This window comes from Nannobrachium achirus (genome assembly GCF_963921795.1).
Source record: "Nannobrachium achirus genome assembly, chromosome: 10".
NCBI classification, from domain to species: domain Eukaryota; kingdom Metazoa; phylum Chordata; class Actinopteri; order Myctophiformes; family Myctophidae; genus Nannobrachium; species Nannobrachium achirus.
In genome coordinates, this window is record NC_137819.1 from 55494179 (window position 1) to 55631826 (window position 137648).

Genomic DNA, 137648 nt, shown 5'->3' on the forward strand with positions numbered 1-137648 from the left:
GGGTGCATATTAATGCTCATATGGTTTCATTTTTGACTCAGACGGCCCCGGGCCTTGTGGCACGGCGTACACCCCGAGCAGCTTGGGGGTTCTCCGTGACTCTGCTTTCGCTCGGAGCCTTCGCTGCCTGCCTGCCCCTCTCTCTCTCCCTCTCTCTCTCTCCCTCTCTCTCTCTCTCTCTCTCTATGCCTCTATAGCCTGAATTTGTTTTCGTCGCACGAAAATAGCCGATCTACAAGCTCACAACTCGCTGGGAACGGACACGTTTTGAGCTTTGCAGATCGTCTATTTTCGGCACACGACACCGTGTAAATCAGGCATTAGCCTCTCTAACACGCCACCTCTAATTTGACTGCTCCCATGGGACGAGGGGGATTTTCTCACCACAAAACTGTGTGTGCGTGCCGTGTACGTGTGTGTGTGTGTGTGTGTGTGTGTGTGTGTGTGTGTGTGTGTGTGTGTGTGTGTGTGTGTGTGTGTGCGCGTGTGTGCGTGTGCGCGTGTGCGCGTGCGTGCGTGCGTGCGTGCGTGCGTGCGTGCGTGCGTGCGTGCGTGCGTGCGTGTGTGCGTGCGTGCTTGTGTATGTACTGTACTGGACACACATGTTCTCAATTTTTGTCCCATATCTATATGATAGGGAGGTTTATTTTTTGTTTGCTCGTGTGAGGAGATTTGAACGTTAACGGCTGTACAGTACTGTACCAGCAACCTGTCTTTGTCAATCACTCAGCATTAACTTACAGTGTGTGTTACTGTACTGTTAGGTGGATGCATATATCCTAGCCTATGGGATACGGCGTGTAAATGAATAGCCTGACCCCCGCCCAGTGACCTTTTGGAATTAATGGGAGTAAAAGTAATTCTGGAGAGATTTTTATTTTATTTAATGCTCCCATAAAGTTCTTATGAAAATGTAATAAAAATATATGAATGTCAATTAAAAAAGTATATATCAATGTGATTTATTTTATGGATGTTAACGTTGCATTTTTCTTCTCTTTGTGGTGTTGCCGTCGTGTTTGTGGCGTTTCATTGAAATAAGACTTTCGACACCGTCTGTGTAGTTTATGACAGGGCTCTGGTTTGTGTTTATACATGTTTTGCTTCTCTCTTATGAGGCTGTATATTACTGTAATGAACTTTGAAACTTCGACTTTCCAAGTGAACAATGGTGATGAAAAACTAACTCTGGGTTAGCCGGGATGCTTTGTTGTGGCGTTTTTATTATTTGAGCCTCAAAAAACTGTTTCAGCACATAATATCTCGATGAATTGGAAATCGTTGCTGTCGGGTGGGAACCTTTTATGTCCAACACCGTTGCGTTTGAGTAAATGTAAAAAAAGGTGCTTGTTTCAATGGATCCAATGTAGTGATGGGACGATAATCGTTATTATCGTGTTAAAAAACACTCACAATAATCATAACGTGGAGAATTTATTGTGAAATTAAGCTCCGCTATGCACTGGGATCAATTCTCCTTTTATTTACCGAGCTGCATATTATCTGGTACCACTTAAACCAACTATAATTCGTAAAACGGACCTGGAACTAATGTACTTGATACAGTCTTTTTTTCAATCTCTACCATATCTCTTTGTCAAAAATAGAGCGTTGTGACGCATTGTGAGTTTGTAGATCTGCTATCTTTGGCAAATGTTCGCCCCAGGATAATGGATGTTGGGGATATTCCGATCATCGTGATAATATCGTAAATCGCAATGTTTTGGTCGCAATAATCGTGACATGAAATTTTCATATCATCCCATCCTTAAAGGAGTAGTTCACCCCCAAAACGACTTTTTTCCATTGATTACTCGTGCCAAGCAGACTTGAGTTCATATTTGTTTGTATTTGTTGCTTTCCTACGACAAAAATGTTATCATAGTAAACGTACCCCCATTGATTCCGGACCCAAATGCATTTAGGTCCCCATCTGGAATCAATGGGGGTACATTTATTGTAATCAATTTGTTGTCTTAGGAATGAGACAAAAAACAAAACATGTTATTGAACTCAGGTCTCCATGGCATGGGTAATCAATAGAAGAAAGGAAAAAAAAACATTTTGGGGGTGAACTACTCCTTTAATGTGGTTATTATTTAGTCAAAAGCTCTGGTTGGTTGTTACTTTTCATTGGATAATTATTTAAAAAAACAAAACAGAAAGACTTTCAAAAATACACTTTTGAAACAATTTGATTGATTGATTGAAGGCTTTATTAGAAGTTTGCATAGGAAAATGTACAGATTCATGACGGTACAGTTCACTGGTACAAGGTCTACTAAAAGGAGATCCATGAAAAGACTAAGCTTATTTCAACAGGAAACCATTAAAGTATCTCATATAACATTGAATGACAGACAAATAGAACACAGTACTATGCAGTAGATATGTAAAGAAAAAAAAGAAAACAGTAGGTCTATACAATCAGTAAGTACAGTATATACAATATATACAGGGAAGGGGCAGGTAACAGTAAGTCTAAACAATCAGTATGTACAGTATATACAAGGAAGGGGCAGGGAGGGTAGGGTTGGGCTAGGTTTTTACCAGTTGTGAACGGCTGCTGCCTGTAAGTGGTTTTTTAGGGCAATTTTAAAGGATGCTAGTGATCCACACTCCTTTATGGCCTTCGGTAAGGCATTCCACATTTTTGTGGTGTAGCAGAAGAACGAGTTCGACCCTTTCTTTGAGTTGACTCTGGGTTGAACGTGATCTGTGGCACTGCCTCTGGTGTTGTAATTATGGACATCCTTAACGTTTTTAAAGTATTTTGACAGGTACTTGGGTATCATAGTGGTGTAGTGTATCTTGTACACCAGGCCCATTGCAAGTTGCTGTACTCTGTCATCTACTCTGAGCCACCCCACTCTTAACTGGTGAGTAGCGGTGAGGTGAGTCTGATTGGGAAGGTTAAGCAGGACCCTAATTAGTTTATTTTGGGCTGTTTGGAGTTTAGTTTTTAGGGCTTGTGGGGCGTCACGATACCATACGTGGACTCCATAGTCAAAGAGGGGCTGGATTATTGCACCAGCTATGGTCTTCAGTGTGTTGAAGTTGACCATTGGGGCGATCCTCTGTAGGAAACGAGTTCGTTGGTTGATTTTTTGTATTACTTTTGAAGTCATCTTTTCGCTGGAAAGATTAGCTTCAAGGATACATCCTAAGTAGGAGATTTCGTTTTTTCGTGTTATGACCTTGTCACCCACTTTGATTGTGAAGTTCTCTACCTTTTTGAGGTTATGATTTGATCCAAAGAGGATGGACTCGGTTTTGCCCAGGTGAATTGATAATTTGTTGTCGTTAAGCCATGTGCAGATCTTACTCAGTTCAGAGTTAAGTGTCTTTTCAACCTGCAAGTGGTCCTTGCCCGAGACTAGGAGAGCCGAGTCATCCGCGAACAGGAACAGGTTGCAGTCGCAAGCAGATGCCATGTCGTTCACGTATATTAGGAACAACAGAGGTCCCAGTATGCTACCTTGGGGAACTCCACAGCTTACTGGGAGGGGGGGGGACAGGGTACCGTTAATCTCCACCACCTGTTCCCTCCCCACCAGGTAAGATTGCATCCAGCTCACTGCTGCGCTGTCAAGACCGATGGCTTTTAGTTTCTCAATCAGAATAGCATGATCCACGGTGTCAAATGCCTTCTGGAGGTCCATCATGACCATGCCACTATACTTGCCCTGATCCGCTTCGCGTTTGATTTGGTCAGTCAAATAGAGAAGGCATGTGTCAGTGGAATGGGATTTTCTGAATCCAGATTGGAACTCGTAAATCAGATTATTCTCATCGAGATATCTTGCAATCTGTTCGTAGACTATTTTCTCCATGACTTTGGATATGGAGCTAAGAATGGAAACGGGGCGGTAGTTTCCAGGGTCTAGTTTGCTACCTTTTTTATGCAGGGGGGTTACTTTTGCTAGTTTGAAGTCCTGGGGGACATGACCCTGTTCGATGGAAAGGTTAATTATGTGGGTAATGATTGGAGCAATGGTGGCGGCTGAATCTCTGAGAAATCTAGCTGGGATTTTATCAAGGCCAGTGGCCTTGTGTTGAGGTAGGGCGCTCAATTTTTTAAACACTTCATCAGTTGTCACTGTGGAAAGTTTAAAGCTGTCTTTACTGACGCCCAGTTTTTTGTAGAATGTATTAACACATTCTTCACCATACCGCCCAGATGGGGCGACCAGTCTTTTGACCAGTGAACGGGCTGTGGTGGTAAAGGTTTTGTTAAAATGGGTAGCCACTTCACCTTTGTCAGAAATGAGAGCGGCGTCCGTTTTGATGTTTATGTTGTGGCATATGGTTTTTGATTTTAAGCCTAATTGGTTGTTAAGCAACTTCCATAGGTCTCGTGGGTTGTTTTTGTATTCATCGATTTTGTCGTCGATGTAGTTTTTTTTGGCGGATCTAACTAGGGCGGTTGTCTGGTTTCTAAGTCTCTTGCATTGAGCAGTAAGATGCTCAATGTGTTTTTTGAGGTCATGGTTGAATTTTTTCTTGAGCTTTTTGCAGCACTTTCGTTTTTCATCGTATTTTTTGTCTCTGAGTCTAGCTGATTCTGCAATATCTGAGTTATACCATGGCTCTTGGCGGGCTTTAACCCTGGTGGTGTTCAAGGGGGCCACGTCGTCTAGAGCATCGGTCAATTTGGTTTTAAAACCGCACCATGCTTCCTCGACATCTGTACACTGCAGCTCTGGGGAAAAGTCTACACCCGCTAGTTTGAGATTAAAAGCCTCACTGGAGTAGTTCTTCAGGCTTCTAGCAACGACAGTTCTGTGGCCACTAGCTTTGGGTTTGTGTATTTTTCGGGTAGAGTAGATCATATAATGATCACTAAGACCGCATACAATAGCCCCGCTAGCGGTGACTTTGGACTTGTCAGTGGTTACGACGAGATCTATGAGGGTTTGAGAGTGCTCTGTCACCCTGGTGGGTACTGTGACAAGCTGAGTGAGGCTGTATTGCTTGCATAACCCATCAAAGGACTTGAACATGGGTGCGTCTTTACGCAAAATGTCCACATTCCAGTCGCCCAAAATGTGACACTCGGTACCGTCCACCTTTGCTAAGCTCTCATCAAACAGCTCAAAGAAATCATTCTGATCAGGTGGTCTATAGACAGCGCATATTAGTATGTTTTTGGCATGTTCAAAGATTACCTCAATCCATACAGTTTCAAGTGAACTGTGGTGTAAGTCTGGACGGGGGACAAAATTACCTGTTGTGTGATAAAAGGAACGGAGAAGGTGGTTGGCCATGGGGAGATATTGCACTGAGCTTCAGTCAGTACAAGCTGTTAACCTGGTACCACCATGGGTCTACATTTCTCAATGGAGGAGTAGGGAGACCACCATAGACAGGGGCGTCACAAGGGGGAGGAAAGTGGGACTGAGTTACTAGGGCCCAAGGTGGAGGGGCCCTTGTAACTTTAGCTATTGAAAAATAGCAGATATACAAGCTCACAGCGCGGCACCGAGTGCCGCGCTGCGAGCTTGTAGATCTGCTATTTTTGAAAAGTCGTGAAAATGTGTGCAAATCGAATATATATGTATTTTTTAAGCGAACATTTGTAACTCAAGTTTTGCTTCTGGGGGGTCCCTGGAACTAGATATTTTGAGATGGGGGTCCGTGGCCAAATACATATTATTTTGGGGGTCCTTCACGTGAAAAAAGTTTGAGCACCACTGACATGGAAACATAGGTTTCTTGCACACATTTTCACAATTTTTCAAAAAATAGCAGATCTACAAGCTCACACGCTGTGAGCTTGTATATCTGCTATTTTTCAATAGTTAACATTTATGGGGGGCCCGCAGTGAATCCTTGTACCCAGGGCCCAGAACTTGGTGTGACGCCCCTGACCATAGATGTGCCTGGACCGCTGCTGCCCAGGCCTCGGGTAACTTACGTTGTTTGGAGAGGTAGGCTGGGTCACTGAGTTGATAAACATTTGAGTAAAACAGTAAAACTATATTTCAATTCATGATGGGGTGAACGTTGGTAATATAGCCCTAATCAAATGTTTCAAACCATCCTGGATTGTGCCTTTTAAAGAAAGTGTAGTGAAACTGGACTGTTAAAGACCATTGTCCTTTTAGGAGGAAGCATTTTGCACTTAAAGGAGTAGTTCACCCCCAAAATGACTTTTTTTCTATTGATTACTCATGCCATGGAGAGTAGAGTTCAATAATATTTTTTGGTTTTTGTCACATTCCTAAGACAAAAATTTGATTCGAGTAAATTTACCCCCATTGATTCCGGATGGGGGTAAATTTATTGTTATCACATTTTTGTCTTAGGAATGCGACAAAAAACTAAAAATACTATTGAACTCTAGTCTCCATGGCGTGACTAATCAATAGAAAAAAAGTCATTTTGGGGGTGAACTACTCCTTTAATCCCTACAGCATATACTTTGCTAATTGTTGGAAATTAAGACCAAAAAATAAGGTTTTTCCTATCGATTATTTAGGAGTGAGTAATCGACAGGGGAAAAAAAGTAATTTGGGGTGAACTATATCCCTTAAAAAATTTTAAATGTAACCTACCGGTATAATGACATGCCCAAAATAGGAATGCCAGGTTGAAAGTTCTTGAAAAGCAAATAATTATTTTATACTTGGCTTACTTTACTAAAATCCGTTGTCTGTGTTTGACTCACTAAGTAAGAGAGTATTGCTGTTATGAGGCAGACAGACACAGTGTTAATGTGATTTTCACCCAGAGGTCGATAAGTTGTGAAAGTCATGAAATAATGTAATCTCATTCACGACAAAGTTACTTACTCATGTTACCCACACAGCCGAGTGATTACGCGGCGGATTTGAATCGCCATGAGTATGAATAGTTGACGCCGGTCCATTTAGTTGGCATAAATAGGTGATATTAATACGTTTTCAAAATGCAGTAGACATAGAGAGGCTTTGAATGCAGGGAGTGAAAGCGTAGTCTGCCTAGGAGCTTTGAGGTTAGTGTTACTCCAGAGTGCAATGGAGAATCCTTTCTTCCTCTACGAGGGATGAAGTGTTCCAGGCCGTGCCGCTCCATGTCAGTCCCTTTTAAAACTGAATTCCATCCCGACCAAAAGCCCAGAGCAGGAGAACAATCCACTGGCACAGTTCAGCAATCAGGATCCTAAACGAAAGGGGAGGAAAAAAAATCCCTTGTCTCTCCAGGAGCTCAGTTTACCTTCACCATATGCCACATTGTTCTTCTAATATTAAACAATATTTCACAAAAGTGAAGTTGACATCTTAAAGATTTTAATGGCTTCCTTCTCCTCTGAAGGTCTTCTGGCTCTCTGGCTGAGTTTCTCTACTGTACTGTGTGTACATGGTATTTTTTAGTCCTTCCAAAAGTACTTCACTCCACACAGCCATCCATGGTTTAATGGTTTCTCCTTTGTGATTGGCAGCCGTAGCAGCCATTACTCGATGCAGGGTAGAACGTACAGGACAGTATCTAGGCTTAGGGTTGCACCGATATCGGCAGTGGCGTCAGTTCAGCAAAAGCTAGGGTATGGCAAAAGATGGGAGTCCTCATGGAAAAGAGGCATTACATTTTGTATAACACGGTTCTATTGTGAAAATAGCAGATCTACATGCTCAAAAACTAGTATTTTCAGTTTTTTACACAGGTTTCTACGGTTTCTTCGGCTGGATATGTTAGCCTGGAACGGTTGTTCAAGTGCAGCTAAACTTAGCATGTTAGTAAACGTGCCACAATTAACAATAATGCATTGCACCTGTGCAATATACCATTTTGTCAAGATGGGGAGAATACAAGTCTGGAGAATATAAATATAATATCTTGTTAAAGTGACCAATTTGTAAAATGTTGTAGTTATTTTACTTTAATTTAAGTACAACATAATAACCAGAACAGATAGACAAAGAGACATTCATAGATTTATATTTAAAAGTAACTTTTATTTTCCCCCCTGGACCCAGGGTATGGCAGCTGCATACCCCTGCCATACCCAATTGACGCTCCTGGATATCGGTATCAGTATCAGGTGCCGATATGACTTAATTAAGTCATATTGGGATATCGGATATCAGACACTGTACAACGTCACCAATCCAAGTCACAAATAAATAATAATAATAAAAACGTCTCTGGCTTATAAATATGCATTATAATCACGCAATTTTAAGCCCATAACCAAACATTTTAGCATATACTTATTAAATAAACGATGTCCCACAATCTTATCCAGCAAACAGTTTTCGTCGCTCCTCCCCTCTTGAGACGAGACACACGAGTTGCCATTGCATTTTGCACTCAGTTGCACTGACTGCACTCTGTTATTTGAACTGAAGCCTATCCTACAATTAATAAATGGCTTTAATTGGCTTTGAAAGGTGATGCATTTAAAAAAAAAAACTTGCTATGTAGCCAACTGTATCGGGTATCGGGTAAGTATCGGGAAATATCCAAATTAATATACCGGATCAGATCGAAAATGAAAAAGCCTGTATCGCCGTGCATCCCTATTCAATAACTACTGGAACAAAAGTTGTACTGACTCTGACCTCTAACGTACTTTTCCCTGAGAGGGTTGCTGTGGCGTCTTGCTGTGGCTCCCATTATTGCAAAAAAAATATATATATATATATATATATATATTCTTGACTTATTTGCACTGACTTTGGTTACTTATTTTCTGGCCCTGCACTATTGGGTTGTGTTGGTTGTACTGTGTATTGCGGTGTTGATATGTCGGTGTGATACTGTGATACGGTGTTGCATGACTGCATTGACTAGCAGTGACTGTTATGTGCACTTTTTTTTGTTTGGCACTGTTTGTTAAGTTATGCTTTGAGTATAGCTTTTTTGTGTGTGTGACGTGTCACTTATGAGCGTTGAATGTTTCGTGGTCACTTTATGTATATATTCTTCTTCTTTTTTTTGCAATATCTTTCGACACTTTGTTTTATTTATCTTTTTTGGTGCTTGCTCTTTGGACTGTACACTACAGTGCTCTTTTTCTTTTTCTTAATTCTCTGTAACCTTAACTGCTGTGCTGCCTCTGGGCAACTGAATTCCCCCTGTGGGATAATAAAGGTATCTATCTATCTATCTATCTATCTATCTATCTATCTATCTATCTATCTATCTATCTATCTATCTATCTATCTATCTATCTATCTATCTATCTATCTATCTATCTATCTATCTATCTATCAATAAACTAGAAAGATTTTGGGAAATTGCAAGTGTGTTTGCCCTGACGCGAGTCACGAGGAGTCTGCTCGGAATTGTATGCCATTTGTCCCTTTCATGCATAATTTGGATGTCTCCGTATCTGTCGCTCCCTGTCCCTATTTGAGCGGTGCTATAACCATTCCATCCTTGCCCCATTTATGCCCATATATGGAGATCCCTCATGTCATCAATATTAAGCCCATATCTTGGAATGCCCATATATGGACATACTGTGTCAATCTCATGTGGTCTATGACGTCAGACATCTATGATGTCAGTCATCTCCATATTTGGGAACATTGATTTGTCATATGGTCCAAGTGTGTGCCACCAAAACTGTAATGAATGAAAAATAATGAATGAAAGAAACTAAAACGATGCAATTCTGGGAAATTGCAAAGAAATAAAGTCAAACAAGTACAGTGTACTTAAAGTGGCAACAACACTAATTAGCAAAGAAATCTCTGTCTGTCTGTCTTCTATCTATCTATAACAGGGACATGCTGGGCCCCTGATTCAGCCCGGGAAAAAGAGTTGGAGAGGCCTTCATTGCGCGCTACAGAGAGATCTCTCTCTATAGCTCTGCTGCTACTCAAAGATTTGCAATTTCAGATCATGACAAGTGACAAGCCAGTGGGCCAATTACATGAGTTATATTTCGTTGTTGTCGGGTGGAAACCTTGTATGTCCAAAACTGTTTGTTTTGTATTTATCATTTAAAAAATGATTTAAACTAGTGAAAACAGCCGATCTACAAGCACACAACGCCTCGCACCGAGAGGCGTTGTGTGCTTGTAGATCGGCCCCCAAAATGGCCCCCAAAATGGAACGAAGGCCGACATTTTATTTATTTATTTTTCCTAATGGCCGGCCTGGACCGGCCGGGAATGAACCGGCCGTTCGGGAGTTGTCCCGCTTTTCCTAATGGCCAGCACGTCCCTGATCTATAAATTAGAAAAGCAGTTCCTGCAGAAACTGCATGGGCTTGACTGAAAACACACACAAAGTATATTATGTTTATATGTCATTTGGCAGGAGATTTTGACGTCAGATTTCAAGATATATATAATAATAGTAATATATAGCATCGTACCATTTATATTACCATAATATACATTTAAGATGGCATTCATCCAAAGAGTGGGAACTCAGAGGGGTACAACTCATCCCTAATGGTGGTCTGAGTCCACAAATCAAAATTCAAGAAAACGGCACGCTCTAGATTAGAACTGTAAGCTATTTTTTATACACAATCCTGTATACTTTGTAATAACCTCTAACGTGCCTTAACTCATTCCCCGCCTCCCCCGATAGTCCCGAGAAAATCCCAATGTCGTTCCCCGCCAGGCCCGATAGTCCCGAGAATTTGCTTTTATATAATGTAATGTTTAATTACACTCTCCCCCAGCTCGTGACAAATTTTTATCCTTTTATCTTACAGAGAACCTAAAATATCACACATCAAAGTAAGTGTGTTTGAAAAAAAGACTGTAATAATGTATAAATTGCAATACAAATGCATATAAATCTCCCCATAACCCACAGTGAACTGGCACAGTGACGCATTTTGCGCACACAAGGCTGGCGGAAAAAAAAGAGAAGAAAAAAAAAGTGTGAGAACAGCTGTGTGTGTGTGTGTGTGTGTGTGTGTGTGTGTGTGTGTGTGTGTGTGTGTGTGTGTGTGTGTGTGAACATCTCTTAGCTGGCTGGTGGTCCACGGACCACTGTCTGTTTCAGTGGTCCCCCTGTCCTGATCAGCACAGTGCTATCAGAGTCTCTGATTCAGAGATCTGTCTCTCTCTCTCTCTCTCTCTCTCTCTCTAGATACAAAATAATTATCGCCAATTCGCCATATAAATGCTTCTAAAACATACCTGAGAATGATGATGGTTGATTAGAATCCACAGGTTATAATCCATATATCCAGGCTATAATATATTGTTTTGTAATGGTCCACAAGCAGCCAAGCAGGCCATTGGCGCCAGGCGGTCCTTTGCAAAGGGGGGTCCCTGGTCGGCTTTCTAACAGGGGGTCCGCGGGCCCAACGCTTCGCTCCGCAGAGCAGTGGGAACACGATAATCAACTCTTACAAAATCAATCAATAAAACTGCCCGATTACATAAAGTTCACGACGCGATCCAGTTGAGTCAGAGACAAGTGAAGTGGTCCCTGGAAGGGGGTCCGTCCTCTCATTACCCTGCCTGGTCTCCAGCCAACACTTCTCACGGACCACCACCAAAACTCCCACGCTCCCCCACCACGCTCCTCCCAAAAAGCAAGAGATCAACTAGTGTCGTTACTAACGAGCAAAGACGCAGAGGAGCTGTTTAGCAGGGCAGTGCAGAGGATTTTTTTAGGGGCAGGGGGATACATTTTTCCAACATGTCCTAGAATGTGAAAATAGCAGATCTACAAGCTCGACTTTGATTGATTGATTGAAGACTTTATTAGAAGTTTGCATAGGAAAAGGTACAGTTTCATGACGGTACAGTTCACTGGTACAAGGTCTACTAAAAGGAGATCCATGAAAAGACTAAGCTTATTTCCACTGGAAACCATTGAAGTATCTCATATAAAATTGAATGACAAGCTCTCAATGTGTCACAGTCTCAGAGCGATGTGTTGAGCTTGTAGAGCTTGTAGATCTGCTATTTTCACATTCTAGGACATGTTAGAAAAAAGACTCATGCCCCCTTTTATGTCTATTTGTGTGTGTGCACCTGTACAGAGCAAAAGACAACCAGCAGACACACAGAGACAGAGAGAAAGCGCCCCCAAGTGGGGGCTCACAGAAATACTCACAGAAATACTGCAATATAGTATGTGAGTTTTTTGGTCAGATATAGCCAATAAAAATATTTTTCTCTGCATTTTTCTAAACAGAAAATTCTAAAAATAAATCCTATTACATAATTACATTAGTACACTTATCTGATAATGCCTGAAGCCATAAAGACACATCTCAAGTGAGTTATCCACTTGAAAACAGATCATTCACAAAAAGGTCAATAACTCCAATTATTTTGAATTTCCACCTGGATTTTGAAAAAACAAGGGGTTTGAAATGGCCAAAACTCTAGATTGCTACATCGTACATACAAAAAAATATTTTTTGGAGAGACTAGAGGATGTCCTCTTATAATCCATGCACTGTATGACATTTTCGTGCAAACAGGGAATTTAGGAAAAATGTCTAAATATGAAGAAAATGCTTAAACAAAATGGCAGGGGAGCCTACAGTGAATGTTAAAATGGCGGTCAATGTGTTAATAAGTATATCAATACAGAGTAACACATTATCAAATGATATCAACTTATATCGTGAGCACCGCTCACTTTACACTAAGTTTATTTTTGGAGCATTGAAGCTATTTGTGCGCCAGCAGAGCGTGCAAGTACGCTGTTCGGTGCCATCCGTATGTATTGTGGGTTGGCAAGTTGGCACTCTGCAGAGGTGCCAACTTGCGCCTTGTTATTTATATCAGGTCACACATGATGGTGATGTCACCAAGTTGCTGACATCACCATGTGTTTTTTCAAGGGTTTTCCCATTGGATTTTTTTCACAGAAACAATGGTTTTATGATCACGATTCACCAGGATCCTGGATGGCTTGATTCTAGGCTTAAAATAATTTATATAAATATTTCTGTAAATTTCCATGAATGGCTGATTTCTTTGTATGCCTATCAATAAACCACACCCACTGCTACAGTATGTACTGTATGCCCTATGCAGTGGTTCCCCAAAAACTTGTTTGGGGGAAAAAAACAGCAGATTGGCTATTTTCACTACTTATTCAATTTCTTTCATTATTCATGAAAATCTTAGCTTTTTGGGGAATGTTTTGAAATAATAACTAAAAACAAAATGTAGAAAACAAACAATTAAGGGACCCATAAAAATGTGTCCGCGACCGACAAATGGGCCCCGACCCACTGTTTGGGAAACAGTATAGCACAGGGAGATCCATTCCACAAGTGTCTTGACTTGAGTCTGAGTCTGTTATTAGAGTTTAATAACAGAGTCTTGCCAGGCTAATTGAGCACTGAATGGGCACACTGCCCTCTGCTGCTGTGGTTGAATACAACAGGAGTGATGGGACATTCACCACTGTACAGTTTACAACAATACTCCATCATTAGGGCTGTCACGATTATGACATTTTATATGACGATTAATTGTCACTCAAATAATTGCAATTAACGATTTAATTGTGTTTTTGTCGTTGATAATTAAATTTCTGTTTGGCTTTTATGCTTTGAAGTTGCACATGGCAGATATGACACATAACCTAAATATACAAAGAAATTACTGACATATTTGACAACTTTATACTTTAAAAAGAACATTGATAGTGGAAATAGCCGATCTACAAGCTCACAACGCGTCGCATGTGAGCTTGTAGATCTGCTATTTCCACTATTATTTACTTTTAAAAAATATATGAAGATTTTTCAACATGGAAACGATTATGACGATTATGAAAAATAATCACGATTATGTCAAATAATCACTATTAGACGATTATGTAATAACTGTGACAGCCCTATCCATCATGATACAAGTTCATGCAGTGCAGCATCAGTCAAGACATCTGCAGTTTGACATATTGACCTGTGGTTTGGTGCGCCGCATATTGGATCCACTGCTGGCTGTGTTCAAACTGTACCAGTGCAACTCGAGAACACGCGAAGCCTCAAATGTTCTCGTCCATTGTCCGCAAAGCTTGGAGGCCTCGTGTTTACATATTGGTAGGCAGGGGCGTCACACCAAATTCTGGGCCCTGGGTACAAGGATTCACTGCGGGCCCCCCATGAATGTTAACTATTGAAAAATAGCAGATATACAAGCTCACAGCGCGGCACCGAGTGCCGCGCTGCGAGCTTGTAGATCTGCTATTTTTGTGAAAATGTGTGCCAAGAAACCTATGTTTCCATGTCAGTGATGCTCAAACTTTTTCATGTGAAGGACCCCCCATCTCAAAATATTTAGTTCCAGGGACCCCCCCAGAAGTAAAATTTTAGTTTCAAATGTTCACTTAAAAAATACATATATTCAATGATTTGCGCTAATTTTCACGGCTTTTCAAAAATAGCAGATCTACAAGCTCGCAGCGCGGCACTCGGTGCCGCGCTGTGAGCTTGTATATCTGCTATTTTTCAATAGCTAAAGTTACTAGGGCCCCTCCACCTTGGGCCCTGGTAACTCAGTCCCACTTTCCTACCCCTTGTGACGCCCCTGTTGGTAGGGCTTCCCAAGTCGGATTCCTCCAAACATTGAAACCCGGCCGAGGAAGATGCAAGGTTTAATCCGAGGCCTGGAAATCACTGCGCACGCATCCCTCCTCGCCACATGTTGGGTCATTGTTGTTCTGTAATCAAGACACAGCTTCCTATTTTTACCCTTAGAATACTAATCCTGGCCGAGGATGAACCGTAAACACTGTGAGCAGACGGCATCTCCCTTGCCAGGCCTGTGGCGGCCGGGGCCTGCGTACACATGCACCCAAAGATCTCACCATCAAACAGCCCCGAATGCACCATTTTCTTAGCAAATGAGCCGTGGAGTACCGCCGTGCCATGTTTACATGCAACAAGGCTGACCTCCTCAAAAAGGCTGATTAAAACCCATTCAGGCCTAGAGCTATTGAATGCTTTAACCAGTGGAAAAATAGCAGATATACAAGCTCACAGCGCGGCACCGAGTGCCGCGCTGCGAGCTTGTAGATCTGCTATTTTTGAAAAAGTCTTGAAAATGTGTGCAAATCTTTGAATATATGTATTTTCAAAGCGAACGTTTGTAACTCGGGTGGTCCCTGGAACTACATATTTTGAGATGGGGGTCCGTGGCCAAATAAATATCAGTTTGGGGGTCCTTCACATGAAAAGGTTAGAGAACCACTGACATGGTAGTCTCTCAAGAACAGACTAACTGAGCTCCAGTTGAAGTGAAAAGGACCTTTTCTTTGACGATGGCTGGCCAGATTGCTGACATATAGAAACATAGGTTTTTCAAAAAACCTTAGAAGGATTCAAAAGACACTTATAGAATCGGGTCAAAATTCAAATTTTCACGATTTTTCAAAAATAGCAGATGGCACTCGGTGCCGCGCTGTGAGCTTGTATATCTTCTATTTTTTTATATTTAAAGCATAAAATATTGCGTCATATTGTGTTCAGGCCTAAATGGGTTAATCAAAAAAACCCGACTAATTAGGGAAAATCTTAAATGTAACACACTCGCTAAGCCTGCCTCATTTACAAGTGCACATGCCCGCAGTACAACAAATACACATTCACGTACCGTAGTATACAAACTGAACCCGGCAACGATGTGTTTATCTGATAAAATCACAGTTAACCCTGCAAGGCCCAGCGTTGCTTTTTGGCAACATTTTTTAAATCATTTTTAAAAAAATGTTATAATTAGTTTTCCTGTTCTTTTTTCACATTAACATCACCTATCCTATTGTTTAGTATTACAATGTCATTGGCCAGGATATTTGCATATAAATACCCCCCACAGGGGCTGACATTCACACCTCCCAGAGAAGTTGAAATTCCAGCGTCTGGACGAACAACATGTCACTTTTTAACTGAAGCTATTCCTCACTAAAACATAAGTAAAATACCTGTAATATTTTTTTTCGTGATCATTAGAATGTCTAGAACACGTGCATATGTTAATATTGTGAGAAATATCCCCAAAATGCAAATTAGAGCATGATTTATGATTTATGATATATGTCTATAAAACCTTACAAAAACATTATTAATTTTTTAACATAATATTTTTCTGTGATTAGGACTGCTACAACACCATTAGAATTTTTTTTGGCCAGTAGAAATTAATTCGGGTCTTGCAGAGTTAATCTGTGATCGTCGTCTTTATCAGAGCAGGCTTCCAGACACCAGCGATGATGGAGTGTAAATAGGTCATAAATCTCTACTCTGTTCAGACAATCACGCTCGCGTAAACAGATCGGCCCCAAATGAACGTGCGTCGTGGCTCCTTGGGCGCAGCAGCAGAGAGTGGAGCTGGCGTTTTTTGTTTTTTTTTGTCTCTTGGATCGGCGTGGGAGCGAACGCAATCCTTGGATGCTTTCCGTTGTTGATGTCAGCGCTCTTTATTTCAATTAGCGCTGCCATTTTCATTCACGTTGTCAAGCCAGTCTTGAAATAACAGAAGGGAGGGAGAGGAGAGGAGTGGGGTGGGGGATAAAGAGATACGGAGAGGGAGAGATGGAGAGAGAGGACTGCCATGATTTTCCATGCACTGTACCTAGTTTGTGCCGTGAAACCCAAAAGGGTCTATCTTGAAAAGATTTAGAGTAAGAAATGAGAAATAGCGTCGTTGTTGGGTGGAAACCTCTCCATCTCCAAGTTTCAAATTTGTACATTTTATCGCAAAGTAAAGCCCTGCTTCATCATACAAGGCCGTTGCACAAAAGTAGTGAAAACAGCAGATTTACAAGCACACAACGCCTCGCAGTGCGAGGCGTAGTGTGCTTGTAGATTGGCTGTTTTCACTAGTTTAAAATCATTTTTAAAATGATAAATGCAAAACGAACGATTTTGGACATACAAGGTTTTCACCCGACAACGACGATAAGATCTCATGGTCTGTTCTATGCAGAAAAAACAAACTATGATTCAACCTGTCTCAACATTGCTCTGACACAGTCTTCTTGAGTGTTTTTGTGTCTACCTGCCTGTCGAAACCACTGGTTCTAAACAGGGTCCTGGGACCCCCAGGGGGTCCTTAAGGGAGTTCAAAGTATGTGGCCCAAAGCATATTAAATATCACTGGTCTAAAACCTCTCTCTGTCTCTTTCTGTCTGTCTCCCTCTCCTTGCCTCTCTCCCTCTCTCAGCATGCACAGACATGCACAGTGTGCCTCTCTCTCAGTTTGCGGCAGGCCGTCATGGAGACAGTCTCGTGCCGTCCATAGATGTGAGCTCCACGTCCCCTTTCCAGCCCGGGGCCTCTTTCATACATCTTTAATTAGAACGATTCAGGCCAACTGCTCTCCAGGGCCCCACACCACCACCAGCGCCCCCACCCTACACCAGCCCCCCTCCCCCCCGATCCCACTCCAACATCCCACCGCAATATCATGGCCCTAAAATCAGGAAATGACATCACCGTGTGTGGTTAAGATGGCATTCGGGTTCACCCTCTCCCAGACAGTGTGCTGACAAAACACTTGGCCATGACGTCGACGCGAACGAATGCCGGAGGCCAGCGATTTATGTCGCGGCTCGACGCCGCAGCAGCAGCCTGTGGTGGCACTTATACCGAGTCTCTGGAGCGACGCCGGGCGGCCAATCACAGACCCCGAGGAGCACTGGGCGTCAGCCAATCGCAGACAGGAATTATCAGTCAGTGTCATGCCTATCAAAGGGGCTATAATAGGAAATTGGTAGTTGGTTACTAATCTGCCGCTCTGGTGCATGGGATCTCCCTGAGTGTGACAGGCTTTGGTTTCTCGCACGGCCTCTCTTGTCTGTAAATAACATGGTTTTCTGAGGCAGCAGGGACGCCGCGCGCTTTCAACTTTCCGACCGTCGGCCAGAGGGATCATTTATTCAGTAGCGAAATGACAGACCAACACGACACATTAGCCCTTTCTCCAATTAGCGAGGCATGGTTTTATTAGAATCAGACCGTATTGGTTAACCCCGTTCGGTTTCCCGTGGAACCATCTTCCTCTCTAATCTGTGAAGCTACCAAAATGTGAAAGTTGGACCTGACTCATCGCTCTAGTTTTATTACGTGTGAGCAGAGCAGAGAGTAGACTAGAGAGGGAGACTGTTGTTTTCAGTGGCCCGGGTGGTTCTGCAAGGCAACAGTGAATGGATGCTGTTGTGCATGAAAGGCCTGCTGAATAATTTCAAACGTGTCCCAAGGATAGCAGGATATTCTGTTAGTTTAACCACATGAACCCCATAGAGTCTCTTTTCAGGGAAGAGATTTGGTGTAGAGTGAAGGAGAGGGGGGAGCATGGACCCTGGGGTAGTCCAGTCAACAACAACGTACCGTATATACAGTATATACAGTATATCGTTGTTGTCTGGTGGAAACCTTGTATCTCCAAGTTTCAAATTTGTACATTTTTTCGCAAAGTAAAGCCCTGCTTCATCATACAAGGCCGTTGCACAAAAGTAGTGAAAACAGCAGATCAACAAGCACACAACGCCTCGCACCGCGAGGCGTTGTGTGCTTGTAGATTGGCTGTTTTCACTAGTTTAAAATCATTTTTAAAATGATAAATGCAAAACGGTTTTGGACATACAAGGTTTTCACCCGACAACGACGATATATATATGTGTATATATATATACCGGTGTGTGTATATATATATATATATATATATATATGGTTTAAGTGATTTAACCCATAAAAACAGGGAAAGTATCCGTGTCATTTTAGATGTTAGCTTTGGCTATTCAAAAATAGCTGCTCTGCAAGCTTACAGCGCGTGACTTTCATGTCATGCTGCAATTAAGCTTGCAATTACATCTGCTATTTTGTATTTATTTCTTTAATCTTGAAAGTGTTTTAAAAATGTTTGACATTTTTAACACAAATCTTCTCCTCTGGGGGTCCCTGGCACAAAACCTTTTCAGATGGGTGTCCGTGGCCAAATACTTACATATATCATTGTCACTCTCTCCCTCCAGTCATAAACGATACAGTGGTTCTGCACACTGATCGATTTATTTCAGCACTCTTACGGCTCAAATAATCCAACAGTCGAACTATAAAAACAGAAACAAAACATTGTACAAACAAACAAATGTGAAACAAAGCAAATAACAAACAAACATAATATACCTTAGAACGTCCGTCTCCCAGACTATGAGGGTAGCTTTTGCAAATTGTGGGAGACAACAGTCTGGCCACGCGAGACTAGGCTTGAAAAGCGATAAAGCGGATGTGAAGCCTCCTCCCCACTTCCGTTTAGTTTTTACAGTTGTGCTCATTTATCCTAATATAAATAAAAATCATCTAAGCATATCGTTGTTGTCGGGTGAAAACCTTGTATGTCCAAAACCGTTCGTTTTGCATTTATCATTTTAAAAATGATTTTAAACTAGTGAAAACAACCGATCTACAAGCACACAACGCCTCGCGGTGCGAGACGTTGTGTGCTTATAGATCGGCTGTTTTCACTACCTTTGTGCGGACGGCCTTGTATGATGAAGCAGGGCTTTACTTTGTGAAAAAACATACAAATTTGAAACTTGGAGATACGAGGTTTCTGCCCGACAGTGACGATATATTGCTGCTTTATCAGAAATTACATTTTAAAATATATGTTCGTGAACGGAAATGCCAGCTTCCATTACTCGGATTTCAGGAGGTATAGTTCCAGACTCTATATAGTATTCGGAGATTGTGGAATAGTTGTCTGGCCACGCGAGACCAGAGCCATGCATTCAGAGAGAGTCGCGTCACTCTCGTTCACTTCATGGGGCCAGGTCTTCTACGCACACATCTATTGCGTATAGTGACAAACCGCAGACCGGAAGTTTACAGAATGCATTGAAGTCTATGAGGGCTAAAGTGACAATGAACCACGTGACCAGCGCTGTTTCTGTCCCCGCAATGGCAGAACTCTCTGATTAGACTCAGCCATACTACTGTATATAAGTAGTTCCGGGCATAACTGTTTCCGTTACAAAATAAACAAGTAAGACGCTTAATGACTAGTAAGGCGAGAAGCGACCGCAGCTCGCGGGGAAACAACAGACTTATAAAAAATTGTCAGTGTAAATCTGGCAATGTACACACACACACACACACACACACACACACACACACACACACACACACACACACACACACACACACACACACACACACACACACACACACACACACACACACACACACTACATCTAATAACTTAGACCTCTGGGCATAAACATGGGCATATAAACACAAAGAACCAAAAATAAGAAATAAAACAGACACAATAATTTTGGGTGTCATTGGCACGAAAAAGTTAAAGAACTAATGGTTTAGAAGGCATTTATACACACACGTGCACGCACGCACACACACACGCACACACACACACACACACACACACACACGTAATTGATGGATATGGATATGACATGACCTCATAATATATAGAAATATTGATATTGTACTGTATGTACTGTGGAGTATACTTCAAAACGGGCATGCAACCATGACACAGGAGTCTGGAGACTGTAGCAATCAGTACCGTGGCACGGCGCGCGCTGGCCTACATACAAACTCTGAAAATCCATTTCACAGATATCGCGGTGACAGCGATTCGACGACGTATAGGCCTAGGTCTGGCAAACGTAACGCTTTGAATTTTCCATTTCAAAGAGGAGACTATTTCTGTCATGGCAGGGAAGCAGTGAACATTTTATATATATATTTTTTTCTTCTTTGCTTGCCCTCAATGTATTTATCTTGACAAACGCTGCAACCCAGATTCAGTGGTGGAAAAAGTAGGCCTACACTCAAATGTTTTACTTAAGTAAAAGTATCATTATCACCACAATATAAAAATACTCTGTAACAAGTAAAAGGTCTGTTTTCAAAATGTTACTTGGGTAAAAGTACAAAAGTATTGGCATCAAAATATACTTAAAGTGGCAAAAGTAAAAGTACTAAAATGTTTGAAAAATTTGAATATTTTCAAATAGCCTATGTATAAAATAAGTGGTTAATGTATGTTTTATATTATAATAATAATGTATATATGCAAAGTACTAACGTTTTCAAATACACTGTTTTACTAACAGATGTAGTGGAGTAGAAGTAAAAGTATTGTAAATTGGAAATACTCCAGTAAAGTAAAAGTACTTCAGAATTGTAGACTAGAGAGACTGTTGTTTTCAGTGGCGGGGTGGTACAGTATTGAGTAAATGTACTTACTTACTTTAAACCACAGCCCAGATCACCGCAGCACACAGTCTATTCAACCCAATGACTGGCGTATGGGTTTTTGTACTGCAGTCCAAAGCCTGTTCATAGACAGAAATCACCTCAACACATCATCACATAGGCCTGTGTGGTTTCCATCCAGGATAATATATCACCTCTGTCGGGCGGGAACCTCGAATGTCCAAAACCGTTACTTTTCAGGAAATGAAAAAAAAAAAACCTTTGTTCCAATGGATCCAATATATTTATTTAGTCACAATTGTTAATACTTTTCTTTGGTTAAATATAAAAAACAATAAATCGGCGGAAAATAGCAACACTATCAGATGATGAAGTATAAAGTAGGACATTCATTTTTTTAAATGAAATAAAAATATTGTCGTTGTCAGGTGGACACCTTGTATGTCCAAAACCGTTTGTTTTGTATTTACCTTTTTTTAAATGATTTAAACTAGTGAAAACAGACAATCTACATAAGCACACAACGCAAGGCGTTGTGTGCGTGTAGATCAGCTGTTTTCACGACTTTAGTGCCATGGCCTTGTATGATGAAGCAATGCTTTACTTTGTGAAAAAATTTACAAATTTGAAACTTGTGCCCGACAGTGACGATATGAAATACCGGTATGGAGATACAAGGTTTCTGCCTGACTGTTAGGATATAATTCAGTCAACATGGACTTGCTGCGAGTGGAAATGGTTATAGAGTCTGATGCAGAGGGGAATAGTTGAGCAATAGTTGTTTTCTCTTCTTATCAATGGATGTTTTTGGAGCGGTGAAAGCGCTCCCAATGAACAGGTATGTCCGTGGGTATGTCTGTGGGTGGGTGGCTGGGTGGCTGGGTGGCTGGCCGTGTCCGTAGCCTGGCAATACTTTGAGTGGCCACACACAAAACACTAGTTAAAGGAGGGGCGCTGTTTTGTGCAGGCCAGGCACACTCACCACTCACTCACAGGCACAGTTTACACTCACTCACTCACTCACATAGGGTACAGCTGCTCAAATTCACCGCTCCACTTCGAACCGAGGTTTGATTTTTCAATTTGTTTCATTCACACGACACTCATCCATATAGTACATAGTACTGTACACACAAGAGACAAATCAACATGAACGATCAAAGGATATTGTCAACAGATTGTAATCAAAGGATAAACCAGGTCATTGTTTTATTTACTGTATGTGTCCAGGCTTGGTCCAGCATTCCTGTACAATATGAAGGAAGCTTCAGGTTAAGAGACAATCTGTCAATCGCTCTACACTACAGCAAAATGTGTTCAAAAGTATAGTAAGTGCAGTATAGGGCAGTGGTTCTCAAAGTGGGGTCCGGGGATCCCCAGGGGTTCTTGAGGGGGGGTTTCCAGGGAGTTAATATATATACGTAAATCTAATCACACTAAAATCTGTTTAGCCACTGTCACAACCGTGTAATCTGCTATTTAAAAATGTTTTCACTTTTGAATATGTTTTAAACATGTTAACAACACAAGGATTTTATGGTGGTCCCGGGCACAGAGATGGGGGTCTGCAGCCAAATTTGGGGGTCCTTGACATAAAGAAGTGTGAGGACCACTGCAATAAAAAAACTGTTGGAAAAAAATGGACTTACTGTATTATGGATACCAGGAGTTTGTATACATTTTTTGCATTTATAACATTTGTTCTTGTTGTCTTTTCCATGCTGTATCAAACTAAAGTTAGACGACGCAGGGGGTAAATACACTGTGCTTATACTGGCACAGGAAATGTATCCAGTAACGACTGATTTATTGAATCCTGCACACTAAAATCCTTAGCGTTTATCTAACTCTCTCTCTCTCGAGCTGGGGTTCTCAACCTTTTCTGAGCTCTGGACCTCAAGCATATTTCAAACAATCCTCAAGGACCACCCCCACCTCCCCCACAACACTTCTATTATTATTAGTAAAAAATAGGCGATGTATGTACAAACTCTGAGCTTGCTAGACCAGGGTTCTTCAACAGGGGGACCCCTAGGGGGTACTCAGAGTTACTACAGGGGGTCCTCCAAATATTTGTGTGATAGAAACCTTTTTTCTCCTTTTTTATATTAACCACTTGAACCCTATTCATATTGTCCATATTGTGGGAACTTTAGCCAAAATTAGCAGATCTACAAGCTCTCAACACCTCGCAGCATGAGGCGTTGTGAGCTTGTAGATCGGCAAAGAGGTTTGGTGTAGAGGGGAAAAAGAGCAGACAGAGTGAAATGTCAAGTTTATTAAGTATTGACGGTTCAAGTGGTTAAATATCTGAGAACACAAATTGACATGAATCCAAAATACACTGACGATTGTGCTGCCAAACAATTAAACCATATGGAATCTATGTATGATAAGGTTGTGGGGGTCCCTGCTTCATCTCTCTCTCAACTAAGGGGTCTTTGGCCTGAAAACGTTGAAGACCCCTGGGCTGACGTTTGCTGTAGCGTGGGGGGAAACGTTCCAAGTAAAGAGACCACTCGGGTCCGTTTCACTAAGTCTAGAGGTTTCGGTTCATTTAAGTGGTTCAACGAACACTGAGGATTTTACTGTCTGCATGTTTTCAATTTGTGTTTTGCGAGGCAAATGAAGCGGTGCATTGGGAAGCTTCTTTCAACACTCCTCCCCCTTCCTTCCCTTCATGTCTGTGTTTGTGTTTCTAACCAGATATAGAGTATAGTGCAGTGGTTTCCACAGCGGGGGCCGCTGTCATTTATCGTCACTGTCGGGCAGAAACCTCGTACCTCCAAGTTTCAAATGTGTACGTTTCTTCGCGGTGTAAAGCCCTGCTTCATCAGACAAGGCCGTCGCACAAATGTAGTGAAAACAGCCGATGTACAAGCACACAACGCCTCGCGGTGCGAGGCGTTGTGTGCTTGTAGATCGGCTGTTTTCAGTTCACTAGTTTAGTTTAGTTCATTTTCTTTAATGATAAAAACGAACTGTTTTGGACATACAAGGTTTCCACTCGACAACGATATGCTCATTTGCCCCAATATCTCCTGGTGCAGGGGCCATGTTAGCTTCCAGCTTCCTCACCGTTTGGAGTTGGACCTTTGCCACCCCTGTATCCTCCCCCATCAACCTGTTCCGTCTGTTTGTATCCTCGAAGCTGCCAGCAGACAAAGAAAGCAACCGAAGGACCGAGCCTTCCCAGAAACTCTCTCTCTCTCTCTCTCTGGCCCATGCTGTAGACTAGAGCAGTGGTTCTCAACCTTTTCAGGCCGTGACCCCCAAAATAATCATATTTTAACTTTTGCTGAAATTGTGCACGCACATTTCCACTATAGGCAGAGGAAGACATGCTACTTAAATGTTTTAAAATCAGCCTCATGTTGGCGCTATAAGAGGCCGTTGTTTTTACCTTACTCCACCGATCAGTGTAAAACCTTGTATGAACACAACATAGAGGCCAAGGAAAAACGTTTGCCCTGCATTTTTCACATCTGCCATTTATTGCGCCATCAGGAGGCCGACTTATAAAACATGTGATATTACTCCTTCAGATGTTATCCAAAATTCACGCGAATCAGTACACAGTATCTCTATAGACATGTGATCAAGACTGGTCTATCCTATATTTCATATTCCATCCTAATTGGCTAATATTGGATTCCAAAGTTTGAAGGATTGGTCCATTTTGAACAAAATGCCTCAAATCATGAACTCAGCTTTCTGTGAAATTTTGCAAGCGCATATCCAGGAACAAATGCCACCCTTTACACATTGGCCTGTTATAGAGCCACCAGTAGGTTGACTTTAGCAAAACACAGTTTAAGTGCCTCAAATCATGCATTCAGCGTCCAATTGCTGTGAAAGGCCGAAGAAGACATGGCACCCTTTTCTCATTGTCCTATTACAGCGACACCAGGAGCGGAGACCTGTGCTCTGAAGAGCACTGCTTCTAGTTGAGCGGTGGTCACGCCGCTCCTATACGTGGCCGTGTGTGTAGACGTACGTGTATGTGGGTGCGTCCGTATGTAGCCTCAAGCCTGTGGTGTAGTACCTTTTCTGACCACACATGTTAAGGGAGGGGCGCTGTTTTCAGGCCAGGCCAAGCACACACACACACACACACACACACACACACACACACACACACACACACACACAGGGGGGAAGGGGGGGGGCGTGGTTGGTGGGTAAGAGGGTGCTGTTGAGACTAGCCTGGGGGGCGGGGGGAAACCACCGCTGGTGTGATTTTTTTTACATCATTCTAGTCTCAAATAGACTTCTGTTCAGTGCAGTCTGTGATTACACCACTAGGTGTCAGTGTGTCCTCATAAGTAGGAAACATGCCTAGCTCAATCAATCATAAACACATCATAGAAACACAAAAACATTAGTCACTGTAAATGAATCCAACTTGTTTATTTTCCTTTCAACTTTGAACTTTGAGATCTAATAGCATAATCACAAACACACACATTCTCTACTGTGTGCTGACTTGATATTTGGCCCATGCTGAGAACTGGACACCCTCTATTAGTGCAGAAAACCCTCCATCAGAGATCATCTTCATTTTTGGAATCCATGTGACAAGCAGGGACGTGCTGGCCATTGGGAAAAGCGGGACAACTCCCGAAAGGCCGGTTCATTCCCGGGCCGGTCCAAGCGGCCATTAGGAAAAAAATGCAAATAAAATGTCGTCCTTTGTTCCATTTTGGGGGCTGGGCGGCCAACAAAGTAAATTGTCACTGCCGGGCAGAAACCTTGTATCTCCAAGTTTCAGATTTGTAAATTTTTTCGCAAAGCAAAGCCCTGCTTCATCATACAAGGCCGTCGAACAAAAGTAGTGAAAACAGCAGATCTACAAGCACACAAGTGTGCTTGTAGATCGGCTGTTTTCAATAGTTTAAATCATTTTTAAAATGATAAATACAAAACAAACGGTTTTGGACATACAAGGTTTCCACCCGACAACGACAAAATATAACTCATGTAATTGGCCCACTGGCTTGTCACTTGTCATGATCTGAAATGGCAAATCTTTGAGTAGCAGCAGCGCTATAGAGAGAGATCTCTCTCTATAGCACGCAATGAGGGCCTCTCCAACTCTTTTTCCCGGGCTGAATCAGGGGCCCAGCATGTCCCTGGTGACAAGGATATCCCCTCAATAACATCCAGATGTATCCATTGTTATAATTAACATTGGTGGCTGTGTAAGAATGATAACATGCTGTCCTGCAGTAATCTGCCTCATAAACCCTGTAATCGTCTGAACCACTTCAAGGAATGTTGAAACCAGAGGCTGATTGTGTAGTTTGTTTTCCCAGTTCAGGTTCAAAACTACAGCAGGGTAAAAACATGGCATGACAGGCTGTATAATTATTTTGGAGGGTCCCCAGATGATTAACTTAATGTGCAACATTGTTTTCTCACTCAACATTGAGCAAACCAACATAAAGTTTGAGTGCATCGAGGGTATCTACAAATTTCTAAAAGTGACAATTTAAGGACGTTTTAATACCTCTAAAATGACCCTTTGTTTGAGCCAAATATGAGTTGGAAAGGGAGACCATATAGTCCTGCAGCTGAAAATTAGTTTCAGCTGATGTCTGCTCAGATGGTTATGTGGTGTCTTGAGGGCCAACACACGCTGATTAGATTTGATTGTTTTGATCAGATGAATCCTTTTCTTTTCTTTTTTCGATTTGTTTTTGGGCTTTTATGCCTTTATTGATGGGACAGTAGACTGACATGCAGGAAATGAGGAGCACTGATTTTTAGGTTGTGTTGGTAGTTTCTGAGTATTCTGCTTTGTTTAACAATGGCAGTGAGATACTTGTTGCACTAACTAGCATTTACTGCTATGGTCTCTTTTTGTAAGACACTTTATGTATATATACTTATATATTATTCGCCCCCTCTATTGATGCACCTTCTCTTTATTGGTACTTACTGCTCTTGTTTTTTCCCCCTTTTATCTATCTTTTTACTTACTTCTCTGTAACTTTGTAAATAACTGTATACTGCTATGCTACAACTGGACAGCTGAATTTCCCCCTTGGGATAATAAAGGTATCTATCTATCTATCTAGTGACAAGCAGCGAAGGTTGTCGGGATCAGGATTCGAACCTGCAACACGCTGTCAGGCATCAGAGCCTAGTATGTGGTATGCGCCTGGACCGCTAGGCCAGCGGGCGCCCCCAAGACATGTAACCCAGTATTACAGTGAAATATATAAGCCTACAATAGAAAATGATACACCACTTATCAAGTTCTCAGTACAGTATTTTCAAGAACTGATATTCCAATACATTTTATTTAATTCAAACATAATTAATTATAATTCATTCTAACATTCCAAATCAATGATGAATGAATTAGAATTAGATTGTTCCCTTTGGCCAATTCATGTTTGCTGCAGTATATAATACCAGTAAGACTCCCTAATCGGGAGATAAGCGACCGTCAGGTCGCAGCGTGATTTTAGGTCCAAAAATGTGTTAAAGAAATCGGCCTGATGGTGGCGCTATATGGGACAGATCCATGTTGATGAGATGAGTGTAGACATACTTTGTAGCGATTTGTGTGATTTTAGGGAAAAAACTGTAGGAGCAGTGTTCAAAAATGTGTTTCAAAAAATCGGCCGGAAGGTGGCACTACTGTATATGGGACAGACCCATGTTGAAGACATGAGTGTAGACTTACCGTGTATTGATTTGCGTGATTTTAGGGCACAAATTGTAGGAGCTGTGTCCGTAAATGTGTTTTGCAAGAACCGGCCTCATGGTGGCGCTAGAAGAGGGGCATGTGAGAAAAGAGGAGATCCATGTTGATGAGATGTGTGTGTAGACATCTCTTTGTCTGTGGCAGAGCAACGCGGTGAGCAGCCGATTTGGGGGCGTCATTTGGTCATTTTTTTGCTTTTTGGCGGGGGTCCCTGGGGGTCCCTGGAGCTGTGGGGGTCCCTGGAAGGGTGGAGGTTGTGGATTGGCAGACAAGGAGTGTGTGTGGAAAATTTCACATGGATAGGGGCAACGATGGCGGAGATATGAGTGGGCAAAAGTGTGACTTGACGTGACGTGACGTGACGTGACTGACTGACGGACTGACGGACAGACAGGCAGTGGAGGTTTTGATAGTAACTGCGACCTGACGGTCGCAATTATAGTTATAATCTAGTAATGATTTTCATGTTGAATAGTTTTCTTTAGAGCAGTTTATGCTTTATTTAGATAGTAGAGAGACATGAAATGGAGGGTAGAGAGGGGGAAGTGCAATGCAGGACTAGATTGGAATTGAACTATGGAAATTATAAATTTCAATTTAGGCTTATACAGTAGCTCTATAGTCCAAAGCGACTTACGAAGTGCAAGATCAGAGTAAATGGCATGAATCAACAAACCGGGCAAAAGTATAGAGTGCAAAGAAAACAATTACAGTACATGCAACAACTAGGATATCAGGTAAAACCCAACATTTGTCTTAAAGGACGACTTGACCCATTTTCAAGCTATCTTCATGTAATTGGTCCTCACTAATAATCATGATAAAATGCTAACATTCTTTTTTACTTGGTCTGTGTCTCAGAAGAGGGCTGTGGACAGTTCAGAAACCCGCCTACCACCACTGACATCATTGATGGGGAATCCAAGCTAACAGCAGGATCTCTATTCCTGGAAAGTTAGAGCACTATAATAAAAGCCATTGTTCTATCATCAATAAATATTGAAAATAAAAAATGTGCGCTCACCACCTGCACTGGCGATGCCAGTGACTTAACAGCTACCTACCTAATACAGTACCTACCTACATACATATTACATACATACATACATACATACATACATATTACATACATACATACATACATACATACATACATATTACATACATACTGTACATATTACATACATACATACATACATACATACATACATAGATACATACATACATACATACATACCTAGATACATACATACATACATACATACCTAGATACATACATAGATACATACAGTACATAGATACATACATGCATACATACATACATTCATACATACATACATACCTACATACGCATCCGAACATGCTCTGCTGGTGCAAGTAATAATTACTGAATGAAAAAGACATAAACTGTAACTGTACTGTAACTTGTAATAACAGTGTGGCATCTACGTAGATCTTTTCTATCATGATCTCTTCCATCATGATCTCTTCCATCATGGTGGTGATGTGTATATTGATGACATCACTCTTGCCCAAATATGGAGGGGCGGCGGCCTGCGCACATCGGTGTTGTTAGGCATGCACGGCAACCGTTTGTGTTGTGAGTGAGGTCAGACCAGAGCTCTGCTCAGCATCGTATAAAGTTTGAATATATTAATATTCTACTTCATTCCACAGAGACCAGAGGATTAAGTGTTGTGAGAGAAGAAGATGTAGGTGGTCATAAAGAGGATAAATAAATTGTCCATTACCCAATAGAACCTAAAACTCTTGTATGTATAGATGCAGATTTGATGAACCGCCACTCCCGGAAGGAGTGTGCTCTCAAGCTGATTGTACATACTTCAGATCTCAATTGAGCCATGATGGTCTATGTTGTCAAATGCCCATAAATGGACAGATCTCCTCAGAATCCTTCCAACAAATCACCAGAATTGTAACCAGCCAGGAACAAGGAGACACAGACAAACCAAAGTCTAACAGTCATCAAACGTTTACCAAGACTTTAACTCAACCAGGAGAAGTGAGGACACATCAGCTGACTTATACAGGGAAGAAAACTCACATCTGTAAACAGTGTGACAAGAGTTTCAGTCAGTTAGGTAACCTGAGGAGTCACCAGCGTATCCACACTGGAGAAAGACCTTTTCACTGCAAAGAGTGTGACAAGAGTTTCAGTCAGTTAGGTAACCTGAAGAGCCACCAGCGTATCCACACTGGAGAAAAACCTTTTCACTGTAAACAGTGTGACAAGAGTTTCAGTGAGGTATGTAACCTGAAGAGACACCTGCTAATCCACTCAGGAGAAAAACCTTTTCACTGTAAACAGTGTGACAAGAGTTTCAGTCAGTTAGGTAACCTGAAGAGCCACCAGCGTATCCACAATGGAGAAAAACCTTTTCACTGCAAAGAGTGTGACAAGAGTTTCAGTGAGGTATGTAACCTAAAGAGACACCTGCTAATCCACTCAGGAGAAAAACCTTTCTATTGTAAACAGTGTGACAATAGTTTTAGTCGGTTAGATGAACTGAAGCGTCACCAGCGTATCCACACGGGAGATAAACCTTTCTATTGTAAACAGTGTGACAAGAGTTTCAGTACGTTAGGTAGTCTGAAGAGTCACCTGCTAATCCACTCAGGAGAAAAACCTTTCTATTGTAAACAGTGTGACAAGAGTTTCAGTCAGTCAGTTAACCTGAAGGCACACCAGCAGCGTATCCATAATGGAGAAAAACCTTTTCGTGCAGGTTGTGCACCCAGTGCCAATCGTTAAGTGCTACCTGGGTGCTACTCTCCCCTCTATCCCTGCCAACCTGGGGAAAGCAACGAACTGTGCTCATGCTTCCTTCAATGCACGAGGAATCCAAGCGTCTTCTTTTAACCTGACGGGGGAGTTTCCCTGGCGGGGTGTAGTGCGTGGAAGGAACACGCTATTCCCACCAGTTCCTTACCCCTCCATCAGGCGCCCCGGCTGACCTGGGGAGGCAGTATAGAGACCAGGATTACTGCATGTTTTTGATGTGCTTTTGATGAGTTCATTTCATACAGTGTGCAGGAAATACATTATGTACCAAACAGACAAAGCCAGATGTAGGAGCGGTTAGCACCACTCAAAAAATAATGGCTGTTGTGGACCCCTTTGAGTACTAAATAGTTTTCTATAATTGTGGCCACTAATTTGCATATTTAGGAGTAGGCTGACAACTTATTCCATAAAAAATGCCTTAATCACATTGTGATGATAGCACCTGGATTAATTAATCCAATATAAAAAATCACACCCAATGTGAAGTGAACGGTGGTCGTGCTTAAGAAACAAACACTATTAAAGAAATTCCATAATAATAACTAAGAAGTTGTGAAAATAGCCGATCTACTTGAAGCTCTTAACTCGGTGCGAAGCAATGCGTTGTGAGCTTGTAGATCTGCTATATTTTCACTAGTTTGAGTTCCAGGCGAATGTGTAATTTCTCTTTTTAGTCTCGGGCTAAAAAGTTCAAGAACCATTGCCCTATAGTAAATTGGCCCTCTGTGTACTAGGACTGCTTTTTTTCCGTCTACACCAAATCTCTTAGCCAGAAATTGCAGATAGATTGCTATTATCGCCAATGTTCCCCCCAGAATGTGGATGCTGGGGTTCAAGTGATTCATTCATCCAGGGACGTGCAGAGAATGTTAGAGAGGCAGGGGCTGGAATTTCCAAAAGGGCCTTTTGGTGGAAGCACCGAAAATAGCAGGTCGGGCTATTTTCGTTGTGTGGAACCACACTGAACTAAGCATAACCGAACCTACAGTAGGAGATATGACGTAATGGCATGGATTTCTATACAGAGAGAGAGGGCAATTCTTTCAACATAAGATGCTGCATTCAAGTTCAGGAGAGTTCTGACAAGGCAATTCTCTTGAATGCTGCCTTCAGGTATGGCATGGAAAGAGGGCATTTGCATTTCTTTCACCATAGTAAAAATTGCATTTATGGTCTGGAAAGGGCAGTTTTTACAGACAGATAAAAGGGCAGGGGCTCTAGCCCCATTTGATGTCTATCTGTGCACATGCCTGAATTCATCTGGGTACAGCATCACTGAGAGGGCCAGGCCTGTCAGCATGTCTCAGTGCTATTTGGCAGGGTCGCACGTTCTTTAACTCAAACCAGATTTTTAATGCTGCCGTCACATTTTGGCACAGGGATCATCTTAAAATCCTTGGTCTTCTTTAACTGTGCTTAGTATTCTCTTTACCATTTTCCATTACCCCAAATGAAAACCACTAATGCCCACTTCCTACTACTGTAGGTTTTACTATTAGGTCTTTGTACAAACAAGCCCTTGTCTAAGTAGCCTAGAGGCTTGTCTGTTGTCCTCATAGACTGGTAATCACCTCAGTAAATGAAAGACGGAACCTTAAAAAGAATCAAACCTCGGTTCGAAGTGAAGCGGTGAACTTTTATTCTATGTATTATAGAGCTATGAACTCTGTATATACATTCGGTTCGAAGTGAAGCGGTATGTGTTCTAGAGTTCCAGAGCTCAGAATTCTGAATTCTGAATGATTTTATCTGGAGGGCCGAATTGTCATGTGAAGCTTGACCAATCCTCAAAGTATGGTCTCATTGGACATTTTTAATCATCCAATCATCAGACCGGGACGGACACTACACAGATATTCTGGACGTACGGGACAGATAAAACCTCTTCATTCTGGACTGAAATGACCATATATGGACGTGGGGGACACACATGGGACACACATTTACGGACAGATAAAATCTGTTCATTCTGGACTGAAATGACCATATATGGACGTGGGGGACACACATGGGACACACAAAGCCACTCCTTGGAAGCGACTTTCACCGCTTCAAAAAATATATATATATTCAAAGTTTTGCTCACATTTTAAAAAATAATCTAAAATAGCAGATCTACAAGGTCATAGCGCAGCTATAAGCTTGTATATCTGCTATTTTTGAATAACCAATAATGTGATATGTTAAAAAAAACTTGAGACCCAGTGAGATTGAGACCAGGAGCGCTCGTTTTCTAGCGCAGCTTGTTCCTTTGAGTGGCAGTCAGTCGCAGAAGCAGTCACCACAACAATATTTACTATTCTGTCCCCCTGGTTTACACATTCTAACGGTGCTGAGTTATCTCATGCGACCTTCGCAGCGCTCGATAAGGTGGCTCGCTCGCTGCCGCTTGCTCGCCAGTGTCTCACGTGGATCAAGGTCACCTGAGACGGCGTGCTTCCGTCATTGATTGATTGATTGATTGATTGAAGGCTTTATTAGAAGTTTGCATAGAAAAAGGTACAGTTTCATGACAGTACAGTTCACTGGTACAAGGTCAACTAAAAGGAGATCCTAGTAAGCTTTTCGGCTTATTTACACAGGAAACCTTTATGTATCTCACATAACATTGAATGACAGACGGATAGAACACAGTACTATGCAGTAGATAGTCAGAAAAAAAAATATATACAGTAGATATTTACAATAGAAGGTTCAGGGGAAGGGGAAGGCTGGGCTAGGTTTGCTTTTACCAGTTACGAGCGTATGCCGCCTGTAAGAGGTTTTTCAGGGCGATTTTAAAGGATGTTAGGGGTTTGCACTCCTTTAAGGCCTTCGGTAAGGGGCTCCACATTTTGGTGGTATAGCAGGAGAACGAGTTTGACCCTTTATTTGAGCTTACTGTGGGTTGAACGTGATCTGTGGCGCTGCCTCTGGTGTTGTAATTGTGGACATCCTTAATGTTTTTAAAGTATTTTGTCATGGGTACCTTAGTGGTGTAGTGTATCTTGTACACCTGGCCCATTGCAAGTTGCTGTACTCTGTCATCTACTCGGGAGTCGCTCTCCATTCCGACATGTCGCCACTCCGAAATTGACTTCTTATTGTCGGAGTGGCGACACTCCCATAGGGGTTAAGTTTAGGGTTAGGGTTAGTGTCGGAATGGAGACATGTCAGAAAGTAGACATGTCGGAGTGGCGAGGTGTAACCCATCTACTCTGAGTCACCCCACGCTTAATTGGTGAGTAGCGGTGAGGTGAGTGAGTCTGATAGGAAAGGTTGAGCAGGACCTTAATTAGTTTGTTCATGGTCAATAGAAAATGAGGGCTCCTGCTGGTCTCAATCTCACTGGGTCTCAAAAACACTGTGACATATGTATATATACAGGTATATATAGTTAAAATCTAAAATGACACAGATGCTTTCCTGGTTTTAATGGGTTAAGTCGTTAAGATAAGGCATTTGTTTTCACAGGATCTCAAGATGACATCTCCATCCAGAGTCGTCTCTCAGTGACTAGATGAGTGTGAGACTTTTTCATTTCAAGGACCCCCAATTTCACATGCATTATGGCCCCATTTGAGATGTTTATCTCTGTTATAGTCCAGTAATTTTAGGCCAAAATGAGGCTAAACCTAAAACAAATTGCAATAGTAGCAATTAGCAAACTCAACTGATTTTGTATCCTCAATATGTCCTTAGTGAGAGAGAAAAAGTCCCAAGGAATCCCATCGGGGGAAAGTTTTGAAACAACCTACCTACCTTCACTTACTATATACACGACTACACTATAAAGGAAAAAAATACTCCCAAAAAAATCTGCTTTAAGTGGGATGTGAGGGGTCAAACTAGGGGTTTTTAATTATTCTGAATCCATTGCAAGCATTTGTTTTGCACGAAAAACATTCCTTGGGCAAGAAATGGCCCCTCAAAATGATGGTTTAGTGATGAGTCATCAATTTTCACAGTCTTTTGGGGTCCGTTTTTAGCCCAAGGAATGTTTTTCATGCAAAACAAATGCTTGCAATGGATTCAGAATAATTAAAACCCCCTAGTTTGACCCCTCACATCCCACTTAAAGCAGATTTTTTGGGAGTCATATTTTCCTTTATGAAGGTAGGTAGGTCGTTTTCAAAACTTTGCCCCGATGGGATTCCTTGGGACTTTTTTTTACCTCACTAAGGACATAATGAGGATACAGAATCAGTTGAGTTTGCTACTATTGCAATTTGTTTTAGGTTTTTTCATGTAATGACTGAACGTTTTCTCATGGCTCGTGTTGGACACACACACGCACAAGATATAAGACGCTCTGAGGGAGGCAGGCCACGTGGAGATGCTGTGCACCTGGGTGATGGCAGACTGCTGGGCGAGCGCTGGCGCTTTGGCATGGAATTAACTTTGACCAAATCTAGACTGCACTCTGTCAAGGGGCCAACTTGCGGCTTCTGCACTCGTGGCCATGTATGGCCTACTTGTGCGCCAGCAGAGCGCGTCCTGTTATTTATATCAGGTCGCACTTGTTGATGGAGACGTCACCAAGAATGCTTAATATTGATGACATCAGAGATCTTGGCCATATATGGAGTTGCGACATGAGCTGTGACGGAGTACATGAGGCGTGATGGAGTGTGACATGAGGCGTGACAGACGGACGGACGGACAGACAGACATGATTTGCAGGTTTTCATACTAAATGCGACCTACGACGCTTCACGGCACAACGCGTTGTTAGCTTGTAGATGTGCTATTTTTGGGCACGCAACTACATATGGATCAGGCAAAACTCTAAACCTAAGTTAACCTAAATCTTTTCCTAACTCCACAGATATTATCGACCAGAAAAACAATGATTCGTCTTGTGAGGACCAGGACATTTGTCCTGACGATGTCTTTCTCAATACTTCTCAATACTTGTGGGGACATTTGGTCCTCACACGTAAAGTAATACAAGTACACACACACACACACACACACACACACACACACACACACACACACACACACACACTGTTTACCACATATTACTATGTCTCCCATTGATAAGGGGCAAGAATCTTGCCTCCAACACTTTTTTCCCGACAGCATGTGTTTCCAAAAGAAAAGGATTTCCAGTGCATTCACCAAGACGTGTGTTGAATGGGACGTCTCTGTGTTATCAATGCTTTTTTACTGTAATTCATATCCAAAAGCATGAGCTCATCAAGCAGGCGACAAGGATATCGAGTGGTCGGCGAGCATTCATCGTTGTCACCCAACACCCGACGGGGAACAAACAGTGTAGCTTTTATATTTCCTGTCTTTTTAGGATCGTTTGCGAGCGACAATAAGAAAGTCTCGTGGACGGGAAACCTTGTATCCTTAACCCATTTAGAACGGGTACACATTATAGTGTATCATTATTTTATGCTTTAACTATTGAAAAATAGCAGATATACAAGCTCACAGCGCGGCACCGAGTGCCGCGCTGCGAGCTTGTAGATCTGCTATTTTTAGAAAAATCGTGAAAATTTGAATTTTGTCCCGATTCTATAAGTGTCTTTTGAATCCTTCTAAGATTTTTTTGAAAAACCTATGTTTCTATGTCAGCAATCTGGCCAGCCATCGTCAAAGAAAAGGTCCTTTTCACTTAACTGGAGCTCAGTTAGTCTGTTCTTGAGAGACTACCATGTCAGTGGTTCTCAAACCTTTTCATGTGAAGGACCCCCAAAATGATATGTATTTGGCCACGGACACCCATCTCAAAATATCTAGTTCCAGGGACCCCCCCCCCCCCCCAGAAGCAAAATTTGAGTTACAAACGTTCGCTTTGAAAATACATATATTCAAAGATTTGCACACATTTTCACGACTTTTTCAAAAATAGCAGATCTACAAGCTCGCAGCGCGGCACTCGGTGCCGCGCTGTGAGCTTGTATATCTGCTATTTTTCACTGGTTAAAAAAGCATTCAATAATTCTAGGCCTAAATGGGTTTTAATGTGTGCCGTAACAGACTACCGTAGTTTCGCCATCATCAATTACCAGCACTGAGCTCACAGGTAGAGGTCCCCGCTCCCGGTGACATCAACAGCGTTTCATACAAAACGCTGACTTATCCCTCTTGCCTTGTGTATTGTACGCAGGTTAGTGTTTCAGCTGAAGGCGACGGGTAATTGAATGTATTCTGTTACCTTGTTGTATACGGCTCCTCTATACGGCGTATAGGACATCCGTACGCTCTGCTTCTATTGCAGAGTCATCCGCTCGGCTGTTATGATTCGACGGTGATACTGTAAACACAGGTAATGACTGCTACTACTTTTACACAAAGGCTCTTAGGATATTTTAAACAAACAAGACGGGGACTGATAATGGTGTGGCTTTCCCTGTGCAGTCAGTCCTCGGAGGCCAGTCTGGAGCTGGGTGGAAATCCATATTTGGGACGGCTGACCCCTCCGGCGTGATGCTGTGAAATAATAGGGGTGATGATTGGTGGAGAGGGGGTTCCGAGAGTTCTCTGACATCAGTCGTTTCCATATCTGGTCAAAATATTGGGACAATACAGACACGTGATGTTATAGACTGCTGACCCCTGACAACATACTGGACACAGGGGCGTCACAAGGGGTAGGAAAGTGGGACTGAGTTACTAGGGCCCAAGGTGGTGGAGGGGCCTTAATTATTTTATACTTTAGCTATTGAAAAATAGCAGATATACAAGCTCACAGCGCGGCACCGAGTGCCGCGCTGCGAGCTTGTATATCTGCTATTTTTGAAAAGTTGTGAAAATGTGTGCAAATCTTTGAATATATGTATTTTTTAAGCGAACATTTGTAACTCAAATTTTGCTTCTGGGGGGGGGGTCGCTGGAACTAAATATTTTGAGATGGGAGTCCGTGGCCAAATACATACCATTTTGGGGGTCCTTCACATGAAAAGGTTTGAGCTCCACTGACATCGAAACATAGATTTTTCAAAAAACCTTAGAAGGATTTGAAATATTCAAAGATTTTCATGATTTTTCAAAAATAGCAGATCTACAAGCTCGCAGCACGGCACTCGGTGCCGCGCTGTGAGCTTGTATATCTGCTATTTTTCAATAGTTAAAGCACAGGGGCCCCACAGTGAATCCTTTTACCCGGGGCCCAGAATTTGGTGCGACACCCCTGACTGGACAGGACAGGACAGGTTGTTATTGATCCAGTATCACGCTCACACATCAGATTATTAGTGTGGTTGCCCAACAGGGCAACACATTATAGTCATAGGGAAACTTTATAGAGTTCTAGGATAACATTTCCTGGGGAAACTATATAGACTTCTAGGATAACTTTTCCGCTGGCATTGGAAATGGCAGGGATAGGGAATCAATAGGGAATCTATAGGGAATCAATAGGGAATCAGTGGGAGTGGGAATCAGTAGGGAATCAATGGGAGTGGGAATCAATAGGGAATCAATTCGAGCTTCACATGACAGTTAGCTTATTGTAGAATATATTCAGCAACCGTCAGCAACCACACTCGCAATTGCCATTTGCATCTTTCTAGTTGCATTAATTAATAGGGATGCACCAATTGTGAATTCTTGCCAATCGATACTGAAGTTGAAGATAACAATTTGGCAGATAGCAGATGCTAATTCTGTTTTCCAGGGACCTCAAGAAGCAAAGATTTGTTATTTATTTCCCACTTTGAAACAAAGAAGTCATCATTGTAAAGAAATTACTGAACTGTTTTAAAGATGTTTTAAATACAAATTCATGAAACAACGATATAACCTTTTTCACGTGAGCTTATAGATTTGCTTTGTTCCTTTTTTTGTACTATCTAAAGAAAGCATAATGGCAAAAGGACTTTCACGCGTCCGTCCTTGATGAGACGACTATGACTTGGAGAGTACACAGTAAAACATTATGTCCACCAGGCCGTGTAGCGAGTCAACTGCTCTGGAGACTACAAGAGCTTCGCGAGAAATAAGGCTCAATCCCACCCAGCATGAATCATAAATATTGTGAGAGTTGAGTGTTGGGAGAGGGCAGGAGGGAGGACAGCTCGGCCCCTGTGGAGAAAACGGACCAGCCAGCCAGCTATCTCGCTGCAGATGTCTACCTCCCTCCAGCCCACCCAAGTAGCGCTCCAGTGATCTCCCGTGGCTGATGACTGATGATGTCACCAGAGCACTAGCCATCCGGCTAGAGGAAAGGGGCTTATCGTCCTCCGAGCAACAAAGCAAGGTGACATGGCTCTGTCTTCGGCAGTCGATGAGCTGGTTATACCCAGTGGCGTCAGTTCAGAAAAAGCTAAGGTATGGCAACATGACTGGTCGCGCGTACAAGACACCAGTCATGTTGCCATATAGCAACAGGTATGATACATTTATTTTAAGAAGTACATTCTATTTTCCCCCCGTTTCTACGGTTTCTTGGGCTGGATATGGCAGCCTGGAACGGTTGTTCAAGTGCAGCTAAACTTGGTAACAGTAATGCATTGCACCTGTGCAGCTGACCTGCGGAACCTGGGAATATACCATTCTGTCAAGACGGGGAGAATAAAAGTGTGGAGAATATAATTATAATACCTCGTTAAAGTGACCATTGTGTTAAATTTTGCATTTGTAGTTATTTTACTGTAATTTAACAACATAATAACCAGCACAGATAGACAAAGAGACATTCATGGATTTATATTTAAAAGTAACTTTTATTTTCCCCCCCTGGACCCAGGGTATGGCAGCTGCTGCATACCCCTGCCATACCCAATTGACGCCCCTGGTTATGCCCCGTCTCTGCAGCACACCTGCAATAATACAAGCACCCCCAGACAGGCTGGGAAAATGGAGATGGTGCTGAGCACCACAGACCTGCACGTCAAGGCAGGGCCGTCACACCAAATTCTGGGCCCTGGGTACAAAGATTCACTACGGGCCCCCCATGAATGTTAACTATTGAAAAAATAGCAGATATACAAGCTCACAGCGCTGCGATCTTGTAGATCTGCTATTTTTGAAAAAAAATTGAAAATGTGTGCAAGAAACCTATGTTTCCATGTCAGTGGTGCTCAAACGTTTTCATGTCGAGGACCCCCAAGATGATATGTATTTGGCCACGGACCTCCATCTCAAAATATTTAGTTCCAGGGACCCCCCCCCCCCCCCCCCCAGAAGCAAAATTTGAGTTACAAAGTTAAAAAATACATATATTCAAAGATTTGCACACATTTTCATGACTTTTCAAAAATAGTAGATCTACAAGCACTCGGTGCCGCGCTGTGAGCTTGTAGATCTGCTATTTTTCAATAGCTAAAGTTATTAGGGCCCCTCCACCTTGGGCCCTAGTAACTCAGTCCCACTTTCCTCCCCCTTGTGACGCCCCTGCGTCAAGGTGAATTAGTCGTTCACGTTGCCTTCAAATGGGGGGAGGTCAGGAAGAGCATGCTGGTCAACAAGGGATGTGACTCACTTGATCAAAGACAGCGTGTGCTTTAAAGTAGACCCCGAAAACAGTACTTGTTCTTGCCCACAATAACACAATTGCATCTGTCTTTATTGTACGTATAGTCAACTGCCTTCTGATGGAACAAGAAGAGAAAAACAATCTGTCAACATCTCTGAGAGATTCAACAGTCAAGTCTGAACTTGAAGTGACCTTCATAGAAGAGGGTTCCCAGACATGTAAAATGTTACCTGAAACTGAACTGAATTTTACCACGCGTGTCAGTAATCTTGGGGGCGAACATTCAACACAAATTCTATTCTATTCACGGCTAGGAGATTTGGGGCCCTATTTTTGTCCGTGCCTTAACCCTGCTTATCCCTAAACGTCTTTGCCTTTTTTTTTTACTATTTTGAAAAACATTTTAAATAGTTCAAATAGCTCATCTATTTGAAGTATTATAAAATGTATTTCAAAATAGTAAAAAAAAAAAAAACAGGCAAAGAAGGAAAAGGACAAGGGGTAAGGCATGGATGAAAATATAGCTCTTGGTGTTGTGGGGAAAAAAAGGAGCGGACCTTGTACAGTATATAGCCCATCTTAAACAAATTTGTTGAATGGATTGTCAGATTATATATATATATATATATATATATATATATATATATATATATATATATATACGGTATATATATGGCATTAACGACTGATTTTTGCAAGTCGACTCAGTAAAAAGTTGAGTTGAAGTCGACTTAATTGTTTGATGATATTGATTTGATAGGCCTATTGTTTCATCACATTGACGGGAGGGGGGGTGAACAGGGGACAAAACCTGAAAATGACTTACGTTTGGACTTCATAGAATAGCCTAAAGCGATCCTTTCTGCCTTAATACGGCTTTTCTTTTGATGTTAATACCAGTAAGACTCCCTAATCGGGAGATAAGCGTCCGTCAGGTCGCATTACACAAACTTTAGAAGGTAGGCAATCAAGAGGGAATATGGGAAATGGGACAGATCCATGTTGATGAAATTACTTTAGAGATACTCTGTACCGCTTTGCATGATTTTAGGGCAAAATCTGTAGGAGCATTGTTCAAAAATGTGTTTTGCAAAAATCGGCCTGATGGTGGCGCTAGATGGGGGGGGGGCAGATGCATGTTGATGACATGACTGTAGAGATACTGTGTACCGTGATTTTCGGGCAAAATCTGTAGGAGCAGTGTCCAAAAATGTTTTGCATATGAGTAGGGGGACAGCCGGTGGAGGTTTTGATAGTAACTGCGACCTGACGGTCGCAATTATAGATTCCATTGCAACATCAGCATCATTGTATAATAATAATCCTAATTCTGAATTCCTACATAATGTTGGATCCAACACGATAACTGACTGCACTGTCTGTTCAAGTGTTCATCCATTGAAGAAGAAAAAAAACATTTGGAAAAGGAGAGAATCATTCTGTCTTTGACAATAAGCAATCCTACTGTTTGAAAAAAAAAAAAAAAAAAAAAACACACATTCGACTTTCCTTGGCGGGAGTCGACTTGACTGAGTCGATTTGTCGACTTTTTGGTTAATGCCCATGTATAATATTGATATAGTGCATGGACAGATATGGTATCTAGACCCCAATGACCTGCTCATATTATGACCCACTGGCCTTTCTCAAGCCATCGTGTCAGAATCTCAGGTGTCTTATTGTTGTCATGACGACCGTGTGAAACACAAACTCAGGTCATCTAGAGACATTGTTGACGTGTCTTGTCTGTGTCCTAAAGGGTTTAGCTGACAGATATTCTCCCTTGTCTGTCAGGCAAGAGCATAGAGATGAACAATGTACACCGTAAAATAAAGAGTGTTAATTTAACTCTGAGAGTGCACAAGATGGACCCTGACATCCACTTGGTTCCATTTGTAAACTCTCAGAGTTGCACATGGAAAACAAATTTAAAAATCTGGATTTTACTGTGTACTGTGCATGCACTCACTCACTGTGCAACCCAGTACCATGAATAAGCCATGCCGAAAGCCAAAATCACTTTTGTCAAGCAGAGGCCGTTTATTCTCTGCACAATCTCTGCCAGTTCCTTCACCCATGTCGTTACTGCACAGAAATGCCTCATTTCTCAGATGAAGTGACAAAACCGGCACTTCAAGCTAACGGGGGAAAAAACCCAACAGGTGCCAGTATTACATTTAACTATACCGCATTGCGGGTGTAGTTTTAAATCCATTCAGAACGTGTACACATTATTGTGTATTGTTATTTTATGCTTTAACTATTGAAAAATAGCAGATATACAAGCTCACAGCGCGGCACTCGAGCTCTGCTATTTTTGAAAAATCGTGAAAATTAGAATTTTGAGCCGATTCTATAAGTGTCTTTTGAATCCTTCTAAGATTTTTTTAAAAACCCTACGTTTCTATGTCAGCAATCTGGCCAGCCATCGTCAAAGAAAAGGTCTTTTCCACTTAACTGGAGCTCAGTTAGTCTGTTCTTGAGACTACTATGTCAGTGGTTCTCAAACCTTTTCATGTGAAGGACCGCCAAAATGATATGTATTTGGCCACGGACCCCCATCTCAAAATATTTAGTTCCAGGGACCACCCAGAAGCAAAATTTGAGTTACAAATGTTCACTTTAAAAAAATACATATATTCAAAGATTTGCACACATTTTCACGACTTTTTCAAAAATAGCAGATCTACAAGCTCGCAGCGCGGCACTCGGTGCCGCGCTGTGAGATTGTATATCTGCTATTTTTCACTGGTTAAAGCATTCAATAATTCTAGGCCTAAATGGGTTAATCCATGTCTGACTAATATAATATATGTAGTGAAGACATTGAAGGAATTTAATAAAAGGTTATTAAGTGTATTTTTTAGGCAAGCTCTTGCTGCCATTCGCAGTCAAGCACATGCCAGATGGCGCCTTTCACAGGCGGAGGCATTGCGCTTATTTTGTAAGGTTACTGTGACCTTGACCGTTAACCACCAAATTCCGTTCAGTTCGTGCCTGATACTAAGTGAACATTTGTGCCAAATTTGAAGAAGTTCCCTCTGGGCGTTCCTGAGATATCGTGTTCACAATGTTGGGATGGAAGGACAGATGGACGCACAGTATACCGTACATATACATACTGTATGTACAGGGGTGTCGCACCAAATTCTGGGCCCTGGGTGGGTACAAGGATTCACTGCGGGCCCCCCATGAATGTTCTTCATAGGGGGGAGGGGGTTTAACCCATTTAGACTGGGAACGCATTATTACACATTATTTATTTAAAAATGTATTTAAAATCCTTCTAAGGTTTTTTGAAAAACCTATGTTTCTATGTCAGTAGTGTTCATGTGAAGGACCGCCAAAATGATATGTATTTGGCCATGATTCCCCATCTCAAAATATTTAGTTCCAGGGACGGCTTATCTACTGAATGTGATGGACATGCGGTTATATAGATATGTGCAAAAAGCAAAATTTGAGTTACAAATGTTCGCTTAAAGAATACATATATTCAAAGATTTGCACACATTTTCACAACTTTTCAAAAATAGTAGATCTACAAGCTCGCAGCGCGGCCCTCAGTGCCGCACTGTGAGCTTGTAGATCTGCTATTTTTCAATAGCTAAGGTATAAAATAATTAAGGCCCCTCCACATTGGGCCACATTTCCATACGGAAAGACAAGATATTACACATCCAGCCACGGCTTTTGCCGGCAGCTGCATAAAAACATAAGATCCAGAATCCAACTTCAAGTGGAGCAGTGATGAAGCTGTCCAGATGTGAAGTTGCAATGAATGATGTCAGAGCAGGAAGCACACAGAATATGTATATTTTTGCTTTGAGCCTGTCAAATATCTGGGCTTCAGCGCAAAGCCAAACATTGCATTGAAGTAAATAACTGATCATCATGTTTGTTTGTTCATTGTCTCAGTGAACAAAAGGCTTGCATGACCCTAGTCCCAAAGTCTGTGTGCAAGCGATGTTGTTTTTATTTTATTTTAAGATGTACTGTAAATATCACATTTTGATCACGAGAGGACCTATTATTTTAAGACCAAAGTTAATGTATCACTGTCGGGCAGAAACCTCGTATCTCCAAGTTTCACATTTCTATTTTTTCTTTTTTTGCAAAGTAAAGCACTGCGTCATCATACAAGGCCGTCACACAAAAGTAGTGAAAACAGCCGATCTACAAGCACACACCGCCTCGCACCAATCATTTTAAAAATGATAAATACAAAACAAACGTTTGGCCAATGTTTAATTTGTCATTTTATAGGTATTAAAAAGTCCTTAAATTGTCACTTTAGAAATGTGCAGATACCCTCCATACACTTAAACTTTATGTTGGTTTGTTTACTATTGAGTGAGAAAACAATGTTGCTCATTAAGTTGATCATCTAGGGACCCCCCAAAATAATTTGGGTCCTGACCCACAGGTTGAGAACCACTGTTTGACAAAGGTCCCTGTGTCTCTATACTAGATCCTCTACTATCTCCTTCAACACCATACAGGTATCTCCATCTAAAATAGCTCTGTTATTTTCACCGAATGTTTTCCCCAGAACAGGGATGCTGGAGTTCATTAACAAAATGAACTGTAATTGCTTGGACAACAACTCCAACATTGGATAATATAGTGAAGAGGGACCCCCCTCCCTCTACTCAATGCAGCCCTGAAACACAGGCTCTCTTTGTGTGGTTAGACATTCTGCATGCATGGTGCTACTGGAACATCCCACTGTTGCATCCTGGTTGAATGATAACCAGGTGTGTCTGCTTTGGCGAGCTTCAAGTCTCCTCTCGGAGAAGAAGTACATGTACTTGAGTACATTTACTTGAGTTAACACAATATGCTACCCCCTTTACCGTACATACTTTCCCAATTTTTCTTTTCTTAAATTGTTTTTATTATGTTTTGACACTTTCTTTGTAAACGTTTGTTTTCATGCCAATAAATCTCCATTGAATTGAATTGAGTACTTCAGTATGTATACTTTGAGTAACATTCGACATGGGGTAGTTTAGTTTGACTCAACTGGGTTTGAGTACTTTGTCCACCACTGGTGGTTATCAGCCACGTGCACACATAGACAGAGGACTTGAGCCCCTGCCCTTTTATCCATCTGTAAAAAGTGCCCTCTCCAGACCATGAATGCAGTTTTTACTATGGTGAAAGAAATGCAAATGCCCCCCTTTCCATGCCATACTAGAAGGCAGCATTCAGGAGAATTGCCTGTTTCCAAACTCTCCTGAACTTGAATGCAGCATCTTACGTTGAAAGAATTGTCCTCTCTGTGTAGAAATCAAGCATTGAAAATAGCCGACCTCCAAGCTCACAACGCGTCGCAGCTATTTTCGATATTTCCACCAAAAGGCCCTTTTTCAGCCCCTGCCTCTCTGAATGAGAAGGAAGAGGCCGCACGACTCTTCAGCCACGATGCAAATAATTTATTTAACCAACGTTTCGACTGTTGCCAGTCTTCATCAGGGTTCTGCCTCTCTAACATTCTCTGCACGTCCTTGGTGATTTCTGACTTCAGAACACACACGTAGACCACTACTGTCCACCTCCTTGGCCTTTTCAGAGCTCCTAGACCGCAGGAGCTTTGAATGCATTCTCCTCTCTTCTCCCTCTCCTATGACTGGTTTTTTGGAAGATGAATTCAGTGTTGTTTCTTTTTGTTGTGGCTGAAAGACTGACTTTTAAGTACTTGACATTGAGAGCTCCTAACTCATATATCAAGAAGAAGAATAAAGAGGCAGATTACCACTGAAGGTAGGCTGGCGTTTGGAGACTGTTTTGGCAGCTAGTCTGGCACTGCATGCCAGGCCAGCATGGCAGAATATTAGCTTGTGATTAATTGCCCCTTATTATGACTAGAGATTGTTACCACATGGCAAGCAGACAAAATGCAGTCCCAACAACCACATATGACATTTCTATATAACCGCATGTCCATCACATTCAGTAGATAAGCCGCTTAGGCAGTGTTGAAATTAACCAAGAACATTTGACTAAGTACTGTACTTGAGTACACTTTTGAGGTATACTGTTACTCCGCGTGAGTATTCTATTTCCATATTTCAGTATACTCCACTACACCTCAGAGGCAAATATTATACATTTTACTCTATTAGTACAATTATATGAACATATGGATACAGAATTATATGAATTCTGTATCCATATTATTGTTGAGGCAAACCGAGTTGGAGACACTTGGCATCATAAGATAGAAGTTTATAATACATGAGCTCATGGGAGAAGCACATTAAATATTCAGGTTGGTGGTAAAGTAGTTTTCTAAAGAAAGCAGAGAGAAAGAGAGCTGCTTATGTCATGGGACCAAGTTTTACCCACAACAATAAATACCAGGCCTGTGCTATGGCATCTTACAGTAACTCTACAGTATGATATTCACATCCTATACAGAAGGGGTCTTCAACGTTTTCAGGCCAAGGACCCCTTAATTGAGAGAGGAGATGAAGCAGGGACCCCCACAACCTTATCATAGATCCCATATGGTGACATCGTTTGACAGTCTATTTTGTCTCTTTGCTGAAAATAGCCGATCTACAACCTCACAACGCCTCGCGCTGCGTTGTGAGCTTGTAGATCTGCTATTTTTGGCTAAAGTTCTCCCAATATGAACACTAGGGTTCAAGTGGTTAATATAAGACCCCTGCTATAGAGTATATACAGTATATACCGGTATATATTAAAATTAGCAGTATTGCTGGGTACTTCTTCCACCACTAATATGTGGCCTCAGCTTTGTTCTTTGCCTCTCACTAAGCTATATGGGAACATTCTGCAGGTAGAAATGTGTGTTATTATGTATGAGAGTGTCAGCACTCTCTATTAATGGTAGAGATATCACGAATATGGCAGGATGTGGAATCGGTTCAAATAAAGTATTATAAACCAGCGCCTTGCAGGCTTTTCTTTAAGCATGTAATTATGAGATTGTGGGGATAGTTCATGGCCCTGGAATCAGAAGATGAGGTTAAACAGGGAGGCGAGGCGAGGCGATTGTGCCAATTGTGCAGATACTGAAAGTTGGCAGACTCCGAGGTGTTGACTGGGTAAGTAACAAATTGCAAGCTTCTGGAGCGACAGACACAGCCTGCAGCCAACACAGTCTGTTACACACAGCAGGAGTTGAATCACCGTGGAGGGATTGAGAGAATATATTGGATGTCTTACTTCTATTCACAAATATGCTTTATTGCTGCCAGGGGGGAGAAAAATCATACGCATGACTTGTTCGTCACGTGTATTGATTTGAATGTACTGCAATTATCATCCGTCAGGTTCAGCTTCCTGCAGCTACAGTACACAGTAAATAAAACACAACTTTCTCTGGAGATAGGGAGGAAGCTTGGGACTAGGGAGGAAGATTCCCATCTACTACTGGCTGCATGTCAAAGTGTCCTTGAGCAAGCTCCTTTTTTTTTTTTGTTATCAATTATTTTTATTTTCCATAACATAAAATTAGAGACATACATATGAATAGAACAAGAAAAAGTAAAACATTGATCAAAAGAAAAATGCAATTAACAGACAAACACAAACAATAGCAAAACAAGAAAAGGAAAAGAAAACCCACCCACCCCCTTTCCCCGGACCAACACGGAATGTACAATAGTGCATGCCTGTGCTAGGCTGTTACCACTATATAGTGATTTCTTGAATCATAGCCTTAAGCTTATCTGCAATGTCCGACCACATATTAATGTTTTCTTCTTTTGCTCCGTGTAACCTTGCTATCGACTGCTCTAAATATACTATATCTAGAAAGGTTAAGGCCCACTGGCGAAACGTTAACGTATGAGGAGGTTTCCACCGCGTAGCTACCATCTTCTTCGCCGCCGTTAATCCAGCAAAGAAGATGCGCTTGCGTATATTGTTTAGTTGCAACTGTGAGACGTCATTTAATAAAAATAAAGAAGGAGAAGATATGATATTAATACTAAAAATAGTTGAAAGTTTTGAGGCAACCATATTCCAGAATGACGACACATTTGGGCATTCCCAAACCATGTGAAGGAAGGTACCAATACTATTTGAGGCGCAGAGAGTGCAGTTGGGATTATTCAAAATCCTCATAGCACATAGTCTGCGGGGAGTTAAATAAGTCCGATGAACAAAATTTAAATGAATTTGTTGATGGTCTGGATTTCTAGAAGATAGCCTAATGTTAGACCACACTGTGTCCCAACAAAAGTCAGGGTCCAAATTTGGTACATCATTCCTCCAAACAGTATCAACAGATAGGGGCCCATAACTACAGTCTAATAAAAAACCATAGAGGGTGGAAACCAAACCTCTTGTTCTGTTACCATCACAGATAAACTCATGGAAGGGGTGCAATCTAAGGGGAGCTTGCCATGGGACCCCATAGGTCCTCATGGACAATCTCAGTTGGAAGTAGAAAAAAAGGGTATTTCCAGGCAGATTGAAGATGTCACACAAATCTCGAAAAGGTCGTAAACCATTTCTATCAAATAAGTCCCCTAATGTACGAATCCCCTTAGCCCTCCACCTTGGAAAGCGAATGGGGCGATCCTCGATTAAAAGTCTTTGATTATTGAACACTGGGGAAAATAAGTTCCATTTACAATCAATCTTACACATCTTTTCAGCTGCTCTCCATACTGCCACTAAATGAGAAATGATAGGTCCAAAGCGAACTTTGCATTGATGTGTAGTTATGTTTGAATAGATAAGATCTCTCAATTCAACAGGCTGCACTAAACTCTCCTCAAGCTCTCTCCAAGAAACCTTATTTGCTGGGTTAAACCAATTTAAAAGGGGGCGGAGCGTGAAGGCCCAATAATAAAATTTAAAGTTGGGCAATGAAAGGCCGCCATCATCTCTAGCACGCTGTAATAGAGAAAGTTTAAGACGAGGGCGTTTCCCTTTCCACACAAACTTAGATATCGAAGAGTGAAGCTTATTCCAGTATTGCGGCGGTGGTGGCAAAGGGAGCATAGAGCTTACAAAGTTAACCCTAGGAAGAACATTCATCTTTATGATTGAAACTCGAGCTTGGAGAGAGTTGGGCAAAGATGACCATCTATCTAAATCAAGACAAATCTTATTTAGAGTGTCACCATAGTTGTTCTTAACAATAGCCTGAAGAGAGGGGAAAATATCTATGCCAAGATATTTGAATTGGCTTACTACTGGGATTATGGGCGGCAGGATAGCAGATCTCATCTGATCATTTAGAGGTAGAAGGGCTGACTTCGTCCAATTAATTTTGTAGCCGGAAATGGAACTGAACTGATCAAAGATTTGAAGGACATGAGTAATTGACTGTGGTGCATTCTCAATGAACAGTAGAATATCGTCAGCATATAGGGAAATGCGATGCTGTGTGTTGTTAATCGAAACAGGAGTAATATCTGCAGACTGACGCACTGTCTGAGCCAAGGGTTCGAGTGAAAGTGCGAAAAGGAGAGGACTAAGGGGACAACCCTGCCTCGAAGATCTGCCAATCGTGAATAGCGGCGAACAGATCTTACCGGTTAGGACCATCGCTGACGGATTAGAATAAAGTACTTTAACAAAATGTATGAATGAAGCACCAAATCCCATTTTATCTAGTACAGCCCACAGGTAAGACCATTCCAGACGATCAAATGCCTTCAACGCATCGAGCGACAACACTGCGGCGGGGGTCCTCAGCTCCTTAGCCCTATCGATGATATGCAATAGTCGTCTAGCATTATCAGAGGCTAGTCTAGTTCCTATGAAACCTGTCTGATCACAGTGTACTAAGGTGGTCATAAAACCCTGCAAGCGACGCGCAAGCACCTTAGCAAAAACTTTTAGATCAGAATTCAAAAGTGAAAGCGGTCTATAGCTTGCGCAATCTGTGGGATCCTTGTTCTTCTTCAACAATAATGATATAATAGCTACATTCACATCCCTGGAGAAAGAGCCACTTTCAATTGCATATCGAAACATGTCTAGCATCAGCTGACCTAGATCTTCCCAAAAGATGGCATAAAGTTCAGGGGGTATCCCATCCAAACCAGGCGACTTGCCCCTACGCATTGCGAGCACAGCTTCCTGTAATTCCGCCAGATGGAGCGGTCTATCTAAGGCTTCCGCATCCGCCTCGCTAAGGGTTGGTAACTGTATGTTGGATAAAAAATTATTGCATACTGCATCATCGTGAATGACCTCGGAGGTGTAGAGCTCATCATAAAAAGCACGAAACGTGGCATTGACCTCTTTGGGTTCTGTAACCATGGCTCCCGTTGTTGATTTGACACTAACAATATCAGCAAAATGCTCATTGGATCTAAGACGTAAAGCCAGTAAGTGACTGGGTCTTGCACTATTAAAATAGTAGTTTTGCCTTGTGCGTTTCATTTGAAATTCTGAGCGGCGCTTGAGAATGGAGTTAATTTCTTTCTTAACTAGCTCCCTCTGAGTTGCTGTACTAACATCAAAGTTATTTTGGAGAGAATTATCCAAAGTAGAAAACCGAGATTCCAATTCCACCAGTTTGGCTGACCTTAATTTTCTCTGAGTGGACGCATAGAGGGTTGTATTACTCCTGATAAAGCCTTTAATTGCATCCCAAAGAATTCTGGGATCCTCAACTGAGCCTGTATTGATATTTATAAATTCACGCAAACCAGTTTGAAACTGAGCTACAAATGCCGCATCGCGCAGCAGTGTGGTGTTAAACCGCCATCTAGGAGCTCTATCTATAACCTGTTTCAGTGAAGCAACACACAGCACCGCCTTGTGATCCGAGAGTGACATTGGGAGCAACTCTACCTTGGCAATTTTATGAAACAAGCTAACAGGGGCAAAAACGTAATCGATCCTAGAGAATGAAGCATGCCTACCCGACAGAAAAGAAAAATCTCTAACCGTTGGGTTCATTAAACGCCAGATGTCGAGTAAGCCAGTTGAGTTTGCCCAAGCACGTAGTTCTGCAGACGCTAGTGCTTGTTCTCTGCTTTCTACCCCAGTGGATCTATCTAGGTTATGTTGCCATGTTGCATTGAAGTCAGCACCAACAATGATTTTGAAATCCGTCAGTTCCAATAAGGTTTTAGTTAGTAATTTGTAAAACTCTTTGTCTAAAACATTTGGAGCATACACAGAGACTAGTGCTAGCATTTTACCCTCCAAGCGGATTTTAGCAACAGCTATCCTCCCGTCACTGTCAGACCAATCACCCAAAGAATCCAACCTAAGGTTACGTCTAGCCAATATGGCTACTCCCTTGGTTTTGGAAGAAGCAGCTGAAAAGGCTAAAACACGATAATGTTTATTAGCCAATCGGTTGGAATGCTCTTTTAAAAGATGAGACTCCTGTATAAATGCAAAGTCAATTGATTTAGATCGCAAAACCCCCAAAATGCTGGTTCGCTTATGCGGTATATTCGCTCCCCTTACATTGAAACTTAGAAATTTATATTCTGTCATAATTGTGGTTCAAACCATACGCACAGCAAGCACAGTAGAACATTTTAGAATTTCCTAGTTGGTCCCTCACAACAAACCTTCCCAACAGAAAAACAAAACAACCCCAAAAGGAACAGAAAGGAAAAAGCAACATCAAACGAACATAAAAAAACACATAACATTGAAGCTTGAGGGGGAAAACCCCATTAGCATCAGAGTGCACAAAAACAGTTCCCCACCCCATCAACCTATTAGTCAACCTTCATTTCACTCTGTCAGAGAGTGCAAACAAGTAACTGCCCAAAAGTAACCATACATTGCCCTCTGGTGGTTATGTAAATATATAACAGATCACCAAAGTAAAAACAACAACAACAAAAAAGTGCCTTCTTGTGGCTGAATAGCTCTCAAACATTCCATCAGCTCAAATTATGATCAATCTCCCCACTTCATATCACTTAAATAAATGAGAATGGTATGTTAACATTTCTAGTAAAGAAGGGGGAGAGAAAAAAGAAAAGAATAAAGGGAAAAAAAAAATTGAGGGGACTATAACAACTGTAATAATAATAATCAGTCCAGCATTAGGCCCACTTAGAATGTGATAAAGCCCTATAAGCCACGCTAATGCAAATAACCAAACACTTGTGACAGATAAGTGGAAATAAGGCTGTCACCACGACAAGGCACTAATATAATATTAATAATAAAAATAAATAAAAAAGGAAATCAGTGTATATGATATAAAAATATATGCACTTACATATGTAGTTAGAAATAGAAATTAAAAGCACATCCGGGGGGCCATATGCAGCAAAGCACACACAGTGTTAATGCATACTGCGCCACATACAGCCCCCCCATGCATCCATGCATACAAACCACAATTACTAATTAGAAGGGGGAAAAAAAGGAAAGAAAAGAAAAGTCTGTATACATAAGTATTTACATAAAACACAGTTATGTATGATCAGGAAACCATATACAACACAGCACACATAATGCATACTGCGCCATATACAGCTCCCTGTACATGCCCAAAAGGCCAGTGCAAACTTAGATAAATGTCAATCATATTAGTTAAGTCTGTTTCCGTCTTAAACAGTAAACTACCATACTTCAAACAGTGAACCTACCCAATCACGACTACAAAATAAATATCCCAATACAGAGCTCCCCTCTCCCCCCATCAAGAAATTAACATTTTAACAAGTAAATTAACATTTTAACAAGTAAAGTAGGTAAATAACTACCCCCCCCCCCCCCCCCAGACAGCGGATCCACAAGCACGTAGAGCCAACGCGCCACGAGATCGTACATCCGCCAGCTATTGAGATTAGAAAAAAAAGGAAAAAAAAGAACTAGTCAATGAGCCAGGGAGAGAGAGAGAGAGAGAGAGAGAGAGAGAGAGAGAGGAGAAGCAGAGATAGGTAGAGAGACATAGAGAAAGGGCGGGAGAGCGAGTGGTCTCTGGAACCGCGGAGCCTTCACAATTTAGACCATATTATTTATATCTGTTTCACCTTAAACAGTAGGCTACATTACTCAATACAAAGGCCAAAGCCCAGTCTCGCCCTCCTACCCGAAAAAGTAGCGTTTTAGGCGGCATAAACGAACCATAAACTAACAACCAACATAGCCGCCATTACCTAACAGAAAGAGAGAGAGAGAGAGAGAGAGAGAGAGAGAGAAAGACACACACACACACACACACACACACACACACACACACACACACAGCGAGAGAGAGAGCCAGAGAGAGAGAGAGAGAGAGAGAGAGAGAGAGAGAGAGAGAGAGAGAGGGAAAGCCGAGATAGATAGAGAGACATAGAGGGAAGACGATAGAGAGAGCAGGCTCCGTCCGAACCGCGACACGGAACACGTTAGACAAAGCTTAACAGAGAGAGATAAAACCCTCTAGACCTATATAGTAAGCAGCACAACGCTCAATAAGAGCAAAGAAAAGGAATACAATAATAACAAGAACAATGTCCATTATATTCAACAAAAAAGACAGTGAATTATGCTTATAGCTTTAGCAGCCCTAAATCCTCTCTCCTTGCGGTAACCTAAATTAAAACGAGTAACACCCATCTGCTTACAGATCTTGTTAAAAAATAAAACAAATAAAATAGGTATTATGAAACGAAACACTTGAAAACACAACGTCAAGTCAGATGATGAGTCCAAAACAATAAGTAGGCTTACATTAACAACTCACCCTTTGGGGAGGAGGAGGAGGAGAGAGTGAGGAAAGAAAGACGCTGCGTAAAAGTCATCTCCAAAGTCCCAGCCAGCTTACCAACAGTCCATTAAAGGCAAAAGGATATCACATCGGCAGAATGTGTTTGAAAGCACGCGATCACGAAAGCAAAAGTGACCCTGGTAAAAGTTAGTTCTCTGTAACTGTCGTCTCATCATCCTGCGTAGCTAGAGTCACGTCCGCAGCACCTGGAGTCTTGAACTTATCCTTGCAAAAGGCCAGAGCTTCCTTGGGTGAGTTGAAAGTAGAAGTCGCCTCATCCACGGTTATCCAGAATTTGCTCGGGTGCCTTATTCCGTATTTAACCCCTTCCGCGGTGATGGAACGTAGGAATTCCTTTACTGGCCCGAAAGCTGCCCTTCTCTTTGATGTTTCAGCAGACCAGTCGGGGAAAATATACACCTTTTTGCCATTGTATGTCAGTTGGCCTGCTTTCCTGGAGAGCTGGAGTATGCGTTCCTTTACCCGGAAAAAATGGATCCTTGCCAGGAAAGCCCTTGGCTTATCAGAACGTGGATTGCCGGTCCGATGAGCACGATCCACCTCCGGGGGGGAGTCGGGAAACTCGTCGGGGAATGTTTTCTGCAAAAAAGACTGGATAAAGGCCACTGGGTCAGCCTTTTCTAGCCCAGGAGAGATCCCAATCACTCTTATGTTGTTCCTACGACTCCGGTCTTCTGCTATGACGAGCTTCTCCTCCAGATTAGCACATCTTCTCTCCAATTCAGTGATACACATCTGCAAACTGTCCATGGAGGAACCAAAGTTCTCAATGGCCTCCCCCTGTTCAGCCACGGTCGTGTTCAGCGTGGCGACTGCAGGACGCAGCTCCTTTCCGAAGTCATCAATCTTCTTCAGTAATTTCTTCTCCAAGCCAAGCATCATGGGTTGAATAAAACCATCCATAAACTCTTTCAGTGATTCCTTGAGGACCTCGCGCAGCATGCTCTTTGTAACCGGAGCGTCAGCGTCGCCCTGCATTGCGCCGGCCATGTTGTCGGCGTTTGCGGTCGGAGACCTGGTACTCCTCGACCTCGTGTTAATCGTATTCGGCATGAAACACGAAACAACTGCAAAAACAGACGCTCACCAGTGTTTTGGGCGTTTAAAGTCTCAAAAGAACTATAAAGGCAGTAAAAAATGGGCTTAAAAAATGTGAAAACTATGCACCTCCACAGAGCTCAACAAACGCGTCCTACTCGGTCGCCATCTTGTCGGAACTCCCTCCTTGAGCAAGCTCCTAACCGCTCCCAATGAGCGCTGCAGGGTTGCCTATGCTGACGCCATCGTTGTGTGTTTTTGTGAATGTAATGCACATTGTATTGCTAAATGTACCATGTACATACAGTACCATTTATTTGACCATTTACTGTATTCAAAAGTGGGGTTTGATATTTCTTCAGGAGAGAACTTATGCAGTATACAGTGAAAATGGAAGTGAAATATAGGAACAGACAAAATTGTTATTTGAAAACTATGACATTTAAGATGATAAATGATTTTGTGGTTATTAAAGAGCTGGAGAGAGACCCCTGCTTGTGAATCTTTGATCATTTTTGACACGTTTGTGTGTGCTAAGTTCATTCAAGTTAATTTAAAACTGCATTGATAGAGGATGAATCCCCTTTTGTTCATGGCTGTAGACTCGTTTACAGACTTCTGCAAAGAGCGACTGAACTTTTCTTTGACGATGGCTATCCAGATTGGTGAAAACACAACAACAATCACATTTTAACATTAAACTCAATCATTACAGAAGAAGAACCAGATGTTGAATGGATAATTACTCTGGGATAACTTGAGGCGTCATAATTCATTTGTTTTACAAAGCACACAGAACCGTGTGAACACAGTTTTCCTTGCAGTTGATCCTCAGATCATTGTTATTTCTTATACCTATAGTCAAAGATAATCACCATGGATGACAAGTTTTCACACGACCAGATACAGGTCCTATTCAAACACTGCCTGAAATAGACTTCCACTGTGGTTTTCCTCTGTCTGCCAGCCAAAACCTCTGGCCGTGTGGTTTTCAAACTATTTTCAAATTGTGAAAATAGCAGATCTACTATTGTAGATCTGCTATTTATTTCACAATTTGTGCCCAAGGCACTAAAGGGGAAGTCACAATCTCAAGGCACACCTGTATTCCGAGTGAAAAGAAACGATCTATAACACGCTGTGAGCTTGTAGATCAACTATTTCAGCCAATTGGAAAATTGGTGAAAGGTTTTAAATATAATAAAAATAAAATAAAATACATTTTTAGATATTCACCAAAAAACACTGCAAAATAGGGATGCCAGGTTGAAAGTAGTTAAAATGTTATTTATAGGCAATGGAATTTGCATCAGTTTGGGGAAATGAGTGCACACAAAGTAGTGATATAGTATATTAAAAAATAATTCATAACTTTTAAATTGTATACAGTACATTCCCACGGGACACCTGGACTTGTGCCTCCTCGGCACACAATGGTCTTGGTACACAGTAGTGGTTTGCTAACCACTGCCTCGAGACCATTACCATGTCTATGATGTCCAGTAGTCCCTGAAGCTACACAACAGTATTATTGCACAAAGGGACATCAATCCACTTAATGCAGCAGTTTGATCCTTGTGTAGCTCGCCTGGGTTAAACATCCTGTTGACATTTTGCACAGGGGGTTGCTCCATTCACTGCGCGGCTTTAGTCCACAAGCTTTCACTGTGGAGAAATGAAAGGATACGCGATACAATAAGGCATCTTAACATGTTGCCGCCGCTGGAACAAGCCCCATTAGCCCGAAGCTAAGGGTATCCCTTCACAATAAAAGCGAGTAGGGTGTCTGATGAAAGGAGAGTTCCATCATTGACTAATGCCTCCTGTTGTTGGCGGCTTCCTGTTTGCTCTGTGGGCTGCAGCCGTCTGCGGCATTGTGCTGCATGCGAGCAAGTCAACATCGCACGGAACAAAAAGAGAAAACACCACGTAAACAGTTTTGATCTAGTTAACTTTCTTTTATTGTTTCCCCCAAGGATTGACACAGTGGCTATCTTAACTACAGCATAAGGTAGAAATGATCTTTGTATAAAAACAAAATAATAAATTACATTGTTATACAGTCCTTTAGAATTCACTTAGACATGGTAACCCACAATAAATCACTTCATATACAGTACATTACGTCACGCTACAATATATGAACCTATGTTTTTTTTTTTCTTTCTTTTTTTTTTTTTTTACACTATGGAAACTTAAAAAACATTAAACATTAAACTCCCGGGCTCCTCTGACTTTACATTTGCAGGACGATTAATGTTACTTGACTGAAGTCTGAATGGCATAGCAGATTGTATGAACAAATGTTTTGTATAAGATATACTGTATGTTGATTCTTTGTTTTACATCTTGTGCTGCTTGTCTGCCCATTTTTCAACACCTCATTCGGCACCAACAAGTCCTCACAATTATGGCAAACCAGCTGCTCTGAGAAATCACTGCATATTCCTCTGTATAACAATACCAAAAAAAAATACATCTTGCATTAGATAGTAAAATAGCGTTCATTTAACTCCAAAGAGCGTACAAATGTAACCATTTCCATTTTGTACAACACTCTTCGGAGTTAAATGGATTTTACTGCTTAGAGAATAAGTTGTATGAGTCTGTGTGTGCGCGACAGCATAGCTGTGGGTCCGGACCCCAAGTACAGGTGGTTTTCCACCCTACCAGGTAGTTAAACACATTCACCTTATCATGTCCCTGATTCAACAGCGGGAACGAGGACACGTACATCTCACGTCCCCGATTTAATGCATTTAAAGGCACTAACATTGCGGTAGGATAGAAAACCAGCTCGGGAGTCCCCGGGCAGCGGGATTTAGGGCTTTACTTCTTAAGACTGCTCCCCAGCCCAGTCTTCAGGGAGTCCCGCTTTCCTCTGCTCCTTCCTCCGCTTGGAGCGGCTCTGGTCCTTGTTGCCGTGCCCTCCCGCTCCTCCTCCTCCTCCTCCGCCCTCCGTCTTGTGCCCCGAGTCGTTCACCTGTCTGGAGTAGCGCTTGCATTTGCAGGAGGTCACCACCGTGATCTTGTAGGTTCTGGAGCTGCCGTCCTGACACTGCAGCCGGATGCGCTGCGTGCGCGTGCGGTCGATGACACAGCGCCACTCCTGGGCGTCCCGCGCGCTCCAGTATTTCCCCGTGTACGCTCCGTTACCGATCCAGTTGGGGAGCAGGTGGGAGGGCAGGCACTCCCCCGCACACACCAGCTCCTTGATGGGGTTGATGCTGGTGCACTGGCCGTCCGAGATGTACTTGGTGGACCTCAGCTCTCGGCAGCCGACCTGACTCTGAGTTAGGCCACCTGACGGAGGAAGAGGAAAATGCGGTTCATTACATAGAAATTTGTTGTATAGGTTCTACCATATCGTCGTTGTCCGGTGGAAACCTTGTTTGTCCAAAACCTTCTTTTTTTTGTTATTATTTTAAAAACTATTTAAAAGTAGTGAAAATGGCCAATCTACAAGCACACAACGCCTCACGCCTCAGTAGTTTTCACTACTTTTGTGTGACACTTTTGTATGATGAAGTCGGGCTTTAATTCACGAAAAAACTTACAAATTTGAAACTTGGGAGATCGAGGTTTCTTCCCGACAGTGATGATATATAAATGTTAATTTGTCTAACCAAATGGACCCATGAGAGGATTTCATTTGGTACTTGCACTGAGGCTTGATAATAATTATGCACATTTACAGTATATATAACATTTTGTGGAAGTGCCTTCAAAGATTTGTGATTGGGAATCGGAATGGAGATGAAAAGATAAGCCCTCGAACCCTTGCATCCCTATTCTGGGGCTAACATTCAGCGCATTTAGCAGATCTACAAGATCACATCGCCTCGCATTGTGACGTGTTCCAAGCTATTTTCAGTCATTCAGTCAAAGACATTTATTATTGTAGAGCAAAAGGAGGGACAGTGTAGAATCCTTCGGAATCCAAGGTCCATTAGTAAAGAGCCCTTGGGGTCATAGGGTTTAAGTGGTTAACTAACCCTAACTCTCAATGTGATCACTGTTGAATGTTCATATTTGCATTATAAGATAATTAATCTTGTGTAAAAACAAGTAGGCTATAATTATAAACAAACAAATTATGTTAGGAAGGATATAAACGCAGTAGATGTAGGCTAGAAAAGTAAAAGTAGCCTACTAAAGTAAAAGTGTATATACTTTCTGTTTGTTTAGACTTACTGTTTTCTTTTTCTTTTGTTGTTTTCATTTTATTTTCTTTACATATCTACTGCATAGTAATGTGTTCTATTCGTCTGTCATTCAATGTTATATGAGATACTTTAATGGTTTCCTGTGGAAATAAGCTTAGTCTTTTCATGGATCTCCTTTTAGTAGACCTTGTACCAGTGAATTGTACCGTCATGAAACTGTACCTTTTCCTATATGCAAACTTCTAATAAAGTCTTCAATCAATCAATCAAACTCATTGTGCAGAATGTCCCTAAAGTTTTGCATAATGCAAAGCATTTTAGAAGTGGACTATTTTCACATGCACGTCCACTTCACAACACAGTTCAGTATTTAGCTCAAACTACTATCCCACAGATTACTAGTTTTGATTAATTAAGCATTATGCGTTCAGTGGAAAAAAGTTACAAACCTTTTCTAATATCGTTCTAGCGTTGAACCAGTTTTAAAACTCACCTTTGCGCTGAGCGTCGCTCGACCGCTGCCTGCCCCCGTTCCGTGCCCGATTCTGATTCATGGATTGATTGTTTGGCACGTCCTGAACCGTATCGATCACTTGGGCGTTTAACGACTCCGTGCCGTCGTTTTTGACAGCGTGGACGCCCTCCCTCATCAATATGCAGAAAAAGCCCAGCAGGTGTCCGCATGACCAGAGGAGCATCGCTGCACTTGTGGACGGGAAGGACTGTCTGTGCGTTCCGTGCGTCAGTGATGCGGTTACTGATGGTGATGGGTAGCGCCTATATCTATATACTACTGTACTTCATTACCTTTCTGTAGTCCAGGCAGCAGCTATATACCCACCGCTTGTTTGACAACTAGCGAGCTTATGAATGAACAAGGCGTTTTTTTTTACGAATAGGTACGCCCACACAGGCACAACTAGTGCAACACGTGCACCCCGGCCCCGGGCCTCCAACGTACAAGCACGTCGCATGCGCGCGCGCGCACGCACACACACACACACACACACACACACACACACACGCACACGCACACGCACACACACACACACACACACACACACACACACACACACAGAAAAAAGCCTATAGTCTGGTTTATAAATAAATTAATGATAAAAATGTATCAGCATAAACATGAATCTGTCATTCGTTTTTAAACAAAATTATATGACATAGATAGGCGATAGGCCTTAAAACTGACCTCAAGTATATAACAAAGGTCAGACCAGACAAATAGTAGCCTAATAACACAAAATAATGATAATATAGCCTGGCCTGGTGCGTAATTTGATGATCACATCGCCAAACCTGTGGTATTTATTCCTTTATTAAGCCATTTGTTTATTTATTTTAAATCACACAAAAAAATATATGTGTCATATTGATATGCTGCAGTTTAAAGTAGGCACAATTAATTTCTGCAAGGACAAATGAAGCATCTAGCCTAGCTATCTATATCTAGGAGGAGGCTACTGAGGTGAAGATTGATGGAATTTAACCATATACTGTACAGTAGGTCTTAAAGGTTTTGGAAGATTTTACAGTTTTCAGTGACTGACTTCTTATCTAAAGGTATCAGCATTGAACCACATGTGCACCTGTGCTCCAAACAGGTTAAGTCCCCAAACAGGTGAAGTCAAACGGAGAGGCTTATTTGCACAGCAGTGTGACCCACGTCTGATGTATTCTTCCCTAAATAAATGCCCACATCCACGATATTGAATAGATCAATTGAAGCAAGGCTCATTGAGCACAATAGACCAAAGGTGGAGTCGAGGTAGACAGGATGGTTTGAGGGGTGGGAGGCTTTTTCAGTGTAACCTACTTTTATTCACTCTCTGCCCATGTGACTGACACAAAAATGTATATCACAAACACTAAACAACACTAACTAAAAAAGGTTATTAGATGGGAAGATGTTAATGCAGAAAGTTGCATGTACGTTATGTACCTGACCTAAAGAATTAGCAGGGCATGCACAAAATCAACAATATTCACGATTAGGGTTTAAAGTTTGGTTTGAATATACATGGTTATTCTCATCATCTAACAGTGGTTCTCGAAGTGGGGTCCGGGGACACGAAGGAGTCCTTGAGGGAGTTCCAGGGGGTCCCACTCCCAGCTAAATTATAGTTTAGGAACAAAATGGACCCTTGTCTGTAACTCAGAGAGTGTACAAATGGAACCAAATGGACCCTGACGGGTCCACATTAACATTGATTATATTGATTATAAATTGGGGTCACACAGAGATAGAAATGCCATTAAATGGGGTCCGTAGCCTAATGCATGTCAAACTGGGGGTCCTTAATGGTTCACTGGCAGAGCCGTAAAAATCTTCTCTTATGGGGGTCCCTGGCGTATCTTTTCAAATGGGGGTCCGTGGGATATTAAGTTTAAATTTGGGGGTCCTTGACATGAAAAAGTTTGAGAAGAACTGATCCAACCAAATGCCTGGAATGAGCTCACCAATGTGATGTATGTGTATTATCCAAATTATACAGTAGCAAGACAAAGCCTCCTCTCCCCCCTTCATCCTGCCGAAACTGTGCCCCTAAGAAGCAAGGTGTCCCGTTACATCCCATTCCCAGGGCCCTGACAATGAATTTAGCCCAACTCTCCTTGGCTATGCCTGCCCTTTGATACCAGTGAAAATAAATCCACTCCAAAACTGTCCAGCTCATGCCATTATTGTTAAAAGGATATTTTTTTCTCCTCTCTCTCTCTCTCTCTCTCTCTCTCCCTCTCCCCCTTTTCCCCTCAAAAGCCTTGCTGTCAAAATGATCTCCAATTACCCCAAAAAGCTGTGTTTGTCACATCGCAGCGGGGCCTGGACAACGCAGGAGAGATGAACCCGGAGGCCCTGAAAGACGACTATCAAAGTTATTCGATCCGACGGCAGCATTTGCTAATTTTTACATCTCTGGAACCGGAAATTTGAGATCGAGCCTTTTATGCGTCTCCGCAGCCCCAGAGTGAGGATGACATATCGGTGAGTGGAGCTGCGGGATAATGGAGTGAGATGGAGCTGAGAGGAAGGGGGTTGAGTTATGACTCTATTGACAGGCACCGTGACAGGGACCATGCTTATTAGTTGTGCCTATGAGCGCAGGGTCCAGTGTTCTCCCATGGGACACACACCGCTGCAGAGCACACAGAACAATGCGCGCAGGAAAAGAGAGTAGCAGTCTATAGAACTCCGCCGCATTGCCGTAGGATGTCCCTCATGTGTGAGAAAGTGAGCGCAACAAGACTCAGGGCCCCTTCTCCTCCGCGACCTGAAACCCTACCTACTTTGAAGATGTTACTTCTAAGGGCTAAGAAGACTGTAAATCTGAGGTTGAGAGACGTATATATATATTTTTAATCAAAATAAGCTTTAGGTGAATTTGGAAAGTGCAGGGCCTACATGTAAACAAACACCTGTTTCCTTGACTTGGCAATTTGTCTTGAAGTTTTCTCAAGAACTAAAAAGCCTTTCCTTTTCTAATTTAATTGAATGTCACTCGGTTAAGTGAAGCTAATCTTTGCTGTGAAGAGATGGTGTCAGTCGTGTAATCCGTTAATCCTGGTCACAAATTACAGTTAAGTGAAAACTATTGAGGATTTAGTTGAATTGTGATGAAAGGGAGAAGCTGCCATCTAGTGTTACAACTAACATCCTGAAATGTTTTCCACAACTGGGGAAGTATAGTTTATGTATCCTTAAACTACAACCAACTATCAAACTCACCTCATCTTAGTGAGGCACTATATCATAATGTAAAAGGGATTGTCCAAACAATGTAAATGTAAAAAGTAAGCCTCATAAACAATTAAAAAAAACAACATCACATGTAATACTGTATAATATATGACTTAGGCACACACTCTGAAATAGATGTTTTATATATATTTTAGTGGAAACTGTTATTTTCCATAGAATTAGAAAGAAGAAGTTCATGCAGTGTGTTCCATTGGTGCTTACTGAATAAAATGTTGTTCCACATTAGGCACCATAGCAAACAACATGGTGTTGACAGGCTAAACTAAGTTCTTTGGTATACATGGTTACAGATTAGATTAGATTAGATTAGATTAGATCTGTGCTTTTGAAATAGCACTTGAAGTTGAATATCAATTCCATCTAAAAAGTCTTCCTTCCTCTTCTATGCCTGTTTAGAAACAGTATGTACAGTAACATTGGCTGATGCCTAAACAGCAACGCTACAACATAATGATCACACCTACAGTAGAACAGAGAAGAGAGACAGTGGGGGTTAGCTACAGTTGAAAGTGAGTGAGTGATGTCATGGCCTCACGCAACACTGTGTGTGTGTGTGTGTGTGTGTGTGTGTGTGTGTGTGTGTGTGTGTGTGTGTGTGTGTGTGTGTGTGTGTGTGTGTGTGTGTGCGTGTGTGCGTGCGTGCGTGCGTGCGTGCGTGCGTGCGTGCGTGCGTGCGTGCGTGCGTGCGTGCGTGCGTGCGTGCGTGCGTGCGTGTGAGACATTGTAACATTTTTACAGCCAGCTGACAGACAAGTCAAAATGTTATTGTTAAAGCTAACATTTAACAGGCAAGCTGGGACTGAAACCCATTCTTGCAATATGGAATTGGTTTATCGACAGTAGAAAAACACATGTGGTTTCAATTGGATGCTACAAATGCTATAGGGTTCGTAGTTTTGTTCCTGGGCCATCCATCGACGACAGTCCTCCATCTTCTCATTCCGGGGTCAAGGTCAAGGTAAAGATCTATTACCCACAAAGGACATTTGGCTTGGGCTTCCATGCCTGCCACAGCAGCACAAACATACAAATAACATACCGATGATACAGTGCAATAGAAATACATCACAAGAGAGGTACACAACACTCATCTATTCATTTATAGCAGTGGTTCTCAACCTTTTCCAAAATAATCATAACTTAACTGGTGACATATTTTATAACCCGGTTTTATTGTGAAAATAGCAGATATATTTTCGGCTATTTTCACAATTTCTGCCAATTTGGCCAATGTTTAATTTGTAATTTTAAAGGTATTAAAAAGTCCTTAAATTGTCACGTTAGAAATGTGCAGACACATTTTCTAAACACTTAAACTTTATGTTGGTTTGTTTACTGTTGACTGAGAAAAGTAATCATCTGGGGACCCCCCAAAATAATTTGGGGACCCCCCTGGGGGTCCCGACCCACAGGTTGAGAACCACTGATCTATAGAATCACTCCTATTTCATTTACAGTTTAACAGACACAAAGGAGTTTTAAAATCTATTTAAGCCCCACTCAGGTATCCTGTACCTTCTACCAGAGGGCATTAAAAGGGTGGGTGTGGAGCAGAGCTGGAGTGACCACCCCGCATGTCTCCAGGACAGCCTGCTGCAGCGGCCACTTCCTCCTCGGCCCTCATGCACAGCTCCTGGAGGAAGTTAGCCGTCTCCTTCACCAAGTCACTCTCATCATCTGACAGGGAGCAGAGAATGACAGAGCCACTGTTTTTACTTAACACTAGATGGCAGTCATGGCACTCTGAAGTCTGAGATCTGAACCAGGGGTCCTGAAACATTTTCATGTCAAGGACCCTGGGTTTGGACACGAACCCCCATCTGAAAAGATGTTGTGCCAGGGACACCCATAAGAAAAGCTTTGTTTTCCAAAAGTATTCCAATAATCTTCAAAGTTTCCACGATTTTTCCAAAGAAAAAATAAAGCAAAGTATTTATATGGTAGGTAAAGTGACTTTGATGCCATATTAAGATATCAAGGACCCCTGAGGGTCCCTGTACCTCACTTTGAGAAACACTGCTCTAAACTGTGTGTAAGTCCATAACAGCACAAGCTTTTATGGACACCCAAACAGGTGGTGCTATTTTTGCATGACATCATTGTACAACAAAGTATAAAATATGGCTTAAGTGGTTAATCGGACTAATCGATTTAGTCAAGTATTATTTAAAAAGTACATTCACATTTTGTGATGATTTATTGACACAATAAAAAAATAAAAAAAAATATTAAATAAACAGGCTACTGAATTATTTGATTCATAGAAAAAGTAATCGATAGAATAATCCAAGAAAGTCGTGGATAGTTGCAGCATTAGATCAGACTCAGATGGAAGAGAGAACATGATGAGCACCTTTAAGTTCTTTCAACCTTGGGGTGTCCTTCTCTTGGACCACACTCTTCTCAAGTGACCTGCAAATCTTTCTATGGGTGAACCAGTGGAGTCTCTGACAGGTCAAGCTACAGTATTTTATCTTAAAGACAAAAGCAAACAAAACATTATAAAAACGGATTTCTTTATGTGCATTGTTGTATCAACTGTCAACAGACTTTATGAGACTTTTTCTTACTGTTTTGCAGAGGGAGCATCTCTTATCTGCACCTCTCTCCCCACATGTGGCACAGTAGTCCGCATCCACGAAGGCCATCTGGCCTGTCAGGGCTTGGGTTAACACGGAAACAGTCGTAGGGTCAGTGCCCTGAAAAACGAGAGCGGAATTGTTTCATGGGTTCTGGCTTGTCGAGACCAACTGTTGCTACAGCATATTAAAAGAAACATAACCATGGAATCGAAATAATCAACTGTAGGTCGTTTTTCCAGACACTGGAAAATGTCATATGTGTATGATAAGCAATGGATTTTCCATACTGGCCCAAAACATCAAGAAAAATGTAGATCCTTGAATAGAGAAAAATATTGAATAGTACTAGAAAAGTACGGTACTGAGAAAGGGCGTTTCGAGTTAGAGTTCTTACAATGCACTTGAAGAAGATGTTTATCAGCATTTTAGTCTTCCTTGCTGTGCTTTTAGCACTGCTTTTGTTGCACTTTTAAAGGGATATTTCACTTTAAAAAGAAAACTTTGGTCATTTTATCATCTAATCAGGCTTTTATGAACACCCCGGACAGATTTGAAGTTGCCTGGTAACATTTACATCAAATATCTAAATATTGAATCAAGCAAAAAGTGAAATATCCTTTTAAATATTTGTCTGCATTCAAGGAGCTTCCTTTTTCTAAATGTTGTCCTTTCTAAAAGCCCCATTTTCTCCTATACTGTGTGAGGCAGTCTATGCTACATTCAATCGAAAGGTGTTGTACAAAGTCAATGTACACTTACCATTTCCACTGGTGAAACACTTTTCATCATATGCTGAAGAACCGTGCCCTCACAGTACGGAAACTTCTTGATACAGTCCCTGATAAACTTCTCCTGGTACTGTGGATACCCATCACTGTCCCTCCCCCTTAGCAGACTATAACATATGGCAAATAATCAATTAAAAGTCAAAGGGATATTTCACTTTCAAATAAAATAATACAAAAAAATAATGGAAAAATCACAGCACCCTCATGCATTATAATGTCCTTCTAATGCTTGAAGAGGCTGTGATGCTTCCATTCACTTTATATCTTTATATATTTCTTCATGTTTATTTTATTTGAAAGCAAAACATCCCTTTAAACAAGCAGATTTATGTACAAAACATCATTGCACTCATAGGATAAAATGTCATTCAACAAACAATTTGAATTTATAACTACGTACTCAAATGTACTGTAATTCCAGTTGAAAATAGGAGTAGGTCGTTGTTGTTTTTCTGCTCAATTTACAATTACAATTTAGGCATTTTTTAACTCACTTAACTCACTTCTCTCTCTCTCTCTCTCTCTCTCTCTCTCTCTCTCTCTCTCTCTCTCTCTCTCTCTCTCTCTCTTCACTTTCACTCGCATGAAATAATAATAGCAGATCTACAAGCTCACAACATGTCACATCAACTTTATCCAGAGCGATATATAAATTGATAAAGAGTCCCTATTCTTCAGCAACACAGTAAGCAGTCCAGGAAATAAAGTGTAAGGAAAACAAAGTGCTACAAAGTAACTACAGGATAGCAGCTAGAAATACTTTGCCTAATTGACCACTTACATACCTGTACTTCGTCGATACGACAAATAGCAACACACCACATTGCAACCAGGCCTGGAATTTCATAATGTTATGGGCAAGGCCACTTGGCCTTTGGGCTTGTCCATTTTTTGAGGGCACAAAGGCCAAATGCCAGGGCAGGAAGGCCATCAAATAAAACAAGATTTTAGTCCATTGAAATAATTAAATGAATTACATTTAATATGTAGAATATGTGCTGTGAAATAAATTAAAGAGTATTTACAATCTGATGCTCAGCCCTGCACGAATCAAAGATACTGGATTGGTTTAAAAATGAGGACTCAACAAGACACTGGTGTCTACATGACAAGAAAGACATTGGTGTCTACATATTGACAAGACAGACTGACAGAAACAGAGGAGAAAGTAGTACAGTCAGCTGGGCTGGGGCATTAAGACCTCTGTGGCCTCAGGGCATGCCGTTTTTTGGAGGGGCACAAGGCCAAACTGAGGGGCAATGATGGCCATGGCCTCCCTGAAATTCCTGCCCTGGTTGCAACGCATCGCAACTCGATGTGTTGTAAGCATCTGTGAACAAGTAAACAAACAAACATGGGTATGTTTGACAGAAGCCAACCTGTAGACAAGCGCGTCCAGTTGTTCATCGTGATCGTGAAGGTACTCCAGGCATTTGTGCAGAACACAGCTGATGTAGTGCATCTTCATGGCGAGCACCTCCTTCATGTCCTGCTGCTTCACACACTGCTCACAGAGAAGGTCCATGACGCCGCAACACTTCTCCAGGGCCGCCTCATCCAGCAGCATAGGGTTCTCCTTCACTAGCATCACCACCTGACACAGCATCAGCGCCCGCACACCATGCACAGACAAGATACAAAGATATTCATTAACCACTCCATTAAGGTCAAACATACAGTACATGAAACGGGGTTATAGTCAGAAATCAGGAGCAAGTAGAGGATTAAGGCATATGTCTTATTTTTTTCATCCCACGATTTTGTAACCCATTTTTGACCAATTATCTAATGTAGTCCTGGGCGCTACACTCCCTCTGCCAACCTGGGGAGAGCAACGGACTGACCTCATGCATCCTTATATGCATGAGTAGTCCAAGCCGATTCTTTTCACCTGACGGGAGAGATTCCCCGGCTGGACGTAACACGTGGAAGGAACACGTTATTCCAATCAGTTCCTTTCCCCTCTATCAGGCCCCCCAGTTGGCCAGGGGGAGGCAGTATAGAGACCAGGATTACTGCATTTACCCTCGGAGACACGGGGAGAAACATGCAAACTCCACACAGAAAGGCCCTTTTGCCAACCCCACTTAGGGTATGAGCTCTGATGACACAGAGGAGAGAACACACCCCCAGCACCCACAGCGTCCCCAGCGGGAATCGAACCCAGGACCTTATAGCTGGGTTCGGCTGTGACTGCACCATCGTGCCCCCAAGGTGTCTGTCTTTTTTTCCATCATCATTTTAACAACACAAATCTTGTATGGGGTCCCTGGCACAAAATACTTGTGTGCAAAGCCTGTTCACAGAGAAATTATGTTACCTACTGTACCTCTGCTAGGGAGAGAATCACTAGTCTCCCCATCCCACTCTGGAAGAAACTAAAGAAACGAAAAATGCTTTTCAAAATAATTATGGTTTACTTATGATGCCATTGTTTATATTCTTTATTTCAGTCCCAAGTTGAAAGTAAAGATCTGCTATTACTGCAATTTATTTGTTATTATCATTATTTTATAATTTTGTAATTTCTTTTAGAGCAAATTCAGCAAAACAACAACTTGTGCCTATAAAGACATGGCCAAAATAGAGATGGTAACGGTTGTTCATCATCATAACCCTTATTTTAAGTTCATGCAAGGGACTTTGGGAGGAGAGCGTAACCATGTTATCACAAACGGTGTCCTGCATTCACTTCTAAACAGATATATTTAGATTGGCTTAAAGTGGAGGGGTGCCACTGTGATCGCTGCATGCATGTGCACCTGGTGGAATTCAAAGGGCACTAGGCTATCTAAGGCCTACTTTGAACTGTGTTTATACAGTATAGTGTATAGCACTCCAGTTATATCACACTCATATCATTTTCAATGAGCCACCCAGATTCATTTACAGCTTCGTTTACAATATGAGAGGGTTCAAATAAGTTGTTTTGCTTTATCATTAATTTGAACACAACATGATCTCAGGAAGAGAATACACAGCGGGTAGCAAGTATACCTAGCAGGCAGTTATCTTGGTTTACATTCTAATGATAAAAGCAAATTCCCACAGTCAGATTGTAATAAAATGTGTTGAGTAACTCCTCGCTAAGGCTGTGTTAACACTAGATGCCATTAAAAAGAAATCTAAATAGGCACCTTTTTACATTGAACACCATGAGAAATGACAACCACATACAGTAGCAACCAATTTTAGAAGGCGTTGATCAGAGTACCTTTTCTGGCCGAGAAGAAAGCTTTTAAAAGGCAACTAATGTGAATATATAAGGGTGTAGATTTTGGAACGAATAATGCAACTTGCCACTTGACAGATATCGGTTAAGAATATATATAGCAAACGGCTACAATGTGTGGAACATGAATTCTAACCCCCAAAAAATGTATAATGGTGTGGCTTCCCTGTGGATTTCTTAAAATAAATACAAATTGGTCCCATACTGTACGTCCTTTATATGTAAATATATACCTAGATGCTACATTTTTATTGTATTGTATTATTTGTGTCAGTATTACTGATGAATTGAGTACAATGGTTCACAATGGAAACAAGCCCCAGGGATTTGTACTGTTAACAAACTTGTTAATAAAGAATTCAATCAATCAATTAATCAATCTGACATCATATTGATGGAGTCAGTCTTGTCCAAATATGGTGGATCTGAGATACACAAAAGAACTTACCAAAAACAACAGAAAAAGGAGGAAAGAGTGGTTTGTGAGATTAGCCTCATGCACAGTACAGTAAAAATACATGTGGAAATGTTTTGCCTACAACAGGCCTCACCTTGACAGGATTGAGGTTGGTGGTCATAATAATGTTATAAAGGGGTCCTGCCAGTTTGGGAGGCAGCTTGGGTTCAGTCTCCGGACCCTGGGGTCTGGTGTAATGGTCCAGCCTCGCCCGGGAGAAGTAGTTGTTGATCAAAGTGACACAGTCTTGCTGGCCTAGAAGAATCAAGGTAAAAATCTGAATGCCTAGGCCGACGTCAGCAAGGGGGAGAAGACGACAGCCACCCCATGGCCTCCCCTATAAGTAACACGACATTTTGTGAAATAAAATGTCGCCAACCAATCATCCAGGACAATGATACACGAAAAGAAGAAGAAGAACACAGTAGTGTAGAGAAATGGGATTCATACAAATGTCAAACAATGTAATTGTTGATTTTGTGAAACTTTGTGTGGAGTGACATGCGTGCAATGGTGAACATTCTGTGTTGTCTGACTACACGGAAGTATGTCTGTGATATTTGTCTTTATAGCTGTTACAACATGCCTATTCTTTATCTTTTTTTTTTTTTTTTACTTGAGCATGTTTTGACGTTTTGACATCACTGTAGTTGGATGTTTTAACACTTAAAGGAGTAGTTCACCACTTTTCAACCTGTCTTCATATAATAGGTCCTCACTAATGTTCATAATAAAATAGTACAATTTTTTTCTATTCAGTCTGGGTCTCATAGGAGAGCTGTCAAATCCTTCCTACCAGTGACATCATCGTTTGACAAAAGAAAATTAAATAATATTTTTGAAAAAGATTTTTATTATCACGAGAACAATGGCTTCCACTTTAACATTGCAACTTTTTCAGGAATAGAAAGCCTGCAGTTTCTATTAGCTTGCATTTCCCATTGATGATGTCACCGGTAGGAAGGATTTGACCCACCCACAGCTCTCCTATGAGACCCAAACTGAGTAGAATTTTTTTTTGATATTTTATCATGAACATTAGTGAGGACCTATTATATGAAGATAGGTTGAAAAGTGGTGGAGTGCCCCTTTAACACCCAGTGCGCCGTAAATTCTACAAGCTCACAATGAGATCTACTATTTATAGTAGATCAGTAGATATAGTAGATAAGTCAATCAACGAATTCGCTTCTTGCAAAGAGTTGCCCCGCTGATCAATATTAAATCCCGAAAGACACTAGGAGGTGTTCTTATTGGGCCCCTCATTGATTACGGAGTCCTTGTCTGGTATCGCGACGCCCCAGCTGCCTTAAAGCTAAAGCTCCAAACAGCCCAAAACAAACTAATTAGGGTTGTGCTTGGTCTCCCTCCTCTGACCCACCTTACCGAGCATCACCACGAAAGCGTGGGGTGGCTCAAAGTAGCTGACAGAGTACAGCATCTTGCAATGGGCCTGGTGTACAAGATACACTACACCTCCAAGATTCCCATGTACCTGACAAACTACTTCTTAAAGGTCAAGGATGTTCACGATCATAACACCAGAGGCAGCTCCACTAATCATCATCAGCGTAGATTTAACACTAAACAAGGCGCTAACTCGTTCTCCTGCTATACCATCAATCTTGTGTGTCCAAAACTGCTACTTTTCAGGAAATGGTAAAAAAGAACCTGCGTCCCAGTGGACCAAGTTATTCCACAAGCCCTAAAGGAGAGCAAATCCCTAGCCTCCTTCAAAACTGGTATGAAAAGTCACCTTCAGACAGCAGCTACCCGTGACTTGTAAATAGACTAAGCCCCCATGCTCCCCCCCCCCCTTTTTCTTTGTATTCTGCCTTTTGTATTTGATGTTATGCTTTTGAAACTGATATTATCCTAGATAAAGTACTATGTTCTATCCGTCTGTCTTTCAATGTTATATGAGATACTTAAAGTGTGGTTCCTGTGGAAATAAGCCTCGGCTTTCTAGGATCTCCTTTTAGTTGACCTTGTACCAGTGATTTGTACTGTCATGAAACTGTACTTTTTTCTATTGCAAACTTCTAATAAATTCTTCAATCAATCAATCAATGGCAAACTGATTTGGTGCCAATTTAGGTCAGGTTCACTCGTTTAAGTGGCAAAAAAAAGAAATCCTTACCCACAAAAGCCGCCATCTGAGCGGCTGTGCGACCCACAGAGTTCACCAGGTCTGTCTCTGCTCCCGCATCCAGCAGCATGGCGGTGATGTCACTCTTTCCTGTGGTGGTCAAATTAAATATCAATATATAATCAAATATATTGTCCTGTCGGACAGAAATCTTGTGTGTCCAAAACTGCTACTTTTCAGGAAATGGTAAAAAAGAACCTGCGTCCCAGTGGACCAAGTTATTATTTAGTAACTTTTTTTCATTGGTTAAATATTTATAAAAACCCATTTCACCATTTTCACATATTTTTTATTTATTTAAATAAAATAGTCAAAAACATCCCATCTACCATCTAACAATGTGTCACATCGCAACATGTTGTAACAGATAGTATTATATTTTCACTACTTTTGGGAGACGCTCTTGTAGAGTATGACAAAGGAGAACATTAATTGATGTACTGTAAATATCAGAGATCCAAGGTATTTCCCTGGCAACGATATTCAAAGGTATATAATTGGGCCTATACTCAGCAAACAGAGAGAGATGCTGAGAGATGTTGATGTGGTCAGGGTTAACCTGTTATAATGGTAAAAACTATAATCTAGACACGTGGGCTGCATAATGGCTGATACCGACATCTGCAAGAAAATATTGTCCGGACCGATATTTTCTATTCTATTCTAGCAGGCAGGCTCTAATTCACACTCATTCACGCCTGGGAGCTGCCCAGTATAAACACAGCCTTCTATTGTTGGCCACGGTGCAGATCTACTGGAGCATTTAGTGGTCAGAAGTTTTGTTCAAGGACACCTTGACAATAGTTGTGGGACGGGAGGGGACAGTGTAACTCCTCTCTGTCTGCAAACAGACATTGAACCCTAGGCAAGGAAGTTTTTAGAAGGAAGAGACACCAACGTCATTTTCGCTATCTCGCAATTCCAAACGACAGATTCGTCGCAGTCGCACCATGGGTGCCAAACTGCAGCCGGAAGTTCGGTAGAACAATGAACAATTGAGACCTTTTGAACATACTCAGTGCACTGTGTCATTTTATAGCAGTATCTAAAGAGCACAAAGTATGTTTCTAAACGTGCCAAGTATCACAAGACTATCCACCGTCTCCTGTCTGGGAACCAAATTAATTAATTGCATAGAGTGGTTAAATGCCTTTTTGAACACACAGTATTTGCATTTGCTGACTAGCTCATTCATCGATTCATCCATTCATTCATTAATATCTTCCCTACAATGGGGCGGCAGTGGCTTAGGGGTAGAGAAACCGTCATTAGAACATAGAGAGTTCCAGAAGGGTTCCCAGTTCGATCCCGGGCTCCACCAGAGTTGGTGTCGAAGAGTCCTTGAGCAAGACTCTGAACCCGTAGTTGCTCCCGGTGAGCAGGTTGGTGCCTTGCATGGTTTCCTCTGCCGTGTGTGTGAATGGGTGAATGTATGCACAATAAATGCATCATTTATATCATAGATCTGGTTCTAGAACATTCAGACCTTTTATGGACCACAATGGAAACAAGCATAACATTTGACTGTACTACCTGTACTGTTACCAATGCTGTAGTATTCAGTATTCAATCACTCAATCAAACCGCATATAATATAGACTAGTAAGACACCTCAGGGCGACATGCGACCTCGCTGCGGCAATTCTAGGCCATCTGGCCAGTGATCTATATCGGACCAGTTACCCATATATGGAGACCCCTGGTACCTATATATGGAGATCCATGTACTGTACTGTATATGGAGATATGCTGTGAGAGCCCAAACATGCTCAGTTATTTGTTATGTGAAAGTCCTATGATGTCTATGACATCATGTGGCCGATGTGGCCTCCATATATGGGCATTCCCATATGAAGTCCTTTTAGATATAGGCTTAATATTGATGACATCAGAGAACTCCATATTTGGGCATAAAAGGGATTCTGTTAGTGTGACATCACAGTGAAGCCAGAGCATGATGTCAGAGCGACAAACCCATAGAACCACAGTGTCAGGCGTTTTAGACAGAGATACACACAAAGATACACACTACGTACAAGCTGTGACCGTTCACATACTAACTAGTAAGAGTTAAGTAACTAGCCTCAGGGTGACATGCGACCTCGCCCTTTCACCAATTCTTGGCCTTCTGGCCAGTGATGTGTATAGGACCAGTTGCACCAGACCCCTGCATGATAGTCAACAATGTGATGTCAGAACATGCATTACCAAATATGGACATTCCCAGATATGCGCTTAATATTGATGACATCGGGACAGGGATCTCCATATATGGGCATAAAACGGACAAGGACTTAATTAATTGTGACTCGTGATGACATCAGCAATCTCCATATATGGGCATAAAAGGGACATCAAGCCAGAGCATGATGTCAGAGCAGCAAACCCATTCTGTTAAGAGTGGTTCCCCTGACATCACAGTGACATCAGAGCATGATGTCAGAGAGACAAACCCATAGAACCACAGACAAACCCATAGAACCACAGACACCATAGAACCACAGTGTCAGGCGTGACAGACGGAGAGGGAAATTAACTTAAGTGAACACTGAATATTTGACTGTAGCAGGCAGACTCACCTGACAAAGCAGCAAACATAAGGGCGGTGTATCCATATTCATGCTGGTTACAGTTGACATTGCCTCCATGTTGCAGCAGCAGGCCACACATGTCTGCCTCACCCTTACACGCTGCATGCATCAACGGTGTCATGCCATGCTGGATGTAGGAAGGAGAGGCAATTGATGGTCATTCGTTTCAAACTGTATGCACATTAACCAAGGGAACCCTAACATCCCTATTCTGGGCACATTTGTCAAAAACATGTAAGTTGGCAACACGTCGTATGCTTAAGTTGTAGATCAGATATTTTCAATGACATGATTTGGCATGGAGGAAAAGAGGAGGGTAACAAGCATAGACCCCTGGGGGACCCTGGTCAACAAAGAACGAAGGGTTTTGCATAAGTGATTAAAGCAGACAAACAGCTAGAGTCCTGTCTATACTTTCTCAGAAATGTTCGGTGAGTTGTGTTTTCCGTCGTGGAAATTTCCAAACTCTCATTCGGTCTAATGCTTTTCAGAAGTCGCGAGGGAAATAATTTTATGGGCAAAAAGGACCTTTTGACCGAAATCTTCGGTTTCGGTCGAAGTATGGACAGCCCTTAAGCCAAATGTGATATACAACCAGAGGAAATAATTGCAATATGTTTCATTTAAAACAAAACACACACACACACACACACACACACACACACACACACACACACACACACACACACACACACACACACACACACACACACCATTAAATGTTTTCGCCACATCTGATTTTGACAGACTGGAAGTGGAAGCACTTGTGGACCATGGCAAGGGCAGGGGTCTGTGTGTTACATCTAGTGGCATGATGCTATTATCTATGCTTGAAGGGCTGTCAACTCCATATGTCTCTGAAACAATAAAGAACATATGCTTTCTATAGGCGTTGTCAACATCATCACAATATATAGCTTGTTTTGGATCCTTTCCAGAAGTGTTATGTAGTCCAAAATAGAATTAGGCCAAACATGTAACCACCTATACTTATAGTAGTTGACTGGATTTCCCCAGGGCTCTGTTTTGACTCTGCACTAAGCATCTTTGCTGAAAATGGCCAATTTACAAGCTCACAATTTGAAGCGTTCTGGCACACTGTGAACTTGTAGATCTGCAATTCTTTGCTGAATGCTTGCCCCCAGAATAGGTACTTGAGGGTTGTCTGAAATTCTTTATTGGGAAAAAGGAATATGGTTTAATCTAATAAAAACTATTTCTACTGTATAAGACTTGTCAAAGTCATGATGTATTGGGTGTGTAATACTAACAGGATTAAGGCCCATTCCCACTGGGCCAGATAACAGATAAAAAAATCTCTTTCTCCAGATATTTTCCCATTCTACGTGGATGGTAGATACAGATAGAAAAGATATCTGCCACAGATATTTATTTTATCTGTGGCAGATATTTTTTTATCTGTATCTACCATCCACTTTGAATGGAAAAATATCTGGAGAAAGAGATTTTTTTTTCCTGTTATCTGGCCCAGTGGGAATGGGCCTTTACTCTTTGCTGAAAGTCATTTGTAACTAATTAACTGATATGAAAATAAAACAGTCTTCATACCTCATCCAAACAGTTGACTTGCACATCTGTGCTTGCAAGCAACATGGCTGCCTCCTGCAAATCAACTACACATGAACACAATCAAAGTCAAGAACATTCAGAGGACATTATGATATGGCAAGGGTTCTCAACATTTTCTGGGGGCCCACTCGAAAATCGCAAAAATGTTCACAGCCCACCCATCCGACCACTTAAAGTCAGATGGGTTGTCTGCGTGCATTTTCCAAGCATGTTTATCTTAATGATCATGTACCGTATGTATATATTGTTGGGGTGAGGTGTTTATTCATGAATTGGCAAGACATGAAAAGGTCATTTCTACTAGAATGCAGCTGATGCTCTATCTGTTGTTGGCCTTCTAGAGTACCTATACATCACACAAATCCATCCAACCTAAAGGGTGAGGTTGCGCCATGTCTTGGCCATCTGGCCAGTGATGTATATCGGACCAGTTACCCATATATGGAGACCCCTGGTACCCATATATGGAGATCCATACTGTATATGGAGATATGCTGTGAGAGTCCAAACATGTTTACTCAGTTATTCGTTATGTGAAAGTCCTATGATGTCTATGACATCTGACATCATACCATTTTATGCCCATACATGGAGATCCCTGTCTGTAGAATACTGTTTCTGTTTGTGTGGTATGTGGCTGATGTGGCCTCCATATATGGGCATTCCCATATGAAGTCCTGTTAGATATGGGCTTAATTAATATTGATGACATCAGGGAACTCCATATGGGCATAAAAGGGATTCTGTTAGTGTGACATCACAGTGAAGCCAGAGCAGCAAACCCATTCTGTTAGAATGGTTCCCCTGACATCGCAGTGACAATGTGACATCAGAGCATGTGTCAGGCATTATAGACATAGAGATACATACATACGGACAAATGGTTGATTGTGATATATTTAGATGTTTTGTCTAAACTGGACCACACAAATAAACACCCCTCAAGTTACTGCTAAATAATTATTGATAACATTTGTTTCATTATTCTTGTTCAAATCACTCAAAAATCGTCCATACTTTGCTTAGTTTCGAGGAGCTTTACCAAAAATGTAGCCATATTGTTTAGTTAGGTGAATTTGTAGCACATTTCAAAGTCCAATTATGACAAGCTGGTAGGTGGAGAAAGTGGCAGCTCTACGGTCATGAGAGAAAGCCTTTCCACTCAAACCCAACTGTATAAAGAAGAACGGGAGCCAACACTCTCCCACAGAACCCCTTGAGAACACCCTCTGAACACCATCATGATGTCTTAAATATTTCAAAAAAATTCACTGTTCAAAGTCAAACTGAAAGTCAACTGAATATGATTAACAGTAAGACAAATGTCATTGATTTGTTAGTTATTATTAATAATAATTATTACTTTGAATAAATAGGATGAATAATTTATAGAAAACAAATTAAATGCATGCATGCCTGCCTGTGTGTGCGTGCGTGTGTGCTGTGTATATGTGTAGATTACAAATACAAAGTATTAATGTTTTAGCAGGACATTATTATTATCCCAATATTTTGGAATGTGTGTGTGGTTCTCATTTCAGGTCCTAGAATATTTCAAATATCTCACAAGAAAGAAAGGGCATTTAACTTCCCATATCATCTGGATATTTGATATTGTAATGGTTGGCATGTTTACTATAAATGAAAGGAAAGAAAATCTGTCTGTCATTATGTTATATATGAGATACATACAAATGACTAGGATCTCCTTTTAGTTGACCTTGTACCAGTGAACTGCACTGTCATGAAATTGTCCCAATACCCATGCAAACTTCTAATAAAGTCTTCAATCAATCAATCAATCAATCAATCAATCAATCAATCAATCTATCAATCAATCAATCAATCAATGATACCTGCAGCTACAGCTTGTAGAAGTTTCCACTCAGACGCAGATAGATCTCCCTTCTTTGGCGCAGCCATTGTCTGCTTATATCAGAAGTCTGTCTGTCTTTTATTTGAGGATGTGCAACAGTCACAGTTTGGATGGTTAAAGCACAGCTGATGAAGTTCAAGTTTGACTAGTTTCCCTGCAGCTACAGTAGTAGGCTAGCACTGAGGGGAGGAGGGGGGATAAACCACCGTTGGAATATACCATTATTAAGACGACAGGGGGAGTTGTCGATATAGTCCTACAATGAAAACCGATCACAACACAATAACTATACACTATTGAGCTTGCCAATTGATTACGTTTGACCACCATGTAGTGTACTATTTTTAAGTTCGTTGTGGTGTAATATTGTCTTGGGTGTTGGGGTAACACATTTCCAGAATTTTCAGACTCCCCCGTGCAGTGGGGTTGTCTGTCTGGCTGTGTGATTTAACCACGTTGAGGAAGCTACTGCTACTTCTTCTTGTTCACAATCACATCAAAGCCGACTTCGATCAGGGATAGTTCGACTAAATCCACATCTCCAACTTGTTATTGAGTCAACCCCAGCCAGGTAAGAGCAGCCATGACGGTCATAATAACCTTTTACACGATGAGAACGACGAAGTCATTGTTTGTTTGTCACATGTTCGGTTTTGTCCGACGTCGGATTTTAGTCTGCTTTCTCCGACGGAGCATACAACAATGGTTCTCGAACGTTGAAATGTGAAGGTCTCCCCTTTAACTTTGACAGTGTACAAACGGAACCAAATGGACCCGATCGTGTCCATTTGGTTCCGATCGTGTCCATTTGGTTCCGTTTGTACACTGTCAAAGTTACAGACTTGAAGTAGGCCTGAAAGGGAAAATTTAGCCCCCCCCCCCCCCCCTATAAAGGAACCTAGTTATTAGATTCCCTGGAATCCACTTTGAGAACCACTGTATTAGATTTAGAAAACACCTTCCAATTATGTTCTACAGTTAGGCTAACTACTTAAACGATGTGATGAGAAGCAGTGGTGGAAAAAGTACTCAAATGTATTAAGCAGCCTAAAAGTATCAATAGGCCTATGTGGAAACACTGTTACAACATCCGGAATTAAAAAATGTACTTGAGTAAAAGTATTGGTATGAAAATATACTTAGAAAAGTAAAAGTACTCATTATGCAGAATGTCCCTAAAGTTTTCACATATATACAAATCTGAAAATATCAGATCTACAAGCTGAAGTTGTAGATCGGCTATTGAAATGTCTAGGGCTGAAGTGGTTGATGTGGGTTTTATAATTATCAAAATCTCCAAAGTAACTACTAGCAACTAAAGTACATAGGCTCTATATCTCTTTGTTCAGTAACACCCTGAAGAAGGCGTTTGCCGAAACGCGTTGGTGTTTTTTAATAATGTTCTAGCCCATTTAATAAAGGCCTTTTATTGTTAAATCCACCTGAGTGCCTGGACCTGGATTTTTGTGCCTCTGTGGCACATTTTTTCCTCTTTTTGCTCATTGTGTTCCCTTTCATGAGCACCGGTGGTTTGAGGGATACCAGTAGCGCCCCTGCTATCTCACTACTTTCTCTACATAGGATAGGAGTAAAGTACAATATTTGGATCTGAGCTGTAAGTTGTACTTAAATAGTGGCGAACCTCTCCCTTAAGTAAATGTACTTTGTTACTTTCCACTACTGCTAAACGATGCAGATTACAATACTTCTACTCCACTACATCTCGGATCCAAATATTGTGCTTTTCTCCACTAAATATATTTGAAAACGTTACTTGGCCTACTATTTACTTTGCAGATATAAATGACAATATTCATGTGTTGCATTTGTAGTCCTGATTGGCATAGAACTAATGGTTGGTCCTCAACATGGCCAGTGTAGGACTACAAATGCAAACCATGAATAATAAAACATACATAAACTACTATGGCCATATTTCATACGGTATACAGACCTAGGTCCTAGGCTGTTTGAAAATTGCCATGGTTCTTGGATCACTCATGATCCTAGTTTGAGGCAATACCCCTGGGTTGGCAACCTTTTTTGACACAAAGTGCCGTGTTTTTATTTTATTTTTTGACAACATATCTATACGAAATCCTGCAGATTGATTTTTTTATAAACTTAACAATTGTAAACTTAACAATTGTATTCTTTCACATTAGGACATTGTAATGATGATCATTAGACTCGATAACCCAGACTCCCTCCTCAGAGTTCAAAGTTTGAATGAATGTAGAATTATGTGCAGGATGTCATTTGCATACAGATTAGGGATGGGACGATAAGCGACACGACACGTTGTGAGCTTGTAGATCTGCTATTTTTTGGCAAATGTTCTGCCCCAGGATAATGGATTTTGATTATCGCGATATCATAAATCGTGATTTCTTTTGTCACAATAATCGTGATATGAAACTTTCATATCGTCCCATCCCCCCTACCACCCACCCATGATGTACCCATGTTGGCACCCGTGCCTAAGGTTGCTACTTGCTACACATTCTCTGTGCATTTAATTGATGTACTGTAGGTGTTCACCTTGCTTATTGTATTGCCCTGGGTAAGTTTGTTAATGAGAGCATCTGTTAAATGCCTAAATGTGTAATGATTGTCTATTCATTATAAACCTGTGTTATGAGATCAGAACTTTCAATGACTATAGTATCATAACCAGTGTCACCAGTAATACTACTTTTAAAGTAGGTCGGGAGTGGCTTATTGTCGGTATCAGCCGGTAACACGCGGAAGTCTGTCCCCGTTACAATGCGCTAGACCCCTGGGTGATGGACTGCTGAGGTGGAGCGCCACACCTACCATCAGCTCCCAGTACTTGAGTAGCCGTGCTTGAGTAGCCGTGCTACTCATACGTTGAGTTGGTGGTGCCCGGGCCGGAATCGAACCCATGACATTGCGGTACAAAGGCGAGAGCTCTACCGACTGAGCTACCCGGGCACTTTTACTGACACTTAAACATTTCTAATTCTTACTAACATCTTACAATGCCTATAAACTGTTATTAAAATAAGAGTTTATTTATATAGATAATGTTGGACGTATGAATTGAGTTTGTGGATTTAAGACAGTCCTTTCAAATTGGTCTCTTCATTTGCCTTTTTAATTATTGTTTCATGTGTTGTTTGACAACAATTTTAATGGCTTAGGTCAATGCCAGCCCAGGAGTAGTGGACAGACTCTGTTTACGGCAGACAGGCAGTCCAGGATTGATGTTGTGGATTAGAAAGTGCTGTAATCCCTGACCTAGCCTATAGTGCTCAATCCCCTCAGTCTGGTCACCGCGTGCTGTAAGCCTGTTGCTCCAAGGTCTGCCATGCAAGTGGCTCTCAATTAGGGCTGCAAAGTATATATTCCTTTCATAGCAATTGTTATTTTTGTATTAATGATATTTATTAATATTTGAGTTTGAGTTGTTATAGGCCTATATTTTGTTTATAAAATCATTTAGTCTGATTAAGAACTTTAGTCCTATTTTATACAATGATCTTGTGTATTTTATACACCGTACAATGGTGTAAAATAGCCAATCAACAAGCTCACAGTTGCAGGGTTTCCTGCAGCACTTTACAGGCCAGGCGCCCCGCCCGGCCAGAAACCCCCCCCGCCCCCCCAAGGGTATTAAAAAAAAAAAAAAAAATGTTTTTTTTTTTTTTTTTTCAAAACTTTTTGGACCTCCAACAATGTACTAGGCATGATCGCGATCGCGAAATTGCATGTTTAACCCCCATACCAACCCTATCTTTCAAACATGGCAGCCATGTGAAGTTACTTGTGCCTCACTGGCAGGAGAGCAGAGCAGCGCATGCAGCTGCTTAATTGACGGTCGTTAACTTCTTTTGAAGTTCTCTGAGAGGCGAGCCTAGCCTAGGTCAACTTGACAGTGACACAGCTGCACAGCGAGTCGTAGATTGCGTCGAGAGAGAGAGAGAGAGAGAGAGAGAGAGCTCTTCTCATTTACTCACAACGACACAAGTAAAGTACAAATACCTGAAAATCTCCTTTGTACAGTATAAGTACAGTAGGCTACTTAAGTAAATCTACTTAGTTACTTTACACCAATGTTGTTGTTTTTTTACTGTGCTGTAGACTTCTATTTATATGGCACGAGTGCTGGTTGATTAACCTGGGGGAAAAAAACAAGTTACACTGTCCTGTGAAAAACGTAGTTATTCAATGTTGAATAAATGTGGATGATAGCATGTAGTTGTGTTTTCCGTCATCATGGGCACATTCATGTGTTTTTTATAGGGCAAAAATAAGAATTAATATTAAAAATTAAATGAATTAATTACTCAAATTCATTAATTAATTATCAAAAAATTTCAGCGCACGCGCTTTGCGCGTGCGCCATGAGATCCCCCCCCCTGGTCAAGACTTTTTCCTGCAGGAAACCCTGAGTTGTGTTTAAAACTTTCACAACGCGAGTCTAAACCAGCTGTTTAAAAACATGAGACTAGAGCTGCTGATCAACCGGACAGGTGTGTTTGTTGTATGGTTTGTACATGTGTATGTGTGAGAATGTTATTAGCCATGGCTACACATTCCCTTTCAGTAATATGACACGTGTCCCCAGTTGAAGATGTGAGTGAGAGCGAGGTTTGCGCTACAGGGATGAGCCCACTATATTTAGCACAGAGCACAGGGTTTGGCAGGCGAGTGAGAGAACTCTCAGACACAGTGACCACTCCGTTAACAACTGTTTAACTCGGTGCTAGTACGAGACACTCACAGCTGGTAAGCATTGAGCTTTGAACTTTTTCTAGTTTTATTGAAGAATCTGTGCTTGTGACTGGTGGACACGGGTATCCCAGAAATTATACAGTACAGTGATACATAATTTCCGTGTCAATCTCTATAATGTAATGTGTGTTGTCTTTTTGTGGCTAAAGAGGATCTTTCATCTCAAATAAACAACATATTACCGGTGTACAGGTTTTTCTGGTCGAAGTTTCTTGATCTGACAGCAAAACTATCATCAAGTTTACATGTTTGTGTGATGTTATGTAAAACATTCCGTTTCATGAGAAGCAGTCTCTAACGGAGCGTGTGTGCGTGTGTGTGTGTGTGTGTGTGTGTTGTGCGTGCGTTGCTTTCAGGACTTTTATGAATACCGGTAAGGTGCAGAAGCCAGTGCTCACCGGCCAGAGGTTCAAGACCAGGAAAAGGGGTGAGCAGCACCAAGCATTGTTGTTCACAACCACCTGCTCACAATTTATCACACTGGTTGACAAAGAAACACGTGAGGTTTGATTCTAGAGTCAGACTGATATATCAGTTTGGCCGATATTACTTGACAGTTTTTTTTTATTTTTTTTACAAAAACAAGCATTCATTGCATACACATCTAGAATTGAATTGCCTCATTTATAGATCCCAATTAAGAAGATTAACAATTTACATGAAAAACTGACACAGGACAAAAAACAGAAACGTAATAAAAATACAGTCAGCTGAACCCTATAGATCAGCATAAATAACGCTACACAAGTCTAGGAAGCTATCTATGAAAAAGTTGAATCTGCGACAATTCTATACAATGTCGTGGGGGTTCCCTGCTTCATATCTCTCTCTCTCTCAGCTACTTAGCCTGAAAAACATTGAAGACCCCTGCTATAGATATTCATAAACCGCAGGACAGCTGCACTCCTGACACAAAACCATGATAACTCGATGACGATGATTTCGTCCACTTTCAACCTGGTGGCCCTATTTTGGGTATAGGTGACATGTGTCAAGCATTTTCTAAAGTAAAAAAAAAAGTTCTAATATAGCAGATCTACAAGCTCACAACCCGTTGCAATATGTTGACATTTCTGAATAATATCAAAGTTTTTCAAATGTATTTGGTACTTTTTGACAAAATATTGGTCAAAACATCAGTAATCGGTGGGCTAGGACTTGCCAAAATGCTAATCGCCATCAGAGCCAAACATTTGGCATCAGTCCGGCTGTATTTGATTAATTTCTGAAATAGTTGTAATAAGTCTACTCTTCCATTACAAAGTAACATTCATTCTAGATATTTAGTAGCAAACTTGTACTGAATAACATAAATAAACTTTGCACACCTACAGATGCGTCAGAGAAGACCATGGGCCAGCTATAGTATATAAAGAGTCCCACACACTAATCTTCACCTGCAAATAAAAATAATACATGTATTTGTATACTGTACATTTTGAAGTTATTTGTTTGTCTGTGTGCAGAACGTAATCAGATTATCTAATATCTCAGAAGATAACCTGATGATGGTCTGTTCAAAACCAGTAAAGTATAGTGTGTGGGGAATGTATTGCGTTATCATTTCAAAATGTATATTGTGTCTGTTTTGTGAAAGTGGACAGTGAACACAGATACCCACGCAATCACAGACTCACTCACTCACTCACTCACTCACTCCGTCACGCAGACATACATACACGCCAGGTTGTGACACAGACCATTAACTCTAAAGCCCTTCCATCAGACCAGCTTGGCTCCCGTCTGCTGTGGTGCTAACAGGTTGTTTTTGTCCAATGGCATTCACTGTCCGCTATTACACAAGACCTCCACTGGCACTAGCTCTCAGACATTAACAAGTTAGAATATCGCTGTGCTAGTTGGCATGACGTTGGCGCACAGCCCTGCCAGCCTGCCCATGTTGGCGAGGCTACCATGGGCATCATTCACTCAAGCAAAACCGTAGAGAAAGCTTGCTCCACTGAGTTTAAGTAAGCAGATATTGGTACCAGGTACTACTATATGACAGTGGTTCCCGAACTTATCAGGTTGTGACCCAAAAGAGAGATTAGATGTTTGCCCCGAACCCAAACCAGATCTACATCGCAAGCTTGTAGACCTGCTCTTCTATTGAGACATTTAGATCATGTCAAAGGTCATGTATCTCCTAGACACAGGATCTGACCCACATTTTGACCTGATGGTCAAGATTCAATTCATCCAATAAGCAAGCAGGCTGGCTCTATTGGCTCACTGGTAATAAGGTCTGCACTTGTGCAGGAAACTCGGTTCCCAATAAAATCCTTCGTTGAAGTGGGAAGTTACATTAACATTTTGTATTAAATATTTGAAGATTAGATTACTCTAGAGTGAACTTTCTGTGCAGGTTTCCTACCATCACTTTTTCTATAATTATTCATCAATGCCTGTACTGTAGAACAGAGTTCCCAAACCTTTTAGCTTGAGACCCGAAATTTAAATTGGACGTTTTCCCAGGACCCAAACTAGTGAAAATAGCAGATCTTCAAAGATTACAACTTACTGTCTCACACAGCGTTACTTATTGATAAAGCTAAACGTTGCCATTCTCTTCTTGAGGCTGCCTTGGCTTTTGAAAATGAGTAACAAGTGAGTTTGTCATGCTGAACTGTTGCTCACTATTATACACACGCAATGACTGGTTTCATTTTATACACACACAAAAAACAATTGCCTATTGAAAGGAATTAACATTGTAGGCTTTGTGATGAGGAATCCTCATTGGATTAAATGGAGAAGCTTAAGCCCTTGCCAAGCGAACTGTGTTCTGGGTTACAGGAAAGCTTCAAAGGGACAATGGCCTGTGTGCCATGCCCAGCTAAATATAGCTGTGATAATCATGCCAGCTTCATGCTGCCGTAAAAGTACATCTGTTTATGCATTATTGTATGACGTCTGCATCAGGCACGTGCACACATGGACATCAAAGGGGGCTTGAGCCCCTGCCCTTTTATCGGTCTGTAAAAAGTGCCCTCTCCAAGCCATGAATGCAGGTTTTACTATCGTGAGAGAAATGCAAATGTCTCCTTTCCATGCCATACCTGAAGACAGCATTCAGGAGAATTGCCTTGTCCAAACTCGCCTGAACTTGATTGGAGCATCTTATGTTGAAAGAATTGCCCTCTCTGTGTATAATTCCATGCCGTACACCACATCTCCAGTATTGACTTGGCTTAGTTCAGTGTGGTATCAAGCACCGAAAATATGCAATTTTCTGGTTTACGTCCTGTAAGCTAGTGATCAACAAAGTGGGGTGCAGGGACCCCAAGTGGTCCTCAAACTTTTTCATGTCAAGGACCCCCATCTCAAAATATGATCACCCAGAAGCAAATATTTGCGTTAAAAATCTTTTTTTTTTTTTTTTTTTTTTTAGATTTGCCAAAAAAATCACAATTTAAAAAAAATGGCAGATCTGCAAGCTCGCAGCATTGAGCTTGCAATTTGCATACAATTTTTTTTAATAGTTAAAGCATAAAATAATGGTTTCTAGGTCTTAAACGCACCCTTCCTTGTCCTGCTTTCTCAGATGAAAAGGAGAAGTTTGAGCCCACAATCTTCCGAGACACAATCGTTGTGGGCCTCAATGAAGCGGGCGAGGACCTGGATGCCATAGCCAAGTTCCTGGACGTCACAGGCTCGCGTCTGGACTACCGTCGCTATGCCGACACCCTGTTTGACATCCTTATCGCGGGCAGCATGCTCGGTAAGTGCTCTAACTCTAACTAAAGGACTGTATAGACTGCTTGTCTGACGTCAGACTTGGCTGGTTGTTCCGCGCATGATGATCAAATCATCGCTGTCGGGCATGAAACCTTGAACATGTCCAAAAACCCATTACCTTTCAGGAAAAGGAAAAATTAACCTGTGTTTCAGTGAATTATTAAGGTTTCCACCAGATAGGGAGAAAATCAAGTCTCAGATCATCCTGTCTGACTGTAAGCTTTTACCAAATCCTGCTGTTATTCACATTATTCGCATAGTTGTATATTATGTTTTGCCTGTTTTCTTTTTCCACTTTCTTCATTTAGATAGGATAGTAGAGAGACAGGAATCGGGCGGGTGGGAGAGTAAGGACATGCAATGCAGGTCTTCAGCCTTAATCAAAGCAGGGACTTTGGGATTATGTGCCATCTGGTTGGCTACCGGCGGCGCCCCCAAATCCTGCTATTTTTGTGGGACAGGGACATGGTGAATGCACCCTGCACTGTTCAAAGGGTAACGTTAGTGCTTGGAGTTGGGTACAAGCACCATAGTACCAGTCTCTTTATTTCCAGTCCAAGTGTCAGACCACGGCAGTCCAGAGTTGTAAAGCTCGCTCCGGAAAGGACAAAGCGACCAGTTGACCAGTTAGATTAAAGCAGTAATTCTCCTTAATCAAAGACATCCCGTCCCTGTGCACTGAAAAATACTCCTTATCTACTATTGACTCAGAAAAGGAGCCAGCATCCCCTGGGCGCTGTTTCAGTTGGGCAGAAAATTGTTCTGGAAAAAATAATAATTGGTGAAATCATAATACCGGTATTTACAGTATATACAGTAATGTATACACCTACAATGGAGCTCTTATACAGTTGGCTTCTGTCTGTCTTGTGTGTAAAGCCTGATTATCCGAATGACTTGGGAGGTACTTATAGTTTAGTAATATACAGGGGTTTACACTAAATTGGAAACGTATCCCTGCCTCATTGAATCCTATTCTGTAATATTTAGGGCTGTCCTCGACGCAGGATTTATCAAGTCGATTCGAGTCGCGGGGGTTAATCCGACGCGTCGACGAATCGTTTATGTAAAAAAAAAGAAAAAAAAAGTGGTGCTTTAAGCTTTTAAACCACGTCAACGTAATACAATAAAACAGCAATATGTTTTAAGCCTTTAAAGTGAATTAGATCCATGAACTACCGTGCATATTGAGACATGATAGCGGTGGACACTGGACATTAATGACGATAAGATTGCGTCCAGCCGTGCGTAATTTGCCGTGCGTAATTGTGAATTGTGGAGCAGAGTAGAACAACGGAGGAGAGAATAATGCATCTCTTTGACAGCATGTCGTGTATTATTTCCACAAGTTGTATTTTCTCAGAGCACCGCTGCTGTATCAAAAGAGCTATGTTGCCGATCTGGTGCGAGATAATAAAAAGAAAACAGTTCGCCCGTCGCTATTCCTCAGCCTGAGTCCAACCACCACACACCCACGGCAGTGAAAGTGAAAGCGCATCGCGCTGGCTCTGCTGCTTCTTTGGCCAGCTCTCAAGTAGAATAACAACTCGTCGACGCATTTCCTTTCCAAGCGGTTAACTTCAAAATAAGAGCTCCCTGTTATATGATCAAGGCAACTTTCAAGTCACGTGAACTGATTTTATTTTTAAGTCTAGTAGTAGGAAGTATGGACTCAATAAGAATTACATGACAGTCACAGTCCAGCGCTCTCATACCGCACCACAGTATACTGGTGTGATTAAAAAATTATATATTTTTGACGGCTCGACTCAAACAATTGGCGTCGATTCCGGGGGCTTAAAACGACGCGTCGATTCGTCGATTTTTAGAGGACAGGCCTAATAATATTTAAACAAAGCATTGGATATACAGTTGCCTTTTTCTGGCAGCTGTGTGATATGCCTTCACTGTTCTGTCAGTTTAAGTGACTTGGCTGTAAACTGGTGAGTCTGTTTATCCGTCCTGTCTTTAGCTACAGTAGCTGAATTATACTCTTAACTTTCCCACAGGCATGCACATTGCACACCCACATGCTTAACACGCATTCATTCACATCCAGTCCATCTTGAATCGGTCTGGGATTTGTTGTTTCATTGTTGACTTTCAGAAGGTGGCAGGCCTGTGACCAGGAAGACCCACTCCCTGCCAAACCAGGTTGCGGGTCGCCTGTGTGTGAGACTCAACAGTGCCACTTGGTCACCCAGGCCTGCCACTGGTCACCCAGCAGTATAGCAGCTCATGCTACAAAGTTATAAACATGCACACGCAGTCAAGCATTGGAGACGGTGAGACCACTGCTCAAAAAAAGACTGTTTCAAGTTTTTACAGGTCCGTTTTACCAATTATAGGGTTTAAGTGGTACCACATGTGCAGCTTAACAAATTAAAGGTGTATTGTTCCCAGTACACAAATTGAAAATTGCATAACGGAGGACAATTTCATGATAAATTAAATCTCCACGATACGATTACTGTGTTTTTTAATCACGATGAACGATAATGGCAAATATTATCCAGACAGATGAGCCTAGCCTCCTACAGAGCCACACCGTAAAAACGAGATACCAGTGGATGGCTGTGAATGTCAAGGTACTGTAGCTGTGTAATGGAGGATAAGCCTTCAGCTTGGATAACAAATGGGACAAAACCGGATAATACTGTAAGCAGCAAGAATATCATGAAAAAATACTGTTCGTCCCATCTGTTGGTAAATGTGCCCATCTATGTTTGTCCAAACGGTTTCCTGTGCATAATGGCCTTAAAACGTACATTTTTAGTGCATTGGGAAGTTTCAAGTCAAATGTTCACATGTTCAGTACTCCTTACAATAGAAAGGTTAGACATGAGCAAAGTTTAATGAGGTTGTCTTGTAATGTACATGAAGTGTCAAGCCAGAATCTCTATTGACAGTTATTTACTGTACTGTATGTAGTCACTGCAGCAGTAGATGACAGTATGTGTTATGGTGTTTGAACTTGGTCATGTGTTTTAATAATGTCTGCTAGCCAGGTACACAAATAATAAATGTTTATTTTTATTGATTACAAATGGATAAACCTTTTTTTTTTTTTTTTTCATCTGTCCAAAAACAAACATCCTGTCTTGTCAGCCCCAGACTGGGGACATTAGCAGGTCATGCTCTAATTAGTGGCTTTAACATTTAATCCCCACTCTCACCACCACCACAGCTCCTGGAGGCACTCGCATCGACGACGGCGGTGACCCGACCAAGGTGACGAAGCACTGCGTCTTCACCACTGAAGAGAGCCACCCTTCTCTACGCCTTTATGCTCAGGTACACCAGAACTCAAGGCTTTATGCTCAGGTACACCAGAACTAGGCTTTATGCTCAGGTACACCAAAACTCAAGGCTTTATGCTCAGGTACACCAGAACTCAAGGCTTTATGCTCAGGTACACCAGAACTCAAGGCTTTATGCTCAGGTACACCAAAACTCAAGGCTTTATGCTCAGGTACACCAGAACTCAAGGCTTTATGCTCAGGTACACCAGAACTAGGCTTTATGCTCAGGTACACCAAAACTCAAGGCTTTATGCTCAGGTACACCAGAACTCAAGGCTTTATGCTCAGGTACACCAGAACTCAAGGCTTTATGCTCAGGTACACCAGAACTCAAGGCTTTATGCTCAGGTACACCAGAACTCAAGGCTTTATGCTCAGGTACACCAGAACACCATGCTTTATTCTCAGGTACACCAGAACTAGGCTTTATGCTCAGGTACACCAGAACTCAAGGCTTTATGCTCAGGTACACCAGAACTAGGCTTTATGCTCAGGTACACCAGAACTCAAGGCTTTATGCTCAGGTACACCAGAACTCAAGGCTTTATGCTCAGGTACACCAGAACTCAAGGCTTTATGCTCAGGTACACCAGAACACCAGACTTTCTGCTGAAATGGGGGTACAGTAGATCAGTGGTTCTCAACCTGTGGGTCGGGACCCCTACGGGTGTCCCCACATTATTTTGGGTGGTCCCCAGATGATTAACTTAATGTGCAACATTGTTTGTTTTCTCTCAACGGTAAACAAACCTGTATAAAGTTTAAGTGTATGGAGGGTAGCTGCACAATTCTAAAGTGACAATTTAAGGACTTTTTAATGCCTCTAAAATGACATATTAAATATTGGTAAAATTGTCTAAGAATTATTAGAGAGAGAAAATATGTGGGAGCATGTAGATCTGCTATTTTCACAATAGAACCGTGTTATACAAAATGTAATGCCTCAACTCTTAGTGCTTATCAGGGTGGGGGGGGGGGTCTACAGTTAAAATATGATTATTTTGTGGGTCACGGCCTGAAAAGGTTGAGAACCACTGCAGTAGATGCATAGCTCTGGAGGTATTGCTGCTCTCTTGGAATCAAAAGAGCCGCAGCAGGTTCCTGGTTGTGTCCTCCTGGCCGTGTGTCTAAATGTCTTTGAGCAAGAGAGAATGAACAACTAACTAACTGCTCCTGATGAGCAGGTTGGTGCCTTGCATGGTTGCCTTGGCCATCTGTGTGTAAACACTTTGACAATGTTTTAATGCCCCCTTTTTCTAATGGCCAGATTTTCTTTTAATGCCTCACTTTATAGATGTCTACAACCCCCCTTTTTTACCAAATATATGAAGGCTTCCAATCACAAGCAGCTCCATGTCTATGAATAGTCATGGACATGGAGCATGTCGTTCATAAATCATTATGGCTCAACCGTGCCTACTGGAGTAAATACACCCCCCACCCCACCCCCTTCACCTATTTTATGTAAATGGCATTGTGCCAGACTTTTTTTTTTGTGTTAATTATCCCCTTTTTAAAGATGTTCACACCATCTTTAAATGAAAAGGGTGTTGCCCCTACTTTTGAGACCCAATCCTGGCATGTATCTATATTGGGTCATGGACCGTACCGTCTCACATGGTGGGCATTTGGTTTCGTGTCAAAGAACTGGATATTGTTGGCATTAATTGTGTCTATTTGATCTTCTTCGTAGGTTTTCCATAAGCTTATAAGGAGATATAAATACCTGGAGAAGGCATTTGCAGAAGAAATCACAAAGGTAAAGACCAGAGTTGGGACAAACTAACTCTTGTTACTAACATTCACACATGCACCACACAGAACGTGAATATTATCTTAGGAACAAGGCAGCTTTTTCAGCTGTTGGAATAATTCTGTAGATATTTTCAGGAATAATTCCGTAGATATTTTCAGATCATAATTTTATTCCTTTTACTAACTCTTTTACTGCAAAAGCTAGGCTAATTATGTCTGTTCCCTGCCATCAAAATCCTGTACCTTGAGATTTCATAGAATAATATCCAACCATTATTTCCAGCCGCGGTGTTTTGTGTCGCCAAAAACACCTGCTCGTTAGGCACCAAATCACGATTTGACAAGCGCTCGCCGTGGCAGTGAGTGACATGTGACGCGCGCTCGTCATAGGCAGTAAAAGTCTTAAATAAAGTCCCAAGTTAGTGATCAAGACCTGAACTTTAGCATAAATTCCCAGCAATTCACAATGTGTTCTATTTCCTATTCTTCTGGTTCTCAATGTCGGGTACAGGGACCTCCATGGGGCCAACTGGACCCTTAAACTGAGAGTGCACAAACACTGATAATTTGAAGTGTAGATTGGAGCTCCCAAAGATTAAAACTAGAAATGTTTCCAGTTGTACCCTTTCTCAGAGTTACAGACCCTTAAGGGTCCATTTGGACCTCTGGTGGGCCTCGGATTAGACGTTGAGAAACCGGGTGCTAATCATATCCGTTGACATGCATAATGGGGCTTTTAAGCCGTGACATCATTTTGTAGGCAGAGGAGAATCTGCCCCAGAGCATTTTCTGTCCCTCGCTATTTCAAAAAACAATGACTAAAGAATAACGACTAAAGTATAATTCTAACACTTTCCTTTCAACAACAAAGAGAAGAAAAATGTGTAAATAGTAAAAATAGTAAAAAGATTCACGGAAACTGGAGGCAGAAATTCTCCTCTGCCTACAAAATGATGTCATACTTAACAGCCCCATAGAGCTATACGAGTCAAGCAATATCAAAGCTCTCTGATCTTGACACACACACGCACAGTCTGTGCACCAGTGTTCATTTTTTCAGCAAAATTTAGATTTAGTCTTATGAATAACACACCATTTAGTCTTAGTCCTGTTTTTGTCTTAGTCTTAGACTTTTTGTCTTCGTCTTTTCTGAACAAGTCATTGTCTTCTACAGCCTGTTACTTGGTAAAAATAAACCATACATAAAAGTAAATGTATTTGGCTTTAATTTCATTGCAGTTACATGCCAGTGTTATTTTTTTACAGCCATTAGTCTTAGTCAACAAAATTAACACTGCTGAGCCCCAAGCTCTCGCCCTCATGGCTGTCCTTTCCTGTGTGCACGTGTCACTTCCTGTGTATAGCTGCTGCTCTTCCTGAAGGGGTTCAATGAGTCGGAGCAGACCAAGCTGGCCATGCTGACGGGCATCCTGCTGGCCAACGGAACCCTGCCCCCGCCCATCCTCACCAGCCTCTTCAGCGACAATGTCGTCAAGGAAGGTGTGTTTCAAACTTGTTTGACTCGGCACTCCTGTAAATAACTTTTTCATCCACGGCACCCCTGAATTACACTGTTAATTTGTAGAATCTAGAGAAAATGACTTTATACTTGACGTTTAACCAATTGAACCACAGCGTCCCTATTCTGGGGGGAGAAGCTGATCTACAAGCTCACAACGTGTCACTGCTATTTTTGGTGACGAGAATTGGCCGTAAATGGAAAACGAACTTATCAAGTGCAGTGCAAATCGGGTCTGTTTTACAAAGCAGAGTGAAGGGATATTGATGAATTCCAAATGTTCTCAGATTATTCTGCGGCACCCCTGGGCTGGCATCACGGCACCCACTTATTTGGGCATGTGTCAGGGACAAAATACCTGATCTATAAGCTCACAACATGTAGTGTTAAAACAAATGAAATTATCCATTGCCATGCTAAAATCTTGATGTCCCCACAAGGATTGTAATACAAAGTGTGGTGGTTCCCTCTTGATGTTTTACACCCATCGTGGTTTCATTCTTCGTATTTGGTTGAATATATTTTAACCCATTTAGACCTAAGTCCGCCTGGAAAAAAGCCTTAAAAACCTATGGACGATTGGAAAAATACCCCCTAAAACCTAAGATTTTATGGAAAACGGCTAGAAACAAAATTTCAAAACTGTTTGATAGCTTACAACTTTGGCTTTCATGGAAAATTACTTATCATTGTCCAGACCTTTATCAATTCTTTTTTTTTTAAATCTGCAAACTCAAAATATTTAATAAATCTTATAAAACGTCTAATAAGAAATACATTTCTCAGCCTATGTACTGTATATAGCACATAAAAACATAATTAGCAAATATTTGAGACCTTACACCATAGGCCTTACACCATAGGCCACCACTTTGACAAGAAACAAGCACCAAAACGTTCTATTGAAATATTTAAATTCTAGTTGTTAGCTCCATATAACGGTAAATCTGGCGAGCGACATTTGTCATTATTATTATATGTGCTTGCGTGTGTGTGTGTGCGCCTGTGTATGTGAATGAATGAACCATATCATAATCATTTTATAAGTGTTATTACATCCAGATAGCTGCGAATCTGTTGTTCTGGAGTTTGGGGTTGACTAGCTGTTCGGCTAACGTGTTGGTCTCTGAAACTAGCCGTGTCAAAGTGCGTCCGTGAAAAGTTATCCAGTCCTCATGAAATCCATGAAACACTTCTTCAGCATCGTCGTTGTTTTCAAACATATCACGTAACAATGCCAATTCCAGCGGGTCCGGTTTGCCTTCGCTCAACGCATCTTCCATTTCGCCGCTATGAGAAGCTGCACTGGGATTCTCCGACAAATAAAGTTATGTAAAGCAAAAAAAAAAAAAAATCCCAGAATGCTTTGCGGTAGTCAGGGAAGCGTGATTATGGATCCAACTGGGAAAGATGGATAACCACGCCCCGGACTCATTTTTGAAGCTTGTGATTGGCTGAACCGGACGTAGGGAGCGCTCCGTTGTAGTCACTTGGACCGCGCGAGGTGCACCAAAACCCAATTATCATGGCGTTTATCGTGCGCTTGCCCAGGCCTTACGGCCTGGGCATAAATATAACGATTGCATTCACCACGGCTTCGTAACTCGCGCGGCGCTCCGCCGGCCGCGCGGCCCTGGCCCGCTCTTCGCAGCCACTCGCGCCTGCGGCGCTCGGGGGCGAAGAGCAGGACCAAGGTCCGCTGGCCTTCGCGCCGCTTGCAATGTCGTGGACAATAACTGAAAACGAGCGCTCTATGCCGTTTCCATCCATCTTTCCAGTTGGATCCATAATCACGCGTCAGGGAAGCATACGTCATCGCCTCCTGATGCATTTCATTGGCCACGAGACCAGAAGAGGGTAAAAACTACAGGAAACGCATTTTGCGTTCCAGGTCTGAAAGGATAAACAGCATTTTGCGTTCCCGGCCTGAAAGGTAGAAACGCATTTTGCGTTCCCGGTCTAAATGGGATAAAAGTATGAAGATGTAATGTAGCATATTTTATGTAGGTCAGATTTTAATCTTAATGTACTTTCTCAGGAATCTCTGCATCATTTGCTGTGAAGATGTTCAAAGCGTGGATCACTGAGAAAGATGCCAATTCTGTCACCTCAGGTTTGAGGAAGGCCAACCTGGATAAAAGACTTCTGGTAAGAATAGAATCGACAGTGTGTTGACCTCAATTATAGCTTGAGACCTTTGTTGTATGTCCTGCTCTCTGTTTGCACCCAGTGTCCTGTCTCTATGCTGTTCTTCTGAATGAACCACTTGAACCCTGGCATCCCTATTCTAGAAAAAACATTTGTCAAAAATAGCAGATGTACAAGCTCTGTCACGTGTCGCAGACTGCAGTGTGACATGTTGTGGACTTGTATCAGCTATTTTCTGCAAAGATATTTGATTGTAGAGGAATAAAAGTAGGACGCTTAGTATATGCCTCTGGACTCGAGTCAACGAAGTATATTCGGTGGTAAAGGAGAAAAACTCCCTTTATATCATAGAAATGTCTTGAATGGCAGGCAAGACAAGTTTACCTGCATAGAACAGTTCAACAAGGCAATTCAAAGGGATTTACAAAACATTAACCAAAATAAAAAAGCACTGTACAGCAGATGGCTCAATCAAACATCTCAGTAAAAGGCGGCTGCAGGGAAAGCTTTGATTTAAAAAAAAGTGTGTTGTTGCAGTCCTGCTGTTTTCTGGGAGATTATTCCAGATATGTGATGCATAAAAACTGAACACTGTTTCTCCACGTTTAGTTCTAAATCTGGGGACAGAAAGCAGACCTATCCACGACCAGGATATTTCATAACTACCCACGACCAGGATATTTCATAACAAAAGCAAAAGATAAATGTATTTTGGCCCTAAACCGTGTTTTGAATTACTTCTTTGACAGACGGCAGGCCAATGTAAATATCTGAGAACCTGAGTGACATGATCTACTGTCTTGGCCTTAATGAGAACTTGCGTAGCAGTGTACTGAATCAACTACAGCTGCCTGATTGATTTTCTTTATTTTATTTAGGATACTGGTTAGCAAAGTGGGGTCAGGGGAGCCCCAGGAATCTTTGAGGGCACAAATAGCTGATCTACACGCACACAACGTGTCACTTTGCATCAAGGTGTGAGCTTGTAGATTCGAAAAACACATTGACAATTCTGGACCTGTTCTCTTATGGCGGTCCCTGTCACAAAACATTTTCAAATTGGGGTCTGTGGCCAAATACATTTGGGGGTCCTCCTTGACGTGAAGATGTTTGAGAACCTCTGTTCTAGGGTGACTTATAAAGACACCGTTGCAGTACTAGTGGAGTCCACAGAAGATGAATGCATGGACAAGGAGCTCTGTGGTGGTGGGTTGTTGAAGGCTAAATGTTATCTGCAGTGAGTTTCCATGGTGACACTGTTCACCTGTCAGCCCCTCTGTACTTGATGTGGCTAAAAATGCACCAGGCTGCTCACCATGAGGTATAATTATCAACAGGGAGGAAGGAGGAGGTCCCCTCACACTTTAACACCATGAATCCCTTTGAACTGAATGCATATTTAGCAGTGTTCAGTTAAAGGCTGTGTGTCCAAAAATGTATTTTATTAAGTTATTATTTTGTTTGATTAACTGCACCCTTGGTTGAATATACTGTAGTATTACATAATTGTCTAATCGCAATTATTTGACATAATCGCAATTATTTTTACATAATCGCAATTATTTTGTCATAATCGTTTCCATGTTAAAATGTTCATATTTTCAAACCAATAAAAAGGAAATTAGAGTTCTCAACGGGCCTGAAAATTAAGGCCCGGCCCTAACTGGGCCCTAGCGGGCTGACTTCACGTGTTAAATTGTTCATGAAACATGCAAGGTTCTGCAAAAATAGGCCAACGTTAAATCCCCGTTGTTGTCAACTGTCAATCTCAATCATACAGCTCTCATTCTCTCTCTCCCTGGCGTTGTCGCTGCCTGCGTGATTTATATTTCGTCCTTTCAACTGTGACGCAAACAGGCAGCTGGCTCGGCAGATCTATAAACCCAAAACGTGTTCATCTGGCTTGCATTCTGGGCTTGCAGATCTGTTATGTTTGGTGCGCGACAGCACCTGGCCACCATGCTTAAACATACACAACTAAACTCATGCATGTACTGTATGCCTTCTGCGAGTCTAAGTGGCGCGTTGCGGCTGTAGTGTAAACCCTTTAATATAAATGCACACAGCAGCAAGGGACACTTAATTAACCATAAATCATATGGAATTAATATCTTACCAGCGAACTGATCGTCTCTAAAAGGTACAGTAAGGTTGATGTTGTTGTAATACAATCCTCTTAAGTCTATGTCAAATATCCAGGTTGGTTCTGCTTTGAATGTACTTTTCTTGGATTTATAACTTATTATCACCGATTATCCGTGGTCCATTGGTTAGGAACTTAGGCAGGCTTCAGTGCCGCGGTGCAGACAGACAGAATATGAGCCTGTTCTCTGTTGCTTGAGTGACGGAGCCCGAAGCTCGGCCCGGCCCCGACTAATTATTATAATTTGTGGAAATGGACCTACTAAGCTCACCATCGCATCGCGTTGAGCTTGTAGATTGATTATTTCCACTATCAATGTTCTTTTTTAAGTATAAAGTTGCCAAATGTGTCAGTAATTTCTTTGTATATTTAAGTTATGTGTCATATCTGCCATGTGCAACTTCAAAGCCTACATGCCAAACAAATGTAATTGTCAATGACGAAAAACTTAAATCGTTAATCACAATTATTTGAGTGACAAATGCCATGACATAAAATGTCATAATGGTGTTGGGTATATACTGTACCTGCCCTTACTGTGCAGATGCTCGCTCACTTTGAATCAGACAAAGTATTCCTTAGACACTTAGCGTTTACGTCATGTTTGTTCCAGGAGATGTCCTCAGATGTCATCTGAGGCTGCTTGCTCAAATTAAAATCTGTGCTATGCTATGCTTTAATGACTGAGCGAATGTTACATGCTTTTATTTCCACATTTGTGACTTTGGACTACTGTAATGCCCTTTATGTTGGCATAAACCAGTCTACAGTACAGTACAAGAATCACACTGATTCTGGCTACGCTACAATGGCTCACGGTCATTGTCGTCCCAAACATGCGTTTAAAAACCAGAGCCTTTTCAGTAGTGGCCCCCAAATTATGTGTGGAATGGGGGTCCATACCCTCCCATATCAAACTGGCCCATTCTGTTGAAACATTGAAATCTCGCCTGAAGTCTCACTTTTGGCTTTTAATTCCAGCTTGAGTGTTGTGGTCTCTGGGAGGTTCACTGGGTGTGATTTTGTGTGTTATGTATAATTTACTTGTTGCTTTTTGTTATGTCAGCTTTTTTTTTTTCTTGTGCAGCACTTTGGTAACGTTGCATTTATAAAATATGCTATATAAATACAGTGGATTTGATGTCCGTACAGGTCTCTACGGATTAACTGAAGTGGACTATTACTTTTTATATATGACCGTTTTTTAATATCATTGCTGTCAGGCAGAAACCTTGACTCCATCTTTCAACTTTAACCCATTTAGAACGGGTACACATTTTGTGTTTCATTATTTTATGCTTTAACTATTGAAAAATAGCAGATATACAAGCTCACAGCGCTGCGAGCTTGTAGATCAGCTATTTTTGAGAAATCGTAAAAATTTGAATTTTGACCCGATTCTATAAGTGTCTTTTGAATCCTTCTAATTCTGGCCTAAATGGGTTAAATGTTTTTTTGTGTTTGTGTGTGGCTAGTGTATGATACTTCGTTATACAACAGTATCACACAAAAGTATAAAAATGGCACACCTACAAGCTCAAATTGTGACACCTTGTGAGCTTGTAGATATGCTATTTTGCTATTGAAATTTTGTGATTGTGAAAATGGTCAAGCGTGTCTGTGGGTTTTATATTTAACCAATAAAAATATGAACAATTGCCTGTGACTAAATAATAACTACATTGGATCCATTTGAACACAGGTTGTTTTTGTTCCATTTCTTGCAAAGTAGCGGTATTGGACATAACAAGTTTTCTGCCTGACAGCGCTGACATTCTCCTAAATGATTTCAGGAGCTGTTCCCCGCCAACAAGCAGAACGTGGAGCACTTCACCAAGTACTTCAATGATGCAGGGCTGAAGGAGCTGTCTGACTTCCTGCGCGTGCAGCAGACCCTGGGAACCCGCAAGGAGCTTCAGAAGGAGCTGCAGGAGCGTCTGTCACAGGAGTGTCCCATAAAAGAGGTATAGAGACCCCCAAGATGAGACATCTGCACACTGTTTAGATCAGCCAGTGGTTCTCAAACCAGTACATTTCAAGGTCTCCCCTTAACTCTAAATTCACCTTCAGGTCTGTAACTGAGTTGCAGACAATTGAGAACCCCCTCACATAACCCTGAGAGTGCCTGGACCATACTTGAGAACCAATGGGTTAGATACTGTATGCTCTGCTGTGTTTTGTTGCGCTATCTACAATGTTTAGATGAGCAGTTGCGGAAATGCTATTGAGTGCAGTCGAAAACTGCAGAGAATACTTTTTTCCCCTTGTAATGTTAAACTGTTTGTCCTGCACCTGGGTGTGTGTGCTCATGTGCTCCATCTTCATTTAGATCTTAACCACTTACTGTAACAAACCCGGTAGTATATGATGAATAGTGAAAAAACTGGCTGATCTGCAAGCTCACAGAAATGAGTTCCTCTTGCGCAGATGGTTGTGTACGTGAGGGAGGAGATGAAGAGGAGCTCCCTGCAGGAGCAGGCTGTGATCGGCTTGCTGTGGACCTGCCTGATGAACGCTGTGGAGTGGAACAAAAAGGACGAGCTGGTCACTGAGCAGGCGCTCAAACATCTCAAAGTAGGTCCAAAGTAGCACTGCATAATAGCCGATCTACAAGCACTGGACTGATCACGATGAATGCCACTTTTGTGCACACTGCCAGTAGTTCAGGGAAGTATTTTCACACCCGTTTCATTGTGTGTGTCCTTGTGTCCTTGCAGCACAATGCTCCACTATTGGCTGAGTTCACCACACAGGGCCAATCAGAAATGGTGCTGCTACTGAAGGTCCAGGATTATTGCTATGACAACATCCAGTTCATGAAGTCCTTCTCCAAGATAGTGATGCTCTTCTACAGAGGTCTGCATTTACATGCACAAAAGCCCACATCATACGTTGTGCATATTTTACATTTATTTTTCATTCACATGTTTAGTTCACAGGAGAAAAGCAATGTGTCAATTTATAAAACATGAGACCGTTGCATTACATTTACCCACACGTTTACAAGTTTAAAGTTGACTAATATTGACGATATTAAAATATCTAACAATTGGTATTATTGAAAACTATTTGAAATTATTGAACTTTAGCCTTGAACATGAATGAATGTTTTTGCCGTGCCGTCTGTCTCTTCCAGCTGACGTGCTGAGTGAGGAGTCCATATTGAGGTGGTTTAAAGAGGGCCACGCCCAGGGCGGCACCAAAGGGAAGAGTGTCTTTCTGGAACAGATGAAGAAGTTTGTGGAGTGGCTGCAGAATGCTGAAGAAGGTAACACAGCTGTGATGTCACCATAAGTGACTGTAGTATGACAGAGTGGGGCTTTAATTTATGGGGGGGAAAAAAACTAACATTTCCTGCGTGATGGCAACGATATATTTCTTTAATATGAACCACAGAATACCTTATTCTGGGAATGTCATAGTAGTTTTCGGCCAAAACAGTCAAACATTCTGCGAAAATAGGCACTTTGGGGAAAACAACAAGCAGGCACAGATGAGCAGTTGTAATTCTCCCTGTAACCAGCAGAGGGCATCACCAACCCATGCCAAAGATCAAGAATCAAGGTTTCATTTGTCACTAACTTCAAAGCAGTTAAATTGACTAAAAAATAATAGAAATGTGACAAAGATATACAATAATTAATAAAATACTGAATTTCATGTAAATGGAGTCAGGTTTAATGTCTCGTGAGTAGATGAGTACAAGAGCTTATCTTTTTCAGTAGTTTCAAAACTGTGCAGGGATAATTTGCAGATACAATATCCATCCAATGGCAGCAGTGTTCAAAAGTGCAAAAAGGAGGCATGCTTATTATACAGCATCCATAGTAGTGTCGAGCCTTTCTCAAGTGATTTGTTCGTTTTGGTGAATGTGAATTAACTCGGTCACTTCCTCAAAGGTTATTCAAGTCGTTCAATTTGTCAGTCTTTGTACTGAACTACGTGAAGAGGGTGGAACTGAATCATTGGAACTAATCTTTGTTAGTGAACTGAACGAACTCGAGTCACTGAAATGAAGTTATGGCAGTTCCCATCACTAATGCATAGAATTAAGAGTTAACTTGTCCATTCCGTTCAATTATGTTTTGTTACTATGATTTTGTTGTTTTTGTCCCATGTCCTCATTTAGCGCTCTGACAGCTGCCTTCTTTTTTTCTTTGTTTTCAGAGTCCGAGTCTGAGGGAGAGGACGACTAGGGAAGAGACTTTTGATATTGTGAGGTTCTGAAGCCTCCTGTGGCCTGTTATGTCTCTGCACCTCGTCACTGTCGGGTGGAAACCTTGTTTGTCCAAAACCGTCACTTTTCAGAAAATGAAAGGAAAATAAGAACCGGTCTTCCAATGGATCCAATTTAGTTATTTAGTAACAAGCTTTTGTTAATACTTTTCATTGGTTCAATATTAATAAAATAAAAATGTATTTAAAAAAACTAGACATCAGTTGGGCATTCACACAAGGTTTCTGCCTGACGGCATCTCCCTGTTGGTTTCCATGTTGCATAGCATTTGTCTACGGAGAATTGATTAAGCCTAATGTGTTAGCGTACTTATTTAAGGGGGTGTATGTGAACTTTTTTAAGCGGTTAAATTACTGTATTCCAATAAAATTCTCTCCAGCTCTCTGGTAAACAGAAAATACATTTTCAGTTCAGGATTACAATTTAGGAGAGAACTCCTGAAAGATTCATCATCAGATCCTCTATCTGTCCTGATTGGATAAAATACCTATCCTGACATAAAAATGTTTTTTTTTTTTCTGTTTACTAAAGACATGGGGAGACCCTGTTTATAATTACTATGAGAATATAGATATAATTCAAAAAGAGAAATTGCGTACACCCCTTTAAATCGGTTCATAAATTGTTTTGTTTTATAGGATATGCACTTTCTCTGTACGTTGAGGCCACGGTGGTCCTGTCCACAGCCCTCACTCTGAGGTTAGACGACCCCACACACACACACAGACATGTGCGCGCTATATTGTTGCTGTCGTGCAAAAAGTTTTTGTATGTCCAAAACCATTACTTTTCAGGAAATGGAATATTTGTAAAAAAAAAGATGCAGACACACTTTTTCACATTCACCTTCTTTGTGACACTGTACTATGACAAAGTTACTTACTTATCCCCATTACGCCGGCTGGCGCATAGGGCAGCAACAAAGTTCCTCCACTTGCATCTGTACTATGACAAAGTAGGGCATTAATTTCCCAAAAACATCAATACAGAGACACAAGGTTTCTGCCCGACAGCAACTACACAGTATATGCACAAGCCATATATTGACTGCCTTTGCAAGCGGTCCCTTATCGACATCGTTCAGGTATAGCACGAGTCAACCTCGTTATCTGCAGTAGTCTGTCACACATCGTTTTACGACGCAAAACTTGTGTGTACAGTATGTGATGTGGCAATGCTTTTACCTTTTTGAATAATAAAATGTTTTGACTTTTGATATGTATTCACATTTCTACGTGTCATACAAAAACCTGCCAAAAAAAACTGAATTTAAATGTTTCTTTTCTTCTCATTTTTGGGTTTTGTGTCATTCTTGTGTGCAGGATATGGTCATCCTGACTGTCACAACAAGTCTTTGTTCTTTACACTGAAATGGCATCACTAGTTGATTCGATTACTCCAGATCATTTCCTTGTTTAAGTAGTACACTGGGGGGGTTTGTGTGTGTGTGTGTGTGGGAGATTTGGAAAAAACAATAATTATTGCGACCGTAGGTCGCATTTACTATCAAACCCTGCACAAAGTGTCAGTCTGTCTGTCAGTCTGTCTGTCACACCTCACACGTCACACTCTTGCCCTGCTCATATCTCCGCAACCGTTGCCCCGATCCATGCCAAATTTTGCACACACACTCCTTACCTGCCAAACTACAACCTCCAAGGACCCCCGGAGCTCCCCAGATGTAAAAAATGACCAAATGTGCTAAACTGACCAAATGACCACCCCAACGGGGCTGCTCACGGGGAATTCCCGGGGACCACCGACTCCTGGTGCTCCAGAATGGATGCAAAAGTGGTGGCGCCCCCAGTGGAGGACCCCCTACACTGCAGCTCACATAAAATGCCGTAACTCTGGCTAGGAGCGACCGGGACAGCCGGGGCCGGTACCTATTCGTCCGCCTTGCCGGCGTGGAGACCCCACCCCTCATTTCTCACATGGCCCTCTTCTAGCGCCACCATGAGGCCGATTCTTGCAAAACACATTTTTGGACACTGCTCCTACAATTTTTGCCCTAAAATCACGCAAATCGGTACACAGTATGTCTACACTCATCCCATCAACATGAATCTCTCCCATATAGCGCCACCTCCAGGCCGACTTTTAAAAACACATTTTTGGACACTGCTCCTACAGATTTTGCCCTAAAATCACGAAAATCACTACACAGTATGTCTACACTCATGTCATCAACATGGATCAGGAAGATTTTGGCTAAACACATTTTTGCCATATTTGTGGAGATACGTGACCTACGGTCGCTTATCTCCCGATTAGGGAGTCTTACTGGTACAACATTATATTGGTAAACCTGGCAATGGCAATAGTTGGCAATAATGAGAAGGTGGGGGGGAAGAAAGCAGATTTGAGCTGGTAAAATGTCACATGCACCAGTGTAGTGTAGGCCTACTCCAGCCTTCCTTCAAGGGAGGGAACCATGACTGACCTCTACCTGTGTTCAAGGATAAAACGAGGCCTCTTATTTATTTTTTTCACAGTTGGGAAAGTAACATTTAGCAGCGCCGTTGTTCCTCTGTGAAGTGATTGAATGGTTTATATTATCTACCACCGTTTCTTCCTAAACCAAGGCTAAAGGTCCACTTTGTTAAAGTTTCTGTATATGCGTTCAACATTCTTAGTTTATAGTACAGTATAACTAATATCCCATTTAGTGCTGAGGTTATGCGTGAAGACCTAGCTTAGGTCTAGGATATACAGAGATTTGTCGCAGAGGGAAAGGAGTGACCAAGTACAGTGCAACTCTAAAAGGTTTAAGTGGGTAATGCTGATATTTGAATATTATGAAGACGACTAATCCCTGTAATGCTGACATGTATGATGAAGACATCATTAGGATATAATGCTGATATGTAGCCTATATGAAGACAGGATATAACTAATCTCTTCAATGCTTAGGTCATGTGTGAATACATTATGATATACTGTACAGTATTGACTAATCTCTTTATTGCTGAGGGGTTATGCATGAAGTCTATATGCGGTAATCTCTTTAATGCTGAGTTCATGTGTGATTTTCATACTAAAAAGTATAGCCTTTGTCCGTGTTTTCTCGTCTACGGTGCTATGCTGGCCGATGTCCGAGAGTGGCCCTGCAGAAAGGATTGTGTTCTCTTGAACACAAACAGGGTGTTGAATCATAAATGAGTAACATGAGAAAGGAATCACATGCAACCCATTTGACCATCACCTAACATCTCCAGCTTATAAACCAGGACCCCAAAGCCTCAAATCACTCAGCTCTGTTATGAACAACCACTTTTATTAATCATGTAATCCATTAATAAAAGTGCCATCATAATTAATAGTATAGTCGTGGCTAAAAGTATTGGCACCCTGCATTTGTTTAAAAAAAACAATGGTCTAGATTGCGCACAGTGAAGGTCTCTGGAGATGGACTTGGAGCCTTCAGATTGTCCATGTTTGGCTGCAATCTGAACTCCTGACCATTCTGTCCTTTTTTATTTGGTCCATGCTCAGACAGTGTGACACAAAACAGCAGAATGAGGGCTTTTACTCCATTTAAACTGGGTGGATTAGTGGTTACTAAAGATTAAAGTCAACTTGGACTCGCCACAGGTGAGTTCCTGGTGCCTGCTTGAAATTCAAGTACTGTACAGTGTATTTAAGTATTTATGCAGATTTGTGTAGAATGAGCTAGGATTCTGTATTTATTCTAGTTTTATGTTGTGTTCCTCTGCAAACCAAATACTGTATGTTGATGCAAAATATGTTTTCATTTCCCAAGCTTCTGAAAGATTTTTTTTTTTTTTCTGTTTTACAAATGCAAGGGTGCCAATACTTTTAGCCACAATTCTGAAAAATGATTTTTGGCGCGATCAATCTCTGCATCAAGACTACCCTAGACTATTTCAATGGGGTCATGCATTTCTCAAGTTCATGTGTTCATCTTAGGAGAGACTAACTTGTTCATAAAGTAGTTTAATGAAATGCTTTTAATTAAGCTTAATTTATCCTAGTCTGTCCCATATGTCAACAAGGTAACCTTGTAGATCTGTTCTTTTTGACAAGCGACACCATTTGAGAGTTCCAGGGGGATCCAGGTCTATATATAAATAAATAGCATCAGAGCTTGTAGATCTGACATTCTGGAATAATGAAAAAAATAAAATAACAAATCTGGTATGGGGGCCCTGGCCCAAAATATTTCCACATGAGGTCTGCAGACAAATACTGTGCAAGTGTAGGCCTAGGCCCTACATCTCAATGTGGGGGTCCTTGAACCACTGTACTGAGCACAAGGAGTATATAACAATTAGGCTTCATTAGCCAATCAGAGGTCTAGACATCGTCCCTCATCCGAGTCACATGCACAGCCGTCGCCCGTCCCACTCCAACCTGCTACTGGGCGACTCTCCATTTCCATTCCCATAGAGAACCCGTAATGATCTACTCCAGGGATAGAATAGATTGTGTTATTTCATGATCGATCCCGGTTCCATAATAAACAAGCAGCTATATATAGATCTCCTTTACGGCATTATTAATCGTCTGGATTTGTCTGCATTTTGTCAAGATGGGCTGCGCCGGTTTCACCTGCTCCAAACACTGTCTGTGTGCGCTCAACATCCTCTATGTTGTGAGTAGCCTATTATTCATACACCAATAATAACCATATGGTGCCTTATGGCTCTGTTACAAGGCACATGGGTGGGCTGTTTATTAATATGACCGCGGTCAGAGTGTCTATGTTATATATGGAATATAGACTGCTGTGTTGTTGTAAACGGCACAATGCAGGGATCAGGCGTTTATCAATTATTCACAATTATTCCGTGTCAGAAATAGGATGCGATCGCATGTCGTTCTCCTCCTGCGATAAATAAAATGTAGGTTACGAATACAATACAAAGAAGGCAACCTCCTTTCCTTTCCTCTGTGGTTAAACGTTCGTTGAAATGAGCTTCGAAATGTGCCTTTCTTTTGCGTTTCCTTCCTTTGGAACGCAGAACAGAACACCATCCTGTTTGTGTCAGCTTTGCATAATTATGATTTATCATCTCTTTATTATTATAGTGATTTCTGGGGACAATCAGACAGAGTGTGTAGCTTATTGGGCACTTGTCTGAGGACTATCACCTTAAAATAACAGTTATGTAATTGTGGCTAATTATGAAAGATAAGACAATGCAGATTTGCTGACATTAGGGCAGATGCCTCTTGGTGACCTAATTCAGTGCTGTCATCTGAGCAATGGTTCCCAACATGGGGTCCGGGTATCCCCAGTTGTCCTTAATTGTTTGATATAGGAACCAAATATCAAATCCAATCCAATTTATTTATATAGCACATTTTACAAACACAGGGTTTCCAAAGTGCTGCACAATAAAATGTAGCTTATATAAAACAATCAGGAAAAGTCATCAGTAAAAAGTGCACATTTTGATAAAGTAATAATAATAATACTACCTGGAATTACCCTTATGGGTCTGAGAGTGTACAAATAGATTAGATTGGGGTCCCAGAGATAGGAATTGTATACAATGGGGGTCCATGGCCTAAAGCATATCAAACATGGGGGTCCTTGAAATTAAAAAGGTTGAGAACCACTAATCTAGATGATATCATGTTCAGACCTGCCATACTGCCACATTTTGAATGGGTCACCACAACAACCACTTCCTGAGTGAGTCTGTAACCTGCATGGGTCACCCAGGGCTCTATATTTGTTGCGCTCCCTATCTGGACTATTGCTTTTCTGTGACCTTCAAATGAATTTTGTGCACAGTATTCACACATGTGACTACTAATCAGGTGATATTGTATGAAATTTGTACTATTTTGTAGATATTTGTTTCATGAGATATTTTTGTATGTATGTATGTATTTGTTAATACAAAATTGATTAATAAAGTATATATATATATATATATATATATATATATATATATATATATTTTAATCTATAATGGGCCCCCTCCTCTTTTCCCCTCTACACCAGTAAGACTCCCTAATCAGGAGATAAGCGAGGACTTACGAGGTCTCATAATGTTATCTGCAAAAAGCAACCTCATGGTCGTGCTAGAAGAGGGGCATGTGAGAAATCAGGGGCGGAGGTTGTGGTTTGCCAGCCAAGGAGTGTGTGTGTGCAAAGTTTGGCATGGATAGGGGCAACGGTGGCAGAGACAAGAGTAGGGCGAAAAGTGTGACGTGAATTGACGGACAGACAGACGGACGGACAGGCGGACGGACGGACGGACAGGCGGTGGAGCTTTTCATAGTAACTTGCTCACAACACATCGCGTTGCAACGCATTGCGAGCTTAGATCAGCTACTTTCACCAATCGTTTGCCCCCCAGAATGGGGACGCTATTAGGCAGTGGTTCTCAAAGTGGGGACCAGGGGTCCTTCAATGGGATCCTTCCAGGGACTGTCCCTAACAAAATTAGACAATATAGGCCTACCATCTAAATTGGTTTAACCACTTTAACCCTAGTTCCTGTACTGCAGGGGTCTTCAACAGGGGGTCCGGGACCCCTAGGGGTCCTCCAAATCTTTGAGTGATAGAAAGTCTTTTTCTCCTTTATTTATCTTAACCACTTGAACCCTAGTGTCCATATTCTGAGAACTTTAGACAAAAATAACATATCTACAAGCTCACAACGAGCTTTGGTGTGGAGGGGAAAAAGAGCAATCAAAGTACAGAGTGAAAGGTCAAATTTATTAAGTATTGATGGTTCAAGTGGTTAAATATCTGAAAACACAAATTGTCATGAATCCAAAATACACTGATGATAGTGCTGTCAAACGATGAAACTATATGGAATCTATGTACAGGTTGTGGGGGTCCCTGCTTCATCTCTCTCTCTCTAAGGGGTCCTTGGCCTGAAAACGTTGAAGACCCTTGCTGTACTGTATGGATGGGTGATTTTATTTTGTCAACACAAGTGTGCAGCGGAAACAAATATATATCGGCTATTTAAAAAATCACACCCAATGTGAAGTGAGCGGTGGTCGTGCTTGCATAACGTCTTCAATTGGTAATTGGTGATGTAAGGCTACACACACACACATTGCTATGGCAAAACGCTGAGGAAAAAGACTAGGATATTATAGGTCTAGGATGTAATTGGTGATGTAATATGGCTACACACACACACACACACACACACACATATTGCTATGGCAAAACGCTGAGGAAAACACATTGCTATGGCAAAACGCTGAGGAAAAGTGGCTACAGACACACGCACAGCCACTCTATGGACCTCCGCTCAAAAAAAAAACATATTGAAGAAAATGTGACATATTTTGAATATTTTAGGACACATAACAACACTAATCTTGTATGGGGGTCCCTGGCACAAAAGTCCATTTTCAGATCGTGGAGTCTGTGGCCACATACATTTAAATTTGGGGGGTCCTTGATAATGGAAAACATTTGAAAACCACCGCTGTGGGGTTCAAATGGTAAAAACGGCTGAAGGCGCCACATTCCAGTCCTCTGGGGTGTAATATTCTAGCTTGAGTCACAGTGTGCTTTATGGCTGCTGGGCCTCCTATATCTCAACGTGGTGACCAACGTCCACACAGAGCCGGGCTGTGTTTCACTGAGACGCAGCTTTACTTTGAGATAAGGACGAGGTGAGGACAGAACACTGCTCCTTGTACCCATTGTATTTACCTGTGTCACGGCATGGGCCCTGCTGTCCTTGGAACATGCTAGTGTTGTTTTTACCACTGTATGTACTATGACACACATTTGACATGCTTGATTTTGAATTGTCAGCAAAAGACACCAACAGCTAGTTTTTCCTAATTGTTATTTTTATTTTATTTTTAAAATGTGATATGGTCGTTACATATTTATTGTATTTTTTAGGCTAGTTTTCATTGTTTCTTTTTTTCCTCTCTTTTTATTTATTTATATTTATTTGGTTTTCTTTTTTTCTTTTTTCTTTTCATTCATTAATTTAATATGCTATTGTATATTTCATATCGCAGTCAAGTTCCCTTCACAATCACAAAATATTCAGACTTCAACATTAATAATGAAAAAGGTTACATAAGCAATAGGGAATATATATCATTTTAGTTTTCATCGTTTCAAACCAAAGGTTTTCATTTAAAAATATGTATTTACTAGCTGTTAGGGCCATCGTGTGTTACACAGTGCACACACCAGATGACAAAGCAGCACACCTGTTGTCTGTTACTCAAAATCACTGTCCTTACCCGACCCCCCCCCCCCCCCCCTCTCTCTCTCCTTCAAATCTCTCTGTTTCTTTGTCTTTCTTTGTTTCTCCCTCTTTCTCTCTCTCAGATGGTGAGCCTGTTGATGATTGGCATCGCAGCATGGGGGAAGTGGTTCGGCTTGGTGTCTAGTTTCCAGGTGGTTGGGGGTGTGGTGGCGGTGGGGGTCTTCCTGTTCTTCGTGGCGCTGGCCGGGCTCATTGGAGCCATGAAGCATCACCAGGTCCTCCTGTTCTTTGTATCCTTTACAGTACAGACAGTCTGCTACGTGGAGGACAAATCAAACACTCGTGTGGTTGCTGGGAGACATGTGAAAGCCCTTGGCTTGCACTGTACATACTGTATCTGTCCAACTGCACAGTAAAATGTTGAGTTAATTTAAAACCCACGCAGGGGTCATCAACATGTCGGTACATAGACTGGGTCTGTTGAAAGACCTGTCCATGTTCGGGGTGATTGTTTTAATTCAACAGGAAAATGTGTTTTGTGCGTGCGTGCCTGCGTGCGTCACGGTGCGTGACTGCGTGCGTGTGTGACTGCTTATTTTGGATGTCCGTGGCAAACGTAACATTTTGGTGGAAATGTCCATCACAAGTCGGCATGGGGATGACAAATTTGACCAATTTGGAAGTATAGAACTTACAGCTGTGTCTGTGTTGTTTCCTAGGGCAACAGTGATTTACGTTATAAACTCATCAATATAGATGGGTGGGCCGTGTGTATTTTCAGAGCATATACTATATTTTTTAATGATCAATCTTTCAGTTGTGTTCCAGCTTGGATCAGTGGAACTAACATAGATGGTTCCTTTTTATCTGTATTTCTTTTAAGGTTTTAATTTAAAATACTTTTTTTAACAATGTTTTTAATGTTACATTATTTGGAGGCAATTTGCAAGTATCCCCATGGCACAGGTTGGGAATCGCTGGTCTATAACATCTCATAAAAGGTTAAATAAAGTCTTTCATTTATACTGTGTAAGTCAAGTCAACCCCTGCGAGCCTCATGCAGTTCTGGGCTCATTGGCGTCATTTGGAACGTCTCTCTCTGGCTCTGAGCGTCATACCTCCTGACATTCACCATCGCCATGGTTACAGGACGCCTGTCACTGAGCCATTGTATTGTGTATAAATGCCCGGAGCTATGAACCATGAGCCATAGCTCGTCTTCCACGCTATAAACTGGACTTAAAGGAGTACAGTAGCTCACACACAAAATTACTTTTTTTTCCCTATTGATTACTCACCCCATGGAGACCTGATTCCTAAGACAATAATTTGATTACATTAAATTTACCCCCATTGATTCCGGATGGAGACCCAAATCCATTTGGGATGCGATGCGGTGTGTTATTATATTACCCTTATTTTTGAGCGGTGGTCACAACGCTCCTATACGTGGCCGTGTGTGTGGGTCTGTCTGTCTGTCTGTCTGCGTGTCTGTCTGTCTGTCTGTCTGTAGCCTGCAGTAACCTTTTCTGACCACACATGTTAAGGGAGGGGCGCTGTTGTTCAGGCCAGGCCAGACCAGGCACACACACACACACACACGCACGCACACACACACACACACACACACACACACACAGGGGGGAAGGGGGGGGGGGGGAACCACCGCTCAGTTCACACGGGTGTGATTTTTTCAAATAATTGTAGTGGAGTAAAAGTACAGTATTTGGATCCGATAATGTAGAAGTAAAAGTATTGGAAATTGGAAATACTCAAGTAAAGTACAAATACCTCAAAACTGTACTTAAGTAAAAGTACTAGGTTACTTTACACCACCGTGTGTGTGTGTGTGTGTGTGTGTGTGCGTGTGTGCGTGCGTGCGTGCGTGCGTGCGTGCGTGTGTAATTTTATTCCTTGGTTTTCAGAGGTGGAAACTCCATCATATTGCTTTTCCATTCACGCATGCATGTGGAATAAGATGTAGAATGAGATATGCAAGACCAGCATCGTATTTCACTTTGTAGTCAGCTGTCTGCAGCCGTTTCCAACCGTAGGACCGATATATGCATTTATGCTTGTGAATCAAGTCTTTTAATCTTTTTGAGTGAGTCAGTGTTTAATGATGTTTTGGTCGGTCTGTGTTTGAATTGCTGTTGTTCCTTGACCATGAAGCTCAGTACATGATCATCCTGTTCATGATATTCTTTGTGCAGTTTGCCCTCTCGCTCGCCTGTTTGGCAATCAACAAACAACAGCAGGTATTATTATTATTATACTTATTATTATTATTATTACCCTTATTATTATTACCCTTATTATACTTATTGTTTGTATAGGGCACAAGTACCCAACCTCCCTAATGCCTATCGCAATTTATTCCACTCACTGCACAACATTGTCCCAGGCTGAAATAAGCTCTCATTTTGATCTGCTATTTTCTGCATGGTACACAATGTATCAGGCTTAGTGCACCATTTACTTTATTTTTATTTTATTTATAAAAAAAAAAGAAGAAACAAGAAAACCAATCCAAGAAAAGCATCCAGTTGTGAACTGATTGATGGAAAGAGTAGCTGGAGCGCTCATGTAAACACACGCTTTATTTGATAATGGACAGGAAGTGACGTTTTGACTTCCTCACAGGAAGAGGTGCTTGTGATCTTTTCTCTTCTTATCACGTTTCCAACTTCTCTTTCCACAGATTAGTCCCTGGGCGTTTGTTCATTTTGCCATTGTTCTTTAGCACAGTGTTTTGATTTTTTGACATATCTTTTTTTACAGGAAAAAAATACATTAAATGTTTGAATTGTGATCAAAATAATTTAAAAATAAAAGCGTGTGAAATTGCGAACACATTGCATTTGAGCGAGCTCACAACAGGTTGCATTACCATGAGTTGTGTGTGAGCTTGTAGATCAGCTATTTTCGCTGGTAAATAGGGCTTAAGTGGATAATTTATTTTTGTACGTTTGGGTCCCAGCTAGGGATGGGCCGATATGCGATATTATCGTTTATATTGATAAAAAACTCACAATAATCGTATCGTGGAGATTTAATTTATCGTGATATCGTCCTCCGTCATGCACTGGGATCAATTCACCTTTTATTTGCAGAGCTGCATATCCAGTACCACTTAAACCCTCTATAATTGGTAAAAGGTACTTAATAATATACGTTATTTTTTCACTCTCTTATCAAATGTCTTTGCCAAAAAATAGCCGATCTACGAGCTTGTAGATCGGCTATTTTTTGGCAAATGTTCCACCTCAGGATAATGGATTTCGATTATGGCGATAATATCGTAAATCGCGAGTTCTTTTGTCACAATAATCGTGATATGAAATGTTCATATCGTCCCATCCCTACTCCCAGCAAGACACCAGATTTCTCTTTTGGTTCTCGAGCTAAAAGGTTTGGGAAATACTACTTTAGCACCACTCCCACATTAGCAACGCAAAGGAACCCTTTTAACTGTGTGATGACAGACCAAGAAGCATGAATAATACATTAGCGTGTAATGAATTGGACGAGTTGATTGCTGTCAACATTGAATTGCTTGGATTATGTTGGTGGATTATCTCTACCGCTAATGACTGGGCTCATGGCAAATTGAAGATCAGATTTCTGTTCCACAGAGTGTATTTGCCTGGTGGTTTTGTGGTGTCCGTAATCAAGGGGAGGCCGTAGATGGATCTAGAGAGGCCTTCTGGGAGAAAGCACTCTTAGAAGCTGTGTAACTCTCGTTGTTACAGACCTGTACTAAGATTTTGTCGTGCCAAGCGGGAAATCTTGTATGTCCAAAATTGTTACATTTCAGGAAATAGAAAATTGTTCCAATGGATGCAATTTAGTAAACACGCTTTTGTTAATATATTTAATTGGTTCAACATAAAACCCACATACGCACTAAACCACTTAATGACAATTTCAAAAGTAGCAAAAGTAGCTGATCAGCTAAAATGGTAAATGGTGCATTTATATAGCACCTTTATCCAAGGCGCTTTTCAGAGATTGTGCATTCACCCATTCATACACACATTCATACACCAATGGTGGAGGGAAAGCAAGGCACCAACCTGCACACTGGGAGCTACTAGGGGTTCAGAGTCTTGCTCAAGGACTTTTGACACTAAAGGTGGTTGCACACTGCTGCGTTTTTCGGGCCGAATATCGTAGTGAATTTCGGAGCACGCAAATAAAAAAATCAACCTCATGTTGTGTCAGTCACGTTTGCACACTGCCGCCCGTTTCGTGCACCACTCAGTCCCTTGCTCTCTCTATCTCCCTCTCTCTCCTTGTCCTGAAAAACGCATTTCGCAACGAAAAACGCAGCAGTGTGCAACCACCTTAACTCTGGGGGAGCCCAGGATCGAACTGGGAACCCTCCGTGTTCTAAGACTACCTGAGCCACTGCCGCCACAGCTATTTTTGCTACTTTTGCATAATGCTGTAGTATGACAAAGTAGGGCATTCATTTACAAAGAAACATCAAAAGTTGAAATATGGATATACGCGTTTTCAACGATTTGCTAGTTTTCATTTTGTTTCTGTATCTTTGTCTTGCAGGAGGAGCTATTGGAGGTTGGCTGGAACAACTCTAAGTCCACACAGAGCGATGTGGAGAAGAGCCTCAACTGCTGTGGCTTTAAACAAGTCCCTGACATCAATGGGACCTGTGATGCTGTACGTTAGCATTGTGGTTCTCAACCTTTTCAGGCTGTGAACCCTCAAAAGAATCATATTTGAACTGGGGAGCCCCCACCCTGACAAGCACTTGAAATGTTGGAGTTGAGGCATTTAGTTTGACTCTGTTCCACAGATAAATATTGTGAAGATAGCCGAATTACAGTACAAGCTCACAACACCTTTGCCTTGCGAACTTGCGAGGCATTGAGCGCTTGTAGATCAGCTATTTATTACAATTGTTGCCTCTTTCTTATATTATTTGACAATTTGGCTAATGTTTTACCAGTTTTTATATTGTAGGCAACACACTATTGTTCTCTGCCTGAGAATCTTTTGCCAGCAGAGTGAACGTGTTTTTGTAAACTTTTCTACAAACGTAAAAGTTAAGCTTTTGGTCACGCTTCACACAATTCATTTCCCATTGTCCTTGCGGCTCACATCCTTATTGCGACCGTCAGGGAGCAGTTTACTATGAAAACCTCCACCGGCCGTCCGTCCGTCCGTCCGTCCGTCCGTCCGTCCGTCACACGTCACACGTCACACCTTTGCCCTGCTCATATCTCCGCATCAGTATGACATCACACCACATGTGTACACAAACCTTTGTGTACGTTGCTGTGGCAACAGTCTGTTGTTGCTGGTTTGTTAGTGTACATTAGCAACCACCTTAGCAACCATGGTTTTACCCTAGCAACCAACTGTTTACCCTAGCAACCAACTGTTTACCATAGCAACCATGTTTTTTTACCCTAGCAACCAACTGTTTACCATAGCAACCAGATACGCAGAGCAGGGATCTCCATATATGGGCATAAACAGGTGACATCACACTGATGTCTGATACTCAGAGCAGGGATTTTTCCATAATATATGGGCATAAAAGGGATTCTGTTAGGGATCTCCATATATGGGCATAAAAGGGATTCTGTTAGGGATCTCCATATATGGGCATACAAGGGATTCTGTTAGGGATCTCCATATATGGGCATAAAAGGGATTCTGTTAGGGATCTCCATATATGGGCATAAAAGGGATTCTGTTAGGGATCTCCATATATGGGCATAAAAGGGATTCTGTTAGGGATCTCCATATATGGGCATAAAAGGGATTATGTTAGGGATCTCCATATATGGGCATAAAAGGGATTCTGTTAGCTGTTAGTGATCTCCATATATGGGCATAAAAGGGATGCTGTTAGGGATCTCCATATATGGGCATAAAAGGGATTGTATCTCAGATGATGCCCTGTTAGGAGATCCACACTAACAGAATCCATATATGGTCCTACCGACAGCTGCTATAAGCCAACCCTGGCGATAAGGTCTGAGTCGAAGAAATGCTTCTTTCCTGGCAAGAATTGCCCCTTTATACTGTAGGGCTCGTTTGTGTATTGTATGACATCACGCCACATCATCGGCTGAGGACTGTGTGATGTCATCATATCTCCATATATGGAGACATAAGTTGCTCATGCCCAAATATGGGCTGGTGAGGTCAGACTTAGTGTGATGCGTAGGTTATCTCCATATATGGAGATTCAACTTCAATGAGTAACCATGGCAAACTGTCAACTGCCCGTATGTCTTGATAATTGGTAAAACAAACTTTTGGCCTATTTGTGGAGATAAGCGACCAACGGTCGCTTATCTCCCGATTAGGGAGTCTTACTGGTATTGACACCTAACTGTAAGTGACCGTTTAGGCCAGAGGTTTTCAACTGGTGGTCTGTGGACCACTGGTGGTCTGTGAAGGTATTGCATGTGGTCCCTGACCATGCATTTTGTAATGTTGGAGATGTTTTTTTTCTCGACTGCTACTGTAGTTGAGAAACAGTGCACTAAATTACCTGGTGACCTATGATGACGTGTAAATATTATATATATAATATATATATAATATTGTCAGTTACTTGGGGGTCAAGACCTGTCCACAGAAAAAAGGAGATCGAATCTCAAGAAGGGAAGGCATGAGTCATCATTATTAGGAAATGTGCCCATGTAATGGCATGTGTCTGCTCATAAGTTACATCGGCAGATCAGTTAACATGAGTTTAATATACGTAGGTTAAGTAAAGGAATACCTTAAACCAAGAGAATAAGGTTAACCATGGAATAGGTTCTCAGCCTCTAGCTCTGGACTAGTAGCATATTCAGTTAAATAATGACTATTAAAGGCCTGATTTAATTAGTTCTGCATAGTATCGTGCAACAAACTAAATCAAGCCCTTATCAGCCATTATTTGATTTCAAGCTTTTTCCCTCCACACCACAGCCCCACCCAACACAACAGTGGTCCCAGCCAGGGTTGATTCTTATGGGTGCCTTTGTTTACAATCAGTTGAAAACCCCTGGTTTAAGTGGAAGCATTTTACTTCCATAATACTTCTGTATTATATCTTTATAATACCTCTCTGTGACCCGCTGCAGGCCTGCTTCCCCAACCACTCCTGTTCACCGTGTGCTGATCAGATCCAGCTCCACGCTGGGGAGGTGCTCCGCGTTGTGGGCGGGATCGGACTGTTCTTCAGCTTCACTGAGGTGAGACCTTAGAACACTGGTCATCCATCCATCCATCCGTCTTCAGCCGCTTATCCGGAATCGGGTCGCGGGGGTAACAGTTCCAACTGAGACCTCCAGATTTCCTTATCCCGAAGAACTTCCTCCACTCCCTCAGAGAGTGTACCGAGGCGTTCCCAAGCCACTTTGGCGATATAATCCTTCCATCTGGTCTTTGGTCTGCCACGGGGTCTCCTCCCGGTGGGACGTGCATCGAGGACCTTCCTAGGAAGGCGCTCGGGGGGCATCCATACTAGATGCCCGAACCACCTAAGCTGACTCCTTTCCAAGTGTAGGAGCAGCGGTTCTACTCCAAGTCTCTCTCGGCTGTATACATGCTCCAAAATGTCACTTCATGTATCATTATAAGGTAGACCAGGGGTCTTCAACAGGGGGTCCGGGACCCCTAGGGGGTCCCCAGAGTTACTACAGAGGGTCCGCCTAATCTTTGTTATAGGATAATTATTTTAAATTAACAACTTGAACCCTCGCATCCCTTTTCTGAGGAGAACTTTAGCCAAAAATAGCAGATCTACAAGCTCTCAACGCCTCACGCTGCGAGGCGTTGAGAGCTTGTAGATCGGCTATTTTTGGTAAATAGGTTTGGTGTAGAGGTTTAAAAACTATTTATGTAGTTAGATGTCTGAAAATACACATTAACATGAATCCAACATAGAATGATGACAGTGCTGTCAAACAAGTCTATGAATCTATCTATGAAAATCTGCAACACAATTTTATACAATGTGTTGTGGGGGTCCCTGCTTCATCTCTCTCTCAACTAAGGGGTCCTTGGCCTGAAAACCCCTGCAGTAGACTGTATCATTGTATATGGATGGATGGATGGATTTCATTATGGTATATGTATTACTGTAAAGAGTATGTATTTATGTATTTATGTATAAACCTTTCGGTCCTGAAGGTCTCAGGACCGAACGTTGTAGGACGTTTCGGTCCAACAACATTGTATTTTTTCAACATTGTATGTCGTTTTTGGCCCCAATTTGGTCTTCTCTTAAGCCCAGTCCACACCAAAGCAACACCTGGCAACAAAACCTTTTTAGAGACCGTCGCAGTGGTCTGGTCTGGACTGACCAGTTGCAGACTGTTGCCATTTGGGGAAAATGGTTGCAAGTAGTTGCAAGCAGGGACGTGCAGAGAATGTTAGAGAGGCAGGGGCTGACAAGTTCCTTTTAGTGAAAATATCGAAAATAGCAGACCTCCAAGCTCTGCGACACGTTGTGAGCTTGGAGGTCGGCTGTTTTCAGTGCTTGATACCACACTGAACTAAGCATGATCAAGTCAATACTGGAGATTGAATGCTGCCTTCATATATGGCATGGAAAGAGGGCATTTTCATTTCTTTCACCATAGTAAAAAACTGAATTCATGTTCTGGAGAGGGCACTTTTTACAGGCGGGTAAAAGGGCAGAGGCTCCATCCCCCTTTGATGTCTATGTGTGCACGTGCCTGGTTGCAAGGAGTTGCAAGGAGTTGCATTGATGTGGACTGGCCTTTACACACGTTGCTTTGTAGGTGTGCAAAATGCTTCTTTCTCACCGGATTGCAGCTTTAAAACAATCAGTGGGTTTCAACCAGTGGTCCGGGGACCACCAGCATTCACCTTGTATGTCCCCATCATTTCAGATCCTGGGAGTGTGGTTCACATACCGGTACAGGAACCAGAAGGACCCCCGAGCCAACCCCAGCGCATTCTTATGAGCGGCTTCGTCATGGCGAACCCTTTGCACTGTCACCTCACCCTGGCGGACTTCGTACGTACGGGCCTCAACTGTAAATACAAGAGTGACTTGTGTGTTGTTTCACGAGGTTTGCCGCGGCAAACTCGTGTGCGGTGTTACATAACGTGAGATGCTTGGTTTTTTCTCCAAGAGTGAGGTGTGTTTAAAAAGATAAAAGAAGAGAAGGAAAAAATAAAATAAAAAGAAACTCAAAACTGCTGTGTCTGTGGCGAGCGCTGCATGAGCCTGTCAATGTGAACGGGGCATGTGTGACCACACAGTAAAATCCTCTGTGTTCATTTAAAGGCTATGTTTTTATGAAATCAAATTATAAAAAAAGAAAATAATTTATCGTCGTTGTCGGGTGGAAACCTTGTATGTCCAAAACCATTCGTTTTGTATTTATCATTTAAAAAATGAACTAAAGTAGTGAAAACAGCCGATCTACAGTACAAGCACACAACGCCTCGCACCGCGTGTGCTTGTAGATCTGCTGTTTTCACTACTTTTGTGCGACGGCCTACTACTTTTGTGCGACGGCCTTGTATGATGAAGCAGGGCTTTTGCTTTGCGGGGGGAAAAAAACATACAAATTTGAAACTTGGAGATACAAGGTTTCTGCCCGACAGTGACGATATCCACAGAGCACTTTGAGATTTGTTTCAAATATAAAGTGCGTTATAAATAAAATGTATTATTATTATTATTATTAGCTTTTGAAAAGGTGCGGAATAAAAGTATTGCCCCCCCCCCCCCCCTCTCACAATTATGATTGTGAAATCATCATGTGAATAATTCTGATTTTTGATTGATGTAAATTGTAAATGAAAATGTAAAATTAATGTTTTGTTTACCTCTGTAAGCTGCGTGCATGTGGGTACGGTACTTCATACCCCAGATGTATTAAGGCGGCTGTCGCGTTACCGCGTTGAAAAGAATACAAGATTGCTGCCTCATAGACGGACAGGGAAATAGCTAACGTTATGCAAACAAAGGAGGTGTCACAAAAGTGCAACATTTAGTGGCTGAATGTTGTCTGTTGCTCCTTTAAAACTCTGAGAATGAACAAATGTAAGCAAATGGACCTGTAAGGGTCCGTTTGGTTACATTTGCACTCTCAGAGTTACAAATGGATGGAGGAACTCTGAAGGTTTTACAGACCACTCCAGTGACAAGGCTCTCTCAACTTCTCAAGGTCCTCATTTCTGCTGATCCAATGCATCCTTGCTGTAGCAAAGCGTTGTTGTCGGTTGGAAACCTTGTAAGTCCAAAACCGTTCGTTTTGTATTTATCATTTTAAAAACATTTCAAATAGTGAAAATAGACGCTTGTAGATCTGCTATTGTGTGCTTGTAGATCTGCATTCACTAGTCTTTTGCGACTGCCTTGTATGATGAAGCAGGGCTGTATTTTATGAAAAAACATACGCATTTGAAACTTATGGAGATACAAGGTTTCTGCCCGGCAGTGACGAAATATGAGTACACTTAACAGCGTTGGCAGTATATGATAATAAAAAAAAAGCTTACTGTTAGTATTTTGTGGATGGATAAGAAGTGCTGTATATCTGTGCTGAATCTGCTGTATATTCCAGAAGTATTTATGCAGCTTTCCGTTTGCTATTATTTTAACGTTCAATCTGCTATACACTCAAATGCGTTTAGATTTGTTATTATTTAAAAAGAATGAAAACGTTTGCGTTCATAATCTGAATTCTGCAAAACAAATCAGGCCAGCTGAATGCAATAATGTCAGACTACTCCACATGACGGATGATGACGGATCCGTTTAGACAGCGTTTGAAAGCATATTTGTGTGGGTATCTATTTGCATAGTATTGTGTGCGTGTGTGCGTGTGTGTGTGTGTGTGTGTGTGTGTGTGTGTGTGTGTGTGTGTGTGTGTGTGTGTGTGTGCGCGTGCGTGTGCGTGTGTGTGTGTATATGCGAGTGAGCTTGCGTGTGTATGTGTGTACATAAGTATTTGTGGTCACTGATAGCCTAATTTATACTTTGTCGCTGCTGACGCCGTGCTGTTTGGCCTTTTGCATGAAACGTGTGCTAACATGATCTACTACCACTACACTACTACAGTATATGTAGCTGTCTGAACCTTTGTATCGTAAATCACAATAAAACTAAACTAAATAACCACATTCCAACCTGGTGTCTTGTCTTCGTTCAGAGTAGCCAATTATTTTAACTCCTTTTCCTGCCCAATTTAACCAATTCATTCTTCCTGTGTTCATCGTCAGGTGGTGTAAAGTAACAAACTTATGAGCGGCTCGTCAGGGCGAACCCTTTGCACTGTCACCTGTAACCTCACCCTGGCGGACTTCGTATGTACGGGCCTCAACTGTAAATACAAGAGTGACTTGTGTGTTTTCACTCAAACAGTGTACTTAAGTACAATTTTATTTACACTTAAGTATTTCCAATATTCCAATACTTTTACTCTGAAAATTTTACTTTTACTCCACTTACATTCATTTGAAAACTTTAGTTACTAGTTTTTACTTTGCAGATATAAATTATTATATTATAAAACATACATTAACCACTTTAGCCCAATCTACAGTACAAGCTCACAACGCATTTTCTTTTTTTGTGAGGCTAGGATCTCAGCTGAGGGTCAGTAACCTAGCAACCCCATGACTCAGGAGAAGAAAAAAACTAAAACTTTTCAGCTAACCATTTGGCTCCACCCTTCCAGGATGTTAGCCAAAGGCACATTCATCAGACAAAACGCACCCCACCCCCACCCCGGGCCCCACATATCTTTCTCTCCCTTTCTCATACACACACACACACACACACACACACACACACTCATACACACTCCCCAACAGGGACGGATTAATCCCCGAGAGGGCCCCTGGCCGATAATTCTTTAGGGCCCCCCCACCCTCCCGACGCGCACTACCCAGCTCGGATTTTAAGCCATGATGATCATCTGTGGGCCAAGAAAGCACCTGTAGACAACAGAGCAGGGGCCCACACATTTGATATTTAATTAACGTATACATTTAATAGTAAATTGTCAATGACCTTGTGGCCCAGTTCCCCCGAGGGCCCCTGAGAGCCAAGGGCCCTTTGCAACGGCCCCACCGGCCCAATGGTTAATCCAGCCTGAGACCACTTTACTACCTGTCAGAAACTCAGGGCACAGCTCTCTTAGTGTTTTTTTTCTCCTATTTCTATTATTCTAGCCTTGAAAAAAAAAAGTAAATGTTAAATAAGAGACATCCACTTGGAGAGCCTGAGAGGTGGTACAGCGGTCTAATGATTAGTTCATCGGCTCAAAGGTGCCATGTTCAAACCCCAGTCTTCCCATAGTTCAATGATGCATTACTTTGGAATTTTCTATGCAAACATATACATGGGTGACTCAAAATGTCTTTATTTATGCTTTGGGCACTCACACATTTTGAGTTACAGTAGCTCTGTTGGAAAAGCTCTTGACTCATCACCAGAAGGTCATGGGATCAAATCCCAACATCTGCACCTCTGCATCAGAGCAATTAATACTAATGGATCGCTTTTTCTCTCCTTTAAAAGGCCATTGTCATTGACAATGCATTGGGCGCTTAAAGTTAAATATTTCAAAAACTACACATTATTTCAAAGTAAAAAGCATGCATGTCCACAGTAAGGTGGCATTTTTGAATTGCGAATCAAGTTGTTCGGTTAAAGTATGTAGGAACAGCGAGGTGCCAAAGTTTTCAGATGCAAGTTTTATAAGTTGAATATCTCCAAAACTACAAAACATTTCCAAGTAAAACGTTCAAGCATGTGTGTCGGCAGTTAGGTGAATTATAAAAAATATGAATGGAGTTTCTAGGTGAATGTGTTTTTTTGAGGTGCACAAATCTGCCATTGAGCCCCATGTTAATTTTTCGAATTTTATAAAGACTATATCTCTAAAACCGTGAAACATTGATAATATTAATTTCCAGGCAAACATTGCCACAGTAAGCTGAACACGATAAAGTTTGAACGGTGTTTCTACGTGTAAGTTTGTAGCTCTAGTAGCCTGCCAAAGTTTGTACTTTTTCCATTGACAATGCATTGGGCGCTTAAAGTTGAATATTTAAAAAACTACAAATTATTTCAAAGTAAAAATCTCAACCATACATGTCCACAGTAAGGTGGCATTTTAGAATTAGAAAAAAAAATCTGTATTGATAACTTGTCTTTTGTGTTTGTGTTGTTCTGTACTGTATTGTTTGTTTTGTATTGTCTTGTACGTCATGACTTTTGAATAAAGGTTTATAAAAAAAGAAGAAAAAAAACTTGACCAAGTTGAAACAATCCACCAAATTTTCCTCCTCTGTGGAAATGGCACCGCTCAGAGGCTTTCCACCTATGCTTTCCATCGAGGAAAGCGGTGGAAAGCATAGGTGGAAAGCCTCTGCGCTGTCATTTCCTAAGAGGAGGAAAATTTGGTGGATTTTCTTTTTCTTCAACTTGGCCAAGTTTTTTTTTTTTTTTTTAATAAATCTTTATTCAAAAGTCATGACATACAAGACAGAAAATGCATTTCACTGGTCTTGAACCACCAATCTTTGACTCTCTAGACAAATGTCTTTCCTTTGTGCTATAGAAGCCATAGAAAGTCAAGGGACAACAAATGTATTAATTGCGACCGTAGGTCGCACTTACTATCAAAACCTGCACAAACTGTGAGTGAGTCCGTCAGTCCGTCCGTCAGTCTGTCTGTCACACCTCACACGTCACACTCTTGCCCTGCTCATATCTCCGCAACCGTTGCCCCGATCCATGCCAAATTTTGCACACACACTCCTTACCTGCCAAACTACAACCTCCAAGGACCCCCGGAGCTCCAGGGACCCCCAGGTCCCTGGGGGACCCCCAGATGTAAAAAATGACCAAATGTGCTAAACTGACCAAATGACCACCCCAACGGGGCTGCTCACGGGGAATTCCCGGGGACCACCGACTCCTGGTGCTCCAGAACGGATGCAAAAGTGGTGGCGCCCCCAGTGGAGGACCCCCTACACTGCAGCTCACATAAAATGCCGTAACTCCGGCTAGCCGGGGCCGGTACTTATTCGTCCGCCTTGCCGGCGCGGAGACCCCACCCCTCATTTCTCGCATGGCCCTCTTCTAGCGCCACCATGAGGCCGATTCTTGCAAAACACATTTTTGGACACTGCTCCTACAATTTTTGCCCTAAAATCACGCAAATCTTTTGCCCTAAAATCACGAAAATCACTACACAGTATGTCTACACTCATGTCATCAACATGGATCAGGAAGATTTTGGCAAAACACATTTTTGCCCTATTTGTGGAGATAAGTGACCTACGGTCGCTTATCTCCCGATTAGGGAGTCTTACTGGTATCATAGGATTCAGAAGCCTAAAAGCCTTCTTTTCATTTTTTTTCTTTCATAATAAAGTTTTTTTTTTTTATTATTATTATTTTTTTTTCATTTAGGTGGACAGTGAAAGACAGAAAATGCTCATAAAGGTGTCAAAGGACATTCATTTTTGTCATTTGTCATGAATGATGATGAAGTATGGGGTCAAGGGTGATATTGACAGCTAGCAACTAGTAGTCCAGTTCTATTTGTCCAAAAATGAAGGTTCGTTCAAATTTTCTGGAGATTAGGAAAACTATACATTTTTGGAAACTTCAGAGTGTAACAAATCAGAAAATCCATGATTCCATTTGCGCTGAAGCCAATATGGTGGTCATCTTGGACTTTGAAAAATGGCAACCTTTGAATATTCGTTTTTCAATATCTCGACTTCTAGATTATGTAGGATCATGATTCTAGTGGCTAAATCAACATTTTTAGGGTCAGGAAATCCAATGGTGCCAATTAGAAATATTCACAAATGATCAATGGCACAGATGTGGGTCCTCATCCTTAATTTTGGGGGCAAAAGGTAACATTTTAATATTCGTTTTTCCACTGTTTTGAACTACAGTATAGGATCATGATTCCAGTGGTTAATCTAACATTTTTAGGAAATCAATATATTATCTGAAGAGGCAGAGACAGATGATTTCTCTCAATGACACAAAATTGTGTAATTTATTTACACCCAACAGTAAATTGAATTGATTAAGTAAACTATCAAGTAAAAACTGGTAGGCTATATTGTTGCTGTCGGGTGGAAACCTTGAATGAACAAAGCAGTTACTTCTCAGAAAATGGAAACAATGGACACAATGAAGATATTTTTCATATGCTCTTGTCTATACTTTTTGTTCTTTCATTATTCATAAACCCCACATACAGACAATTTCAGTGATAAGTTCTTCCGCAAATAGCAAAAACTGTCACCAAACAGATATAGGACCCAATAGCAGGCAAAGAGGCAGGTACAAAGTTCAATGGATTTAATTAAACAAAAGCTGGAGGGGAGAAGGCAAAGGTACCAGGTGGAGAGAGTCAAAGGGGCAGCATAGTTCTTAGTGGGCAATCTGCGTGGCGCCTGGTCCAAGAGGGATAAGGCTAATCGTAGTCTGTGGGTCCGGTCCTGGTCCAAACACTGGGGATCTGTCCAAACATGCTGGAATACAAGGGCGTTAGGCAAGAGTCAAATCCAGATACAGGCAGGGGTCAAAAACGGGCATAAATACAGGTTAGCCTATAGCAAGCAAGAATAGATCAGCAGGCAGAGAATAGTGGCATAAGTGAGGCAATAAATACACTAAGTGGAAACAGCCATGCTTACCTGTAGCAATATAGCAAGAACACGGTTGTCTATACATCATCTTCAATGCTATAATTGCTGTCACTAGCCTATTTATGTTGACAGTCTTCATCGTTTTGGAAGTCAGTACTACACTGACATAATTCCATAGAGGGTAGCTCCACTGATATGCAAGAACATCTATGTGACAGTCTGCTTTTTGCAGTGACATCTGAGCATCTCAATGATTGCTGGGAGAGACTCATTTGTTTCAGCTGGCCATCCTCGTCCTTGTAATATCCATTGTTGAGTGGGTTGAGGAACTCCTGCTGAGCTATGTTTTTTAGAGATTAGAGTTTATTTGTCATTGTAACAATACAGTACAGGTACACAGGCACAGTTTCATTTGTCAACGATCAACTCATTTTCAAAGAACAGTACACGTACAAGTACATTCACAGTACAACGAAAATGTATTTGTGCATTTAAGGGAGCACGCTGCTGCCATACAGTACATACAGTACCACGGCGCTGCTATAGCCCTTTCTTGCTGAAAAAAAGCAGGAGAGGAGGGGGGAGGGGAGGGGTAAGGACATGAGGGTGAGTCAAAAAAAATCAAATATTCATCACGGTCATGAGCTCACTGATTATAAGTCATAACAGGATAACCATTTGCAAAAAACACTCCTTAGACAAAACATGTTCAAGCCTTGCAGGAGGGAAAGGGGGCAGAGGAATCCAGAGACAGATGTTGTGTCGGGTTTATCAGTTTGACAAGGTCACACAGAACATAGAGTCTCTTGATTTAACGTGCTGTTGACTTAACACGCGTTGGAATGCGATAAGTTCGAGAAAGTTCGAGCAACAGTCAGAGAGAGTTCACCATGCCCTTGTGCGCGCCAGGCAATGAATGTGTGAGTGTATATAATCCACGGGCCGACGCAGCCCCCACCGTGTGAAAGTTGAGACAGCGCTGCCCGCAGGTGTTGGGGGGTCTGGACGGGTGGGGGAGTTGGGGCGGGTTAGTTCCAGGGGACGCTCCGTGGGAAAAGCATAGCAAGCTCCCCTCTGCTCCACCGCAGCTCTCGGTTGATTGTTTGCGGGCAGGGGGTCCGAATCATATCCATTTGAAAACAGACTTTAGCTCGGGGCGGCTTGATTGTAGCCCCCCTCAAAGTCTTTCCCAGTGCGACCCGTCTCAGGGGTTAGCCAGTCGTGCTGCAATGAGATCCAGCCTTCCCGACATCAGCTGAACACCCCGTCCGATCTCCGCTATCATCTCCGGCAGGCGTTGGGCATTCTGTTGGGCTCCTGCCATCTTCTTTATCTTTCGGTACACGAGCCCCGCTGCAGTTCCAAGCATTAGGGTACCCGTCACCAGGCTCCAAAATATAATTATGTCTTCCGAATCTTCGATGCTTAACGGAAACAGGCATAGTGGTTGCCATTTCCCGTAAGAATCTTTTACAAATCCCGCAGGGTAGGATGAGCCAGGACAATGTGAGTCCCCATCATTCGTCTTGGTTGAGAATATGGTATCGATCGCACTCAGGCCCCAATTAATTAATTCCATCTTTGCTCCGAAGTGCAGAATAGCAGAGAGAGCGATAGCCAGGCAGGTCCCTCAGAGCAGTCACAAGGAGCAGGCAGGCAAACGCGGACAAGAGACACAAGATATAGCCGAGGGGAGGCGATAGATTATCGGAGGCCCCGCCATCTCGACTCCGAGGAGATAGAGATAACGGGGCCAGGGTAGGCCGGGGGAGAGAGAGAGAGAAAAAGCGACTGTCTCTGTCGAAGGTCAGAAGAAGAAGCCTGACTCCTCACTCTGGCCTCGATATGGACTTTTAGGACATGCTGCTTAAGAGCACCAAGTGTGAGTGGAAGCTTGACCCCTTCTGCCAAGTGTTTGCAGAATAGATGCCTTCTCAGCTTACCTTCGGTAAGTGCAGTGCATACAAACTTAGCTACTGTAGTTAATAGATCCTCTGTTACATCACTGGTTTGAGAAAGCATCTTCAGTGCCTTGAAGACTTCATCACCAGCTTTGAGGTAGCTGTTCCACCATGTAGATTTGCCTATCGAAAATCTCAGTGTTCCCAGTGTTGTCTGCTCCTGTAAAGGCATGAAGTCCTGGCAACGCTTTCTCACGACCAAACAAATGCTGATCTGATCTGACATCAAAGACCATTGAATACAGCAAAGACTCCCCCATGCTTGTCATTGGGTCCGCTATTAGGACACACAAAGATTAACAGTGAACTGCACTTTAAAGCCAACAACTATGAAGAAGCAGACACCTTGTTGATCCACCTTACAGTTCTAGCTTCATATAGCAAAATCTTTGATGCACAGCTAATGTTCTTCTCCCCAGACACAGATGTGTTGCCCTCAAGGCTCTGAAGATGCTTTCTTAAACCATGTAACAGGATCTTCAAACTAAAATTTCCACTGTAGGGCCGACCCAGAACTAGAACCAGAACTTCTGCTTTTGTTTCCATAAAACTAGAACTAACCGGGGTCCGAGCAGCAGCGCTGCTGGCCCCGCCCATAGGTTCCCAGAACTCAAGTTTAGTTCTACTTCAGGAGCAGAACCGAAAAAAGGTTCCAGGAACCTTGTCTGGAACCAGGCTGTGTGCAATGGAAACAACACCAGAACCAAAAAAATAGGTTCAGGTTCTGGAAAGTTCTGGTTCCACCTTGCAGTGGAAAGGGGGCTTAAGTTTGTATGCACTGCATACTTACCAAAGGGGAAACACCCCTGAACTGAGATGGCATCTATTCTGCAAACACATGGCAGAAGGGTACAAGCTTCCACCCACACTTGGTGCTCTTACGCAGCATAGAGTCCATATCGAGGCCAGAGTGTGGAGTCAGGCACACGTAGCTCAGTAGGAGTTCCTTGACCCACTCAACAATGGTTATTTCAAGGATGAGGATGGCCAGCTGAAATCAGTTACAACTGAGTCCCTCCCAGTACCAGAGGCAATCATTGAGATGGTCAATGTCACTGTCTTCGCATTTATTGATGTCACAATGAAGACTGTCAAGATACATTGACTAGTGACAGCAATGATTGATAATGAGGATGATGTATAGATTGCTGTGTTCTTGCTATTTCTACTGTTAAGCTTGCCTGTTTCCACTGAGTAGCCAGAGCATTTATTGCCTCACTTATTCCACTATTCTCTGCCTGCTGATTTATTCTAGCTTACTATAACCTGTATTTGTGCCAGGTTTTGACCCCTGGGTTAGCCTGTTTAGACAGGACAGGACCCACAGACTAGAGCCCTGCAGCGGGAGCGCACTCCCGCGGGACCTGCAGGACCCGTCGCCATATGTTGCGGCGCGGACGATATTTTAATCACCGCGGGCAGGGACGGGCGGTCAAAATAACATCGGCGGGCGCCGCAAAATCCCGCACTCTCCCGCACTAAGCTTATATCTATACTTTAGCAAGATGTGAATATGTAGAGAATGTAATTTCCCCTGCTGAGCGCCTGAGGACAACGCAAGCAGCACGTGGACTTTCTCTCTCTCTCTCTCGTGCGCTCTAACTCCCCCTCCCTCCCTCTCGTCTGTTATGGCTAACCGGTGGGCAGATATTTGCGGCGGCATTGTCGCTCACTATTTAGCCTAAATAACAACTATTTATTATAATATAGTCCCATCGCCTATGTCCCATCGCAATATAAACACTTTACCTCTGTTAACAACCTCACAAATTCTCCTCTCGCGCACTAGTCCTGTTGGTTTTGGATCTCAATGGATAAGATGCATTGCAAACATCAACGTGCCTTCTTTAGCAAGTCAAGATGTGAATAGAGAAAGCAATTCCCCCTGCTGAGGACAACGCGTGATTCCTAAACCCACCAGGCTTGAGTTAAGACCCGCCTCACGGAAACGCGAGGACTTCCAGGAGTGGCTGAAATCCCTGCCTGACACATGGAGGGTGGATAAAGTCAGAGGCATGAAGACTTGTACTTGAGAAAAGCCTGCATTTGCACAATGCACAACTATTAATTTCGCACTACAGTGGTTTGGATATGGCTTTGGGCCTATTATGCTGCGTGTATTATTGTAATGGATCAGTAGGTAGTAGGTACTTGCCTAACGTTCATGGGCACTTTCATTTAAGATTATCGAGAGGAGGCGGGTCTTAACTCAATCCTGGTGGGTTTAGGAATCACGCGAGGACAACGCACCCACTTTGATAAAGTAGGCCTACGTGGACTGGATTCTCTTTCTCTCCGCCAAGTTCTCCGTCGCACGCCCTCTCCCCCTCTCTCTCTTTCTCTCATTTGTTCTCACGCCACCGTCAGTCCGTCACACTCACAAATATGCTCCTCGCATCGCGCAGACGGCACACTTTTTTGTTTGGTAATGGTTTTGGATCTCATTTCAATTGTGCCTTCTTGGGAGGGAGGCTGTTGGACGTGCTGCGGTACGTGCGCCGCGGGAGTCCGCGGGACTAAATTCACATCATTTGTTTGTCGCGGGTGGGAGCGGCGGAGAGGAATTGTCTGCGGGCGGTCAAAAATGAAATCATTGCGGCGGCGGGCGGGAGTGGTCAGAAATGATGCGGGAGCGGGCGGGAGCGGGATCAAAAAATCAGTCCTGCGCAGACCTCTACCACAGACTATGACTAGCCTTACCCTCTAGAACCAGGCGCCACGCAGATTGCCCACTCAGAACTCTGACCCATGCTGCCCCTTTGACTCCGTCAATCTCCACCTGGTCCCTTTGCTTCCCCCTCACTGAAAGTGTTTTTCTGTGGGTTGAAAGAACAAAAAGTATTAACAAAAGCATATGACTAAATAATATCTTCAATGGATCCATTGAAACAGGTTATTGTTTCCATTTTCTGAGAAGTAACTGCTTTGTTCATACAAGGTTTCCACCCCGACAGCAGAAATATACCAGTTTGTACTTGATAGTTTGAAACCTAATCGATTCAGATTTATGTTGGGTGTAAATAAATGACACGATTTTGTGTCAATGAGAGAAATTATCTGTCTCTGTCTCCTTAGATAATATATTGATTTCCTTAACATTTTAGATTAACCACTGGAATCATGATCCTATAGTTCAAAATAGTGGAAAAACAAATATTAAAATGTTACCTTTTGCCCCCAAAATTAAGGATGATGACCCAAATCTGTGCCATTGATCATTTGTGAATATTTCTAATTAGCACCATTGGATTTCCTAACCCTAAAAATGTTGATTTAGCCACTAGAATCATGATCCTACATAATCTAGAAGTCAAGATATTGAAAAACGAATATTCAAAGGTCGCCATTTTTCAAAGTCCAAGATGACCACCATATTGGCTTCAGCGCAAATGGAATCATGGATTTTCTGATTTGTTACACTCTGAAGTTTCCAAAAATATATAGTTTTCCTAATCTCCAGAAAATTTGAACGAAAATACAAATAGAACTGGACTATAGCATAAAACACATTTTAAAGCCTTTTTTTAGCATGTATCCCATACCTGCCAACCCTCCTGTTTTAGGAAGAAGTCTCCTGTTATTTGACCATGTCTCCTGTTCCAGAATGTACCCCAAAACAGGAGATTTTCACCCTTTTTCATATTTGTAAGTAGCCTTGAGTTGGTTAAGTTAAAGACTCCAGCATTGAACCACAGGACAATCAGGATTTTAACATATGTAGAACAGTGGTTCCCAAACTATTTTGGCTCAGGGCACCCCTATAAATATATGTTTTCTTCTTCTTTCTTCTTCTCTCTCTTAATAAGACCCCCCTTGGCCCCCTCCACTCCACGTCCATAGTCTGCATACAGCACAAAGCTGCTAGGAGCATCACAGTAGAGGTGAAACCACAAGCCAGTAGGCTACGTTTAAATATCTATTAGTTGTCCCGGACATCAGGCCAGCTCTTAATGTTATGCCCTGACACCAATGATTTGCAACATCATGCAACCATTATGGCAGTTGCAAAGAGTTGCATTGGTGCAGTTGACCTTGGAACAGTTGTATTGCAAGGAGTTGCATGGTGAATCATAAGTGTAAAATTCAATAAAACACAGGAAAATATATATATATATATGTTAAGATTAAGTTATTGGGGGAGGACCCTCAGACCCCGTTTAGGGAATCTCCCCCCTACCCCCTTAAAAAAATAGAAATACAAATCATATTGGTTCTGACATTCCGATGTTGCCAACCCTGCATATGGTCTAGTGGACTGATGATTGGTCTCTCAGTTCAGAGCAGCCATGTTCAAATCCCACTCCACCCATAAGTCACTGCTCTTTTACTTGGACCTTTTCAGGGTTCAAATACAAAAGAATTACTCAAGAGCACTCAAAAGTTAGTGAGAGATGGAGTAGTGGTCTTAAGATCAGACTCTCATTGCTGATGTTCCATGTACAAATCTCAATCCTCCTACATTGCTGTTTTACTTGGACATTTTCATGGGTAAAGTACAAAAGAATTACTCAAAAGCACCTGACATTTTTCAGTTGGAGATGGTGTAGTGGTCTAAAGATCAGACTTCAGGTGCAGAGGTTCTGTGTTCAAAACCCAGCCACCCTACTAATTGCTGCTCTATTACATGGATCTTTTCAAGGTTAAAATACAACTTCACTACTCAAAAGCACCAAAACACATTTACAGTGAGAGATGGCCCAATGGTCTAAAGCTTAGACTCTCAGTCAAGTGGTTCCATGTTCAAATCCCACTCAACCTACTCTGGACTACATTGACCTTTTTAAGGATAAAATTGTCATTTTTTCCTCAAATTCTTCCAGTGGTCTCAAGGCATGTAGGTAGGAATTTTTTCTGTAAAATTTTTGTTAGACAGAGTTCTGTCAGATATAACCCCCCACCTTTATCTCTCAGGAAACAGGGGGAGGGACACCCCTCCACAATGGTCCTCCGTGTACCGTGGGCATGGGACTTGAACCTGTCTGAAACCTGCCTGAAGCAGGGACAACCGATCAAGCGACCATACCATTGAGCCACGGCACCTTTGGGCCCTCAACAGGTATCTCCTGGTGCTTTTGAGTTGTTCTCTTCTATTTTAGCCTTGAAAATGTCAAAGCACTACAGGAATGGATTTGAACATGTGACCTCTGGATTCAGAGACTGATGTTTAAACCACTACACCATCTCCCACAGCAGGCTTCACCTGCTTATTTGTTAGGATAGTAGGCTGACAGGAAATGGGGAGAGAGATGGGGAATGACATGTGGCAAAGGTCGTCCAGATCGGGAATCGAACCGGCGACGCCAGCAGGCATCAAAGCCTTGTATGTGGTATGCGCCTTGACCACTAGGCCAGCAGGCGCCCCCCTTTTTTTGTATTTTAACCTTGAAAAGTAACAACATTGATCTGTACGAGAACTCGGATTTGAAAATGAGACCTCAGCACTGAGAGGCTGATCTTTAGACCACTAGAGTAAACCATCTCTCATCAGAGGTATTAACTTTATTCCTAGTAGGAATCGGATTAGAACATGGATCCTCTGAACTGAGAGTCCAATCACCAGTCAGCTAAACCATATGCCAATACAGATATTTTGTATTTTAATGTTGAAAATGTATTACAACAATGTGGGAGGACTGAGATTTGAACATGGGACCTCTGCAATGAGAGTCTGAACTTCAAATACAACTACACCATCTCTCACCATACCTGCCATCCCTCCTGTTTTACCAAGAAGTCTCCTGTTATTTGACCATGTCTCCTGTTCCAGAATGTACCCCAAAACAGGAGATTATCACCCTTTTTCATATTTGTAAGTAGCCTTAGTAGTAGTTTTTTCTTTTTCTTTTACCATTTCTCATGTCACACTTTTTGTGTGATAAGTAGGCTAATGTGTCAAAGACCCACTGATATGCAGCCACGGCCATTATATTTGATTGTTCTTTTTGTTGAAAGGTGTGAGATCTTGCTCTCTCTCTAAAATCAAGGCGAAACACCTGAAAAAAGTGAGTCCCATCAAGGCGAAACACCCGGAAGAAAAAAAAAACCTCATGCAAATGAGGTCCAAGTCAGCCTAGAATCTCTCGATTACAGACAGATTGGCCTTCTAGAGGTCTGCCTTGGACCTCATTTGCATGAGTTTTTATTTCCTCCGGGTGTTTCGCCTTGATGGGACTCACTTTTCTCTGGGTGTTTCACCTTGATGGGACGTAAGCAATTTACCCCGAGTGAGAGGACATTATGCTCTGATAATGTCCTGTGTTAGGGTGTTATCGGACGAGGCGAAGCCGAGTCCGATAACACCCTAACACAGGACATTATCAGAGCATAATGTCCGACCCCGAGTGGTAAATAGCTTTTCTACCACTTTTTCCCTTATACATGAAAGAAAACACATAGTTGTAACTTGCAAGGATCTTAAGTTACAATCATTATTGCCTATAAAACTTCCGCGAGACAGCAGATAGTTCCACCAACAACATCTTCTACTCACCAACAGATGGCGCCAACTCCATACTAATCCATGCGTCTAGCTTACAGCTAAGCTAACGTCAGTTAAAAGCACCGTTCCGGCCGTAAATAGAGGCTGTTCGCTTCCAGAAAGGCATAGGTTCAGAGAAAAGGGGCTTTAAAGTTGGCGGATTGCATTGGATCCAAATAAATCGGCGACGATAGTACGCACGTTAGTAAACATAGGACCGCTGCGACCTTCATTTGTTGGTTGGGGGAAAGGTGTTCCGACTACCTCCTGAAGTCCCCGGATGTACACTGAGGCGCTTTGATCTCGGACAAGTCCGCACACAACTTTGCGGCAGTTGTCCTCTCATAACCTCCGGAATTTAGCCAATCAGAATCCAGTATTTGAACACGTGACTCGAAAAAGTGGTAGAATCACTTTTCTCCGGGTGTTTCGCCTTGATGGGACTCACTTTTCTCTGGGTGTTTCACCTTGATGGGACTCACTTTTCTCCGGGTGTTTCGCCTTGATGGGACTCACTTTTCTCCGGGTGTTTCGCCTTGATGGGACTCACTTTTTTCCAGGTGTTTCGCCTTGATTTTGGGACTCACTTTTTGGGGGATTTTGGGACTCACTTTTCTCCGGGTGTTTCACCTTGATGGTACTCACTTTTCTCTGGGTGTTTCGCCTTGATGGCACTCACTTTTCTCCGGGTGTTTCGTCTTGATGGGACTCACCTTTTTCCAGGTGTTTCGCCTTGATTTTGTGACTCACCTTTTGGGGGGGATTTTGGGACTCACTTTTCTCCGGGTGTTTCGCCTTGATGGGACTCACTTTTCTCCGGGTGTTTCGCCTTGATGGGACTCACTTTTTTCCAGGTGTTTCGCCTTGATTTTGGGACTCACTTTTTGGGGGATTTTGGGACTCACTTTTCTCCGGGTGTTTCACCTTGATGGCACTCACTTTTCTCCGGGTGTTTCGTCTTGATGGGACTCACCTTTTTCCAGGTGTTTCGCCTTGATTTTGTGACTCACCTTTTGGGGGGGATTTTGGGACTCACTTTTCTCCGGGTGTTTCGCCTTGATGGGACTCACTTTTTTCCAGTTTTTTCGCCTTGATTTTGGGACATACTTTTTTGGGTCGGTGGGGGTGCACGGAACTCCACAACGAGGGTCTGGGGTTCCCCCCAAAACTTCTTAACAGAAATATAATATTTCCCTGTGTTCTGTTACATTTTTTTTACATGTTTGATACTTTTATCAGCTTTGCTTTAGCGTGGGTACAATTTCAGCCTTAAAATTCCAAATGGTGTACAGATTTGATGCAAAGTAAGACATCTTGACTTATCATCTTTAAGTCATTACTTAAGTGAATATCTGTATGATCTTGCATGCATTGCCCACACACCCCAAGCAGACCCATCCTCGACCATGGCCAGATTTGAACAAACCTATTTAAGGTATTCTTCTTCACAGGCCTCATTACTAGTCCGCTGCGCCAGCACGGCGAGGTCATCTCACAATGCTTTCTGAACTGGTTTTGAAGTTATTCTGCTGGAAATCAGTCTTTAAAGTAAGATCTTCAGTGGGGCTTGAACCCACAGCCTCTGTATCATTAGCTAGATATCTTAACTCATTAAGCTACTTGCTGCTTGAAACATGATTTCAGACAGGTGACGCCGTAGCATCAAATGTTCAACCAACAGACTAAAGGGACAGTTTGGGACAGTCTCCACAGCCAGGCTGCTGAAAAGGTAGTCTCTGTTGCACATGTCTGTACATTTTCACCCCTATACTGTAACTACTTTGTCAATCTGAAATACTTGCTGCATTTAGAACACTTTCAACCTGGCATCCCTATTTTGGTCATGTCATTATAGATGAAAAAACCCAACAACCTTAAGAAGAGAAAAGAAAATAGATCTATAAGCTCACAGTTTTATATTTTTTTTGCATCATACAGTGAAATATAAGATATGGCTTACACAGTAAGTGGTCAACCTGTTCCGATATTCAATGCAGCCACTAGATGGCCATGTCAGTCTTATGCTCCAAGTTTTTACAATGGTTTTCACTTCATGTAACAGGACTGTAAATACTTTCCAATTCCCATACATAGTATGGGGATTTTATGTGTTGTTTTTTATGGGGATTTTACGTGTTGTTTTTTATTTGTACAAAACTGTTACACACTTTATATTTATTTTGCCATTTGATATTCTTCCTCTTAATTTCACTCTCATTCTTATTTTAAATGTAACTCATGGGAAGCTGGCACAAAATAATGTCACAGACTCTTTTATACCTGGTGTAAGCTTGTGATGTGACAATAAACTTAAACTGAAGTATAAAGTGAAGCATTTTTGGATGACTATTATGCACTGTTTTATGACATAGTATAGTGTGATGCATATTTTGTGCCTTTGTCTTCAGCACTGTATTTGAGTTTATTTTCATTGTGGAAATAAATGGTCAAGCAAAAACAAAAGTCCATCATCTTGTATGAACAGCTTAATTTATGTTTTAAAAAAAAGACATTGTGGATGTACAGCAATACATTATTCAGACAATAAGCAGATATTGAATTGAAAGAAGATAGTCATGTGTACTTAAAGAGAGGAACTTTACAGTGCTTGGTTTCACATGTGTAAACTGTAGTGACATTGGTCTGGCTGTCACTAGGACCCCTCGCAGTGCTTACAACTCACTCTTCAAAAGCTTCTTAGCTTTCTCCATGTTTTCGAGCACTGGAGGTAGAAAACAAAGAAAAAATGAATACTCAATACACTTCTACCAACATGCACAATGAATGTGATATTTAAGTCTTACTTTTATTACTTACATTGTTTGATGTCGCTTGGCTCATAGGCATACATGCGATTGGAATAGCGACCTGTGATGTCAGCTCTCACTGTCATGGTGGGATCTGGGTAGAGAGTAAGACCGGATGAGGGATGATAACCACTGATATGATAACCACTTCAAAAATATCAGATCTTCAAGCTCACCAATTGTGTCACATTGATGCGTTGTAGGCTTGTCGATCTGCTATTACTGAATTAATATTTATTAGTTAAATATGTTGGGGGGGAACTTCTTTTTTTTAATGCCTTGACATTTATTCAAATAAAAAACAAATGTAAAAATCTAAACATTTTTCAGGATTGTCACATATAGCGACAAAATGGGGACGCCAAGTGGTTAAGAGAGATTTATGAAGCTGTAATTGTCAATGATTATGAATTTTATGAATGTTTTCGCTGGTCAACAAAGTAGGCCTTTACTTACCAACAAACAGGATTCTGGGAACATACTGTCCATCAGGAGAGAGATGTTTGTCTGTGGTTTCATACTGTGAGTGGGGGGAAATATTAGAATAATTAAAACAAACAATTTAATGTTTTAATGTTTAATGTAGTGGAAAAGTGGGGTCTGGGGACCCCCAGGGGTCCTTGATGGGGTTCCTGTGGATCCCCCCTAAAATGAGGAACTATTTTATTTCAAGTAATAGTTATAGATCTGCTATTTTTGAAAATCTTCTTGTATGGAGGTCCCTGGCAGAAACTCCTTTCTTATGGTGGTTTGCAGCCAAAGATATCAATTTGAGTGTCCTTGACATTAAAATGACGACTGATCTATGATGCCACTACCAGTATCAATTTGAGTTTTCGATTTTTGACAGGTTCTCTGTTCTGAAAGAACTTGGAAAAATAATGGTCTTATTTGTGCAGTAAAATACTCACGATCTATCGTAACCCTATGGGGATGAGTACATCTGCACTACATGACATTAAATATTTAGTGGTGATGACATGGTACTGAATTCTTCTTTAGTATTA

The 137648-nt window shown here is 41.7% G+C and overlaps 5 protein-coding genes across 5 annotated transcripts in view; 2 read left to right on the plus strand and 3 right to left on the minus strand.

The window, feature by feature from the left end:
* Positions 1-57612: 57612 nt before the first annotated feature.
* LOC308293170 (sclerostin domain-containing protein 1-like) lies at positions 57613-59640 on the minus strand (the record flags this gene model as incomplete). The annotated part of the gene is made up of 2 exons (XM_080735605.1): positions 57613-58079; positions 59436-59640. 2 exons carry the CDS (start codon positions 59638-59640, stop codon positions 57613-57615), a joined length of 672 nt encoding a protein of 223 aa, XP_080591731.1.
* Positions 59641-64242: 4602 nt separating this feature from the next.
* On the minus strand, positions 64243-78023 carry LOC308293171 (ankyrin repeat and MYND domain-containing protein 2-like; the record flags this gene model as incomplete). The annotated part of the gene is made up of 10 exons (XM_080735606.1): positions 64243-64388; positions 65065-65185; positions 65282-65410; positions 66053-66188; positions 67461-67675; positions 69865-70025; positions 71911-72009; positions 74499-74637; positions 76080-76144; positions 77957-78023. The coding sequence occupies 10 exons, from the start codon at positions 78021-78023 to the stop codon at positions 64243-64245; spliced, it is 1278 nt and encodes a 425-aa protein (XP_080591732.1).
* A 385-nt stretch (positions 78024-78408) lies between these two features.
* bzw2 (basic leucine zipper and W2 domains 2) lies at positions 78409-102790 on the plus strand. The gene is made up of 12 exons (XM_080735037.1): positions 78409-78547; positions 83091-83161; positions 86279-86455; positions 89660-89766; positions 91468-91533; positions 92894-93029; positions 95087-95196; positions 99133-99303; positions 99767-99913; positions 100057-100195; positions 100476-100607; positions 101507-102790. Exons 2-12 carry the CDS (start codon positions 83098-83100, stop codon positions 101533-101535), a joined length of 1278 nt encoding a protein of 425 aa, XP_080591163.1. The 5' UTR covers positions 78409-78547; positions 83091-83097; the 3' UTR covers positions 101536-102790.
* Positions 102791-106128: 3338 nt separating this feature from the next.
* On the plus strand, positions 106129-118780 carry tspan13b (tetraspanin 13b; the record flags this gene model as incomplete). The annotated part of the gene is made up of 6 exons (XM_080734996.1): positions 106129-106191; positions 109876-110043; positions 111931-112011; positions 114320-114436; positions 116866-116976; positions 118642-118780. The coding sequence occupies 6 exons, from the start codon at positions 106129-106131 to the stop codon at positions 118714-118716; spliced, it is 615 nt and encodes a 204-aa protein (XP_080591122.1). The 3' UTR covers positions 118717-118780.
* A 17726-nt stretch (positions 118781-136506) lies between these two features.
* The window catches only part of agr2 (anterior gradient 2), a gene marked incomplete at both ends in the record, with an annotated part of 3340 nt that continues 2198 nt past the window's right edge, over positions 136507-137648 (minus strand). Inside the window, 3 exons of the mRNA XM_080734791.1 lie at positions 136507-136556; positions 136652-136735; positions 137098-137161. Of these exons, the coding sequence (XP_080590917.1) occupies positions 136507-136556; positions 136652-136735; positions 137098-137161 (198 nt within the window). The remainder of the gene's footprint in view (positions 136557-136651; positions 136736-137097; positions 137162-137648) is intronic.

Excerpts from the sequence above, each read along its gene's own strand:
- bzw2 (XM_080735037.1), top strand. The coding sequence starts at position 83,098 with ATGAATACCGGTAAGGTGCAGAAGCCAGTGCTCACCGGCCAGAGGTTC. Across the intron at positions 91,534-92,893 it reads TTGCAGAAGAAATCACAAAG|CTGCTGCTCTTCCTGAAGGG; the intron begins GTAAAGACCAGA and ends TCCTGTGTATAG. Across the intron at positions 99,304-99,766 it reads AGGAGTGTCCCATAAAAGAG|ATGGTTGTGTACGTGAGGGA; the intron begins GTATAGAGACCC and ends CCTCTTGCGCAG.